This window comes from Haemorhous mexicanus, chromosome 1 (genome assembly GCF_027477595.1).
Source record: "Haemorhous mexicanus isolate bHaeMex1 chromosome 1, bHaeMex1.pri, whole genome shotgun sequence".
Classification (NCBI taxonomy): domain Eukaryota; kingdom Metazoa; phylum Chordata; class Aves; order Passeriformes; family Fringillidae; genus Haemorhous; species Haemorhous mexicanus.
This window is the reverse complement of record NC_082341.1, coordinates 80313130-80418456: the sequence shown is the minus strand read 5'-3', so window position 1 is coordinate 80418456 and position 105327 is coordinate 80313130. Positions and strand designations below refer to the sequence as shown.

General features: G+C 39.8%; 2 protein-coding genes across 4 annotated transcripts; both read right to left on the bottom strand.

The window, feature by feature from the left end:
* Positions 1-24979: 24979 nt before the first annotated feature.
* On the bottom strand, positions 24980-32612 carry ZNF622 (zinc finger protein 622). Its single transcript, XM_059854477.1, has 8 exons — positions 32546-32612; positions 32060-32262; positions 29770-30378; positions 28223-28480; positions 27682-27844; positions 26773-26885; positions 25777-25920; positions 24980-25201 (listed from the first exon to the last, which is right to left on the bottom strand). Exons 3-8 carry the CDS (start codon positions 30374-30376, stop codon positions 25074-25076), a joined length of 1413 nt encoding a protein of 470 aa, XP_059710460.1. The 5' UTR covers positions 30377-30378; positions 32060-32262; positions 32546-32612; the 3' UTR covers positions 24980-25073.
* A 583-nt stretch (positions 32613-33195) lies between these two features.
* Positions 33196-97426, bottom strand: RETREG1 (reticulophagy regulator 1). Of its 3 annotated transcripts, XM_059854448.1 has the most exons (9): positions 97161-97426; positions 84055-84161; positions 82311-82341; positions 46590-46716; positions 44724-44808; positions 43414-43551; positions 41555-41619; positions 40312-40438; positions 33196-37419 (listed from the first exon to the last, which is right to left on the bottom strand). In XM_059854448.1, the coding sequence occupies exons 1-9, from the start codon at positions 97388-97390 to the stop codon at positions 36908-36910; spliced, it is 1422 nt and encodes a 473-aa protein (XP_059710431.1). In that variant the 5' UTR covers positions 97391-97426; the 3' UTR covers positions 33196-36907. The 3 variants fall into 3 exon arrangements, with proteins under 3 accessions (XP_059710431.1, XP_059710448.1, XP_059710438.1); XM_059854465.1 differs by lacking the exons at positions 82311-82341; positions 84055-84161; positions 97161-97426 and adding an exon at positions 56420-56617; XM_059854455.1 differs by lacking the exons at positions 82311-82341; positions 84055-84161; positions 97161-97426 and adding an exon at positions 52656-52762.
* Between the last annotated feature and the right edge of the window lie 7901 nt (positions 97427-105327).

The window sequence follows — 105327 nt, the reverse complement described above, 5'->3', positions numbered from 1 at the left end:
ACAGAAAAGCAAGGAAGGGGCAATTCTGGAGAAAAAAAAAGGCTCAAGCCCAGTTCAGAAAAAGATATTTCCGAGAGGAATTGGTATCCTGTTTGATGTTTTTTTCTAGTGAGTATTGGCATGGCGCTACTAGCCTGTACACAGCCTTTCTAGCTCAGTTCATACAAATACTCTCTTGAGTATTTTACTAGGATGTGATAATTCCATTCACCAAGGCAAAGAGAAAGAAAAGACACATTGAGAACATATGGTTACTTTAGGTCCTGCTCAGCAATGTGTTTCTGTGTCCATTCTCAACAGATGCCACAATCTCTCCCAAACATTTACTATATGACTTCAGCTCATCAGTCCACCAGAGATTTTTTTTAGAATGGAGCATTGCAATTTATTACTGGGGAACAAACTTCCCATCCTTGCCTCAACATGGGAACATAGCTGGATCTTAAGCAGGTTCTACCTAGATGTTTTACTTTCCTCCTTAGGAATCTTTCTTTTCCTAGAGCTGTACTCTGTTCCTGATTTACTGGATCCAGAATTTAGGCAGAGTACACTTTAAAGTCATCATGATGAATGGCAAAAAAATGGTAGGCTTCAGATTGCCAATTAAGTCTAAATTGGAAAACCTTATAATAGCCGCTATTTAATATGGCTTGTATAAGAGAAGATAAAAATAATTATGGCAACATCATTTCAGCATGATCGTGGAGAGAGTTATGATTTGTTTCAGTTTTGAGGAAATTAGACTCAGTGGGAGAAGAAACAAGCATCAGGCACACGAACCAGCTGTAGCACTAAGACATAGACAATAATATTAAATTCTGATTCTAAAAATATCCTGAAGTATGTGGGGAAATGTTCCTTTCTCTTTCAGGAAGGGAGAGTTCTACATCTTCATTTGTATATCAGGAACTCCTCTGAAACTATCCACTTGGAACCTGAAATAGGCAGAGTGGAATCTTCACATGATGCTCTGGACATCAATCTGTATCTTTCCTTTTACAATACTCAGTCCCAGGTATGTTGCTACCTCCAGAGTCACAAATCCAACATGCATCTAGCCATTTTAGCCCTGACATAAAACCTGGCTCCTCACCAGGGTGTCAGAAATATCCGCAAGTACTGCTGGAAGATACAATGATTGTTTGTATAACACATTAAAATGGAAAACATTGCAATTCACCCAGTAGAATGTAAAAAGTACATAGAGAAGATTTTCCTCAAAACACCAGATTCAGGTAACCCCGAGCACTGAAGAATATCTTAAGTGTGGTAGCAGCCAGGTTCTCTATACACCACAGGTGTAAAGATGCAGAGAGTAGAATCAGGTAGTCATGTACATGCTGCACTTACAAATCCAATAGAAGTCCTTCCCACACCCAATAAGGAAAAAGTTGCAGGGGAAAGGGAACCACAAAAGAAAAAAAAAAAACAGAACAGGTTTCTGCACACTGAGGTGGCCCCAAGCAGCACCAAATGTAGGGAACTTTCAAATTCATTTTCACACTGGAGTGCTCAGGTTTGTCACTGGTATTTTTAGTACTTGGACATCAAAAAGATGAAAGAATTTCCTGTCACTGAAATAATTCTAATTCATGGATGTTTGAGGTACTCCTAAGAAGCAGTGACATATAGGTACCCTGAACTAAACTGGTGAAATGCAGCATTCCAGGATCAGCCATCACCACTGCACAGTGATAACACGTTGTAGCTCCTGCTGGGCATTTTACAACATGATCACTCATTCCCTCTTCTCAGCCTGTCTAGAGACAGACTCGGAGCAGTATCAGGACAATACGAACACAATAGTTGGCTCTTGTTTTGTGGTTTTCTCCCTCTCCACATTTTAGCAGTATGTGGCTGTTTCTGTTATTTCCTGATCTGAGTCCTGTGTGTGTGTGGAGATTTTGCTAATGGCTAATTGTACTAATGAAATTCTAGGAGGGAATTCATTTCAGCATGAAATACACTGTATATCCTGCACTTATTCTTAATCAGGAAGCTCAGCTTCTAAGGAAGTGTGCTGATACATCTTCTTTATTTTTATGTCTGGCACCTTAAAAAAAAGGAAAAAAAAAAGATTGGCAAGACCACAATCATTACTAGACTGAGGATTTAACTCCTTCAGAGCCTTGTGTTAAGGAAGGATGAATGAGTCTGAATAGGAGAGGCATCCTCATCCTTCAGGCTGTACTTGTGGAGAAATCTGGTAGCTCTCTGGAGGTGGAATTTCAGAGCAATGTTATTCCTGATTTCAAATGCTAGCAGGAATTTGAAAATGCAGATAGCACCAGCCCACTCAAAACTGAAAGCCTATATTGAAAGATTTTGTAATGTGCCAGCTAGATTCCTGATCACAAGAGCGTCAGTTGTCACACTGAAATTGATCCAAATCTCTACATCTCTTGGTGATGCACATGAGAGAGATGCACATGAACTGAGGAAACCCATTTAACTGCCTTCTCAAGTCATTGAATCTAAAGAATTTCACTGAAGCCATGCCATCATATACCAGTTTGGAGGCACCTGCTGGGAGGAGTGTTTCAATGCCAGCAGATGCTGTTATGACAATGACATTGCATGTCATTGTTGCCTGGTAAATAACTTTAAAACAAGTGAAGAAATAGCCAAGCATATACAAAAATGTACCCTGCATCCAGAGTTAAACACTCAACTCATCCTGATCACAAAGAATGTTTCATCAGAATGAATTCCTTAAGGTTACTCTATTGCTTAACAGGTAACCAGTTACCAAACAGGGGCCAAGAGGTAAAAATATGCATTAGTACAGAGGGTCACAAATATTAGGCTGAGAAACCTGAAGAGTCTTGTTTATGTTTCTCAGAGAGGAAATTTCTCATTCCATGAAATCATGTATAGTAGCAGCCAGAAGGGTTTTCAGGAAAAGGAACTAATAATATATGCAAATTTCTTAAGACTTTCTTTAAGAAATTATGGAAAATGCTCTTTTCAAATCTTGTATACACTACATTTAAATTCCAAGCAAAATGGTTTGGGAACAGTAACTTTCTGCAGAATGATGGAGACAACTTAGAAAATGGCCTAATTTGGCCTGTTGTTCAAATTGTAAATCAGACCTGGAATGTCTGTGGGAATACATATGCAACTCTACATGTACACACAACTGCATATAGTGCTGATCCAGAGATGCAAACTGACTGAAAACGTCTAGGGACTGAAAAGGGGGAGCCGGAACATGGAGTGCTCCAGTGGAGGCCACTCCCTCAGCTGAGAAAATGCAAGAAGGACATCACGGCTCCGTCTGCCCCAGAAAGACCCCACACAACCTACCCTGAGATCTTTCAATGTTTAGAAAAAAATAATGGGAGATACAGGAAGCAACAGCTACTTCCCTTCCACTCAATTATGGCAGGAGAATATCTGAGCCATTCCCTTCTGACTACCCAGCAGTGCCATTTCCACTGGGTGATTTGTCACCTTTCAGTAAAGCAGTCACCTTGGCTGTACAAGATGAGGCATTGTCACCAGCTTTTCTCAAGGCACAGATTTTGGGGTGGTAGGTGGGGGGACCATATAGACTGGACAAGTACCTGCACACAGTACAAACTGTTCTCATAGCTGCTCCTTAAAGACAGCTCAAGATAATCTATGCTTTGGCTGATAATCTTAGTAGTATTTATGGGAACTGCTGTGTAAAGTTACACATGGCATTCCTTGCCAAAGGATCAATTTAATGTTCTGCCCTGAAGGTGCATCAGTTGTCTGAATAGTTTCCTCTTTATGGATTTGGGCAATATGAGACTGCATTTTCAGATATTCCTGGCTGGGATCCAATCCACAATTCACAAATAACATTGCTTCAGAGAAGGAAATGAAGGAGATGGGGAGGAACAGGGATACAGACCTTTACAGTCGGTGTCAGACAGACTGAATCACTCTTCTATTACCTGCATTGGAGGGATTGTATAAAGCAAAGATTGGTTTAAGAAATGGCTGTGAATCACTGAGCTCTGTTTCTAAGTAACCAAGAAGCTTACATTTCTGTGATGTTCATCGACCTTTTCAAATTCTTCTTTAGAAACATGATTGTGTTTACTACTCACCAGATTAGCACTTGTCAAAGTGAATCTAGTCTGGATATTGGAGCAGGCTCCCTTCTTCTCCTCATCCCACCCTTTCCAAGTATTGATTTCATTCCTTAGTATTTTGGATCTGTTAATGTATTTGTAACTTCTTCCTCAGGATCTGGAATGCTGGTTTTTACAATTGCTCTACCTGAGCTGGTGCCAAGCTTGTATGTCCCCACTGAAGCCAATTTACTGCTGCACTTTTCCCCTGTAAGTCTTTATTCAGCTAAGGTTGGGAAATCCAGTCTGATTTCCATCATTTTCACATTGCCCACAGAGCTGAAACAAGAACAATAAAATGATAGGTAAATTAATAAAAGGAGGAGATGTGCTGTTATCTTGCTGTGCAAGATTGTGGCAGGGATGGGAGACAATTAAGAGCTGCTAGACCATAAACAAGTCCAACTAGGTGTGCTCAGAGACAAACATGATTTTATCACATTTGTTTATTCTTTCAGATAGAAATAATTTCTGCAGATGATTTCACTGGAATTTGTTAGGAATTCTGCTAGAAACCTGTCTAATTTCTCACTGTTCTTTTGCTCAGCTTCTGTCAACCTCTTTGTTGGTAGGCATGGGAAGAATGGAAATGCCTGATTCTCAGTGTCCTGAGATCCAGAGTAAATTTTATGTCCATGAATCTAGCTTTCCTTTCACAAAAGGAGAAGCAGCATTTAATGAAGGGGTATTGATGATGTTCATCTCAGCACAGGACCACTCAGATTCACTGTACCTCAGATCCCCGCCGATGCAGAAAGTAATTCTCTCAGCTCAGTTCCCCACTGTCTCATGTCTAGCTCTTCAAAATGTGGGGAAAAAAGAATAATTGGATGCTTTTGGCTTAGAAAGATGGGAATTCACAGCCAACCCACTCAAGAATTTTGTATTAGTAAGGGAGAAAAAAAGAAAAAAATCCAACATGCCAGCTGTTGCGAAGTGGAGTGTGGAAAAATGAAACCTTAAGACATGTTTGTGAGATGCAACTCAGCTATCTGTAATATATACCACACACTGCCTGACATGGTGCTGAGGTTTTAAGGAGCCCTCTGAAAATGTAAGATGATGCATTTCTGTTTTCCTGATTCTTTTCTCACCATGTTTCATAGCAGATCAGGTGTCATAGCAGATCAGATGCTTAACTTTATCCACAGTATTTGCTCCCTTGCATCTGCTTACTTCTGTGTTGATGTTGCTTCACTAAGAAAAGGCACCTTGCAGATGAACACATGCATATTTCTTCTCTGACTAATTGTTGTTTCCACCAGAGCAGTATATCCACCTTCTTCTTGAAACTGAACTGTTTCCACCCTCTGGAAACTGAACTGTCATTAGATTTAATCTTATGGCACTTAAACCGCACTATGGCTTCTGGGAGGAAAGAAACAGCTGTAGGGTGGAAAGGAGAGTACAATGATAAATAAAAATACTAATAAACCCAAGGTCTACCTTCAGCCAGATGAGCACAAAGCAGAAAGAAAGTGTTCTCCTTTCAGAAAATAAATTACAGAATCCTCTCTTTGAATGTGGTTGTTACATGTATCTGCCATCAATTAGAATTAGCAGAATGGGAAGAGTTACATAAATTCTGTGTACTGATTGCACAGCAGCCCAGAAGCCACTGGGGTGGAAAAGCTGGCAGGGGATGTGGATAGAGCGTGGGGAAATGTGGTAAAGGAGAAAAAGAACTAGAAAAGTTATTCTTGATTAAAAAGTGTTCCTATCTGCTGTTGGAGGCTTCATTTCTGGCCTGTTGTTACTGAATTTCATGAATGTAAATGTGTGCTTCCACATGTTGCTGAGTGTCCTGTCTGTCAGTCCAAAGGAACTGGTTCCCTCAGGGATGGTGGGCAGTCTCAGGGAGACTGCAATAGGTCTATGCTAATCTCTTCAGTAAGTAACAAGCTCAACTCAGGACATTTGAAACCTATCTCTGAAAGTGCCAATAATTTAGTGCTTCACTAGCTTGGCCACATTGTCAGTGATAGCTCCATCCACAAAAGCATCTGATAATGTCTTCAGGGTGAACAAACGCTTTCAGGTTTGTTTCAACTAGCAGCACTACTGCATGCAAAAATGCTTTCTGGGCTATTTTCCTATTCCCAGCCATCTGTTACAATGGCATCCAGGCAGCTTAGAAATCCTTGGGTTTGTTTCATTGATGCATACATGCCAATGTAATACTAATAATACTAATAGGTTGACACAGGCAGGCTGTCAAAATCCTTCAAGGGCCACTTCTGTTGAAAGTCTCAAGGAAAAGACTGCCAACCACCTGCTTTATTTCTCTGTAAGGCACTTTGGTACCATGGTGATGAATGCACAGAGAGGATTAAACATTGCTTTGTTATCAGATGAGAAATCAGAATTCTTTAAAGAAGGGAAAATGAAAGTTTCATACTATTAAAACACTTATAAAGTGCAAGAACATCTTTTCATTGCACCGACTATGAAGACCATTTACTCTTATTCCTTGTTTTATTTGCCAGATTAACTTCTCTAAAATCTATAGTTGCAGTAAAACACCCACAAAACTCCTGCCAACACTCCTCTGCATGAGCAGGATATCAAGGACAATGATTGCAGGAAAAGCATTTAATAAAGTATCAGTCAAAGAGTACTTTGTATGTACTGTGTCAGTGGAATAAAACCTGTGCAGGTTAGGAACACTTAACAGTGGAAACAGTGTGTTTCCACCCAAACCAGAAAGCATGCACAGAGCCCTTTATTCGAAGAGAGTCAGCTCTCATCACTGGGACATGAAAGACAGTGGGTGGTCTGTGCTGGTTGTTTGTTAATTGTAGGACAGGTAAAGATGCTCTCTCTTCACTCTCCCGCACACCTCTGGTCTGGCCAGGATTTTTAGAAATTTTTCCAGGAAGACCATTGTCACTGATGAGATTTGGCTTCCAGCTCATATTAGTGTCTTCTTGCACCAAACACAATCCATTGGTAAAGGGAACCTTCAAGAACAGGAGGAAGAAGGTGGTGGAAGTGAGTTTCTGACTGAAAAAAAGCAGCTGGGTTTGTCATGGCTGAGAGGCCAGCATGGACACTTGCTTGCTGGGCACCAAGGCAGTGAGTTTGACACCTAGGGAGGGTACGTAAGGGTACCAGAATGAGACCCCAGGTGTGCAAGAATGCTGGCACCAAATGATAGGGAAGGGTAGGATGGTAAGCTTAAGATAAGGTCTGCTATTAAGAATGAGACTGTAGTCCAAGACCTCTATCCTGACTTTTTCAGAATTCTTCTACTTTCTTGTGAGAAACCATGGGGGCAAGTAGAGGTCCTGAGTGCCAGTAGGTGGATGAGTCTTTGGGTAGAAAGGAGGGATTTATGCCTGTTAAGACCAGGAGACAGGAATAATCTGTAAAGAATGGATGCAACACAGCTTAACTGAGGCCAATACTTAAAAATGGTAATGCTCAAATGAGAACAAGAATGGCCATAAAGTAATTTGGGACAACTGTAAACACAAAATTAAGAGGGCAAAATAAGAACTAGAGGAGCACTTTGGAATGGATGCTTTTGCTGACAGCAAGAATGTTATGTAAATACTCAAAGGCAGGAAGCAGTAGGAATTGTGAGATGGTTGCATAACCAAGGTGTAGAAAGAACATTCAGGAATAAAAAAGTCATGGCAGAGAAGCTCAATTAGATCTTTTCTTTCCTTTTTGCTGATGAAGATGATAGGGAGACACCTGCTCCCAACCCAGTGGAAATGTGGCTGTGCAACATATCCCATAGCTTGGCCAGCAATGCTGCAACACCACAGCAGCACATACACAGTGCTGTGCTGCCTGCCAGAGTTGGTCCCATCCCAAAGTACAGCTCAGAGGAGGTTCTGAGAACCAGACTTGTGACCCTCCCTCCCACCCCTCGTAAGAAGGACTCTGCTTTATAAAATAGGTTCTCGGAGCACAGGATGAACACAACCGGCTGGGAAAGAACCAGCAAATCTTCCATAATTAATAAGCATCCATAAAAATAAGCTTTCCAAGGAAAACCTCCAGTCCAGCCTTCTGGACATCTGTGGGGGTGTCAATAAGCACATGAATACAGGAGATCCAGTCAGCCTCATTCACCTGGGTTTTCAAAAATTGTTTCATAATGTTCCATGTGGATGGTACTTAGGGGTGTCCTGAAGAAAAGCTCCTTCCTTGGATTTAAAGGCTAGAAAGCAGATGGTTGGCTTAATGGTGACATCTTAGGATGTGGACTACTGCAGGGCTCACCTAAGAACTGGTCCTAAGATCAGTCGTTTTCAATGTCTTCATCAACTCCCTGGAAAAGGAACACTGAAATTTCCACAATGGTGCAGTTGGAATCTTTCCAGCAGCAAAATGCCCACCTGATGTCAAGGAACTTGTAAAAATGTGTGTCTGTGTGGTGGAAGTGGGGATAGATGAGCTCCAGCATCAGAAAATATGTAATGCATTTTGGAAGGAAAGAAATCTAATCCTACAGATACATGATGCTGAAATTAGAACCTGCAGTTAAAACTCCAGAGGGATTTTGGAGTTACCGCTGACAGCTCACTGAAACTGTTTTTCACTGACTGCTGCACATTTAGCCAACAAAATGTGGGGAATCATCATGAAAGAAAAATACTTTTGGCCCTAAAAAGACTTTGCACAAACACAATGATCTTAACTACTGTCTACAGTCCTGTTCATTGCATCTAAAGAAAGGGAGTAAAGCTGGAGAAGGTTTAGTAAAAAGTCAAGTGAATAAGAACCTGCCTTTGTAAGAAGACATTTACAGAGCCTGGACCTTCACTTTGGAGGTGTGGAGGTTATTCCCAGGTAACCTCTGGAACTCACTACAGGCAGTTTTTGGAGGCACACAGTAGGCTCAAGGACAAACTCATTGACCATGGAGAGATGCTAAAGGAAATAAGCAGGAACACATCTTCAGTGCTGCTATTAAAAGAGGCATGACTGTCGAGGAGAGATGAGGAGGGATAATTGAAAATGGCCAGGTTTAGACTTCTGATAGTGTCTCCTTTTGCCTTTGCTGGCTCTATGGGTTGTTTGTTCAAATGGATTTTCCATAGCATTGTGGCTGCTACTGGAAACAGGATATTAGACTAAAAGTGCCTTTTCATAAGACCTGCTACATATATTCTCATGTTCCTAGAGAGCTGGAAAATCAAGAAAAAACATGTAAAAGCCAGGTAAGACAGATCTGAACAAATCCAATTGTTTCTTTCTGAGGACTCCCAGAAAGAAATGCTGTGGTTTACTGCTCTTAGATGAGGAGCTGAAGATAAACTCAGCAGAGGAGAATGTGCACTGTTTGTTTGTGAGACACTAATTTTGCAGCCAACCTCATTGAGTAAAGCCAGTTTGGAGGGCAGACTCAAAAAACCCAGAAGTGGATGAAAACAATTGTCTCAGCTTTATGGAGGTGCCTGAAAAGAGTCAAACTCAACTTGACCACAGTCCGACAACGGAGGATCTAACACCTCAATCCTCTGCCTAAGGCCATCATCATTATTCAGCTGCTTCTAATTCAGACTTTGGACACTGAGGTAAAGTGCTGAGGAAGGGAAGGAGGAACCAGACTCACAGGTCTGGTCGGTATTACAGAGTGTGAACTAAATGACTGTCTTTGCCTTAGTGAGCAGGAGTCTAAAACAAGACACAGCAGGAAGCAACACAGGGGCTGTAGTCTAGCACTAGCAGCTGGCCTTAGAAAACCAGCCTTAGAAACCCAAAAAAAAAATTGTCCTTGGAGATATAACCTGCTTATAGGATACAGTCTAAACTATTGGCCAAGGAGAAGGGAAATCTGTGCTGAGCAGCTACAGGGGAACTCACTTTCTCGAAAACAAAACAAGAAAAGAATATGAAGTACACTTAAGAAGCTGAAGTCAAAGACAACTGGAGTCTAGTGATGCTCAAGGCTTGTGGGACACTAGGGAAGGAAGGCTGGTCAGAATCTGGCAATGCTAATATGGGAGTAGGATAAGGAAAAACGAGTCAAAGTCATATACAAAGATTGCATGTTGTTTATACTAACAACTGCTCAGCTTTTTTGTGGTATCCATGGAAAAGTGCTGCCAGTCTTTAAAGCCTTGAGGCTTTTAAAAGGTTTTCCATTTGTTCTGTTCTATCTTTCAATGTCTTGTGGAGTCTGTCCTTACCTTACAGATGATGCCATTTCCAGTTATAAACTTTGGAACTGAGGAGGAAAGCTGATGCAGTCAGCTGTTATAGCTTTGGGAGGGCATGGGGTAGGGAGAGAAGAGACCAGTGTCTGTTCCTTAGCTACTCCTTAAAGCTGAAGATTCATGGACTGTTTCAGCTCCAGGAAAACATCAGTATCTTCACAGAATCATAAAATACCAGGTTGGAAGGGATCTCAAGGATCATCTGGACCAAACTTTCTTGGCAAAAGCACAGTCTAGATAAGACAGCCCAGCACCATGTCCAGCTGGATCTTAAAAGATCCAGATTCTCCAATGCTGGGGAATCCACTGCTTTCCTAGGGGGATTATTCCAATGGTTGATTGTTCTCATCACAAAAAATGTTAGTGTCCAATTGGAATCTCCCCAGGAATAACTTGTGCCCATTATTTCTTGTGTTTTCCATATGACTACTTGTAAAGAGAGTCACCATCTTCTTTGTAGCCAACATGTAAATACTGGAAAATGTTGATAAAGTCTCCCCGAGCCTTCTTTCCTCGAGGCTAAACAAACCCAACTCAGCCTTTCTTCAAATGCACACATGGCCCTTCTCTGGACCCTCTCCATCCTGTCCACGGCTTATTGCATTGTGTGGACCAAAACCAAACACAGTATTGCAAGTGTGGCCTGACAAGCACTGAGTAGAGTAGGACAATGACTTCCTTATCTCTGCCGGAGGTGTCCTTGTTGATGCAACCCAGCATCCTGTGGGCTTGCTTTTCTTCAGCAGCACACTGCTCAGTCATGCTGAACTTGTCCACCAGAACCCCCAGGTCCATTTGCACTGAGATGCTCCCTAGGCAGGTAGATCCCAGACTGTGCTGCAGTCCTGGATTATGTCCTCCCAGGTGGAAGATCTTACTCTTGTCCTTGTTGAACATCATAAGGTTCTTATCAGGCCACTCTTCCAGCCTGTCCAGGTCTTCCTGCAGTGTGTCTCTCAGGAAGTGTTCAGTTCCCCTCTCCGTTTGATTTCCTTGTCAGACTTCATCAGAATAAATTTGATCCTATCTTTCAGATCACCTTCAAAGATATCAAACACTACTGGGCCCAATATTTATCTCTTGGGGACCCCATGTGTGCCAGGCTGCCAGTCTGAAGAGAAGCTCTTTCCCACCCCTCTCTGTGAGCAGCCCATTAGAGGGTTCCCTGCCCACCACGCAGCCCACCACAGGAGGAGGCTGTGGGAAACTGAACTGAAAACCTTGGGAAAATCCGGGCAGACAACATCCACCACTTAATGCACATCAACAGAGGAGGTTTTTTGGGTAACATACACGTCTAGCTTTGCAGTTATGTGTGCAGACAGATTAGTCCATTAAGATGAAAGCATGGAGTTCTTCCCACTAAAAAGAAAAACAATCAAAACCTGAATTTTGGAAGCATCATTCAAGCTGCAATACCAAAGCACTTTCAAGTAGATTGTACTATGAAAATTATTATATTTGAAGCAGCAGGGAGTGACGAAAAGTTAATAAAAGCTCTTGCTTCTCTGCAGAGAAGCTTAAAAATACAATTCATATGCACCCTAGAAGTCCCTACTGGAGGAAGTATATGAGGGTTGGGTTTGCCACTTTTTGCTGTAGGGGAGAGTTTGTTATTCCATACAGCAGAGACTGAGGTAAGACTCATAATTCCTATGAAAACCTTCAGTGCTTCTGTGGCACTGGAGCCTCTTCTGTTCTTTATGGCTCTTTTCTTCAGTGTGTTGTAAAAGAAAAGAAGTTAATCCGACTATGCATAAAAATATTTTAAAGGGTTCTTGCAAAAGAACCCTTTTAAAGGGTTCTTTTTCCTAATTTACAAAATATGATTTGGAGGGTGGAGAAGGTGCTACAGAGCTTCTATTGCCAGTAGACACCTTGAGCCCAGAGCCACCAAACCAGGGAACTGCACCAGGTACACCTTTGGTCTGTGCAATAGCAATGTTTATTAGTCTCTACAGTGATGTGAGGAAGATGAAAGCAATTTTTTGTAGTCTCTCTTTTGAAAGGATTGAATCTCTTCCAGTACTGCAGTGATATTTTTCAAAACATACAAAGTTCAACAGGATGAATTAGTACATTAAGACAAGAGCATGGAGTTCTTCCCATTAAAAAGGAAAACAATCAAAACCTAAAGTTTGGACTCATCATTTAAGATGCATTACCAATGCACTTTAAAGTGGACTATAGCAAGAAAAATTATACTCCTCTCCCTTGCTGTGGCACACCTCTAATTGCATGGTGGACTTGTAAAAAAACAGACTTTCCACAGAAATGCACATCACATGCAATTCATTACATGAGGCTGATTCTTCTGGTTAATTTAGCCCCATTGATCAATGATCATCTCTCTCGCCACTCCTCATTATCTGTTACTCTTCCAGGGATGTCTACCTGCCAAAGCAGACATCAGTAAGCAAAATACTGCTGAAATGCTGCAAAATGCCTTGGACTTTTGTTCTTGACTTCAGCCCAGACCTCAGAAGAGGAAACGATACAGTGGAGTTGAGAGAACTTCCTGTAGATACTAAGGACAACCAAGTCCTATGCTGAATGGAGTAGTTTCTCCAGTACTTCTTGGTTTACACTCCCCAGAAAAAGTCCCCATACTGTCCTACATCTCTAGGAATGATGCAGAGGAAAAGTTTAGGCAGTAGACAAAGTTCTACAGCTGAGTATGGAGCCTTCTTATCTGCTGAGTTAATGGAAGGTACTGTCAACAATAACAAGTGCTGTACAAATGAAATGGCACTGGCAAAAGGGAACATGTGAGCATGCAGTCCACAATATTCTGATTATTCTCATCAGACACATTAGCACAATTCCTATTCACAAAAAATACAAGCTTATCAGCTGGATCAGCATCACTATTGATATTCTGCACACTGCTCCTCCATTCAGTCATTAACTTCTTTAAGGTTGTTTAACCAAGCTACGAAAAGGCAAAAAAAGATTTTGATTGACAGGGCTATCTTCTCAATGCAGCCTGCTTTAAGGTTCGTGTTAACCTAAAGAATGTGGCTCCAAGTGAAATAAAAAGTCCAGGTCATGAATACTGTAAATAGAACTCTGTATGTTGATGAGTTGGGCTCCTGCCATTAGGAGCCAAATAAAACGCAGGCCTAGGTAAATTAGCATATGCTGTACTACTGAGCTATCTACATCTCACACAGTGACACTATGGACCCCCATTAAGTCAGAGAAGATGACTATTACAGGAGATAAAAAAAGTGAAAAGGGAAGCTGTGAGCTGGCATCACATTTAGAAGTCATTGCTTTTAAGCTGGGGGGCTGGAAAGGTGTGCTGGACAGAGGCTGCCATTTCCTTTAAGATTACATAGAATTTATGACTATTGAATTTGAACCACAAGGTCCAGTTTGTTATTTCTCTGACCCTGCATGCAGGTTTGCTCGGAATGCAAAGGCTAACCCTTGTTTTCTCTTGGCTGGAAATCCTGGGGGCTTGCCACAGAGCTGGAGCTGAAGTGTGGCTGTGGATGGGCCGTAGGAACAGAAGTGGCCTGGGGCAGATGGAGACACAGTGCGTGGAAGCAGGAGAGTGTGGGGGCAGCGGTGGGGAGAGAGCTCCATGGCTGTGGAAGGTTCCGCAGAGCAGGTGCCAGAGGGAACACACGAGCCACCTAAGGCATGTTCCTCCAGGTCCCAGCAGGAAGACTCCATGCTTCCCACCCATATGGTGCCTGAGCTAACATTAGAAGCATTCAGCTTGAGTGAAGTACCAGATCAGGGAAAGGCAACAAGGCTGCTCCTAACAAATGTGAAACTCTTCATCCACATGCCCCTCCATGCCATCTGCCCAGTTCATCACCCAAGCAAGGGAAAGCTGAAAGAACTTCCAGGGTGAATAGTCTCGTGAAGTCGGAGGGAACAGAGGGCAGACTGTGTCTTCAGGAGTCCTGCCAGTACTGTTTGCTATGGTGTCTGTATTTTCTGAAACACTCATAGTGACACTATTTATCAAAGACTGTTGTGGTGGCAAATAGCTTGGTCTGTAAGTGGAGCTACAACAGGCAGTGAGAATGGACAGAAATCTTGGCTGTGACTCTCTGCTAGGCAGAAATACAATTGCCTTGGGTGAATAAAGGTGAAATGGTCTTAACTGCAGTGCACAGACTTCTTGTTTTCTAGCTGTGATTGTTTCTTTGCACCTTTTGCTCCATTCTCCTTTTTTTTTTTTAACCTGCTTACCTCAGGGCTCTGAGAGAAAAATTTCCCTTCTTAAAACATTTGCTCGTGACAAATGGTGTGTGTATTCTACTCCTATCTGATGGGCCAGTTATCTTCTGTTAATTGGGCAGTTTTCTTTCTCTTCCACAACCAATCCTCCCTCCAAGGAGGATATCTTCTGTTAATGGGCCATTGAATCTCACTGCATGACTGATAAAACTACATCTCCCCATGGTGAGAAGTTCCACCCAGAGGGAGGAGCCAAGCATTCCTAACTGGATATAGTCAGAGATTTAGAAAACCACAGCAACCTTTTCCCACTGGATTCTGAAGAAAACCAGGTCCATCTACACCACCACTGGATCTTCAGAGGAAGACTACACCATTCTACAGGATCACTGCTTCAGCAGAACCTGTTCAACAGAACAGGATCACTGCTTCCAGCAGGACTGCAGCCACCATTAAATGGGTCTGCTACCAACACCCTGACCAACAGGGTGTCAGGTCGTATTCTGACTCTGTCAGTATTGTTTTGTATTACTGCATTGGTGCTTTTTTGTTTTGGTTATTTTTTCTTCCCTAATAAAGAACTGTTTTTCCTGCTCCCATATGTTTGCCTGAGAGCCCCCTTAATTACAAAATTGTAACATTTCGGAGGGAGGGTTTTACATTTTCCATTTCAGGGGAGGCTGCTGCTTTCTGTAGCAGACACCTGTCTTTCCAAACCATGACAATGACTCGATGCTGTCTCCAAGCACAGGTTCAGGGAAGTCAGTTCTGTTCTTTTCTCCTTTCAGCACAAAGAACTGAGACCAAACAGACTGAATATTAGGCCACAGCCTCTACTGGACTCTCAATGCACGTGCCAGGTGGGATCTCCTATGCAAGCCCCTTAATTCCACAAGATGCATCAGGTTCTCCCCAGGGCTATAGGAAACCGCATTTCCCCTCTCAGGCAGACACTGCAGTATAACGGGCTGTGATAAATCTGGATTGTGGCAAAAGCTGTCAAGGTGCAGCACAGGAGCTCTTACACTCCCAGTAGCTGGAGTCAGTTGCTTCCAGTCAGCTGGCTGAGGTTCACATGGTGGTGGTTTCCTTCTGGAGGCAACTTCTCCCTGCATCAGAAATAGTTTTGCTTTTTAATGGATGTACTACAGCAACTGTATCACAAGAAGTAATTGCCTGCCCTGTCCTCTTGTGGCTAGTGTGGGCTATATTTGACTCCAAGGCAATTTGTGCTTACTATTGAATGTGGACAACAGTTTGCATTTCCAATCAGGCTGGTGTACTATCTCTAAAGTTCTACGCCTCTGGTGAAGACAGTAACAAACTTACGGTGTAAGATAGCAAGTCCTTCTCCAAAGACAGAAGAAACCACATCCAGTGGTTTGTCCTGTTTGATTCTGAATCTGCTGGGTCCTTGCAAAGATGAGTGTTTTCCACAAGTGACTGGATAGGAGACATTGCTGGAAAGAAGCTTAGAGATCACTGCCCAGGGGGCTGATCTGAGGACTGAATCAGCAGCATTTCTCTGTATGTCAGTCTCAAAATTCAGGACAAGCAGACATCAGACAGCAGGAAGAGGAAAGCAATGAGGTTAACACATCCCACATTAGCCAAAAAACTGAACAACTAAAATAATGTTTGTAAATAATGCAAATTATGTTATGCTGAAAATCAGCTGGAGTCAGAGCCCTTACAAAAAGCCAAGTTTTGTGGGAGATCATCCCCAATGTTGCGTGGCTCTCCATAGAAGAGACCTTGGTGCCTACTGCAAGATTTCCTTTTCCTTCTGTCTGAATACATTTACCTCTTTCTTGCTGTAACCTTGCTATGTATTTGTACTCCAGATAGGGCACATACCAGAGAAAGATGAACAGATGTGTAGGAATGCTGAGGCATTTTGCAATATCATCACCTTGGCCAAGGAGGAAGATGGCCTTTCAAAACCTGCTGGGTACTCATTCATAAATTGATGCTGTTGCATTAATGAAGGAATTCTGGTCTAGTCTTCAATGGCTCAAAAAAAAAATCATTAATTGTAGCACAGTACAGAGAAAAAAGCAAAAGCTCTGTGTACATGACTAAAGAAATAAACCGAGAGGCAAAAAGGTTAAAGTGGAACTAAATCAAATAAATTATGTCTACCTGAGAACCAGTCACCTATTCCATATCTGGAAAATGCTGAAGTGGCTGTATTTCATATTTTTCGGAAGCATTTGGCTAGTTTATAAACACAGCTCACTTTCAATGGACTTTTAAAACATTAAGTAAGTACTCTACAAATACTATCCTCTAAAAGTCCATTGAGATTCCTTTATTGCAGGCTGCAAACTTTAACACATTCAGAATGCAGAGGTCTTGGAACGCACAAACCCTTTTCCCCTTATCATACTACTTTATTCTTTTCCTCCAAACCCTTTAAGATGTGCTGCAGATTTCATTTTTTGCTCTGATAACCTTGAGAGTTGCTGGTAGGTGACAAATGAATTAAAACAGGGAAGCTCAAGATGAATATATTCAGAATTCTCAAGAGTTTGCCTCTGAGATAATATCTAATAGGAATGCACGCCTTGGTCACACAAGAAGACCCCACAAGCACTTAAGATATAATTGGTACACAGTAAAACCCGGAGAAGCAAAGATTTATTAAAGGCGTAAGGTCTTAGCAGGAATGGAATGCTAAGGAGGGAAGAAAGTCCATAAACTGCTGTCACAATGATTTTACACAAAAACAGTGAGAGGGATCTGCTTAAGTACATCAAGGCAACCAGTTATGACATTTTTTTGTGTGTGTGAAGGTTTGAAAGGCCTATGGTAAAACTGCCCATAAGAGCTGCTGACCATGTGAGCAGATAGGGCACAGTTTACCTGGATGCTCCTGATATATGACTTAATGCATTTGCATGACCTTCAGTCCTAGGCACGGCTTCTTCTTGCACTTGCCACTGGACATCATCCCCTAGCCAGTCAGAAAGGGATTATTTCCCCACAAGCAGTGAGCCAGTAAAATATTAGACAGAATAACAGAAGATTTATTTATTTATTCTTTCTGCTTGACTGATTTGCTGTTAATATCTGCTGCTGTCACAGACAGGCATATAAATGGGCTTGGAAGTTCAGGAGCCTTCATACTGGAATGCCTTGCTTAGGTGAGCATGGGAGCTGTGATCTGCTCCTGCTGACACAAACTGCACGAAGAATTAAATGTGAAATGTTATTTTGCTATCAGAGTTCCTCTGCTTGTTTGCTAGAGTTACCAAGTGGCTTCTTCTGCTTTACTCAGAGCTGAAATTCCTAACTGAGGGCTGATGTCAAGGAAGAAAGCATGGATTTGGGGCTACTCTGCTGAGCCCTGCGAGCTCCCAGGCAGCTTGAGATGACTCAGGAACAAGAGGAATAGCAGCAAAACAAGGACACAGTGCAAGGGTATCTAACCATGGAAAGAACAGGTGGATTTCCAAATGATTCAATGCTTCGTGACCTTCTGAGTCTGGGTGATCTCGCCATTGGGACATGATAAATGTTCAAGGTGGGCTGACTGCAGTTTCTGGCACTGATTCCTGACCCTGAGTAACTTCAGAGCGCACGTACAGCTTTGGCTGTAATCCTGCCCAAAGTACCTTAGCTATTCTTAATGGCTGTGCTGGGATTGCTTCTTGGAGTCATGCCACAGTACAGAAAAAAATAGATGATTCATGGGGCCAAAAGACCAAGTCATTTAATATAAAACTTCAAAGGCATCTGGCTGATTTCTATATTTAGCTGCTTAGTAATGAGAATTTGAACAGCTGGCCTATTAATTAAGAAGAGGGCACCCTCCTGCAAGCACTTAAACCTTCAAGTCCGTTCTGGTCAGCTATCTGAAAAGCATCTGTCCTCAGGAGAGGACTCTCTGCTTCAGATTACAACTCAAGACAAGTGCCCAGACCTGGGGGAAGGCAAGATGTTGCATTAGATCCTGCTGATTAATTCCTGATAGCTCCTTGCTAGAGAACTGTGTGGGCACAGCAGAGCCACCTAATCCTCTCTGTGCTCTGTAAATGGCTATGAAACTGTGCCATGATTGTACTGCTCCTCCCCTCTTCTATAAAAGGCCATTTTTCTGTCTGGAACTGTGCTGCAGGAAGAACCACGATGGCTTTAGGTGGAAAAGAGTCAAGGACAAACCAAAGCACAATGTGTTCTCTCATGCAGCTATGTTAGGCATAGCTGAGTTCAACAGACAAGGAAGGAAACCAAGACAGACGCTATGATGAATGATGGGGCTTCTACTGACACCTGTTGGCAAAACTCTCAAATACCCAAGGGTGATGGACACAGCTCCACACCTCACGGGTCACCCTTCCCTTCTCTGGGGGACAATGAACCTTCCACTGGCAGGAAAGCAGAGGCAACTGCCACATCATGTACTGAAGAAAGACAATGCCATTTACCAGCCATTTACTTGGATGTGGGATCAATTATTAGAGCAAAAGTAAGTCTGGGTTTAATGTTGGCCTATGGCCATTTTAAGGTAATATCAGTTGGCAATGCTTAGCACTTAGTGGGAAAAACCCCTTGAAACATTCTTCATTTTGAAATGCCATATTTTGAAAGCCTGCACAGTATAGTTTAGTTAAAATATGGCAACTTGAATGGCATGATCTATTGAGACACTGGAATTGCAAGGAATTAGGTAAACTAGGTATGACTGCTCCTATGAAAGATGTCAGAAAATATCTGGATTTTGGAAAACTCAGTGAATATTTTATCAAGATTTTCAGTGCATATATCATGAACAAACACACAGCTGCCCTATCTGTTAAGGCATTAGTGTTAGTGCAGCAGAACAGGGAAAGACCAAATGCAGATCTTGTCCAGGAAAGCCAGGCTGCTTTCATGTCTGTAAAGTGCAGAAATTTAAGGGTGGAAAGCTACCCAAGCCAGAAAAAGAGAAGCCAACATATCTGTAGATGACTGTATACACCTTGCAAACCATTAAAAGGCATTGGCAGGGGTAGAAAATGTGAAATTGTTCTTGCATGGGGGGATTTGGTTGAGGTGGAGCAACGCAAGGCAAATTTGCCCCGAGATTTACAAGCATGCTCTCTTTTCTAGCCTTAAAGAACCACAAATAACAGAGGAAGCTGTTATTTGTGGTTCTTTTAAGCTAGAAAAGAGAGCATGCACACTCCAGCTTCAGCTGGTGTTGAGGGCTGCACCTCCATGTGCTGCAGAGCCTGATGTGAGTGTGCTGCAGAAGCCAAAAGTTCTGGAGCACTGCAGCCCATGTGACGCAGGGAGAATGCTCAGGAAGACTCCTTCCACCTCAGCTTGCTGGAAAATGTTGCCAGAGCTGGGTAACAGGTTATCCTGCTGCACTGCTCTTACACATGTGAAGTCCTTGGTTTACCCATTTGTTGCAGAAATGGAACTTCTGTTGGTCTTGTGACTATTTACTGAGCCACTCAGTTTTGTAAACTTCTCTCTGGGCCTTCCTGGCATGCTTTAAATATTAAAGTTCTCATTGAGCTGGCGGAATAAACAAAGAAGTGTTCCAAGGAGAAGTGTATCTTGCTACAAATTTCATTTTGTAAAACACCAAGTTATTCTTTATGGCGTCTAGAGCTCATACAAAATGTAAAGATCTTCCTTTTCCCCTTCTGTAATCAATAGCATTTGCTGCTGCTAAGTCTGTAACTCGGCTGAATGATTGCCAGTCATTCCTACCCAGACCTGTTTCCTGAAGATCCTTCAGGAAAGGAATATTAAGATATGAGGTTACTTGATGTGAACATGCAGTTCCTCTGAGTCCTGGTACACGTTCCCTTTTGCCTATTAACACGATGCAGAAGGAGCAAGCCTCTTACTTCCACATGAAAGGTTATGGAATTTATCACTGTAAATTGCTGGCAAATATGAAGCTGAATACATAAATACAGTAAAGTAAAAAACAAGTAAAATTCCAAGACAACAAATATAAGGAATAACAGAAAATATGTCTCAGTGTTAGATGACCCTTTTCCTTGCATCAGAGAACTGTGTGAAGACATACATGCTTGATAATATTATTATTATTATTAAAAAACCTGCTTACAGATCGCTTTTTGCTTTTGGGAAGAGTCATGTAACTTTACACTGGGAAGAACTTTCAGAGTCATTCTGATTCTCTCCCTGGCCCAGCTAGAATTTATCACTCTGCCTTTGGAACACTAGATGCGCAGAAATCCTTAACACAAAACCAGTCAGAGGTGTCCTGTCACCACTTCTACGGCTCCTGAAGTGCCTAGCTGCTGCATCTTACACAGTTAGGAATGCAGTAGGAGACAACAGAAATTTCCTTTGGGTCAGAAGTGTCTTTAGACGGTCATTTTAAATATCTAGGCTCTGCCAGCTGCTGAGGATTTGATGATAGTCTGGTGACTGCTATTCTGCAACTACAGCATGGTAGACTGTTGGATTAAGCAATTAAATATTAAGACTCAAGGAGTTAAAGATGTATTTTTAATTTTCAGTCAGATGTGTCCTAAAGCTTATTTATAACCTTCCATCCATTGTGGTCATGATAGTATAAACCCACTTGAGTCCCTGCAGTGCTGTGTCCCACTGAGCTGATAGCGTGGAGGAGGATGACTGAAGCCCATTAGCACAAGTGCCTCAGTTTTAATAGATCAAAAGTAACTCTTAAGAGCTGCAGTGGAGAATCTCCCTGAGAAGCCCCTTCAGCATCAGCTGTCAGCTGGGTAACAGTCCAACACCTTTACATGTCAGGCCCTTTGCACTGAAGAAACCAATCGAAACCAATCAGGGATCAGTAGTGGACTCTTTAAGGGGCTGCTTACTTTAAATACTTGTTGACTTGAAGCTTCAGCATAATTAGCTGTTAATTTGTTTTACATGTCTGAGTCTCCTGTGTCTCTGCCACACTACATCCATATGCTTCTCTCTCATTCCTAGCCCCTTCCTTTCAGATGACAGGTACATGCTTTTCCCTCTAGTAGCATTTGGTTGTTTTTAGATAACTAAAGTGTACAAAACAGAAGAACTACTTCCAAAAGGAGATGTCAGATGAACAGATGCGCTCCACCAACTTCACCAGTTCTTTCATTTTGCTGCTTTATTCTGCAGTGTGAGATGCAGCACTGGGATCACTTCAATACCCAGCTGTTAATGGATGGACAGGCAGGAAGAACCCCAGCCTTGTCCAAAATGAGGTACCTTTGCTATGCTTCTAACCAGCCTTTCCTACAATGAATGCACTGCCTGAGAAGAGGTGATCTGCTCTGGGAACAGCATGGCCACTGAATTACACCTATACCAGGAAATTCTTGCTCCAGAGTACCCACTGTACTTTGACACAGTCTCAAATCTACCCATCGTAGGAGCCAGAAAATGCAAGGTTAGAGCAGGGGAGCACAAGTGCAAGGCTGGATCATAGCTGGAAACACAGTTTCCTGATAGGAACAAATGTAATTTGGAATTCTCTTCGGAAACAAAAAATTGGCCTCAGCTATCCTTTGTACAGGGAGGTAAAAGACTAAACACTGAGAAGTGTGTTTAATAAAAATACTCTCAAATAGTCTGACATAGCTGGAATTACCTATAAGTTGTGTAGATTGTAGTACTGTCGCTGAACCCTGCTGACAATCCCCATGTACTTGCTCCAACCATCCTGTGCCAGCAATGCTCTCCCAGGACCTACATAAAGATATTAATAGCAATTCATCTCACAGAAGCCTGGTGCTAATCTTGACTCGTGGTAGTGGTGAGCTTTGCAGTCTCACCCCACCTCTGCACTGCATGAATGCACTCTTATTCGGCTTTATTTATTTTCATAGTAAACTCAATTCCGGGAAAAGCTTTCCTACGCCCTCTGCTGGTTTTCCAAGACAGCCATTTTCACCCGAGTATTACAGCTCTTCCTGTAAAATACAAGTAGGTTCCCATACCTCTTTTCCATTTTCTTCTGACTTAACTGCAACAAGATGTATAGGACAGACTCATAGGTGCAAATTATACCAATTACTTCCTCCTGCTTCCCTGTGACCTGCAAAATGACTACCAATTTTCATAATTACTTACCAGCATTTTTTCTGAACTAGACTGTACAGGAAATTCAGGCAATCCCCATCTCTTCATAAACAGCAGGCTTCCTTAAGCAAGTCTGCTCAGAGAACAGGAGCTGCCTTTGGCTCCCCTTCTTTTTGAGGAGAGTGGCAAACTCCACGCACCTTCAGCCTGAACGTTATAGCCGCAAAGTAATTTGTCAGTGGATCCATTATCTCCTTGTATTTCTTCACTGCATTTCTTCTTTCAATTATCTCTTGTATTGCCTTCACTGCCAAGCCTCCTTAAACACCTAACCACTAAGACTGAAGCAATTGTACTAGGTTATTCCCAAAACTCTTCCAGAATAATTCTTTAGTCTTTAATTTAAGTTTTGTATATTCTGTGAAGGTTTACCAAAAGCTCAAGACTGCATACTGCTCCGATTCTCACTGGTGACTTATTCTGGTATTCAAAGCCAGTTCTGCAGGTTTCAATACTCAGGTTAGTAAGTCTTAACCCTTCTACTTCTGTATTTTTGTGTATTTATGTATAAAGACAATCTAACCCATAAACTTAAGACCCTTTCATAGTAATTCTCCAAAGAAAAAGACCAGCTTCCAATGGCCAGATGGTGAGACTTGTCACATACGAGCAGGGTATATCCTCAGTGCTAGAAATCCATACCATAATCACAGGCTGGGCCAGGCCATGACTGTAATAAGGGATACGGTGTCTGAAGATTCACATAGCTTGAGTCACATTGCTGAGACCAGGTGTCTTACCTCTGACTTTGAGAGTGAATAACCCAGAGTGAACCCTCTACAGATCCAGCTAGGGATATACAATGGCAGTAACACTTGTTAGGAAATCTTGTCAGGAAAAAGGAGGTACTCATTAATCAATCCAACTTTAGTTTAAGGTTTTGGATGTGAACACAGCCTTTCTTGAGAATTCTCTCTGCCTCAGTTTTCCTTTCACTCTAATCTACACCTTTTCTAAATGTATTAGCCACTTTACTTACTATATGCTGTGCAAACCTGTTGCCTCCATTACTGCTCAAGTTCTTTGTTCACAGTAAATGTAGGAACAGCAATAAAACTTCTAAGGCAGTAGAACTTTCACTAAAGAAACAAAAAACCACCAATGTTGAAAAGACCACAGACAAATCCACAAAACCAAAACCCCCACACAGCATGCACCTCCACTATGAAGTTATCACTTTCCTAAGAGTCCCATAAATACACTGCTCTCTCAGAAGTGCTGACATATGATGATGGTGCTGCTTCTTCAGAACTTACCTCTTCAGGAGACTAGAGAACTACTTTAAGTCAAAATACAGCGTTAACAGACAAATCTCTCTCTGCTATTCTCAGCGATATCACGCACACACCACTCACAAGAAAGAAAGAAAACTTGTATCAAAACCACACAGTGAAAGCCACTCCTTGGGAACCCAGAGCAATTCTAAATGCAGAAGTGAAACCTGGCTGTAGCCAGCTGCCTTCCCAATGAACTGACAGGCAAGGAAACAGCCATGCTCCTGTGGCACACGCTCAGTGTCCAGCACACTACAGCTCAGGGCATCAGGAGCCAGCCCATGACTTTGAAGGTGCCTGCCTCCTTAAAGGAACTGGTAAAGTCATGGAAACATTTAACATTTCCACCAGCAGGACCAACACAGTACTGCTGCCTCAGCTCTAACACACAGGTTTTCTCTGCAGCAACCTTCAACAGTTCACCTGCTTAAGTGGGAGAGCCTACCTGTTCCACAATACATGTCTTGGGTCACTGCATGATGATAACCAAACACCAGTACTGAGTGGGAACAACAAACACTCTCATCCACAGTATCTTCAGAGTTCCAAGCAGGAAATGCAAAATTTTGATTGACATTCATCTAAATGTATGGATAATTTTGAGCAGTTTTCAGGAAATGAAAATTCATTACATTCAATGTAAAACAACTACGCTGCAGATTATTAATCCGGCCCTGAGCTGGAGTATTAGACAGGTACAGTCAGCTTCTGAGGACAGTATTAATCCTGGAGTTATGTTTTCCATCATTGCATCTCTTCAAACAATTATTACTTAACCTTCCATGAAACTTTGCTCTCAAATTTTCACCTCAACAGTGTCAGCTAGAACTCCAAAATGCCCAGCTAATATATCTGGCACAACAACTTAAAACATTCAATACACTCCATCATAAGCATTTAGATCTAGGATCTCCTCTTGGCTTCAATCAGTTAGTAGAATTGGAAACTGAAGATATTCAGACAAATGACAATGTCAACTGCCCCCAGAAATGGGCTGCACAAAGATGGGCAGCAAGACTATGCATGTACCTTCAGTCATGACTACTATGCCACATGCTCCACTGAAGATATTTTATTTATAAATTAGGCCCACCATTATTTCAAAAGAGACAAGTTCTCTGCCATTCTTCTTTTTACAGAGGAAGACACACCAGCAAACACATCACGTAGGTACCGATTTTAATTTTGAGGATCCGCAACCCAGAAACCATTAAATCCCCTTCCCATAACCAGTTGTAGGCAGTTCTCTTTGGAACTCAGAATCTGACTTGCATCCGGAAATGCATCTGCTTTGTAGCATTGTTACTCATTCCTGTCTTGAGCATCCATTTTGACTTCATCCTCTGCAGGTACTGCATGTCCCGCTGCTGAGCGGAGATGGCCCCTGCAGGGAGAGAGAAGGAAGAGAGATGATCTGATCAATGTCTGCCACCTTACCTACAACTCGTATGCAAACCTGCTGACCTGCCCACATACTTCAGCAGTTACCTACAGGTTTTTCTGCCCATACTGGTACACTTCTTTCCACTTTTCTCTGGGGAAAGCCCAGATCCCTCTACAAATACCCATGACTGTGATTAAGGCAAAAGGTTGTTTTGCATTCTGAGCATGATTCCTGTATTTCAGACGTGGATATAGACCACAACTCTGTTCCCCTACTGGGAAATCATGACTTACGTTATATTACTAAATAACAAGAGTGACTTGGACAGGCAGAAACCAAGAAATCTCAGGAAATCACCAAGGATCACAAACAATGGAATGAAAAGCTTGCACAGAAGATGCTCTAGATTTTAGAAACAAACTTCCTATATCTGCTGGGATGTCAGGAATTAAAATGAACCGAGTGGAAGACAAACTATTGCACAAACCCCACATGTAAAGCTAAGTCGACCTCTGGAACTGTAGAGTGATGATGTAGAGCTTCCTACTCTGCAAAGCCCTCTCATTGCCACTCACCTGCCTGCCCTGCCCAGCCCAAGGCTCGGTACTGCTGCAGCACCCGACCCACGGCTTTCTTGTTCTTCGCAATGGCCACGTCTCTTGTCACACCAAAACGCTGCTTGTAGTACCTCATCAAGGAACGGTGACCCACCCTGGCACCTGCTCACAGGAGGAGACATCTTATTATCCATCATGAAACAGCTTCTGAAATGGAGTACTCAAGCACGCTGTGAAAACTATGGAAAACCCCTCTGCTGAGAAATGCTTTTTAAGGGTCAAGAACCTTAAAAAAATTTTAGGATTATTAGGGAACTCAATGTAATTACTGTAAAACCTGCTTGAAAAAAAACCACAAAATGGGCTGCTATTCAAGAGGGCCTTAGTTCAAATAATAAACATGCAGTTATCAGAAAAGAAAATCTTAATTAGTGGAATGAGCAAAGAGGCAATGCTGTTTCGAGTCAACAGTGAAGCCACTTGCTGACATTCAGGAAAACTTGTGTACCTGAAGAGTTGGCAGCACTTTGCAGAATGAAAGGGCTGGGGTTCTCTCATAAAAAACCACCAAAGGAAAAAAAAAAAAGCGAGAGTGCCAAATGCTGAATGAGAAAAAGGCTATTTATAATTTACTGAACTAGCTTACTGAATTAGGTGGGAGCTGGCTCTCTACAAAAAACTCCTATACTGGGTAACCTAAGTTATAGCATCTCCAAGCTGCACTCAAACAAATATGGAAACTCTTGTTGGAGTAAACAATGAGTCACATGATAATGAAGATGTAAAATGGGCAAAGTAACCCACTGCCCCAGTCCACACACCCGTCAGTGCTGAAGCTGAACTACTTAGCAATGAAAATAATGGAAGGTGAGGACATAACCCCAAAGACCCTTAAATGCTAAACTACCTACTCCCTTCCCAGAGGAAAACACAACAATGGCCTGTGCTGCAGGTACTGGAGGCAGATATGGGAAGTGCAGAGAAAGTAAGCTGTGACACAAACCCTGCTCCCACCTGAAGGAAGAATCAGCTCCATGGTGTCATCATCATAATCCAACTCTTTCTCTGCTGAGTGCTTTCCAAGACCCTCCACATCTTTCCCATCCTCATGATCAGGATAACTGCTCCTGTGGAAGAGCAGCAATACATGGTTTAAACATGGTGAGCAGCCACAACTATCCAGACCCACTCTCCAACAGAACCACGATGCACAGTTACAGCAGGGCACAAACATTGTCACGTTTCACCTGCCTTGGTCTGAGAGTTCCTAATAGCAGAACTTGGCTCTGAACAGAGCCTGGAGACAAGGAAGCCTTTTCCTCCACCCTGTTCTGCAACTCAGCACAGTTCTGCTGCACACCTAACAGTGATTTATGGTGAAAAGCCAACAGAGTGCAGGTCACCAGCTCTGCACAGCTGCTGAACGAGCGCTCTCAGAAGGTCTACCTGTAACCATAATATGAGGTATTTTTGACCAAAATGAACACAGCTTAGGATTAGTTGCAGGAAGTTAAGAGGCCTCTAAATCACAGCAGTCCTGTTCAACTCCAGCTACACAATGAAACTCACGTAAGAAACCCACAGTAGGTCATAAGTCCACAATCTGTTTAAAAGGTAGTGGGAAAGACAGTTATGACCTTTTATGGCCTTTGCTGGTGCAGTGAAATCTCAATTCAGTAACAGCAAACATACAAAACAGAATTCAAAAGGTCCTTTGATTTAGGACTGGTAATTATGGTCACAGAAGACAACCAATCTTGTCGTTACCATTACCTAAAAGAGTGCGGAACCAAAAATGCAAAATTAGTATTGGAACCTGAGAAGTAATTAATTTTTAAGAATTAATAATAGTTTCTAATGTAATATTTAACTGTTCTTTTATCTGTCCCCAACTGTGTCCCACTCAAAGAGAAATGACCTCACCTAAAATCATAGAAATCTGCAAATTCCAGGGCAGCATCTCCATCTGTGAAGAGTTTGCAGTGGCTTTTATCATTCATATGAGCCTGGACTGCTTCTGTAGAGTAGAAGGATTTCCCCTTTTCATTGCACCAGATGCAGATTTTCCCAACGCCAACTTTCTCTCCTGCAGAAAACATTGGCACTTCTATTGGTCTGAACAGAATCTCCCTAGCCAGTAATTAATATTTCTGTGACAAAGCCTCCCCAGCTTGCAGGCAGAGAGACTTAAGAGGAGTCTCGAGCCCTTAATTTCCAGGATAGCCCTGCTGTTCCTATGTCTTGACCACATGGCCCCACCAGGGACAAGTCTGGCCATTTAAAGATTTCTTGTGACAAGGTACGGGTCATTCAGTATTCTCAATAACAAATTTCACACTTCTAATATGTTTTTATATCCAATATGCAATCCAAACAAAAACATTAGGTGTCATATCCAAATGAAAATAAGTACTATCAGAATAAAATTATCCTGACAAAAAGATTAATGAACATTCAGTCATACCAAGATACTTGATTAGTCCTCTGAGATCCACAAGGTACTCTATGTCTGGAATGAAGAAGCTGTGGATTTTTGTCATATGCGCCACATTTTTTGTGAGAGATCTTGAGTGATGGGAACAGAACAAGCAGTCTGTGACTGGTATGGCCCCAACAGCAGGAATGCTTTCAGCTTCTGCCTGCTGTTCCTCTACTTCTTCTTCCACACTTTCCATCTCTTCATCAGAGCCAATGTCTTCATCAGAATCCATATCTTCCCAGTCTTTTAAAGGAAGTTTAAAAAAAAGTATTTATTTTATGCTTTTCCCAAGCAAAATAAGTTCCAAATAAGTTAGAAAATGCCATCATAGAACATATTGCATTTTTTGTTCTTACAGCTAAGCGCCACAGAGTCACTTCTAGGTGTAAGAATTTACCATTGTCAGTAAAAGACATTTCTTTTTAAGATGCACAGCAAAGCACAAGGTCACTCATAAAAACCATTGGCATATCTGATACTTTCCCCCCCCTCCATTTTCTCAACTATTAACACTTTACTGCTGCTTCTAGGCCTTAAATTTAATTCACCACAGCGCAAGAACACAAGCATGGCTTATTGAAAACAAGACAACTCTGGTGACATCAGAAAAACACTCATTTCCAGCAGAGAGGAAAACACAGTCCTGTTCACACACTTAAAAGGGCAAGGTGGCTTCTTCTTTAGGTGTTACAAGGTATGTTCAGAGGTAAATGTTTCTTCTCATGTATAACAGATTCACTGAACTGCAAGTGAAATTTCAAGAGCACAAAACTGCTGTACCAGATGCGGTAACGTGACACAGCGGTTTCAGAAGCTGAAATGAAGTTCCAGCTAATTCCTACCTGTGCCCTTACTAGAGCTCAATCATCCCATTCAACTGCTCCAATAGATGAGTTTGGAGCTGCACGGTCAACTACAGCACTGAAAGCATCCAGGTTAAAAATAACTCTTTTCTGGAAATTCTGAAGCTCTGATCTTTCAGCTGTCTGCTTTCCAGGCTGACCTCCAACACAGAGCTGTATTCATAGGTAAAGGCCACTGGGGTGGCAACTCTTAATCCCATTTTAACACAGACATCAAAAGGCTGAGAAGTGAAACCACACAGTCAGGTTAAAGAGCAAATTTTCTCCTCTGGTCTTGGTGGGCAGAGGGAAACAAAACCAACTATAGTCCCACCTCCCTTCAACAGATCAGGAAATGAGTTGGGACAATAGCAAATGATCATAACTGGATTCTTGTTAATTTATTTTTTCAGAACTAGTTTTAGGGTAACCTGTTACATTAGCCTTCCTTAAAGGAAACTTCCTTTGACATTTTATGTGACACTTTTCCCACCTTTTATGTGACACTAACACAGAGTCCTTGGCTGCAAACACGGGCCAACCTTAACTCCTTTGTTGAACTGAAAATTTAAGCAACAGCAAGACCTTCTGTGATGGAAAATGCTGCACTGCTACAAATGTAGGAGGAAGCTTTTGCTCAAACCATAGCTTACCCCAAGCTATCTTCTGTCAGTGTGTTTACTGCCTTACCTTCCTCATTATCCTCTTCTTCCTCTGCTTGCTGCTTGGCCAGCTTCCTTGCTTGCTGTTCAAACCACTGCAGCCGTGGAGGTATTTCTGGCCGCTCTCTGCTCTGGGACAAGCTGGCGCTTTCCCTGGAAACTGGAGAGCTACTCGCATTACTAGGAGGTAGAGGTGTCTTCTTTGGAGACGAAGATGGCTGGGCTCTGATGGCTTGCTGAATAGCTGTGTTCATTTCATCCTTATTTACACTCTCTGGGGCCAGCCCCTTCTCCAGATTCTTCTCATTTAATATTTTCACCTTCTTGCTGACAGCTTGGACAGCTTTCTTCTCCAGCTCCAAGTGCTTCTTGGACTTCAGGTGATTCTCATAGGCATTGAAGGTGGAGAACCTCTTGCTGCACACTGTGCAGTAAGTGGCAGTGATTTTGTTCTGCTCCTCTGCTACTGCTCTCAGTGCTAGGACTCTCTCTTGGAAATTCTCAGCAGTAACAGGAGGCATGTCAGCAACTTTACGCTTCAGGTTGTACCTGTGCCAGTCGGTTTTGTAATGGGCACGCTGAATGTCACCATCCTTGAAAGCCACACGGCAAGTGATGCAAGTGTAGGTGGCCATTACTAGAAAATGGCAAAAAAATACAATTATGTTAAAAAAATTAAGTAAGAGAACACAAAAAAGCCGCAACACCTTCATCCTAACAACCTTCTTTCAAGGCAGCGTTAGACACACAGTTCTTGCACAGAATTAAATTTATTAATCACCAGCATCAGCAATGAGTGCAGTATTCACAGGCAGCAGCAAGAGAGGAAACTTATAAATAAAAGACTTTGATTTTACTTTTACCACAACAGCAGCTGAGCATCCCAGCTCTGGATGCAGAACTGCTGTGCCTGTTGGGATTGGGATGCATGAGAGGGCCCCCAGTCGCAGAAACAGTATTTCAAAAGCTCCACGCTTTTCACTGAAGATCAGTGATTAGAGCTTCTTAACATGCTCCTGTTCTGCCAACTCTAACACTCTGAGGAGACCAATGATTCCTCAGAAACAAGGGTAAAAGGGAAAACCTCCTTACAGGCCTATTTTGTATCTTCCACAGCCTTATTAAATGGCAAAAAAAAAAAGTTACTGCATTTAAAAATTAAGCCTCCTTAGCTACTTTGGAGCAGTGCGTGCAGTGTTGACAACACTTTACCCTGTAGAGCTATTTATCTGGAGATGCAGTCATGCCTAGACCTAGCACTTTAAACCACTAACCAGCCCTGGTCTCCCTTCACTTCCCACCATCCAGCCAACCCATGTTACTAGGGCTGGGACAGGACAACTGCAGACCAGTGACCTCCCACTCATGTTGTCCTTTCTAAATTCATACATTTCCTTCCTTCTCAGTGCTTAATGAAACTTTGTTTTTTTGGGTTGTTTTTTTTTTTAAACAAAGTTGATGGAATCTCTTGAATGCTCCAAAAGCAAAGAGCAAAAAAAAGTGTCATCTGGAGATCACAGAAAGCACCTGTTTAACTGACTTAGAAAAACTATGGCTTAATCTGGAGAAAAAAGAAATAATACATCAGGATGAGGGGGTCTGAAAGCAGATAGAGGAAGAGCAGCCCCTCCCTGAAGCTACTAACAGGGAGAGGCAGTGGTAGAGGTCAAAACACATTATGAAATGGTCATTCCCTGGAACCACTGGGATCCTTACTTATTATTGCTTGTGCTATCTACAGTGTGATAGTGACAGGGGGGATGCAGCAAATGAAGGCCATATCATCTGGATTACTATAAGAATCTACTCAGTATAACAGAAGCTTTTCTTTTTGTGTTTCAGAGGAAAACATGTTCTCTGCCCACTGAGAGATCCTGAGTATTCCTTGAGGCGTTCCCCTGCCACCTGCAGCACTCCCTGCCCTTCTCCCCACCCAAGCACCAACCTTTGCCATAAACCACTGACTCAGAGCCACGCTGGCTGTTAGTGACAAACTGCTTGCAGGACCCTGAGGGAGAACACTCTGTTCTGGTCCATGACGGACAGACAGAAGCTACACGCTACATTACCACGGGGGCATTTAAAAACACCCAACCTCCTCCCGCTCCGCCCCACCCAAAAGAAAGCAGCACAGAACAGGTTTGTAACTAAGAGAGGCTAAAGCCATAAACCTTCACCTCTGATTACTACGTGGAGACGCATTTACAACACAAACTGCACAAAACAGAGAAATCCCATGTAGTCACACGACACCTTCCCACGACCCGCCTGCATTTCCCCTCCCGTTTTAAGCCACAAAACCGAAGCCCGAGTCCTACCTTGTGTGGGGCTCAGGAAAACGCAACCCCAGGCACTCGCAAGCCCGCAGCACAGCCAAGCCCTTCCAGACAAATCGCGATCTCCCCTGAGGCTCTTGATTACGGCTGAATCGGCCTTCTGCTCGATTTAAACTGAGCCCGTGTCCCTAATCCTGGCACAAGGCGGGCATTTATTACACGGACAACTGAAATTCGGGCAAAACCTATAGATAAATAAATAATAATAATATTTAAAAACAAAACAAAACAAAACAAACAAAAAAAAATCCCAAGAGAAAAGACGGGGCGCAGGCGGCAGCCGGAAGCCACCAGGCCAGGCGTGGAGCAGGCCGGGATCACAGGGAGCATACATCCCAAGGGAGCGCAGCCGGCTCGGCCGGGCCACGCCGCCTGCCCCCCTCCCCCGCTATCCTCGCTGGCTCGGACCGGGCCAAGCCGGTCCATCCCATCCCATCCCATCCCGTCCCTCATGCCCGGGACACACACCTGCGGCCGGCGGAGCTGGCGCTGCCGGGCGCGGGGCGGGGCGCGCGGGCAGGAAGCGGCCGCGCGGCGTCCGGCGGGAGCGGCCCGCGCGCCCCCTGGCGGCCGGAGGGCGCGAGGCGCGGGCGGTGCCCTGAAGGGACGCGGCCGCGGCGGCTGGAGCCCCGCCTCACGGGCCGTGCCCGGGTGTGGCTTTTCGCCTTCGGTTGGTTGGGTTTGGGTTTGGTTTGTTTGTTTAGTTTTGTTTGTTTGGTTGTTTTCACGGAATCGGTTAGGTTGGAAAAGATGTCTCCGATCATCGAGTCCAGCCTATGGCCGAACAGCACCGTGTCAACTAGACCATGGCACCAAGTGCCGCGCCCAGTCCTTCCTGAAACACCTCCAGGGACGGTGACTCCGCCGCCTCCCTGGGCAGCCCATTCCAGTATCTGATCCCCCTTTCCGTGAAGAAATTCTTCCCGATGTCCAAGCTAAACCTCCCCGGTTGCAGCTTGCGACTGTCTTCCTGTCCTGTCACCGGTTACCTGGGGGAAGAGGCCGAGCCCCACCTGGCTAGAACCTCCTTTCAGGTAGCTGTAGAGAGTGATAAGGTCACCCCGTTTGTTGTTATAGGGTTTATTTCCATTTCTTGGAGCAAACACACAATGAGATGATTTAAGATAAAAACTAACACATATTTATTAAAACAATCAATATAATAGTTCCATGTTTACAAAACAGTGATCAGGCAGGTAAAGTGCTGCAGAATACTTAAATACGGACATTTTGTAATTCTCCAGTTTCTGGTTGCCCTGGTTACTCACAGACTGCGACGCCGCTCATGTGCTGAGAACAGACGCGGAGACTACAGGGATTTATTTGTTCAGAAGGCTGGGACAGCCTGGAAAAAGTGCAGAACGAACACAGAACAAGTAGAACGAGTATCTCATCAGATCCTGTTGCTTTGGGTTACAATTATTTAATCTCCTCTGCATAGAATAGTATTTTTTTCCACTAACAAACAGAAGAACGGTCAGTAGGTGTATGGTACATACGCATGGAAACCCCCTGTGCTGGGAATGGGTGGCTTTGCACTGGATTTGACACACCAAAGGCCACCAATCTGATGGTGATCCTGTCACTCATGTACTGACACAAGGGGAAATTTTCCAAGTACAAAAGAGTGACCTTCATCCCTGCCCTGACATAGGTCCTTTCCTTAAATCAGGATGCGTGAAGAAGCCACTGCAAGGCACAAGAGGGTGAGCCCTTTGCTGCCAGGTATGAGCACACACACACAACACAAGCAGCACCGATCCAAGGGCAGGATCACACACTTACCCCATGGCATTGGCTCACACTGTGCCCTCTATACTGCCCATGTGCCTTTTGACTGGGAATCACATCCAAGGAAGCTTTCCATGGAAAACCTGTATGTTTCAAAGCTACGTATTGTCTTATATCCCCTTGCCTGTCTTCCTGCCCAGGCATTCCATTTGAAAGATGGGAAGGCGACAGCAGTGCTCGGTAGGAAAGATGCTGTAGACCACTGTGACAGGAATATTTAAGCTATTTCTTGGCTGATGCTATAATACAGCAACATGTAGTTTTCTCAAGGGATTTCCAGCTGAGGGCAGTGTGGAGAGGATCCATAAAGGAGAGAAACATTTTCTTTGTGTTTTGCTGGCGAACTGCTGGCAGTGGAATGTATTGTGTCCACGCAAAGTGTTTCTCAACATGTGGTTGTGTGGAAGGAAAGAGATAATTTCTTGCAGAAAATTACACATCTTTTTACTACCTGAGGAAGAATATTAAATGTTACAGAATTACATCCTTCCCATTACACAGTATTTAGGGGCTTGAATGTAATTGACTATCACGACAGCAGGAAAAAAAATTCTAAAGACTCTCAGATAAGCAACTATGTCCCTAACTTTAACAATTCACTCGTTCAAGTTTTGGTTGGTTTTTTCTTTCTGAAAAAAAAAGAAAAAAAGAGAGTCTTACTGGAGAAAAATCAATCTATTTACCTATCTTGAAACCAGAAAATGGGTAATTTACAAAAAGTCTGAGAAACTCCTCCAACTGCTTTTCTTTCTGATCTAATCTATTATTCTAGAAGAGTGCCCTGTGTTACATACTTTGATAACCACAAGTACTTTCCATAAAACCACAATAAAGTGCACGCTGTTACAATGCCACCATTGACAGCCAGCTAGCCTGTCCTGCCAATCTGCTCCAGAAAAGCCTGTGAAGGACTGCTCCCTCCCTGCCGCCTCGCCCTGTCCTGCAGCCTGTTTCCCCTTCTGGCACCAGTACCCCTGGACAAGGGAGCACACAGTTGTTTGGGCATCCTATGAAGCTTCATCAGCAACTTGGATTTGTACTCTTTTAACTGTACAGATTGTTCTAAACGTGCGGCAAGGAAATGAGGCTTTTAAGTCATCTGAGAACTTTTTAAACTCACTGATTTTCCAACAAAAGCTTCTTTTAATTTTGGTTGGGTATTTGATCTTTTTTTTAATTTGTTTTTTTCCAAATGAGAAGAACAACCTAGGGAAAGCTAAAGAAGAAACTTAGCAACTAATGCTGTGGAAGTGATGTGGGCCATGTTTTCTAATGATTTCCAGAAACTCAGGTGTTGAGATATTGTAATTTGAAAGCTGCGTCTTGTGGGATCTATATCCAGCATCCACTTATTTCATAATGCATTTGATAATGAAGGCACAGGCTTACCCTTGCACTGGTAAAGGACAGCAAACACAGTCAATATGCATTACTGACACAAAAAGCACAAGCAACAATAAAGCTAGTGTCAAAACATCTCGGCATCCTTCCTTTTGCTGTACTCTTTTGGCCATCTGCCTATTCTTCCACCTCAAAAGGAAGAAAAAAATACAAAATGAAGTTAATTTCAAACACAGGTTTACCTACACATATATGTTAGTGGAAGATTTTAATCATCTGTTGCTGTACTTTTTGAGGGTCCTAGATAACAGTATTTACCTCTTCAAATGCCAGCAAATGGAAATTTACTTGAGTAGTAGTAGCAGCTGACATGGTCCCTCAACTTTGCTAATGGTTTACATCACATTAAAAAAACTAGCTTTATTTCTTCCTATTTCTTGGATTACTATTGCTTGGTATTGCAATGCAGTTTTGTCACAGGTGAACAAAAAAGCCCTAGAAAAATAAGTAATCTGCTTGAGATCCCATGCCACTCACTCAGCATGTGTGGACTTTAAACTGGCAAATAATTTAAACAAGTTCTTTTTTTGTTTTAAATTACATGCCAAGAAGAAGATTCTGAGTGTCTTCTCTAGCAACTGACCTCACCAAATGCTTCTAAGTATATTAAAATCATCACCTTGCAACACAACTTTTGTTGCAAGTGGAAGGAGCTATCATGGGGAAAAAAGCTAAACCAAAACCTACAGAATCTCAAATTAAGGAAGTGGCACCTAAAAAGCCTTTTTGCCTTTTTTTTTTTTTAATTTTTTTAATCTCTAATCTCTACTCCAAACAATAACTACCCTCACCTGCTCCCAAACAGGTTGTTCAGTTTACACAATATTAACTTTTAAACATAAAGATTCATTGGCTGACTTCACATGGGCAATACTGCCAAGGACCAGACTCCATCAAGGAACACAGCAGGTGGTCAGTCATATAACATGCCACTTTACAACTCTACAAGCCTATAACAGCAAAAAACTTGGAAATGCATCACCATATCCAAAATAATTCAAAGGTTTTAAGTAAGAAATCTAGGGGATTTTATAGTGTTGCACGCATAATTAAACTCGAGTTGTGCCAGTTAATGTGTTTCATATACAGTAGATGCACTACACATAATGCTAACTGCAGGGATCCATACTTTTTGGTAGGATTGAAGGAAGTGAGATGCAGTTAATCTCACTACAGCCCTCTGATAACTTGCCCTCATGATATGAGTCATTAATTGTATTACATGATTGGAAAACTAGAGTAAATAAACTGCCGATATTGGAAATTTCACTCAGGACCCCAAAACAGGGGGTTGGCAAAAAGGTAAAAGAAACCTCTCCCCCAGCTATTTTGAACAACTGACTTCCACCACGCATCTGCAACCAAACAGTGGATAGAGAATTCATTTCCATGCTATTACATTGAGGTATAACTACCAGAAACATTAAACTATCAGTATTAGCTGATACTTATCCAGTTAATTCACTTTGCATAAGGAAATTATTACAACACATCTAAAGGGATAGTTAAAGCTTACAGCTCAGAATTTTCTTCTTTTTTTTCTCTCTTTTTTTTTTTTGTTTGTTTTGTAGTATTTGATGGTATCTTTTTTGTGTTTTATGTTTAGTTTCTTCTGTGTTACCAGCCGCAACTTCAAGGTTAATGACTTCCAAGCAGATTTGAAAGGAAGCCCGAAGACTTTTTCTTTTCCTGGGATTCTGCTTCTTGACCTTGTGAAAGTCCCAATTCTTTCTCAATCTGCTCTAGCTCAGACTGGTCAAGCAGTTCAAAATCATCAGCTTCCTCTGTGTCTGTCTCCTCACTCAGACTGGGCGCTGCCTGTGAGGGAGCTTGCTGTAGGGACTGCAGCTGGTCTTTGATGGCAGCAGACACCGCAGCCGTGATGACATCACCAGCAATTCCACTCATTAAATTAAAGGTTTGGTCACTGGTCAAAGGCAAGGACAGCCCTGCAGTGGATGGTCTCTCTTTACTCTGTCTGGAAGCGTGATCCGCCTTGACATCAGTTTGCTCTTTCCTTCGTTTTTGCTGGGTGGGCAAACCAATGCTTGAGTCATCGTCATCGTTTGTGCCAGCACCATTTTCTAAAGAGGGAAACTCTAAAAGATCTCTAGCGAAAGCTTCTTCATGATCACTAGGTCGGTCAAAATCTATTACAGGTTAACAGAAGAAAACAGTGTTAGCACTCACAAAAGGTTTCTCAAAAAGGCAGCCACATGTAACAATGCTAGTAGCAAGTGTTCCTCTGAATACATTCACTAATCCCTACTCCAGTAGTTCTCTACTGGAAGGAGCTTTGTGTGGCATCTAAAACAAAATGGTTTTGAGGTCATAAATCGAGTGCCACAAATCAGCTGGTATCAGCCTAACTGTTTGAACAAAATAACTTTTTAAAGCTAACTTTTTTAGGTACATCTATCTGTAATGAAACAACCCATGCAAATCCTCAGCACAGCGATTTTGAAATATACCAACCACATGAAGTCCTAAAATTTATTTCTCTTCACAATATATATAAACTACAAATATGTAAACATGTAAGGATGTGTTACAAGCTTTTAACATGCATATGGAGTAATAAAAATAATGTTTATCTATTTAAAGAAAAAAGATATAAAACCAATCTAAAGACTAAAATTTCTTTTTCCTTTCTTGGCCAATGCTTCTATTAAAAATTTAACAGAAAATGGAAACTCTACAGATGATCAGAATTGTTTCATGTTGTAGAGAGGATAAAAAGCAGGATGTAATCAACATTAGATTTTAATGGTTGCATTAATGAATGACACAATATTTGTTATTAGAAATGTGTAAGACATACCATGGAATACATGGCCTGTGGAAGAGGCTTAAATCAGCACAAGTGAATACTTTCATCAAGTATTTGAATGAGAAGGTAAAAAGCTTGAACTTACTTTCTATGAAAACAAGCAAGAGAAGCTTGTTGTAGGAGCATTCATAAGGGTTAAGGAAATAAATTCTAAAAATGAGTCATACATCATTTTCTCCATTTTCTTTAGGAAAGACAGGTTGGGAAGGTGAGGAGGAAGGGTTGTGCTGCATGCAGAGTGGTGGCTTGAATGCACAGAGCTTTGACAGGAGATGAGCCAGTCCTTGAATGCATCCCATTAGGTCTTGCACTTCTGTGTATGTCCCATTTGTTGAAATGCTCCATGGAGAAGAAAAGCTGATGTTATTTTTCACTTAGCAAGGCTATGAATAGGGTTTCCCACATGATCCTTACAGCCAAGCTGGCGAGCAAACAGGATAAGGGAACTGTAAGGTGGGTGGAGAAGTGGCCAGACTGCACTGGTCAGTGCAGGTCAAAGGCTTCATCAGCAACACAAGGTGCAGCTGGAGGCTGATTATTGGTGTCTGTCACAGGGACTGAAACCAGCACTATTCAAGGTTTTTTATTAATAACTTGGATGACAGGCTGGAGTGCACTCTGCAAGTTCAAGGGCAGAAAGAAATTGCTGTGGGACAGGTGTATTTGATATTCTGGAGGTCAGGATGCCTTCAGAGGGACCTCAACAGGCTGGAGAAAGGAATAGGCTGAAAAGGAACATCATGACATTCAACAAAAGCAAATATGAAGTCTTTCATCTGGGATGAAATACCCTGTGCAGCAGTACAGGCCAAGGGCAACAAGAAATGCAGCTTTCCAGAAAGATCTGTGGGCAGCAGGTCAGTGGTATGCCCTTGCAGCAAGGAACACCAACCACACACTGAGCCGTAGTAGCAAAATTGAAGGCAGAAAGTCAGTAGAAAGGATTTTCCTCCTCTATTCAGCAACTGAAAGTACCCACTGAAGTACTTTGCCTGGTTTTGACCTCTCCAGTCCTAGACAGACAATGGCATACAGGACTGAATCCCCTGGAGGGCCAGCATGATTATTTAGGGGGCTAGAGACAGAATGTATGTAGATGCTGAGACAATGGGCCTCATTTGGCCCAAGAGAAGGTGGCAAAGGGGGATCAGTTAAACTACTGAATGGGAAGGTAGAGAGAAGATGGGCCTGACTCTTCTAGAAAATGCACAGAGAAAGGATCAGAGTAAACTGATGCAAACTGGAACATGAGAAATTTTGACTCAGTGTAAGAAAAAAACCTTTTCATCATGAGGGTAAATAAATATTGGAAAAGGCTTTCCAGGGAAGTTGCTGAATCTCTACCACTAGAAATGTTCAGAATTCAAGTGGTCACAGCCCTGAGAAACTTCATAAAGCTTTAATGAAGAGCTTTAACCTGCTTTAGATAGGAAGACAGATGAGATGATGACAATTGCTTTTTACAACTTACGGTTCTGTGATCATACAATGCTGTCTATTTACAACTTGAAATATTAGGAAAATAACTGAAATTATTATTTTGGTCTGTAGTATCATTCTGCTTGTCATTTACAGGGAGTTTTTCCTAGGAGAAATGCAGGATGAGCAGAGCAGCAGATCCCCAGGTGAGAGAATACCAAACTACTGTTGTCCTTAATCTTTATTCCAGCAAAGTGTTTACGGATAAAAAGTAAGATTTTTTTTCTCTGGTCAAGATCAAGCCAAGTGCTTGAGAATCTTTTCCTAGTCTAAGTCTTCATAGGCTCATTGCTGGCTGTCTTCATGTCTAGTAGTAAATTCTGATAATACTTTCTTTATCTGGCTGTTTAACAAGTCAGTGTATTCACTGTTTCTTTCTCAGCTTTTATTTGCTTAGCTTACCCACAAAAGCATTGGTAGTAATTTTAAAAGGTTTACTTGCTTGAAAGGTTTGGTAGAAGAGAGTGCTACATCTAGCACTTATTGAATGTGTTGGTTTTACCCAGTACTACTTATTTATTTAGACACTTGCTGATGTACTTTAGCATTTTTAAGATGAGGACAGTTTTTACACAAGATGTATCCCAAACCATACAAAACACTAAGATTAACCTTAAATTGGTTTCAGAGAGAAAAGTAACAACCCTGAAACCTGTCCTCAAATTGTCTAATAATTTTGAGGTAACTTGCATGTCTGGAGTCCACTGATGATATAGATGAAGCTGTTACATACCGTCAGATGTGTCTGTCTGTGGAGAATACCCCTCGGATAAGTTAAAGGTCCCATTATCGGTCCAGGATACTTCTGAGACATCTGTGTCAGACACTGACAGCTCTTTGGCAACAATTGCAGGACTAACCTACACAGAAAACAGTCCCATACATGGTATTATTATATTTAAAAAAAATCACACTGCAGAAAGCCAGTGCTTAGAGACTGAAAAAAATTCCCTCTTGTATGTCATAGCAACATAAATCACCTCCTACTTAAGCCTTAGTTGAAGAAACATGAAAATACTATACAATGCTTAGAAGTGAAACATGCCTCTTTGTAATAACTAAAGGCTGTATTATACTAAAGAAGCATAGAAAATTCCAGTTACGGTAACAAAAGCATAATGAGCCTGCAAATACAAAATGTGCATAATGTAACAAAATGAATAAACTTGGAACAGAAAAAACAGCCCAATATCTATAAAGACCATCAAAAATTAGCTGAACAAGAACCCCATTATTCGTTACCAATTTATTGCACAATATTTAGTTATGTCAGATACAAATTTTTATTCCATGGGATATTTTTTTTTCCCAGCACAAAACCACCTCCAAAGCAATCCCTGTCAAAGTCAGGCTTTATACACTACTGATCAAATACTGCATAATAATTCTGATTTTTAAAATACCAACTGGTATTCTGATTATAACAGAAAAACCTTTGCCATACAGTCATTTAGAATACTAGAAGAAAAATGAGAAATTTTAGTGTTCTCATACATATCTAGAAAGATTTTATATACCTGTTTGCACCATCATTGAAAATTTTTAGAGAAGTGATTACAAAAATATCTGACAAATTACGCAGAACCACTAGAGTTTCCTATTAATGTTCCCCTTTTGTATTTTAATTTGATAAAAAATCAACTGCAATTTCAGTGCTGGAAATAAAAGCAACCACCATTGCTTTTAAACATTAACACAATCATTCTGCAGCCAATACAAAATAAACACATTCTTAGCTCAGTAGGCCAATGAAACCATTACCTTGAAGGCCAGAAGTCACAAATGCAGTAGGTTGATTAGTATAAGGCTAAAGGTGGAGACTATGAATCACTTCTAAAGCATACTGCTTAGTTCAGGAACACAGCCTCCTGGGGAGGGCAAGTCTTCCACAGAAGAACAGAGACAGCAATCTAGATAGCCTCCTATTATCTATAGAGATTTTAAAAGCAAGACAGGGCTGACTGAAAAAAAGTCACCTTAGGACACAGAGCTGATATGTCTAATTCACTGTCATCTTCTGTGGCTTTTGTTTTTGCTGTTTCTGAAAGAAAAAAGATATATTTTTTATCCTCCTCATGACAAGAGATTTCCAGGTTCAGTGTGTGTTCTCACAGCCTGTGTAGCACACTAACTCTCCACCTGCTGATACACTGCACCATTTACGTGCTATGCTACCAGGGAAACAAGCCTGGCTGCTTATCAAAATACAGCAACCAAGTGGAAGAAAGAAATGTTATTCTGAATACATTCCAGTAGATCTATTTACCTGCATTGTACTTCCTTCAGGAGTCTCTCTTGCTCACTAGAATGTCATCTGCCCTGGCAAACAGATATCTCTCTTTTACTCTACACTGCTGGTAAAATGCACAGGTGTAACGTGTTGTTAGAACAGGCTGTGTAGTTATCCCACCACATTACTTTTACATGAGAACGTGCAATTTTCTTGATAATTGCATGTAATCTTCATTCACAAACCCCTTCTTCTACCACACCCAGCTACCCTGCACTCACAGTCATATGCAAATAGGCATATGAAGCATCCTCTGAAGTCTGGTAGAATGTTGCTCTTTAGAGGTGAGCAGAGATACAAATTTTGCCTCCTCTGTCTGAGAATTTTTTAAACCAATATAAAATGAAAAACATAGTCAAAGTGCTCTCGGTTGCTTCTTCCTGCAACTTGCTCTTTCCTCTCTTGTGCCAATACAAGGTTTGTGAGCCCATGTGGTGAACCCAAGAGGCAAAGCAAGGCAGGGAACTTGCCTGTGTTAAATTAAACTGGAGGATGAAATGCAGGAAAGAACACATATACCCTCAACCATTTTCCCAGTGCTGGCTTATGAAGTTTATTAAACTATAGTCTGATCTTTATCTCTGCCAGTTTCACTTAAAAACTGAACAAGTAGAATAATGCATGAAAGAAAATTTCCAATGCATTATTCCTTATTTTCAATTACTATCACATTAAATGTAAGAGAAGGGGGAAAAGACACATGGTGGTTCTCCTTGGGTTTAGGAACAGCTCATTGTATAATGAATTGTATAATGGTTACAAGAAATGCATGTTTTAAAGCAGATATTAAGTCTACTGATGTAGCACTAATTTAAAAGGATATGCTACCTGCAAGCAGTGTGACTACACTGCAAAGGTTTAATTTCCAAAACTGGAGCATGCACAAGAAACAAACTAACATTGCTCATATACAAATTTTCCTTGAAATAGCTTTATTGCTTAAAATCTAAAAGTTTCCAGTATTAGACAGATACTGGGTGAGATAGGCAAGATTTTGTTTTAAATTGATTCCTCCCCTTTCCACATAGAAACTTGGATTAATTTGTAGCTGCTATCCTGTGGCAATTCTTACATGCTTTTGGAATATTTGGAGAAGAAAACAATTTTTTTTTTCTGGAGGGAGTGAAACCAAGGCAGATTTAGATACAGGAACAGAGTTTTGTCTCTTACTGAAAATTCTGTTATGTACTTATTTTGAGACTTCTGAGTGAGTCTCTCTGCCTTATCTAAAGAGAGATAAGCATTGCAAGCTTAGAGCAAGTAGGTTTTTTTTCTGAAAACTTATAAGCAGTACATCTAATCGCAAAGAGCTTGCCTTGTTTCTTTTCATGAAGTAATAATTTCTTTATTATCAAACCCAGACATTTGACATACATTGTCACTCCTTATAAAGCTAATAACAGTAGCCAGGTTCCAAGCAAGAAATAACTCTACAGTTGGCTTCTCAGGACAAACCAAGCTTTCTGCAAGGTGAATAAAATGCTCTGCATACAATAATACAATAATATTATATAATAATATATGGGACTATAATTAACTACTCACCAGATCTCTCTTTTTTCTTCTGGTTGATATATTCCACTATTCCAAAATCTAGTTTCATCAAAACAGCCTTTATTTTGCTGCACAGTTTCTGTCCAAATTCATTGCACTTAAGGAAGGGACATAAAAAGGCACACAATACTGTGATAAAAATGAAGACAGAGAAAAAAATGGTATTGAAATATTGCTGTACAAGAAGTTACTCAAAAATTTTAAATAATGCCTCTGCATAAGATAACTTACTAACTTTACATAAAACAGATAGTTTTACATAAAAATGCATTTTGAAATGCCCATGTCAGACACTTTTAAGGTAAAATCCAGTTTTGAGGAGCCATTCCTACTCATCACGGAAAATACCATTATATTCATACCAATTGACATCTTTTTTACTATCAGTAAGACATGATTTATGGTCATTATAACATCTATCATTACCTTAACTTAGTCTGATTTTGATATCTCAACTTTGACAAAAGTGACTATGCAACATTGTGCCAGAATCAACACACTGAAAAAACTTGTAAGCCGACTTCCATATGACAAAAAATTGTAAACAAATTCTTTCTTGTATCTAACCTAACCTGACCTTACTTCAGTTTAAAACCCTCACCTCTTGTGCTATTGCAGCAGGCACTGCTCAAATGTTTGTCCCCAGCTTTCTTGAAAAGCCTCTTTAGGAACTGAAAGGCTTCTCCCCAGAGTGTTCTCCTCTCCAGGCTGAACATTCCCAGCTTGCTCACTTTTCATAGGAGAGATTCTAGGGCCCTCTGATAATCTCCATGTCCCTTCCTTTGGACTCAACAGGTCCATGTCCTTCCTGTCTGCAGGTGGGGTGTCACAAGAGTAGAGCAGAGGGCCAGAATCCCCTCCCTCCCATGCTGGCCACGCTGCTTTGGATGGAGCCTAGGACACATTTGGCTCTCTGGGCTGTGAGTGCTCATGGCTGGGTCATGGCCAGCCATTCCAGCACCCCCAAGTCCTTCTGGGCAGGGCTGCTCTGGATCTGTTGATCCTCCAGCCTGGGTTGATACCAGGGTTTACCCTGACCTAGGTGCAGCACTTTGCACTTGGTCTTGCTAAACCTCATGAGGTTCTCATGGGCCCACTTCTTGAGCTTGTCCAGGTCCCTCTGGATGAAATCCTTTCCCTCAGACTTGTCAACTGCACCATAGAGATTGGAGTCTTCTGCAAACTTGCATGAGTGTGTTAACAGGCATATAAAAAAATAAACAAACAGTCCCTACACAGAGACCAAATAATGCACAGTACACACATACACAAATCATGACTGGAAAAGAGACCATACTTACACAAGACATAGGAGAGGACAACTCCAGGAATGTAACTTCCCAAGACAGTGAAAAATGTACATATGCTGCAGACTAGTAGGCAAAACTGGCAAAAACATTAAAATACACCATTAACACTTTCACTTAAATGATTAGATCATTTTGCAAAAGGAAGATGTTGCATACTAATGAAATCTCAAATGCAGTGCAAAATTGAAATTTGTTTTTTAAAACTGGGAATTACTTTTAACACTTCTGGTGAAAATAAGCATCAAACAGTCAATTTTGGATAATTAGGGATGCATCCCCTCTTCTACCATAAAAACATGCTATTTTTATTCATTTACTGTAAAGCTTTAACAAAATCATGTTTGTTGCTAAAATTACTAGAAATTATACCCTCATTGCATGAAAACAGGCTGGACAATTTATTTGCAGGAAAAAACCCGACTCACTAATTGCAATATTACAGTGCATGCCTGCTGCATGTTTACAAAAGCAAAACATCCTTCCTCCAGCTACAGCTCTCTCCCCTGTTGTGTTACTTTGTGAAACTGGTTTCTCTCATACACTGGCAAGCAATCTCTTTATGCTTGTTGGCTGCTCTAACACTCCTGTTAATGACACAACTGAGCCAAATTTTCACCATAAAATTTGAGATTTGGCCTTTGTGGTGCCTGAGACATAACAGCGCATTTTCCACCACTGCGCAATGCTCAACTGATCTGCTGAAAGTTTGCAGAAAGGATCCATTTGCTTTTGGAGCTGAATTGCAATAAAATGGTTAATTCAAAAAAATTTTGCACCCAGCATTACTGTCTAATTTGCTTCTAATTATAGCAGTAAAATAATGGCATGGCTTAGAGAATGAGGTCAGAGAAAAGAAGGGAAAACATGCTATCAACATTGTATTTTCTAAACTAGTATTAGATATCTCTTAACATACAGTTACTGTCATGTTACCACATTACGGGTACCACATTTCCTTATTTCACTATAAACTTCTTTTAAATATAACTTTATTGTCCAAACATACAACTGGACATATAATTTATATAATTTATTAATTTATTTAATTTATATAATTTATTTATGTTTTTTACATATTTTTCATTCTTCTATAATTTTCATATTTTTCATCCAGTTTTTCATCTGTATTTTCAGTCTAAGCTGCTAATATTTGAGTGTGATGCTACATACTTTCTATTTGCTAATTCTGAATGGCCTGTTTTCAGGAAAGATTCTATGGCAAAATTAAAAGAGATTAAAAGAGGAGAAAAAGTACTGTAGTCTTCCTTTAACTTGTATTTAGCAATACAAATATAAAAAATTAATCTATTTTATCATAATATACATTTATTTTATTTATATTTCTCTTGGGAAAAAAAAAAACCTGCTTCATGTTTGACTAGAACTAAATAACTATATTCTTCCAACTCCATTAGTGTATAGAAGAAAAATTGCCTCAATAAAGTATGAGGAACTCTCTTCATGAAGCTATTCCTGAAGACTACAGTTATTTGAGAAAAAAAAAAAAGTTTATGTTTAAGAACATGACTATTTACTTCTTTGCTTTTTCAAGTTTTTAATAAATTGTAGTCAAATAGTGGTGTTTCAAATTTCCTTTAAAAAGTCCATGGAATAACTGGTGAATTTCCAATAGCTGTAAGTGGATGGACTGTATTGCTATAAAGTCTACTGTTTCCCACTATCTACCTACCCATATTCTTCACAGCAAAAAAAGAAAAAGTTAGCAGAAACTCATGACTGAATGTGTCAGAATGTACTTTTTTTTTTTTTTTGCTTGTTCACTTGTGTTTTTTATAAATCTATCTCAACTTTTTATTAAATTGTATAAAACTGTTAATCTTACTGGGAAGTGCTTACCTTGCCAGGGTTTTGTTCCTTAAAGTGGGACATTTCTTGAAGAAATACAAATAAATTCATCAGTGTTTCTGAAATGCACTGATTTATTCTGGGTCTGTAGTCTTGACTGGAATCGGTGACTTTCCAGCTGAGTAAAACAAACAAAAACACTCAACTATGTTTACAGCTCATATGGAAGTTGAAATTGGTTGAAAACATAGTGTAGATTCTTAGCCTCTGGCAATCCAATGGCTGTTGCTATGCTAGAGACACCTGTGCTTGTTCTTTCATATTTTATATTGAGCCAATTTGATCTTTTTAACTAAAAAAAAAAAAAAATCTGTCCAGTAGAAGCAGTTTTCAGTCTGTAAAAAATTACTGCGTATTCATTCTGGTCATATGAAGACATTGAGTTGAAGGCACAGTTGTTATCTAAATCAAGCAACTGACCCCAAGCTTGTTTTTTAATATTATTTTTTTTCTTTAAAAAATATACCACAGTTCTTTTTATTGCCACAAGATGGCCACACATATTATTACATTTCATTTTATGCATTTAATCCTTGAGCTCTCTCTTTCTATTTTTTATTTTGTTCTGCAAACTATGATGATGAAATTGCTGCCCAACCTAGAAAAAAAGAAATTGCTCTTGGAGTCTTGATGTTTACATTAATTTTCCTACTGAATTTAAGTTTTTCTATTTTACTGAAAGGACTGTTTCTAAAGTTTGTCTTATGACTGTTCAGTGCTTTTAATAAAATAACAACCCCCCCGCCAAAAAAAAAAAAAAAACTGTACCAAAGAATTTTTGGAAAGCCATAGGACAGCATATGTGTCTATCACATTTGGGGCTGATCAGTTTATCCAATATTGAGCTTAAATGGTCACATCATATACCTTTGTGGAGTAAACAGAGCCTCTACAACAAAGCTGGTTTATGAGACAACAAATAATAATAAAGACATGCAAAGGCCAGTCAATGTCAAGTCAAACTGGTACAAAGAATGGACAAACCACCGTGCAAACACTGAGAATCTGAAGTCAATTCTACACCAGCTTTATTGAGTTATTTTTCACATAATGGACTGCTGAGTACACACACCTCTGATCACAGCGAATGCAAGCCAGCCATGAGCAACTCTGCTCATTTCACTCTGATATATAACCCATTACATGTCTAATGCATTAATAGTAAACATTTTCTCACAAGTAGATCGAATTACAAGATAAATAATCTACGTTATGAAAAAATGACTGTACACGGGTCGGTGCACAGCCATCAGGGGACACACAGACGGTCAGATCGAACTCCCAACTCCCATCAGCTACACACGGTCTCTGCATGCTCGCTTTTGTAAAAAGGCACGATTTCGGTCAAAAGTGCTCCGCGAAGAGCCTTCCCTGCCTCCCGGCTGTCCTCGTTCGCCACGAGGGGGTGGCACAGCCGCGGGGACCAGCCAGGGACGGGAGGGGCGGAGGGCATTCGGCGGGGACAGAGCCACACTGCCCGGCAGGGACAGAGCCACACTGCCCGGCAGGGACACAGCCACACTGCCCGGGCACCGCCACCCGCGTCAAAGAGCGGTTTCAGCCACGGGGTAAGGCCCATTGAAGTCCGAACCCCAGAACTGGTGCCCTATTCCTGCCTGCATTATAGTATTTATGGTGTTGCAGTGGTGTGATTTCCTCTTACACTACAAAATAGTCGGGTGAGGGGTTTTTCCTCCCCTTTGAGGGAAACAAACGTTGAACTATTTAAAACAGCACACCTGAAAGCCATAGGATAAGAGCCCTGTGTCTTGGACTAGGTGACATTGGCAATTTCCCAGCCATGCAAGGCACTGAATGCAGATATTTGTCTGTGACAGAGGATGCAAATAAAACCATAACATAACTCAGAGATCACTACAGGAACCCAGCTGGATGGATGAGCAACATTACACAGAACTTTCTGTCTGTATCCCACCTACAGTAGAGATTTCAATTTCCATCATCTGTGATAATTAGTGGCTTCAGGAAAGTGTTATACAAGCATTTTGGCCTACAGGAACTGCAGTTCTTATGGATAGGCTACTTCCCCTAAAGAAACGCTGCTTCCAGCTTCTATAAACCATTCTACAGCATTAATAATAAGTACTTTAAGAGCTGCCCATTTATTCCATTACTGAAAACTACTATTATGACAGTGCTCTGAATAATAAAATCCTTTTACAGACTTTTACTCCTACCCTTTATTTGAAATTGTTGACAATCAAAGTGGAACTCTGTGGAAGGACAAAGAAAAAATTAACATGCCTGATGCCTGCTATCAAATTAGAGCTTTGAAATACTTAGGACAACTGTAGGTACTCACTTTAATAATTTTAAGCTGACAGCAAAAACAGAGGGGGGAAAGACAAAAACAGAAAGTACAATAAAAATGCAAACTATTTTCACCACCAATATAAAGACAATATAGATTAAAGAGAAGGAGCTATAACAAGGCACAATGGGATAACTAGTAACAATTCAAAAATAAAAATGCAAATTATGAAGAAAAAGTGCACATTTGCAGGGAAAGTTCTCTGCAGATGCCTTGCTTGGTGATAGTGGTGCTTTCTTTAGCCAAGTTTTTGAAAGCATGAGCTGCAGTGCAGGTAAAATATCTTGCTATATGCTTTGGCCCCGTGGTCCACATGTGGTACATGGACAAGAAGACAAGCAAGAGAAGGATGACAGGTGAAATATACTTCAAAGCTTTGCAAACACACTACTGAACTCCACAAAAGAGTACTTGGCAGTTGCTTCTAGGCCACAAGAAATTGTAAGACACCTTTGTTAGTTCTATAATAGCTACAATTCTCTATTTTACAAGGAACACCAGGGACTATTTTGAAGCCTTATTCTGATCTTAGGCAGTTAGATGTGTAAGAAAGTCAGCTTGCTGATCTTCAGTATGACCACCAGATGCACATGCTGCCTCTTATTGTTCACACCTCCCAACAACCACGAGCCTTGGTGATATCTATCTTTCCTGTCTTTTTACCCTGAGCTGACTCAAATAGCAGTGTTACCCACAGACCAGAGGGCTGGGACAAAGGGGAGGCAACAGATCCTGGTGAAGGGAGAGTGAGAAAGAAAGGAGGTACATCCTAGTAGTTCTATGTACAACATATAATGTATGTACACAAAGACAAAGAGGTTATGTCATGGCCCTGTAAAAACAGAGGTAACTATGAAGCCTGCATTAGATCAAAAGGAAACAGGCACACAATGATGCATACTCCAGAGAAATTAATTTTCCAAAGGTCACATTTAAAGATAAAAAGGGAAAAGGAAGACACGTGAAGTGATGTAGATGATGAATGTGGAGTGCCTGACTATGACATAAGTCAACCAAGAATATAAATCTATTTCAGCACAATATTAGTACATTACTTAAATGTGAACCCTGTACTTCCTGCCAAAACAGCTTTGGGGACTGCTGTACAGGTGCTCCTTTGGGAATAAGCAGCCAACTCTGAATACTTTCAAAGGCTTTTGTGGGTCATTTAGAAAGGATAATATTTTATGCACCCATCACTTATTCTTAGTTTGATATACAGTGCTACACATTCATTCTAAAACTACTGTCAATAAGGTTGAGGGCGTTCAGAAAAAAGAAATTACTCACATCCTTCTGACTGCCTATTGCATCATTTCTATAACTGAGCAAATATATAAACTGTTGCCTAGTAATTGTAAAAAAAACCTACCCAAAACACTCTACCACCCAGACACTTCCACTGATGACAGTCACAAACCCTGGCCAGAAGAGACAGTGGCATTATATTTGCTAAAAATGACTGATGGTGTCATGCTCCCATTTCATAGCTAGACATCTGTTCAAGCAAAGCCCCATCACATTTCTCTCAGAAAGGTCAGCAGATCTCATGTTACTGGTTTAAAGATCTCTTCGTGATGTGCTGGATTGTTTTGAATTATGTGCACACAGTTTGCTATGTATCTTCATGCAGATACGCTACTCAGAACTGCAGCAGTGACAAGAGAACACCATGATGTGGTGGATCGGAAGGACTGCACCCACATAAACAGAGTTTGTAATTATAGAGCTTCTAAACCCTCCTGATTTCCCAACTGTAACCACACACAGAAGCCTGTGCACTCTGTAATTTTCAGGGTAACTTGGAATGTAGTAGTAAAGGTGCAAGAACCAAAAGTTACATTCCCAAAGATATGTAAATCAAAATATGGGTTATATGGCTATTTGGTAGTTTTTAAAAAGGTAATATATAGAACCTATAGGATGGTGCAACTGTAAGGGATCTGGATATCAAAAGACAAACAGGCAACCAGGAATTCATAATGAAACTTAATCAAATGAAATCCAGGGTGTAAACTGTTAGCAAACCCCAGTCAAGCAGGTCTATCTTTTCAGAGCTTTCACAGGTTTCTGCTCTAAGAAAGCAGTCACCGCAGTGCAGAAGGGAGTGATTATAATGATACAGTTTTTCCCTGAAGCAAACATTTTATACCTGAAGACCTATACAAAAAAGTAGGTTTTAAAATCTTTCTTCCTAATTATTAAGGTACAGAGATAAGGGATTTAAAATAGTACATAGACTAAAAAAGGTTTGGGTAAATTTTTTATTTTACATAGAAATTTCAGGAGGACATATACTGAAAATGAAAATAAACACCCCTTTCTCTTTCTCAAAATATAAAATAGTATATATAAACACCCCTTTCTCTTTCTCCCCTTTTCTCAAAATATAAAATAGTGTTAAATGGAAATTTCACAGTTAAGTATATTAAAGTGTCAATGGCAAAACCTCTAAAAGCTACTATTGAACTGTGGTGGAACACAATGCACTATTGATTAGCCTTATGGACACAAAATGCAACACATTTGTGAATGTTATGTGCACTATGTGGAAAGACAGAATGGCCAGCACTACTAAACTCACAGCACAGCATCCTAATGACCTATATGGCTAATTTTAAAGGTGACTATGTAAAGCTGGGCTCTATCCTGTGCCACTTTTGGATCCTATGCAATCATTAAGTATACTAAAATAATTGTATTTGTGTCATGAGGCCATGACCAAGTTCACAAGACCTGCAATTTAAATGAATCACTGGAATACCAGTGTAAAATCGTCCTTGCATGAAAGACTTCCACATAAGAAAAAGCAAAACCAGGAAGCATCTACAAATATACTTCATTCTTACACTTCACAGAGAATTTTCATCTACAACCTTTTTGCTCCAAATATTGCAAAACTTTTCTAACAGAAATCTCTTCAGCTTGTAGATATCCATATGAATGGTATTTCTCATTGCTAATCCACAGGTGCTGCACAAATTTAGGCTCACTAACATGTGGTACTGTGGCTAACATCCTTTAACACACACTTGACTATCCCTTCAATGTTGAGGCTTAAGCACCCTTGGAATCTCTAAGATACAGAGACAGATCTTGTTTTTAAATTGAAGCTGGAGAACGTAGTTATCAGCCTTAAAGGTTAGCTAACATTTCCCAATCCAAAAATCTCCTTTAATTATCAGATCTCCAGTACTTCAAATACATTGTTTATAAGAACTAAATGAATTGTGTTATACTGTGTAACATTGGTTCTCAAACTCTTAAAATGTTTTCTTTTCAGACTCGTCTATCTGCATCTGACACTTCAATTTAGTGCTTTTTATTAACAGTGCATCTGTCCAATTTGCTGTTGCGGTTTTGTTTTTTTCCCAAGGAAAGGTGTAGAATAAAGAGCTGAAAAAAAAAAATCTTATTTCACAGCTTTCCCCCTTTTATTTCCTGACCAAGATGTTTTTTTGTAATATTACTGTACAAGAAATATGTTTAAAATATCAGCATTTGATGAGGCTGGATATGCCTTTCCCACAGGACTGCATAGCAGAGTGGTGGGGCCATGTGACATAAGCAGCCTTTCATCTCTACCTCTATATACTCCTTGCACAGAGTGTTAAACCAAAGCCATAACTATATTTTCTTCTCTTCAACTGACACGGGAACATTTTACCACTAATGTCATGCTAAACAATATCAATCCAATAAATTAAGGTAGTTTTTTTACTTACATTACTAGTTGAGAATAAAGTTTTCTGAAAATGAAAGCAAACTTATTCTTATAAAAATACACTGAAGTGTTCTGCAAAGAGACAGGGGAATTCATCTTATCCAGCAGATTGCTTAAATGAAAAAAAATGACCCATTACTAACAAGATTTTATTCTGGAGGGCATGTGTTCATTTCTTCTATTCAGGTATAATACATCAGTCATCTTATGAAGTCTTAATAAGGAGCTGCATTGTGTTTCTTCAGCTGACCGAACACAAACTGGTCAATTCCAGCTTTTTTTGAAGGTGATTCCAGTATACAAGTTCCTCAATGAAGCAGACAGTATTAAATATTGTCACTTTTTGCTGGATGTCCTGCTAAAACAAACTAAATATACTCCAGCTAAACTGGACTATTTTCAGGGCTGTGCTCCTCTTGACAGACTGTGGTGAGCAGACTGGCAGCTCCCACAGGAAACCCTTCCTCTGACCTGTACTCCTGCCCAGCTCCCCTGAGGAGAACACCAGCTACTACTGCAGTTCGAGGTTATCCAAAGCAGGATCTGACAGTCAAGTGCCATTCGTCCAAATTCCTGACTTATGTCATTAAGATTGTCTTAAACGTCTCTTTGCATGAGACCAGAGTGCTTCAGTGCCATGTAAGTACCATTACTGACTTGCTTTCTCTTTAGCAAAGACTATAATGCTGTTTACTATGTGCTGTTGCCCTTTTCCAAGATGGTCCAAGGGCTGGGATCTTTCAAGTCAGGTTCCCATTTGGAACTGTTACAAACACAAAAGAGATATTTTTGTTCAGAAAAGTAAGGAAACTCCTTACTAAGCAACCACAAGACCATAAAGTTCCATTTGCAGAACTTTATACAGATCTGCCCAGCTGTTGGAAGCAATTCTTTTGGAATTATTTTTCTCTTGCAAAGACAACTCTTAGTGCTTTTTCACAAAATCAATTTATTTTCCTCCTTCACAGCCTCCTCATTCTTCAGCTGGGATATTCCTAGCTCAAGGCCCTTCAAAGTCAAACAGCTAGGAAATATGAGCTTAGTATTCACTGAAGTGCAGAAAAGCTGCACAAAAAAAAAAAAAAAAGAAAAAAGAAAAAAAGGAAAACTGTATTTCTATATTTTCAAGTGCCAAAGAATATTTTTTTTTAATTACTTTCTGTGTTACCTAAAAAGATGACTGTACCTTTTTCTGTGCACAACTTCATTTTGACTCTTTTCCATGGGTTTTAATGTATTTTGTACAAGTAGGTTATGACTTACTACTCTGATGCATTACTGAGAGTTCCTAAAGCCATATATTTCCACCACTTCAGGACCAATATTCACAGTGTCTTTTATACATTCTTGACTATCATTAGATTCCTCACAAAATGTCAATTTTCAAAAAAAAAAAAAAATTTTACTGTCTTACACCAAAACTGAAGTGCATCCAATGGTAGAGAATTACTGAGGAAAAATATCTCCTTATGCTAAATTGTTTTCAATCCTCTACCTGTGGCCATGTGTTTCCTCACTGTTCTTCATCTGTTACCAACCATGATCATGTGCCAAAACACAACAGAAGATACGAGTGGGTACCTGCTCTCCACAGCTCTTCACTTTTTGGCTAGCCTTACTAAGAAGTATTTGTGCATCTGTTCCTTTGCTTATTTTTCATTTTAATTCGCAGTATGACTAACAGAGTATTGACCAATGCCACATATTTAACTGTGATGTAACCATGTTCATGAAATACACTTGTGACACAATATTACATATTTTCTCAAGTAGGACATGAACTTGAAAAGAGGATGTAAGAAGTATTTGCATCTGAGCAGGGCCTACAAGGAGGGCAGTGCACCGAAATCAATCAGGGATCAAAGCTCATTCTGCACCTTCCACAAAAATACTACTGCTCTCTTTTTTTAAATGCATACAAGCTGAAGCTTTGATTCAGTGTGCCCTTAAAAATACACCATTTTCTGTGTATTTACATCACAATTTCTTCCTTTGCAATTCTAAGATTAATTGCTCCTGTACAGCTCCCATAACTCCTCCTTCTATTCTCTCTTGTTGGACCAAAGTATTCTGACCTCCACCAAGCCTCATTAGCACTTCTTCAGCAATGTTCTCCAGTTATATCCTCTTTGTTATGACCAAGACAAAAAGGCAAATTAATTTCAGAAAAAGAAATTGGAAGACACAAAAGGAAGAGGGATGAACATCAGGGTCAGTTAATTTAATGGTAGCTTCAAAAATGATAAATGGGCAGAGCGGGCTCTGTTATGTGCTTCCAGGTTACTGCTTTAGAAAAGCTCATCTTTTTTCTTCCAAAACAAAAACTCCCAACTTTGACAGAAAAAGAGGTCTTAGAGTCTTAGGCCTTCTGTTTAGCTGCCAAATTTTGCTGCAGGCCTTTATGGAGAAAGAATTATGAACAAAATAAATTAGATATTATTACAAAGCTGAAGAGTTTTTTTAAGGGGTCACAGATATTAGCAGTTTTCTTTATTGAAAAATAAACAATTGAACAAAGTGGCGATCTCACCAAACATTTTTTGAAGAACAGCAATTAATGCTTTGGTGGTTATCAGTAATGAGTCAACATTTCCTTAAGAGAAGAAAAAACACTACCTGCCACTACAATTAATTGTAATCTATGTCATAAATATCTAGGGCACAACCCAGATATCCCTGCAAACGGAAATGTGTAGGTGACTCCACCCCTGCAGAGACCCAATTGCCCCTGGGGATCCATTCACCCACGCTCATCCAGTTAGGGGGCCGTGCTTCAATGTGCTGCTCTACAACAGACAGACAGAACTATCTCGTGTGTTTCATCTTGCAACACACTGAAAAACATATTGGGAAAAAATCCACGTAAATTTCAATTTTAGATTTAAATTTAACTAGAAGAAATCAAACCCAAAGCCACAATGAAATGCCCAATTCTGATCCCTGTAGTTGCTTAATTTCTTAGATTTGCCTCTGTACTCTGGCATTTTGTTCACTAACTTCTAAAAAAAAAAAAAAAAAGCATCTCTTTCTACATACATGACAAATACTCTTTTTACAACATTAAATATTTAATTGACACCATTTTAGAGCCAACATTCTGATTAGCATCAAGACTATGGAAAAACCCTGTGGACTTTAAGAAATCTAGATTATAAACTCTCTCATAGCCAAACATCAATAACATCTACATTTCAGTTATCTATTTTAAAAACTATTTGGCTAAATTTAATTAGGGCATTTATTTCATAGGAATGTGCTGGATCGTATTTGAGAAAAACAGTATTTTGGAAATTTTTATCAATTTTTGGATCCAATAACTTCTTTTTTTGTCCTGACTGTTGGTTTTATCAGCTAATTAAAAGAAAAGCTGAACTTCAGAAAGACAGGCGTACCTCAAAGGGACCCAGTGCTCTATCTCACAGAAATGAGTGACTGTTCTGTCAGTAGCATGGCTCCGATGAAAGTATTTTCATGCCTGACATATTGAGGCTTTGAAGGAAAACCACACAGTATTTTCTTCCCTTCACCTTCAGTTTAAGAGGTACCTCAGAGCAGTTCCATTTACCCTCTATCAGACATTAAACTCACACTTCCCTCCCAAGAGGTTAGCATTAGAAGCAAAGCCCCTGCGAAGCAGAAGATTGGTTACAACGCAGAGAAAACTGATCTCAGGCTGAGCACTCAGGAGCACACACAGATTGATTACGTGGAGCCTCAGTCCTTGCTGCACTGCTTGGGAGGGCCAGCACAAGCAAAGTACAGTACCTGTCATCTTGTCCCAGATCCTCACTGTCTGGCATTTCAGATGTAAAAGGGAATTCTCAGTCTCTCTCTACCAATCTAGATAATCCAGGCAATGATCTTCTAGTCTGTTTTGTGTTTTAGGAGCCACCAGCCAGGCACCTGTGCTGCTCGCCGCCAGGAAGAATGCTCCTTGCTCAGAGAGCAAATGTTTACAAGACATCCTAAGAGCTGCTGGTCTTGAATGAAGTTCAGAGCGGTCGCCTTTGATTGGCCGTGGCTATAAATAAACAAGTCGTGACTCACCTCACACACTGTGACAGGGTGTTTAGTAGCAAGCACAGTCAAAAGCCAAACAGTTTGTTTTCCTTCTGGTCATGTGAGGGAGACTCACCACCCATTTAGTACTTTTATTTTTCTGCTTCTACTGGAAATCTTCCTCAGTATCTCCCATTTTTCTCAGGTGTAAGCAGCAACCCAAATGATGAGAACCTAAATCACTCAAACTTTAATAAAGTGAAAGGCTTGAAAGTATGAGGGCAAAGTGTTTATTCTTAAGACTATAAAAAATCCTTTTTTTCTTCCCTGCAAAGCATCAGTCACAAGCTGTCAGAAGAAGCCAAATTATTCTCCAAGGACTAAATTCACAGATAAAAATAAATCCACAAAAACTTAGTAATTTTTTAAAATAAAGAATAGGAAGACAAGTTTTCAGTAATGATTAATTGCATTGCTTTTAAGTTCTGATTCTAATCTAATCTGCCACAACTAATCTTAGATAGGAATACCAGAACACTGTGCTGAAAGAGTCCTCAAAAACTGAAGTATGCTGGCAGGAGGAAGCTTTCTGCCAAAATACTTTGATTGCTTCTGTGAAGGTGAATTGAATATGGATTTCCTCCTACGGCTTTTCCTCCTCTTGCTGCATGTGTGACAAGGATTCTGTCACTCCAGCTACACCAGCTACGTCTCTATTAATTTTCAACACCCCCGCAACCTTATCTGTGCTGGTGAAGTTTTGTCACACAGTCCAAGGCTCCAAGGATCCCTATGTCTGTCGTTCAGCAAATGGCTCAGCACTGCTCCTTCACACAGCTCCCTTCCTTCACTGAACAGGCTGACCTGTTGTTCTCAATGAATTTTCAAATCCACCATTACATCCAGAGATCTTCACTTAAGAAATCTCTTTTCCTAGGAAGGAACCCAGCAAGATTTACACCTGCCTGTCCTGCATGAGACAGTAAGAATTGTCCTGGGGATGTCAATGTCATGTATCTTTGATTTGCTAAGCTCTATATGGGGCATTGTGAGTAATGCATAATTTCTGGAAAGCTGCTTAACTTTTAGAACGACAAAGGATTCTACTCTTTCTTCTTTTTTTCATATAAATTTCTTCAAAAGGACTAGTCAGATCTAAAAAACCAGGAGTAAAGTTCTCTGACTAAATTATGCAATGCAATATATAAATAAGCATTAATGAATGTCATGCCTACAGCTGAGACTTTTCATGGTCACTAATACCTCCATATTCCAATGTAATAATTATTTCTTTTCTTTTCTTATCCTTTTCTTTTTTCTTTTCTTACTTCTGATAGTTAAGAGATGAAATAATTAGAAGTTGAATTTCTTCAAGTTTACCCTGAAACAACAGAGCTGTTAAATTCAAAAGTCTTCATTAATGAAATGATTCTGTGTAACAATTTCATCTTCAGATTGAAGTTGTGACGTCTTCTGATTAGAAAATGAAGCAAAAGAAGCAACTGAAATCTGCAAACATGAAGGAGCATCATTCAAATTTTAAATGTAGCATCAAAAATGAAAGCAAACAAACCTGAACCCCTTATGCAACTTGGGCTGCTTCAGTTTCCATGCACTGCAGTATACTCTTACACAACCACATAAATTTACTATGTCAAATGCCTTTTTCTATATTCCATTTTAATGCTGATGATCACACTCAGAAGCTGAAAAGCTTTCAGTGTCAAGTCTATCCCTGTATTTCAGCCTTGGATCTTGATGTACTCCAAGGTCCTCAAGTGCAACTTTGGACTGTTCATTTCTTGGTCACACTCTGTACCCAGAGCTTATTGGGTACAGCAGAAAAACTGTTTACTTTTACAATTCCTTATATCTCTTTCCAGCTCACACTGAGGCAAGGAGGATAATATCACCTTATTTACTTATTCATAAGGAAGACCTGTAAAGATTAGGTTCAAAAATGTCTACTAAATGAGTACCTATCTAAAATGTCAAGGACCTGTTAGGTTGGAATTAGAGCATTTATAAAACACTTCAATACTCTAGTATAGAAGTGGTATTCTAGTGGTATCACTGCTCATCACTTTTGAAAATCATACTTGACAACAGCATGAGTGCATAATTAGTGGAACTGCAATCACACTGAAGTATTTTGCTTGATATCACAAAGACTATCTAGACAAATCATCTCATTTTTTGATCATTCTAAATTATTCTACACCCAAGGGAATTGAAGTTTGTATTGGCCCCTCTGGAGGTTTCCTGTAGAACAGGTTCATGATTATTTCACAGCAGCATGATGGACTGACCTCTCCAAGAACACTTGGGTGGAAGCAGCAGGTAGACAGAAGTATTGTACTGAATCAGGCCAAAGGGCTTTGGCAACTTTTATTGTGTCCAAAAGGAACAGCCAAGGAAAAAATGCATTGCTTCCTTCTACAGCTAGTCTTCCAGACTCCAGCTTGTGGAGATTTGAGCCAGCAGTGATGCCTGCTTTTTAGCTCTGAGTCGACTTCTATCCCATGGTATGACCTACAACATCTTGTGGCAAGAGCATCTGCAGCTTAACTGCATACTGTTTGGGAACAAAAACCAGCCAACCCCCCCCCCCCCCCCCCAATATTGTTTGCTTTGGTCTAGCCACTTCAACTGGCTTCCAAGATGTCTTATACTGGAACATGCAGATGACAGTTAACTCTCTTCAGCTTTTCACAGTGATTTATTGTTTTTGCTGACCATTATAGTTTGGGGCTTTTTTGAAGTGACTGCAAAATTGAAAGACAAAGCTGTTTAGAAAAGAGTTTAGCATTTTTTATCATTGCTAAAAAATCATTTTTAAACTTCTCCAATATTGAAAGCTCAGAGTGACTAGAAATGACAGAATAAGGAAGGAAAATATTTTCCTACTCATGTTATTTTTCATGGCGATCCTTTGCTTCGCTGCTGCTAAGCTGTGCATTAACTGCACTGGACTTGAGTCATTCTGTCTTTCTAAGATCCTTCTTGCCACTTCTGAGGCCTCAACTCACATGACTAATCTGTGCTTCTCTGAGCAACTTTGTCTGAGCTGCTACATTCCAGCCTTGTTGTGTCTCTCTCACTTCTTGCAGTGTGTTCTGAAATTCTCCCTCCCCTTGGCTCTGTTGGTTCTTCAACAGAAAGAACAACAACTTCTACCTTACAGTGAATTCCTCCTCCTTGTACTATTACTTCTGAAAGGAACATGGAAGCCCTTGGTTTTGTAATCAAGAGGAAGAAGATTATATCTACAATGTCCTCCTCTTGGTCAGCTCATTCAGTTTTGAAAGCCCTGTTTTGCTCACCTGTTTCATTCATGTAAGCTCTTGCATGCCCTCAAACAACCTCACTATTCTTTTGTAAATTCTTCCTGTGCTTACCATAACCAAATTAAGGTAGGAGGGACCAGAAATGTAGTCATTCCCAGTGAGAGCATACTATTATTTACACATTTTGGCATCTTTTCTAAGTTGCTCCTCATGCTCTGTTGGCTGTCATTATCACATTTTTACACACAGCTTTCCAGAGTACCTGATCTTCTTTATGTTATTTGGATAACTTTAATAATAAATTCTTCTTACTTCTGCTTCTCTCCATTATCCTGTTTTCCACTAAGCTGACCTCTTCTAGACCTTTCTGAAAAGTTCCTTGAGAGCTGCTGACTAACAGCCCTTTACTACAGGTATGAAGACACCCCAAAAGATGTGCTAGCATGTAGATCAGATTGACAGTCTGCCTGACATATGGCTTGATGAGGGAATCTTACCAGTTTTGCTCTTGCCAAGTACAGACTTGGACTGAACATATATCATAATTATCAAGTAAATGGCCTTTTCCCCACATAGCATGGACTTCTATGTAAAATTTTCCTTTTACTGGCAGGTACCAAAGACTGCACAAGTCTTCAGCAAAAGAAGGGAAATAAAAGCTATATTCTTGACAGAGACAAGGAAGCAGCCCCACTGAAAAGCTAAAAAGGATTGGAAATAGTGTCACATACACTGTTTTACACACTCAAGATAGATACTGATGATGCTCAAGGGTTTTAGGAGGTAGGTGGTGTGTCCCACCCAGGCTGAAAGCTTTCAAAGATTTTAATTAATCAGCCTGTGTCATACTTTAGCTGGTCAACCAGCTCCAGAACTACTCACTACCACTGCTGCCTTCTATGTCTCTCCTCACCCAAAAGGAAACACAGTGCTCTCTGTGTATAACCCTGTTCTATTTATTCAGCTATGAATGAGTCTCACTTCCAATAATGTGAATGAAAAAAAAAAATTATTTATAATCTACACATACATATATATATATACATATACATAAAATCCCACTCCCAAAAGAACATCTAGTTGAGTTTGCATTTCCAGAACTAATGGAAAAGTCTAGCATTTTACTTTATGTCGATGGTTTGTACTGATGTTATCTTCAGCAAAAGCATGGGTTGAAAAATAAATGATTGTCAAATACATGTTTAGGATGAAAATGAATGTGTAATGACTTTTAATGCTATTGGAAAAAAAAATCATATTATTAACATACATGAAGTGCCCCAAAATGGACTATTTCCCCTCTTTTTCAATTTAGGAAACTGAATAAAATGATCACATATGTGTTTGTGTGCAGGCATGTGTACATTTATATATTTATAAGCACACACATGTGAAAGTATATGTTTTACCATAATTCATCAATTTGATGGGCGTGCCTGATTTTCCCATATTTTCAACCAAAATTTGCTAAAAGTTTCCTGTCCTGATTCTTCCTATGTAAAGCTGAATTCAAACTGCAAATCCTTATTATATTTACTTGGAGGTCTCTCCATACACTGTGAGATAAACAAAGGAAGCTGGTATTAAAAGAGAAGAAACCTTTCATACAAGCATAAATGAAAAATCCTGAAACTGGACCTGCTGAACCTGCTCAGTTCTTTGCTGGGGGATAACACCAGGTGTAACCACAAGCAGTAAGCAGTGTGCTGAAAAAGATGAAGACACCTATTACACAGAAAACATAGTCTGGTATTTAGCTGTACCAAGGTTCAGCATTGGAAAAAAAAAAAAATGGAAAAAAAAATCTTTCAACAGTTGAAGACTAACAAAAGCAAAGATTAAAAGTGCTCAGGAAAATTTTACTTTCTTCATGGAATTCTGCATTTTATGCAGGATTCTCATTTGCACCTGGATGAAATAATTATTGTTAAACATTTTTAAGATCACAAGCTGCATTTTCAGAAAAAAACACCCCAAACAAACAGCATTCCATTTTGACCAAAAAAAAAAAAATGTAGTGCAACATTGAAAAATCTAAACAAGATACCACATGCAAGAAATATTCACTGGGCAGAACAAAGCACATGAATATGTATTTTTAGAGAATCATAAAAAATTGAGTATGAAAGCAGACTGTCAACAGACACCAAAACCTGATTTGTATCAGCAACAATGACTTGTCACTTTAAGGCTTTAGTGTTTCTCACAAAACACACATAATGCTCCCTGGTGCATGACAGTATTTCCAAGTTTCAAACACAAGCAGAAAAAGGAGTTAAAGGAAGAAAGAGACACTTCAACTGCAGCTTTAAAAACAGATTATTGCATTTTAGTCACAGGAAGACTGCAAATCTTGCAGTTTACAAATATGACAGATCATGCTGGATTTTTGTGACAAACAGAGAGGAGCTGGAGACAGGAAGGTAGATCTTACCACTAAGGGTGAAAATCTCAACTGCTCTGTGACTTTTTGGCCATGGAATCTTGTTAAACAGCTATAAAAGAAACAAATGTTTGGAGGACAAAAAAAAGACTAAACAAAAAACCTAAATCCACATAGCAATGATCTCAACCATTTCTGAAGATAATGGAGTATTTTTTCAAAAATTTTCAAGAAACCTCTCACATAGTGTTTCATGAAATTATGTGATTTATTATACTGCATTTCTAGAAAGGGAGGGAAAAAAGAGTTTTCTCCTAGTTCTCATGATCTGTAATTCAGTCAAATCATATTAAAATGCATTTTTTTTTCCCTAGGCATATATGCTACTCAAGATTCTGAAACCTGCCCATCTCCCTGTCTCTTTGTTTGTAGCACTCTGAATCTGTTTCTTCTCAGCAGCTGTTTTCTTTTCCTACTGACAAAAAGATGAACTATATGAAAGGCAGACCATACAGCAAGATACTCAGAGCACATACTGAGTGCACCTATGTCTAAAAAATGTTGATGGAATGCTCACAATTTGCTTAGACACACCATTACTTCAATGCTGCAATCTTCCTATGAACATGAGGATAGGAGCCAGTTTTCCACCTAATTATATAATTTCTTCTTTGGTACAGTGTAACAAAATCTCTCCAGAGAGAGATTAGTGCAACTGCAAGCCATTACTAGATCCAAGCCCAGGTCACCAGTTCTGAATTAGACCTTAGAAGCTTAAGGATGAATAACTGCAGGACTTCAAGTACATTATAATGTAAGCACAGCACACAGTTATATATCATTCTTCATTTTCACTGACACCAACCCTATTCTTCCATCCCAGCACAAAGAGCCAAAGTTTTGATTGATATTCAGAATTGTTAGCCACACATTTTTACATTAGGTATGATTCATTTTGATTCCTTAAGCTTCACAGCCTTTTCAATGCCTGTATACTGGAAGTGAGACAGATGACTAAATGACTGCAAATTTATCAACTTACTAACATCAACTTATCTATTTGTTTGCTTACTATGTGACAAGACATGAACTCTCCAGTGTTTATATGTCTGATGGTAAAATTGTAATCATATTCTCTCCCTTTAAAAAGAGCTTTTTTTCATTAGAATTGTCTTTCTTCAGTCTCAGTGTGGTAGTTTATAAAACTGTGCAGCTGTGGCAAAAGAAAAGATTATTAAATTACCACTAACATGTCTCAGTCTCAAGGCCATATTTTCATGTGATAGAGAAACTAGTAATCTGTATGCTACATCTGTATGCTGCTTTCCAACTCCAACACTTGTAACAGCAAGTTAGCAATTCTGATATACTAAAAGAAAAACAGTAACATGTACATTTATATAAGCAAATTTTTAAGTATTTACAAACTAAAATCAGGGAGAAAATGTCAGAGTGCATGCACTTTAGAATGCACGTATTTGTGTAGGTTGATCAATCAGCTGGTTTAAAGAAAATAGGACCCTGTCACCACAGCTCATATTACATTTTGACCTCACATTATAGCCCTACCAGCTGAAGGGAGAAAGCAGACATAAACCTCTTAAATGCTAACATCAAAACTAGAAGAAAATAGTTCTACCTAGTATCACTTGTGACAACATTGAAGACAGGTAATAATGAGAAGCAGCAGCAAGAGATACATTATACAAAGCAACAGTATGTTTCTCACCATGGCAATTCATATACATACACAATTAGAAGCTGGGTAAGGTGGTTAATTCTGAGTGCACTGATTAAAACAAAGCTAACTTTATCCTGAAGTGACTGGGTAAACCAATTTCTTCACAGAGTTTCTCTGAAGTGAATACTTGTCAAACCCAACCATTCTGCTCTCTTAATATCCAGCCCTCCGTGAAACATGTGCAAATTTAAAGCAATGGGAGGCCAATGCAACACGACACAGCTCCATGGAAAAGGCAGAGGGGCAGCCAAGAATGCAAGAGAGAACTCAGCACTCTCCTGCAACCACACCCACCCCCAAAAAAACTACAGTTAAGTGGCGCCTGGGCTAGTAGAAGTCAAGAAGGGTTCAGACGAGGGATGATGATCAATGAGGACCTGCAGCTTGACCCGTTTGTCAGCAAGGGCACCTGCTGAGTTGTGACTGAGAGGAATCCCCCAAGCTGGCCAGGCGAGCGCTGCCAGAGCACTCAGCCAGAAGGGCAGAGCACCTGATAACCTTCACCCTGCCTGGAGAGGATGACAGGACCCATGGCGCTCTGCTGAGGGGCTGACAGAACCCCTGGGAAGTCAAAACCAACTTCAGGTAGCTAGGCTTTTGTCCCAAAGACAAATTTGCCATTCCCTACTGCTTTACTATTAATTTTTATTTAAATTCAGGGCCTTTCAGAAGGTGGTTCAGAACACAGGTATAGACCATTTGTATTGTACAGCATGACAGCCACTCCTGTCATTGCTAAAACTTCCTTTTCCCTCATTTTTAAAGGGACATCAAAAATGTATAAAAATCCTTTTTTATTAAGCTGTATGAAATACATTTTAAAAGTACAATTTGCTGCTAGAAGACTGAAAAATTAAGCTTTCAATTTAGAAGTTACTTATTTATAAATTTGTACATACCTATATAAATCTGTAAAACACACAATATTTTACCGCAGCTTTTGCTCTTTCCTTTAGAATCTTGAATAAAAATAATTGAACCCATCTCCCTGGATGTTCCGACAGATGTTCCTATAAAGAAGGGAAGTAGGAGGATGGAAAAAACCCCTCTCAACTCAGACTTTAATGCAGTGAGGTGGTTTTTCATATTAAAAAACCCAACAAACAAAACACACAAAAAAACCCTAAATAAAAAACAAAACAAAGTAAACGTACCCAAAATAATTTATTTGGGAAACATTCAGAGCACTTCAAACTCATAATTTTTCAACTGTTTTTCAGGTAACCTGCAGTGTCTTTTGCCTCCTTTCAGTGACTAAGAAAGACTCAAAAGACTAATTTCCATCTGCTAAAAGTATTTGTTACAAAAAAACCTGCACCTCTTCAGTATGTTTTGAGTTTGATTACTGATTGAAGGAAGTAAGTATTTTCCAAGATACATCCACAGGGATTTTGAGCAAAGTATTTGAAACTTTAACAAAAAAATTCTATTTATGTGTCATTTTCAGAAAGTTCTGTTCCTGTGTATCATCATATTGAGTTTCTAGCTGAATTCCCACACTTTGAGACTATTATTATAAAAAATATCTGATTCAGCTAACCAGTTAGGACAGAAGTTGTCAAGGTACGCATTCTGAGAAAATTGTCTGCTCATGGTGAATACAATGGAAACACCTTGAACAGTCCTGACATGAGAACTTCATACATAATTGTTCAAACACATATCAGTTTGTGGTCTAAGGCAAGCTACACATGTTAAGAACAGTATTTTTTAAAGATCAGACATGCAAACCTCAGAAATTGTTGCTCTGATTAATTATATTACTCTGATCTCATGCCTAAATGCATAAAAGCGTGATGTTAAGGTACACACTGACCTTGCAACTTCCTTGGAATGTGGTGGTAGCAACAGTCACTCCATCTAAAATTGAGCAACAGCTATCTCACGTGCCCTTCTCAGATTTCTCAGAGTTTAACACAATTTATATACAAATGCAGATATAAATAGCTACATTTATTACAGTCCTAAAGTGTCACTTAACTGAATAAAAAGTCAATGTTTGGGTACTACCACTACCAGCTGGACTGGGCCTGCCAAAGGCCTATCTAGCCCTGTGCTCTGTCTTTAACACTTGCCAAAACTGAGTATGTGGGGACACCTAAGCAAGAGAATAAAAATATGGGATAATACATAATGATAGCTCCAAAAAAATACAACAGAGCATACAACAATCTGCAGCCTGGGGACTTCCAAAGTCAGAGGTGGTGATTTTTTATTTAAAAGCCTCCAATTAATTTTCTTTAAAAAAACTGTCCTGTAATTTATATTTGAAATCCATCTATAGTTCTAATATTCACTACAATCATGTGTCAAGGATTTCTGAAACTTAATACAAGTTTTTATTTTTCCTCACCTTTCTGCTTGCTATTTTGATGCCTCCTCATTCCAAAAGTGAGAGAGAAAGTATGTTCTGTGTGGTATTTTGAGAGACCTCTATTGTATTTCTCTTTAATGATTCATTTTCTCTTTTTAAAACACCTACTTCATTTACTTGTTCTTTATAAGGAAATAGTTCTGTGTATTTGTTCTACCTTGTTGCTGTGCTCTGGATTATTTTTTCTCCTGTACTGTTTTCTGGAAGGCAGCAGATCAGTCCCACACAGAGTATTCAGGATTTGGACATACAATATGTTTATGAGAGTGGCATGTGACTGTCATTGCTTTTTCCCTGCGTGTCTTTTTTACTGCTACTTAACAGTAGATTTAGTCTGTTGACCAATGCTGGTTTGTGAGACCACATCTGATTCGTGAATGGTTACAGTCACCTTCAGACACTGTTATTTTATATGTGAATTTAGTACTGGTATTTCTGCAAAACTTCACAGTTATCTACACTGAATTTCAGAGGCTATTTTACTGAGAAAGAATCCTGTAACAATCTTCTGAAATTCTTCATAATTGGTCCTTGTCCTAATTTTCTTGAATAATTTGGTACCTGGTCATCCCACTACTCACTGCCTTTTCAAATCCCTTATGAATACATTTGTCAGAATAGCTCCAGCACAAATAGCAGATTTTTTTTATTCACTATGAAATTCTCTTTAGCATTACCTCTCACTATGAACTGAACTACAGTAACCTCAATGGCCACAACTACATCAGTGACCTATTAATCATACTACTAATCCAAGCACTCAGTAAAAAAAGGCTGAACTTCTGTGAGAGGAGCTAGGGAAAATCCAAGCTAGGGAAAGGAAATGTGTGTCATATGGTGCTGTGGCCGTAACACACAGGTTGACTTGGGAGAACACGGTTTTGTGCTACAGCAAATATTTATCTCTGAAAATTTTAATTAAACTGGCCACCTTAATATGTCTGATCATCTGTATTCACTGAGTGCCATGCAGAATGTGAGCATATGTTACTTTCTATTTCCCTTAGTCTAAAAATAAAATACTTACAAGCTGACTAGAATATATTTTCAGTGTTATTTAGACTCTAAAACATTTGGAATATTAATTTAAAAAGTGTTAAAAGCATGAAATATATTTTAGTAAGTAAATATGTAGCATCTCTTCTGTCAATAAGAAATAAGACATGAAAAGGAGACTTGGAAGGAATACCATGTCTGTTGAAAAACAGCTGAGCTGTTCAACTGTATGTTGAAACACCTAAAAGAGTATAATATGTTATTCTGCTGATAGGCTCACATGCTTCAACAAAACTGTGCCAGGACATTCCTTCCTAAATTAGTGACTAATCAGATGCTGGGCTGGGAAGCACACCCTCACATGTTACAACCACCCAGACGTCTGCAACATTAAAAAAACCAAAAAACAAAAAAAGCCCAACTACAACTATATGTTCTTGTGTCCCCTATAAATAATTTCCATCATGTGTTTTGTAATCTAATGCTTGCATTTGGCAAGCCAGATGCAATTAAAGGTCAAAACCTGACTACTATAGAAAGTACCTGACTACTCTACTTCTTCTGATCTTTCTCCTGACTATTACCATTCTAAATATTCTAAGCAAAGATGCTTCCCTCCATATCAATAACTAATATATATTTCTAAATACTAGTATATATTTCTTGTTTCATTGATCACAAATGCTTCTTGCTTCTTTTGTCAAGTTCTCAAAAGTAATCAAAATTGCTTGCTTTTTTTCTTTCTTATTACCTCTCAGAATCTCTGCTGGTCAGAGTGACTCTGAGATACATACAAGCCTCTTTTTCCCAGCCCAGCAGCTGAAGAAGGAGTCAGGATTCTTCTGTTCTCCTTCTCAAGGTTGTTTATTGTTTCTTATCAATAACATTCTTTCTCCCACCTGCCACAGGTCTGTATGGCAGGTCGGGTCGAGGCACACTGGCTGCCCTCAGGGCAGTGTTACCTTTTTATACTAAAAACTACATTTACATTATTTACCATAACTTCGTGATACCTATCACCTATGTTAGAAGTGAGTTTCTACCTTAAACCAATTCAAAAGTGCCACCATCACAGCAGAAGATGGAGGCCAAGAAGAAGAAGAAGAAGAAGAAGAAGAAGAAGAAGAAGACTGGACATGCCCAGATTCCTCCATCTTACCTCCTGAACCCCCATTCTAAAAACCCCAAAAATCTATTTTTCACCCCGTGACAAACCAACTATTATTCTACTTAAACTCTCTTGATTTGTAATTCTTCAAATAAAGGTTGGTAATTGTTTTTCCATGGGTCAAGATCAAAGGCACAGGGGTCTTGGGCTCTGTGCCAAGGTCTCTGAGACCCCCGGGCAGGGGCAGGAGTCCTCCAGGGCAGTCAGAAGAATTTCCTGGGTTCCGACAATTACCCTCAGATGTCCTCTGTCCTTTAAAAATTGTTTAGAATTTGAAAACTTGACAGAAATTAACTCAGTAGGCTGTTAGGAGACCAGCACATTTTTTTGTTGTTGTTTTTGCGGAACAAACCCTACTCTTTAAAAAAAAAAAAAACATATATATATATAGCAAAAGCAGCATTTCTGGCTACAGGAAACAGTTAATAAAGGCCAATATTAAAAGAGGATAAAAGCTACTTGTATTTTCTGGAGAAAAATATCTTTTTCACATGTTTAGCAGAGGACATTCCATTTGCTTTTCACGCAGTCTTTAATGATAATATAAAAGTACAAAATATGGTTAATCTTGCTACCAATTTTTATGGAGCTTTTAATCAACCATCATTAGACTTACATTTAAGAGAAGCCATTCCAAAATGAAACAGTCCCATTTTCTTCTTAATCCGAAAAGGAGTCTCTCTATTTAAGGTAACACTGGGGGCTCCCTGAATGTTATAGTTTATAAATACCCTTTAAGATGACAAGTCAAATGACTTCAGGATTGCAAGTTATCTCTCACAGTTGTTCAACTGTTAAAATGGAAAGTGGTAAGAATAGAATAAAAACACCGATGGCAAAAATATTACATGTGCAATGGAACAAACATAGCACACAGGACATGACCATTTTAACATTACTCTTTTCACTTAAATTTACTCTCTACCCTTTGAAAAGGTCAGCTTTGTGAACTTCTCTCCTGATGAACAATTTGAGGTCTGTCATTCCATTCACACTCTTACACTCATCAAAAATGCAGTCATCCTTTACTTACAATCAGTCTGGTACTTGTTGCAACAATATTGTGCTAGTTTAGGTACTAATTTGATGCAACCCACCTAATTCTATAATAATGTACATTTTAAAATACATTAAAAATAGCAACATTATGTTTGCAAGCAAAACAAATCTCTCAGGCAGGCAAACATATCCAGCAGCTCTGTGACAATCCAACAGGCGGCTTCCGGACTAGGCGGTAGTTACATTAATTTATGGTGCAAGCCTACAAAGAGTTAGAAAAAGGATGTTTCAACTGTATGTCAGGTTTCTGTTCTCTTTTGCAAGGCTTGGTACCTTGGTACTCTAAAAAAGTACTATTACCTGTTAACCAATTCAAACTTACAAACACAATGGTCTGCTAAGGTCTGACTGTCTAGACATCTAACTGTGTCTGCCTAAGCTCTTTGAAGTCTTTGAACTAGAAGAGATAGCCTTGCTAACTCAGAGAATTGCCCTAGTAAACAGATGTCCTTTACAAGGAATTTACTTTTTCCAGTTTGTGCTTTCTGCAAACCCTTGGAGTACGGTATCTCACTTGAAAATAAGGAATTAAAGATTGCACTCTGGTCAGTAACTTGGTGTCAATTCTACTGTATTGATATGAAGCTACTTCTGCATAATCACAAATTGCAAGACACATGGATTCCCACCAAAAATTAGAAAATCCCAGAACACGGAATATTTGTTCATAAATCTGTGTGGATTAGGGATAAATATTCAGGGTGAGACCAGACAGAGGCAGTGACCAGTTGTTCTGTTCAAAATGATGTGACTGAATCCAAGTCATCTCCTTTCCCTGTCTGAGCTGGTGGGGAAAGCTGTTGCCACCCTTCAAGAGGCAGTTCTTGTAACTCGAACCTAGTAAGTTCAACACATGAGTTGAAGTACATGACATTACTTTTTGGCTGACATTTTGTAAGACTATGTCCAAGCCTCTTGGATCCTTCAAATGGAAGGATCTTTACTTAAGATATGAGGGGTCTTTGTCACTTTCTACCGCATACACTCAATTCCAAGTTTCACTTTCTTATTGACAACATACCTGTCAATCACACCCCAGGAGAGGTTCTCCGGTAATGCTATTTAGGCTGGCAGCCAAATTAAGAGTGTATCCTTCTACACCCTGGGCTGAAGCATTCTATTTATAGCAACAATTTGTAAATAGAAACAAGTTTAAAAAAACCAAAACAAAACCCAAAGCAAAGTATTTATGCTGAAAGTGCAGTAATATTCAGAATTGACAACAATATGTAAATGCGCCTGCCATTACCGACAATTTCCAAGCAACTTTGAAAAAAAAAAAAAAAGGGAAAGAATAACAGATGGTATGGTTAGTATGAAAAAGCTGACCTGCTCAAGAAGAGCAGGAAAACAACATTTCATTAGATTCAGGAGGTAACCAGATATTGCCCTTTTTAATTCATTTGATACTCTCTGTGGGGTGTTGCACTCCACAACAAGATTAATTGCTTGCTTCACAAGAAGTCCCTGAAAACAGAAAAAGTAATCTGAGATGGATGGTACCACCACAATTCCTCTGCAGTTTTTCAGATGGATTTTCTCTACAGAGATGTTCACAGACTTAAGTCAACCCATGAAGATGGGATAGGCAAGTATTTTAAGAGAATCTTGTAGCTTTCATTGTATGACCAAAGTGAGGCCCACATCTCAAAACAGAAGAGAGTATGGTTTGTTTTCCCTGTAATTAAGATTTTAAAAGCATTAGTTCAGTTGGTAAAAAATACTGGTGTCAATATTACTGTAAAAGTAAGAAATATGAAAGTATTAAGAAGTGAAGGACACCTCCAGACTCCCTTGCTGAAAGCTGGGAAAACTTGCCAAACAGCAGGTAATCACACCTGTTTGCAAACACAAGTCTGCAAATTCACATGCAGCACTTGCCATACTTGCTCTTGTCTAAGACGCAAGAGTAGATCTAAGCGCTTCTTACTGAGAAAGCACAAAGCTGAGACAGGGACAAGTGGCATGGAAGAGCTTCAGAGTGACACTAATGGTTTTAGCAATTTTCTACTTGTGAATCCCTGGTTTATTTCTCCACTCACCTCCTTCTGTGCCATTTTCTGTATTTGATTTATAACTTTTCTTTACAACTTTCCATTAATTCCATAATTTTTAAGAAGTTCTTTTATTTTCAAAGTGCTAGAAAAAAACTGAACTAAAAAACTCCTCAAATACCTTCAATTCTACGAATCTTCTCCCTAATGTTTGGTTAGTGCTGTGATCAAAATAAACATTCTATCATTACAATAAACACAGTGACAAAAAAAAAAAAAAAAGATGTGAGAAAGCTGAGATGATGGCAGGCAGTAGTGGGGAGGGTGCATTTTTTTCCCCTGTGATGACAATATGGGTGGCACATGACACATCAGTGAGTATGTCAGAACTGGGTCAGCTCAGAATTAGCAGCTCTCAGGTTATTCACAACAGGCAAATCCACCTGTCTGTGCTCACAGATGCCTTTAACAAAACTGCATTTTAGACAAAGTGGATCCAGAAGCAAAACACTCACAAATAACTGAACAGTTACTGCAGGCCTATGCTTTAAAATATCAAACATGGAATAGAGCTGGCTTTACTATATGTTGAAAATTGCTGAAGAAAAAATGCCCTATGTTTAAACAAAAAATTATAAAAAAGGCTGTACATCCATCCTCCCATCACCACAGATTATGATCACATTTTCCAGCTGAGTGTAGTATTTCATTTTTACCAATGTGTAACAAAGGAAATTCATTACTGAGCCACTTTTGCACAGAACGCAGCACACCCTGCAGTTTGCACAGACTGCACTTATGGCAGGTATTTATTTCACACATTTAATCATGGATGCAGAGACTTCACTTGAACAAAGTATTACAAAATTAAAAAAAGAAGTATTTAAAACTTAGTTTATTTAAGTATAGTAAAAATACACATCTCACAGTACCCAGATGCTTTTCTTCCAGCATGGAGGCAAACTGGCAAAATCAAAGAACCTTTTAGGTTGGAAAAGGCTTTCAAGATCATCCAGTCCAATCACAATGCTAGGTATAAGGATCATTTGAAACCTCCACATGAAATTTCCTTGTGTTCGTCCATGAAATTAATCCTTCTGGCTTAATAGAGGAATAATGTTTGTTTATCCCTGAGAAGATACAAACAGAACATGCACGCACCCCAAAAAGCTTTCAAACAATATGCTTAGAAATTATAACTGAAATCACCTGTTTGTGAGATTAGCAAGACCAAAAAACAGCTGTCAAATCAGACTTCATTAGGTGTTCTTTTGAATTTTAAATTTTAATTAAATATTAGTGTAAGAACACTTCTGTTCCAGAACAGAAGAAAAAAATTTCCCAAAAGCACACCACAGTAGTCTTCCAAATTATTCCTTTGTATCTCAGTACTGCAACACCAAAATAAACAATATGGAATGCTTTCAGAACTCTCTATATAAAACTAAAAGTTTAAAATAATTCTGAATAATTTTGCTTACAACTACCCAGTGGGGTACAGGAAAGAACAGGATTGTGGGACGAAGAAGTAGAGTAATAAATTTCTCTAGGAATTACAGTTTAGGAAGTAAAACTAGAAAAAAAAAGGGCTACCCAAGCAATTTTAGATCAACTGCTCTCCCTTGGCTATTATTATTATGAGCAAGTAAGTAACAAAGCTAAGAAGCTGTTAAAGCAGTCAAAGAGGATTATTCAGCATCCAAAAAAGTAAAAAGAATTTCTTTTTATAAAAAGTACACAGCCTGTCCTGAAGATGAAAGCGTACATCCTAACTGCTACAATGCTTTTGAAATTCTGCTATATGACACTTAAAAGCAAACTGGAAAAAACCCCAGCATATATGCAATCTCCATAACTTCACATTTAATTGAAAAGTTATACCAAAGGGCAAGGGCAGAGTATTAGAAGTGCCTTGTTATATGAGACTGGTATGTCCTTAACATTTTCATTCAGTATTTGCCTTAATCCTTCAGATGAGTGAGTTGCAGTACCCCAGCAGGAGTTTCAGACACAGCAAAGGACAGAATTAGGGTTCAAGACATATAGGAGCTCAGACTGGGAAATGGCACAAAAACAACTACCCTAACTTGTCAGGAACATGCTAGAGTTGACAAGGCAAGTGCATAAATGCAAAATGGGAAAAAACTTATTAAACAAGCAGCGCAGTGGAAAAGGATAATGTTTCTACTTGAGTTATTTACTAGTTCTTAAAAAAAAAAATCTATGTCTGAGATGCATTTACAAGACATTTACCATACACAGCACCAGTCATGTCTTTTACATGATACTGGTGTTTACTGATGTTGCTTAGTTTGAACATCATGCTCAGAGCAATACAGATACTGACACACGAATGATGACAGTTTCTGTAAATATAACTGGGTTAGAATATATCCCTGTATAAAAACAGTTAAAGCAGCTCCAGTACCATTCTGCTGGTCCTTTGTTTCTGCCCTTGCTTCTTCAGAAGTTGCTCTTCTTGCAGCCAAGATAATGTTTAACCTTTATGTTTAACTAGTAGGGACAGAAGACAAGTAAGGCTTACAGAAAGAGGAATGCAATATTTTTTTGGTAATTGTAAAGAAACGGGATGATTCCAACATTTTCTCCTCATGACTTCTGTGCACCCTCCATAATGAAAGGTGAGCTGAGCTTCTGGGGACAAGGAAGAGAGGAAAATGCCTTGTGATGGCAAAGACAGAATTGAGATATAACCAAATTACTAGAGAATGACAGAGAGTAGGCCTGACTTCATAAATTTGCAAACCACTCTATGTGAGAAGAAATTGGTTATGTGCACTACATATAATTTCTGGCAAATATAAGAAAAATGACAAGCCAAACAAGCCAACTATTTCTACCAGAGATACATGGCACCTACAAATGCTGTACAACATCCCTCATTTCCCCTCCCCTTAAACAAAAAAAGAACCAACCAACTACCAACCTTTTCCTGCAATTGTATAAAAAAAGGTATTAAACAGTTTTCAGACTAAGTGTGACACTTTTGCCAAAGTTACAGGATTTCTACAGAATGACTGTTTTTTGCTCCTGTAAGAAAAACTTTACCAGTATGTTTATTTTATCAGGTATCAGTATAAAGCAATCAAACCCAGCAGAATACATTACTTGGAAAGGTAGCTAACAGCTTGTAAATAAGTAGCCAGAAAGAAGAAATAAGGTCACACAATATTAAAAAAAAAGCCAAAAAATGAAGCAAGAGGTTTTTGCAATGTAGACAATTCTTTCTGCAATCTGCAGAAGGTTTGATCATTCATGTGTAAAGTGCCTTTAGAAAAAACCCCACCACACATATTGCTGCCTATCTGAGTTGTAGCAACACATTCTATAAAACAAAGGACAATTACAATCTGGTATTTGAACAGTACAGTGGTTACTGAAAAAGTATGAGTTTAGGCTGCAAATAAAACTCAATTTCCATTTGCTTTCCACAAGTATGCATTCACTTCCTGAAGGACTGCAACAGCTTTTATATATTAAGAACATTTGGGAGAACCATATTTGAAGCAGAATTGTTAGAGGTATGTTATCCAGCCATATATATCTTCCAACACAAACTCATACAAATTTATGAGGCAAAATGAACAGAACAGCAACCACAATGAAATACCATGGCTGGAAGTCTTTGAATACTCCAGATGCCTTCAGACTACATTGAAATAACTGAAGAAGCAAATATTTGCTCTCTGGAGACTATTTTTATTTATTTATCTGTTAGACTATATTCTGCCCTCTGCCTTGCTGTAGGTCCACAGGAAGTATTTTCTTCAGTCTGTTACCAGATAGTGTAGTTGTGTAAGGTCATGTGAGGAATGGATCCTGTCTGGATGACCAAAGCAAGACAAAGAGACTGCGCAACAGAAACTGGAACTGATGGTGCCGTGTTTTGGTACTGACTGGCCCACATGAGTGCCCCTGGCTCACATTACATTTTTTCCTATCTATAACATCAAGGAAATGGATTAACAAGTGTATAACAGACACACTTCTGCTACAGCCTTGATCTTGTTGGAGTTCCTAATGGAAAAAGACCTCTTATTTCTTAATCCACTCATCTGCAAAGAAATCTCTTTGCAACACCCTGAAGGACAGGACTTTTATTTTGAGATACAGTGAAGCAGCACATCCTTGGTCTTGGTCTCAAGAGTGATCTGAATACACAATCATACTGTGCCTGAGACTCATTTCAGAGAAACTTTATATACACAAAGAGATAAATAAACCAAGTTCTCGTGCCCTGCAGTTATTACTGCTGTGGATTGGTATTCCTGCGTGTTGTGCCAAGAGTGCAAGAGTCAGTTTCTTATTGTAGCCACAAGCAGCAGTCAGTGGCATCTCCAAAACAGACAGGCCTTCAGATCAACAGGGAACAATGACACAAGGGGTGTAAACACCCTCACTTGTCTCACCACCCTAGGCTTCCTGTCTATATTCAAGGGAAACAAACAGTCACCATTAAGACACAATATACCTGACCCACCTACAGACATTTGTTTGGGAAGAGGTAGATCAGGATATATATCTCAAGAAGTATTTAAAATCTTTCTCCATTGATCATGAAATCAGACTAAGCAGACTACGTCAGAAATATTCAGGCACATGACTTGCAGATTGTCTTAAGCAAACCCAGCAGGCAAAACATATGTAAATCAGAGGTATGTAAAGCCTCTGACATAATAAACAAAGCATGATAATTAGATGAAAGGGGCAATTGTTTCATTTATATTTGGGGACAACACAAAGAGTTTTTCTCATTGCTCTCAGTGACATATTAGGAACAATTTTGCACAAATGCATTATGGAGTTTTTAGAGTCATGGAGTTACTAGATTCAAAAGATAATTTTTGTTACGGAGTTAGATTCAAAAGCTTAACAGCCACACATTACATGAAATCTGTCAACCTCTGAATGGTGCTAGTTTAGAATACTGTTCTTCAGAACACACTGACCACTGTAATGCATACAAATGTCTATGAGCTGGGCTGATGCAACTGTGAAACCAGTGTAGATCAAAAGATGAATTCAGATCTGGAAAAGCTATGGCCTGAATTTGAATCTGATCTGTCACATGAGCTGACCCAGTAATGGATGTTGTTACCTACCAAACAGTAACGCTCTCCTGCAAGTGGGCAGCAACTCTGATGGCTCTGGGAGTCCACAAGTATCACCACAGCTAACTCTCATAAAAGGAATCCACAAAGAAGGGACTGGAGGAGGGAGGTGGTGAGGAACAGGAATGTCCTGGGCTTAGAAAATAACCTCTGTGTGTCAGTTTGTAACCTTCTATCAGTGAAGGCTATTATTTCAGAAATATCCCATTTATCTAACTACCGAGCTTCAAGAGCACTTCAATATTAACCATGGTTTTCAACATCAAGTCCTAAAGTGCTTCAATAAAGACAGCTGCCAGTTAAAAGCTTCCACCAAGAAGTGTTCTTTTTCTCTTGTAAATGTTACTGTTTCTTCTTACAAAATTGCAAATCTTCATTGACCCAATCACATGAGCAGCAGTGGATTAGACATGCTGTTCATGGTGCTGCACTTGCTTATTTTTCCTTCCTCTTGGGAGCAGAGGAGAAAATGTGCTTTGGGAATAAAAAACCCCTTTCTTTCAAACTACAGGGCCAGGAGAACCCTTTCAGGATTTATTTCCATAGTCCAAAGGATTATATCCCAAACATTCAACGGTTAATAATCCAGTAAGTACTACACACCTACTGCAGTCTGTGGCAGAAGCAGCCATTAGTGCAGTAGGGAGCTTAACACCATGACTGGTCAGGCAAGGCTCTTCCCAGAATTCCCAGGTAGCTTTGATCTGAGAAAATGATAAAACATAACAGGGGACTGAAAACAAGCTATGCAGAGCTGCTGGTCTTCAGAGCATTAACTCCTTTCTTTCTGGCTTATTCTTTTCAGTCACTCTCTGATGGCCTTTTAAAAGGACTGTTGCTTAGTCCCTTCTCAGGCTGCAACTAGGGTTTTGTAGGTTTGCTATAAAATAATAATTCTGTGTTAATATTAATTTGATCTTCTTAAGTTTGACCACTAAAGAAATGAAGGTGTGCTACAATTACCGTGGATATTCTAATACATCTACTGACTTAAACGTAACACCACACTGACTAGAGAAGCTCCAGATTTCAAAGAAATCTCACTCGAATAGGAAGAAATAAAACAGCTTTATAATAAGGTAGAGTAATTTAACAAGTGACCTTTTCCAGTGCTCCTTTAAAAGCTGTCACCCATTTTTAAAAAAGGCAAGATACCTGAACAGCAGTTCCTCAGAAACAGAACTAGATTTGGGGGGAAAAATGTGCTACAGTGCTACCATCCCTAAGGAAGGTTTAACTTATCTTCAGTTTGAAATTTTAAAATTAAAATAGTACTAAATGACTCCATTAGAAATACAATCACAGGTCTTCCTACATATACACATTTTACATGTGAGGCAACAAGCATTCTGCATTTAAGTTATGGCCATGAAAAAAGTAATGCTATTCTTGCTCTGACTAGTCAGCAGTGCTCAACAAAGATGAAGGAGAACCAAAAACAAGTGCCACAAATTAACAGCATTTTCATTGAAGTACTTCAGTCTCTGATACTTGGAATGTACATGCAGCAGACGAAATACACAATGCATGTGAATGTTGAAAAAGTGCAAGTTTCAGAACAGTCACGGTAATTCACCCTCCAACTACCAAAAGTTTACCATTTCACTATAAAACTCATCATTTGGTTTTGGTGCCACCATTTATGAAACATTCTACTGTGCTGGTGACTGACTGATAGATATTAATTTTCAAAACCAGAATCACATAACAAAAAGGTAGGGCAGGAAATGAGTCTGTTCAGATAATTTTGGTACTACCTACACCTGTTTCGACAAACCAGTCTGTGTGTGGCAGTTCTGTCAGGCACTAGAATTGGTCAGTTCTGCAGTTAAAATAGCTCTTAGCACATTTTTGGCAGATGCCAACTAGCACCTGCCAAAGCAATCCAGAGGAGTTTCAAAGTTGGCACAGGCTAGAAATCCTTTCCTGGCTGCACACAGCCATTCTGCATGGACCTTAAAGCAGTTACAAACTATGGATGCAGGGCTGTGGGGCCAGCATGCCAAAGAAAAATCATGCAGAATCATGTAATTTATTAGAATAGGCATTGTCTCTCACTGAAAGTATCCCAGATCTACCACATTTTTTTCTAAGTAAGTTACTTAAGAGCCAGTGATTCTCTGCTGGATATGGGGATATATTTGGCACGTCTTGCTCATATATGATAACATGAAAACAGTTTTTCATATCCAGCTTTGAGTAAAATGAAAAGGAACCATGCACTCAGCTTCAACATCTTACAGCAGTTCTTTCAATTTCAACACAATCAACAGGCACATTTACAGGAGCATTCAGAAAAAGAAAAACCCACCCAGAGTGCAAACAAATGCAAAGTCTTTCTGTGAACTTATAAAAGCTATAAATGAAAGGCTGGGTGCAACAGTTGAAATTTCATTTTGGTTAAACGGCGTCTCTTAAAGCTGCCTTAAGGCAGAGGACTGTGAAGTGTCTAAAGCAATATCTATTTTTAGGGAAGGCACACCAGAGCCAGAGAACTGCAAACCACTAAACACTCATCTCTGCTGTGTGCAAACTGTCAGGAAAACTAACAAAGGGCATGCATGCCTGTCCTAATGTAAGCTGTAAAGGACGTCGTATCACAAACCTTCCGTCCTTTCCAAAACTGAACCTGCTTTTAGATGAACAGTGATGTCCATAAAAAGTCACCTGGATTTCTGAGAAGGCTTTCAACAAGGTCTCTCATCAAATGAAATGCTTTTATGGAGCATAAGAAGCCATGACAAATGAAAGGAATTAGACAGAGACCAGCTGCAAGGATTAGCAGAATTTAATCAAGTATCACATGATTTCTTGCAGAAAAGGCAGATGAAATGTGAAGAAATTAAAAGATTAAAAAAAACCAAAAACTCTTAAAGTCATATAAGCTTTAAGCTTTACTACTCAGGACATTACCTTGAAGTCACTATCCATGAAAACATGGATCCATGAAAACATCATTTCAGAGCTCAGTAGAGGTTAAAAAAAAACTCCCATCAAATGCTGGAATTTATTATGAAAAGAAGAGAGGGACAATGTACAAGGATCTCCCTGAATGCTATTTGTAATTCTGTCTCTGCAGCAAAAAGGAGCACAGAAATAGAAGAAAAAATGCAGAAAAGCCCAATGAAGACATCAAAACTCAGAGAATCTCTATTTTAGAAAAAAGTAAGCAGTCATGAACTGAAGAGAACAGGTCAGGACAGAAGTTTATGAAAGTCACAGCTTGCTGGAGAATACTAATAGAGAGTAATTGCTCAGTATTTCTTCCAACAAGAAAAAATGTAGGAAGAGCTTACAAACTATTATAGGGCAGTAAACAAACAGAAGACTGTTCCCAAAGCAGGTGGTTCAGCTGTGGATCTCTGTGTACAGGATGTTGCCAACAACAAAAGTTTCTAATAACAAAAGCAACAAGAGAATTTCACGGTAGGTCCACCTAGAACAGCTTTGGAGGGGGGGGTGGTGGGGGTAAGGTTCAACTGGAAGCTGTTGGGAAAGTACACCAAGAGAACCTTGCAAGCTTGTCCTGCTTTAATGCAGGACATTACCCAAGGTCATGTTTCTCCTGGCTGGATCCCTTCAGAGAGCAGATTCTGGGCTAGATGGACACATACAATGCTTGTATTATATTACCCAAAGGCATGAGCTATGGTGAGCTCATCAAATTCTCTTTTTCACTCCCTGCATTGTCTCCCCACAGAACAGCAAATCAAGTCCAGCATTCTGAACAACTGAAAACCTGAATCCAAGATATTTAAACTACTATTTATAGTCTTTTCATTAAAATCAACTATTCTAGTTTGGTGACCTGATGAACTGAGTAAGAGAAGAAAAATTTATCAGACTGCAGAATTATTTTTCATGGAAACAATAGGCAGTCAAAAACCTATGTTTCCTTTCACTTCACAAGCAATTTGGTTTTCTTTGCCTTCTTCATCTTGAATGTAAACAGACAGGTAAAGTCAGATTCAAAACCCTGAAAGACATTAAATTTTATGTAAATTTCTCTGGCAAATAACAGAAAGGAGAAATGAAATATAAATCAAAACTAACCTACCGTGCCACGGGAATGGCTTCTCAATTAAATTTTTTGAAGCACTGCCACTCTATACATGAAATAGCACTAGCTATGGTAAAAGCATTTTACTCTGCTCAGTTTATAAACTAAGTTGTCATCAATTCCATATAGCTCCATTTTATGCTTATGAGATTTCATACCTGTGGAAGTTAAGAGGTATAAAACTGAACAGAGGCTGCACATCTGAACTGCCTTCTGCAATTGCTATGACATTGATATCTGTCTCTAAACAACAAAACAAAAGAAGAAAACTCAGCATCTTCCCTTTTTCAACTCTGCATTACTGTTTCTTCAGTGTCAGGCTATAAAACAATAGTGTAGTAATGGATATGCTTTCAAATTATGTCAGATATATAATAAATCCTGGTGGTCTGATCAGAAGAATAATGCCTTAAATATGCAACCTTTTGTTCTGAAAATGGATTGTCTGCAAATCATTTAGACATTGATTATACTGCGGTTGTGCTTAAGGAATAGTATTCCCCAGTTCAGTGTTCCCACTGAAACACTCCAAACCACACACTGCTCACTCACTCCCCCATCACCCCTTCCCCTGTGGAGGGCTGGACAGGAGAACTGGAAACAAAAAAGGTAAAGATCATGGGTTGAAATAAGAACAATTTATGGGAAACAGCAATGAGAAAGAACAATAAACAGTAACAGTGACAATATCAGTGCACGTGGGAGGTGAATGATTCACACACCATGTGTAAACTCCCGACCACACCTGACTGTGCTGCCACACTGTGGGACCTGGAAGGGACTCCTTCCCTCACCCCTGGAAAATGAGGAGAGGTGCTAGAGAATAAAAAGACCTTTGAGTCCTGGCCACACCCCTTCTGGCTACTGCAAAAATTAACTCTGTCTTGGCTGGAACCAGGACAACTGCCAACAAATTAAATAAATTATATACTCTACAGTAATATGACATAAACATTTTTCTAAGACAGGCAAGTCAACAGGCTTCAAAATTATTAATTTCTATTCACATGGATATCAAATTATATTTATTCGCATTTATAATGATCAATTACTTATGCTGACTTAAAGAGAAATCCCAGCCATCTTACCTACTTCTAGTCAGCAGCACTGGTATAAGTTCTAAAAGTTCTATAAGTTGTAAAAGTTACCTCCTTGACCAACACAGTATTATTCTGCTTTACAAAGAAAGCACTAATTCTCAGAAAACACAAAGCATGATAATCCCAGTGTAACAAAAAGCATTTCTAGAAGTATTCTGATATGTTACTATATACTTTAATATAATTCAAATCAGAAGGAAAAAATTATTAAAAATCATGAACAAGCACTAATAAACTTAGAAAATATTTTAGGATCAAAATAATTCAGAAATTTATTAGAAGAAAACAGACTTTTAAAAAAATCCAGGCCAACTATAAAAAATAAAGTAATAAATAACCATGCATTAAAAATAAAATACCTACTTGCCAGTGATGGTCCTCCAAAGCTGTGCACCTGCAATTGTAAGAATGTAAGATGAAACACAGTGCACTAAATCAGAAAGAATGTTATTATTTATTCATAGAACATATTCAGAATTGGGACAAAATGACTAAGGAATTCTTTGTATCAGCCAAACAGGAAAGCTGTATCATCTTACAGTAACAGTTCTTGAATTGCTTTCTGTAAACTTAACATACAGTTAAAATCACTATTGGAAAAAGTCAGGATCCTCTATGGCTACATTTCCACATGGAAGGATGCAATGAAGATGATAACATAACTTGAACATGATCATACACTCTACTTCTACACACTGACAACCACTCTACATTCTTCATGAACCTGTAATAGTCTTGCCATCTAGTGGCTGGCTGGAAGTGTGAAGCAGTTACATGGACGTGATATACTGGGAAGAATTTTTTCTGCTTCTTGGAGTGGCACTTCATTGATTTCTATTCATTACCACAAGACTCCTACAGTATTACTTAGAGGGCCTGATTTTTCTTAAACTCTGTCTACAATAGCATCAAAGACAATAGTAAAATAAATTAGTTTACTACAGTAAATAATTATTGTTTAAGCTAGGAAATAGAGGTCTTCCTAGCCTCATCTCATAAATGAATGGTTAAATACTCACACAAACATGAGATTGGTACATCCTGAATTTGGTCACTACAAAAATATTATTTACAGGTACAAGTGAATTTACCTAAATCATTGCCCTCCAGCTAGCAAGGTATTCAATATTTGTGGTGATTTATACAGCACAGAGCTTAAAATAACAAATTCTTCTTAGCTTTTAAAGTTGGCCTCTGGGCTTGTAATACTCAATCAGGAAACAGAACGGTAACCAAGACTCCCGGAAAAGGGAATGACAGTAAATCATCCTTCAGAAAAGGTAGCAAATACCTGTTGTAAATAAGCAGGGAACAACTGGCCTTGGCAGTCAGAAATTAAGTGTTAGTAAATCACAGAGGAATATCTTGCTTCTCTGACATCTATTTCCTACTTTTGTTCTATGTTCAGATGTTTTCAAACACTTTGCATGGGATTTAACAATAAATAAAAGGCAAAATAAGAATCTTGAAAAAAAAACCAATCTTCATGGCAATGAAACCAGAAAACTTATAATGAGCATTTTGTCAAAGAATTTTCAATATGGTAATGAAGTACAGGACAGGAATTGAAAAAAAAATCCCAAACCACCAGACCAGCCAACAAACTCAAAATCCTTTTCAAAACTGGTTGTATTCACACAAGACTTTATACACTCTGGAAATTAAATGCTACACAAAGTAAAAAGAAAATACTGTTCACTTCTTATTCCAGCTGTGCTACAATGGGTAATTTCTCTATTTAAAAATTTCACTGATATATACTGGATGTCCCAAAATTCCAAAAATTACATGATTAATGTTGGAAGAAGTATGAATGTCTAGGGAAACTCTGTATTTTAGAAAAGAATGCATTTTAAGACCTATCAGTTAAGAAACAAGAATGACTGTCCACTCCTAACCTAAGTGCTAAAACAAATCTCCTAGTGCCCTCCCTATCAAATACAGCAAAACTTAATTGAAAATGGCAATAGACCATCACAGATCTACTATCACCCTCTAAAAGTAGCTGGTACTTTTACAATAATCATAATATTGACCTGGCTTTAATAATGAATTAGCATGCTCCAAAGTGCAGGTGTTTAAGCACATAACTCTATCCATCACTTACCTTTTATCTTTGAGAACACCAAATCCTTCATTATCTGAAGAATTAACACTCCAAGTATTATAAGGGAAGTCAGATGATACAACCTCCAAGGGGTCAATGCAACAAACCTAGAATATCAAGAAGAAATAAATGTTGAATACTTCAAAACTCATTGGAAGCATGCAAAAACTAAGAGCTGCTACTAATATTGAAAATAAATAAGAAGAAATAGACTCAGATTGCAATAATTGAGTTCAGTTTCTCCCCACAACCTTTCCATGAGAAGCAAATACTGAGAGCTCCAAGCATTGCATTTAAAGATACAAAGATTAAACAATGAGTTTGTAGTAGATTTTTGTCCATACTTTTATTTACACACAGAGAAAATAAAGAAAACAGAATATTTTAGTTATTGCATAGAAAGTACTACTTTTAAATTAACTGTGGTTTCATTAAAACTAATTGTCTTGGCACAATGCACCAAAAAAAGGTAAAAATGTTTCTTTTGCTTCCTACAGAACCTATGTTTAGGCAAGATTTTTATACAAATCATTCTTTCAAACACAAAGATGAGGTAAATCTCTATGACAGAATAACACTAAAACTTGTCTTATTAACAAGCTTTCATGAATTTTCTTTTTAATTATGTAATTTTTTTAGAACGTGTCCTGTCAAGTCAAACAGACCTAGACTCAGAAAGTATGAATCACAATCTCATGCATTGCTGACTTCGTTATCCAGGTGTGTTTGGAGATAAGCTCTTCTATCTGTTTTACAGGCAAATATCTTAACTCACAAAAAAATGATGTGAAGTAAAAAGAATTAAAACTCAACAAAATAAATTTAAAAAGCTAAAGTATTTTAATAACTGGTTTTGAGCACTTTAAATCAGTGATCTGAACAGAAACAGTGAACAAGTTAATTTTTCAAAGTAAAAGCAATTAACTTTAAAAAGCTGAGGTTAGCCAAAACCAGTAAGAAGCCACTGTCTAAGGCACTGGATCAAATGAGAATACCAACAGAAACAAAATCATACAAAACTGGGATGTTTTCAAGAAACCTCTCAGATTTGAAAACAGGGCAGCTGGCTACCCAGCTTCTACCCCCTTTCTGCTGCAGAGCTTTTCTGCAAGAAAGAGGGGGAAGGGGAGTGAAAATAGTAGCAAACACAGCAACTGCAGGAAACCAAGAGGTGCCCTTTGAGCACATCTCAAAGAAAGAAAATTGTCTTCACAATATTTCTAACAAGCTCAGGACACACTGCTGTAGTAGTAAACTGCTCCAGTATTCCTTGCAAACCTCAAAAAGAAAATCCCCCTTAAAAAAAATGTCCATGCCACTAATTTTCACATTTAACACAAACTCATAATACCAATACCCTGAGCAGACCAGTATATGAATTCCAATACAAACACATAAGCTCACACTGAAGATTTTATCCAAATATAAAGGGTTTTTATATCTGTAGAGAATTTGAATTATAAGATTATTCTATAAAATAAACGTATAAAATCAGCCCCTTTGTATAATTCAGCCAGCTCGAGTAAACCAACAGAAAAGTATTGAGAAAAATTATTACAGGGCAACCTCTATCAAAAGTGCCCAATCATAGCTCAATAAATCAAAACTTGTAACAGCTTTGCATCATACTGTCCTACTATTTTTCTTGGTAATATTATTCAGCATTAAAAATCTTTGATTGTGTTTAAGTGTTAAGTTCCACTGCATGGAAGATTTTGTTTAGCCTACTTACTTAATTTACTGATAATGTGCTGGGGGAGAGATGTGATGCTGTGTAAAAAAAAATCAAATGAAAAATTTTTTGTCCAACTTCTAGACAGCAGAAGTTTATAAAAATGCAGACCTTCAAACTGTTTGAGCTTAATACCATGTCTATTCTATAGAGTCTTCACAGTGCTTCTGCATGAATGTTTATAGAATCACACAGAATGCCCTGACTTAGCAATTACCATTGGCCACTCTTTGATGTTCTCAAATACATGCATCAGTACCAGAATTTATATACAAGTGGGTGCATGTGTGTACATACACACACGTCTTACTAGCTTTTCAAGGTAAGATCAGATGCTTACTAAGATGGCTTAGTGTGCCTTTCAAAAAATGCACAGAACATGTTTGACCTACTTTATGCTCACAACTAAACCACGCTGTTAATTTCACTGCAATCACACCTGTCACCTGCTGTTAAAAACAATTGCACTAATGAGGACTAGGATTAGCAAACAAGGATTAACAAGGTAGCATCCTCAGATGCTGCCAAGTCATGTCATTCCACCTTCTCAGTACTGCAGTGTCCCTGCTCCAATGTTTGAGGAAAATTGTAATCCAGTTGAAACAGCTAATGTAGTCACCAAACAAGGACTTTTAACTTCTTTGGAGAGCTTTGAATTGTTCTGACTGAACTTTCCATGTCTTAACATTACTAGCTCTTTATCTAGACTGTGATGTTTGCAAGAAAGACTATCCCTTGTGAATTCACTCAGCCAGCTTGTGTCAGTCCTCAGGTGCCAGAGCAATATAGATTAGAAAAACTATTTGTGAGCCATATGTCAGAGATCTGCATCCTTGAAGCCCTTCCTAGTGGAAAGCTGATAAGGTCCCCTTGCACTCTTTTGGCATATATCTATCAAACATAAGCTTATCAAACAGTTAGTTCAACATGCAGGGATCTAAAAAACACTTATTATGCTACTACCACTGTCAGGATTCAGAATTCTTCTAGGAATTATCAACATGATGCACAGCAACCAGACTAATAGTTTCTGTGGTACTTTGGCTTATTATTAAAAGTTAGGGCATTTTTGCCCCTTCTTTTTTTTAAAAAAATAACAGATTGTACTCTTAAGCATTTCTAACGCACACATATTTGACAAAAATTAAAGGCTCCAGAATGAAATCCTCATACACTGCACTCCTTCTGTATTGTAGAAGAATGCTATGTAAGAAAAGCTTACTAAACATGTTCTCTTTTTTAAGCAATAAACAAAACAGACTGAAGTTCAAACTGTTTTATTTCTTTTACAAGTGATGCAGAAGTAAAAACCATTACTGGAGACATAAGCAAGATTTGTTCCCCCCTTGAATTCTGCAGTATTTTGTGAATGTTTTTTTGGGGGGAACACAGGGGTTAAGAAACAATGTACAGAATAATGCATTCCAGATAACTACTTCAGGAGTTAATAGGACAGCTTGCACAAGGGGACAAGAAATTCTGCTGTAGGCAGTGCAGGACTGCAAAAACACCCAGTTGTAAGGTGCCCAGGACTCAGTCCCTGTCACTGTGTGAAACAAGCACTCCTTGCACAGGAAAGGCCCTCACTCAGACACAGCCCCAGGGATGGGATACAGCCACCTGGCTTGGAGGCTGCAAGAAGGAGTACAGTGGCCTCACTATGAAGGAGGTCCTCTAGTCCAAAGCACTCAAGTGAAAGTGCTAATGGAGGTGCTAAGCAGGTGGCAGACCACTGTGGAGTAGGACTTTCAAAAGCTTAGCTGTGTGAGAACCTGAGCAATGTGCTCCAGCTGGAGCTCATTTGAGCAAGCCAGACTAGCTGACCTCCAGCTGTCCTTCCATCCTACATTCTTCTACGTAGGAAGAATGTAAATGTGATGGAGCCAGTGTGCCACTCAACTCCTCTGTGTAAGACTGGGAAACCATTTTTGTAAAACGAAATAGGAGCAGTATCAACGGATAATGAAGCAGTGATTGTCCACAAAGGTTGTGGAATTTCCAGCCTTGATGGCTGTGAAGACAAAACCCTGAGCAATCTCATCTGAATTAAGTACTGATCTTATTTTGAGCTGCAAGCCATACTAGAGACCTCATGAAGCCCCTACCAACCTGAATGGTATTTTCATTCTGTGACTATTGTAGGCTATTAGAAGTGGTTGGCAAATATTTTTTTGCAAGATGCTGACCTTAGAACTTAAGGCCACAACAGTTTCTGTTTCTGGGCCTGGTTAAATTGCAGCTGTTCTGAAATAATTCTAAACTGCACAAGTAAGAATCAAAACTTGAATTAAAAGTGGAAATTATTCAACTGCATGATGGTGGACCTAAAGATAGAAAAGTAGCCTAAGGTACCTTCTTGTCTTTTCTTCAGTTCTTTAAAGTATGGATGGTCATTTGTCAATACTGTCGATTTGTTGTATCAAAAGGCAGGTATCTCACAGGGCACCAGAATTGTCCCAGAGCACCTGGGACAATAACCTGCACAAACCGGATTGTACAAAGTTATTCAAGTGTCATGAGCCAGCTAAGAAATTTTGATGGTTAACAATATCATACAATATTGCAGTCAGTAAACATAATAAAACTTACAGGGCATGACGAGCTGTTTTTAATTGTATCATGAGATACAGGGAAGGTGCAGACCTACCAAATTTTTTCAAATTGTTAAATAAATGTTAACCAATTTGATTCTTTCATTTCAGTTGTTAAGGATTTGGGTTTTTTACAACACATTCTACAGCTATGAACGAGTTGCACTTCTTAAACACAAACCATAAGAAAATATTTAATCAAAAATTAAATTATTTAGACTATCAGCAGCCAGTGCTAGTTATTTCTGGAAAGCCTTAGCAGGTACATTTTTAATAGCCATCTACCCCTAGATGAAATCCAGAGATAATGGCATAAATAAATGAAAGCTGTCAGTAACACAGATGTGAGCATGGAGCTTTGCTTCACCATCAGCTTTTATGACACATTTATTGGCTGCATGAGTGACTTGTGGACTTCAGTTCTATGTTCCACAAACTCATATTTACATCTTAAAACCAGAGGCTAGACTCTTCGAGTAATTCCATGGAGTTCTAAAGAGAGCAGGTTGATATATAACTGTTTCCTCCTGACACCTTTCAGCTCGAGCTTTCCATAGAACTGGTTTTCTTCCAATCAGACAGTGATAAGCAAGCATGGCCTACGACATGAATCACACAGAGAATGGCCCTCCTCAGAGGAGAGGAAATATTTCTAGTGCACTTTGAGAATTCTGAACGGCTAATTTCAAAGCTACGTGTACTTTGCTCTTACAGAGGACCACCTAATGCTGTTTCAGACAAACATCTACAGTGAAGGCATTTGGGTAAGGAAAAGATGTGATAGCAACTGTTTCCTGGTGGTAACTGTTTCCTGCTTGGAGCTGAATGTAGACCATTCTTCCACACTTACTGCTGAAGTAATCAACACCTGTGTGATTGCAATAAATTCTGATGATTGTCTCAAGCAAGAGTTCTGGGGAAGGGGAAGAGGGCTTGTTTTCTTCTAATTACAGCATGAAGTACACTGCCTGAACAAAATTTTGAAATACATGGTAAAGGTAGTATCAGAAAGCTTGTGCCGTTATTGATCAAAGTGTCAATAATTTTGTTTGCCCTCCTGTGAATCAAGAAGAAAAAATATATATTCAACATTATTTTATTTACAGGTAATTTAATGCTTAAATTCTCCTAACTGAAAAGCCATCTCAAAGCACGTTTGCAAATCCTGCTTTTAATGTCTATTAAATTTACAACTTTTATGTGAATTGCTCTTCTATATCAATGATTTTCATACTAAGCCTCTGTAAATATCAAAATGCTTTATCTACATATACGGAAATCCAAGCCTCGAGTATTCAAAACATTGGAAGTCAGAACTCAACAATCCAGTACTTTTACCATTGTTCCTTTAGGACATTTTGGTGTTGTGGTATAACACTAGCTGACAATTAAGGTTGATCACTTTTCTCCTGCCCTGGTGAGATGGGAAGGAGAATGGAAAGAAGTAAAAGCCAGGGCTTAAGAACACTTTAATAAGAGTAACAATAATAATAAATGAAATGTGATACAACAAAAAGAGAGAGGAATAAAGACCAGTGATGCATGGTACCACTGCTCATCACCCACTGACCAGTGCTCAGCCCAACCTGATCCGTGATGGGCAGCTCCTGGCCAGCTCCTCCCAGGCTGTATACTGGGCATGACACACTGTGGTTTGGAATATCCCTTTGGCCAGCTCAGGTCAGCTGTCCTGGCTGTGCCCCATCCTGGCTTCTTGTGCACCTGCTTGCTGGCAGAGCATGGAAAACTGGAAAGTCCTTGATTTAGGGTAAACACTGATCAGCAACAACTGAAATATCAGTTTGTTATCAACTTTGTTCTCATACTGAATCCAAAATACAGCACTGCAACACTGTATCAGGAAGAAAAATAATTCCATCCAGGATGAAACCAAGACACCTGGTCTGAGCCAAAGAATTTAGGTAACTGTTCAAGAATTATAATGCAAAAATCCCTTCCCGATTCCTACACAAGAAGTGTAGATTTTCACTTAAGTCAGAGTAAGTTATGCACACTTTTTTTGGTAGAATCTCTTTACAGAATAGAATTTGGTACAATATTATTATATTTATATGATATTTAACTTGCATGTCTGAAAAATACACAAAAACTGGCACAGCAGATTCCATACTGAAGAGAGGAAATTACATGTAAAAAACCACATCTGTATATGTTCTGTGAAAATTTTAGAAAGAACAAAGGCTTAAATTATGTCTAAAAAATCTCCCTACCCTTCCAAAAAGCACAATCTGTTGAATAAATTAATTTCAAAAGCATTTACTCCACATCTAATGTTAATTAAAATTTAAAATATACACACTAGCACTCTGGGTGCCTGGCATTTTGAACTTAGAAAGCTGTATATCTGTTTAGCTGAAAACCTGGGAAATGTTGTAATGTTGTAAATGTTGTTCTTAAAAATAAGTACATCAAAAATGTTTTAGATAATATCTAATTTAGTGGAGAAAAACCTTCCATAAAGACATAAATTGGAAAGAAGCACCATTTTTCACTTCAAGTTTTTCTGTAAATAAGAGAGAAAATTAAGTACTTGAGACATTTCAAACAGAGTAAAATGAAGCACAGAAAAGCAGTTGATTTGTAACCTATGTGCCAGCTAGCAAAGAGTGTTCCATTGGATAGCACCCATAAATCTAAAAATTCTAACACTAGGTACATAAAAATAAACAATTAAAAAAAAAAACCTTAAGCAGAAAAGGCATGCTTGTTATTCTAAAACGTGGACCATTTTTTAAAATTCTTTCTTTGTTAAGACAAAGAAAACTCAGCCATCAACTTTTATTCAAAGAGCTTATTTGTCAGGTTTCACTGGAAAGATTAGGATCATATTTATTCAGCCAGAAAGCACAGACCAAATCTGTTTTTCTTTAGAAAACTTTCCAGAACTTACTTGAATTCTAAAATCAATATTTTGATCAATAAATAAACCTCTTGTCCTAAAAAACAGACTCCCAGAAATTTGAATTACTGTTACTTTGACAGCCATCTGTAGAAAGGGTAGTTCTCTGGAAGGTCTGTGCACAGGTTTCAGGGCAAAAGCAAAGACAGCTGGACAATGCTAACTTAACATCCAGGATGGGAATTCAAATTGTGTGTTGTTTTCTCTACCCCAACTCACAAAACCACCTCTTAGCTTTAAAAATAAGTCTAAATAAAACAGAAAATAGTAGAAGTCCCTAAGAAAAAAACACTAGAAAAATTGTTCCAATGCTTCACGTTTAATCACCAAAGATAAATGTGCTTATAAACTGGCACATTTGGAAGCATATTGGTGGTCTGGGAAATAGGATTAAGTTAATAATTTCACATTGTAAAATTCTCTCACACTGTTTGCAAGAAAACCTCTTGAGGAATGCAGCAGTTAGAATCAAGTTTCAATATTTGTGCTTTTGGATCAGATTTACTGCAACCTGTTGCAATAAGACAGGCACATAAAAAGCATTTGAGAAGGACAAAGTTTAAATGACCTGAACTACATATCTTCTGAGTCTACATACCTTGAACTACAGGTAGGAACTCAGAAGGTATGAACTACATACCTTCTGAGTCAAATTCTACTGCTACACCAGTGAAAAGAGGGGATGATATTTCCATGGAAGTTAAAATTATTTTGATTTAAACACATAACATCAAATAACCTTGCCTCCTTTGTTTTTTCAGACAAATGCCCAGATGACCTTAATTAACCTGTGCTCTGGCAAAGCACAGAAGAAATCTTAATCCCATTTTCTCATACAGTAGCAGCAGTTTGAGCAGTAGCACCTCTATCGTGCTGCCCTAAATCTCCTTTTCTTTAATGCTCTCATTAGTCCTGTAACATCTACCATGGAGCAGAGCATATCCCCCTAAAACTTCCATTGTTCTCAAAATTCTACTTACTATTTGAAAGGTCTCATTATTTTGAAGCAATACAGGATGAAATTATAATTTCTCTCTCGAAACAGCTGTTTTAGACACAGCATACGTACATTTCAGCAAGACAGAATAAACACAAGCCATGCTGCAATTAATTTCTGTCCTCCTTTGTTCTGGATTTCCATCTTCCATAATGTTTTCATCCTAGATTTGATCCTAAATTTTTCAGTAATTCTTGCTTTTCCTCAATTATCCCACTTGATTTCTTTTCTGACTGATCCTGATTTCATCTTATTGGTTGAAAAATGCTGTCAACTGTCCAGGTTTTTATGTAACACTGTCTGGCTCTTAAACAATGTCAATTTTCATTCCTGTAAACTAATCCCTCAGCCAAAAGTATGAAAACGGTCACTAAAAAGCTGTTAATGGCTTCTAATCATTTTTGTTAAATAAATCAAATTAATTTCACTTTCTTTTCCACTTTTCTACCTCCAAAGCCTTCAAAAGTTTTCATAATTTTTATTGGAAAAGTGAATATAAGCCTAAGACTGCCTGGGTAAAACCAAGTAGACCCTAAAATTATATCCCAACTTATGCTGAAGTTAGAATTTTAGCATTACTTGAGGAAGAGTATTTTGGAAAACCACCTTCTAGGAAGCAAAAAAAAAAAAAAAAAAAAAAAAAAAAAAAAAAAAAAAAAAAAAAAAAACCAAAAAAAAAACAAACCACAAACATTTGCTTATGCTTAAAGAAATATCAGCAATTTGCTGTACTATAGCTAGGTGGAATAAAATAAATTCCAATACCAGTAAGTTACAAAGACTTAGCAAAAAGCAGCAAATTAAATAAGTTAAGGACCATCAGACTAGAAGAAACAAACTAGCAACCATATAAGAAACCCATTCATGTGAATGCACAGTGAATTTCAAAACTGCCTATGCCAGAATTTTTTTTTCTATTTTCTGATAATGAAGGTATTATCATTACAAAAGAATAATGTCAATACTTAACCTACTCTACTATTCCTACTTGAGTCACCAGAGACATAAACTCTTATTAGAATTTAAGGCAGGAGTGTTCACTTGTGTGCTATCCTGATACTTTGGATTTTGGGAAAGTAATCCCAAGAAACTCTGAATGTAGCTCTAAGATTTCCTCTAACAAAGACAGCCAAAGACCAAAATTTCCCACATTCGAAACCACATTTAGCATCTGGGTGCTATAAGGAAAAAATCTGTATGTGTTCTCCTGACTTGGAAGATACTACAAATTTAATTAAGTGACCTGAAGACTAGCATGCTATAAACTGGCCTCAGAATATCAATATCCTGCCTTACGCCAACTCAGTTAATTTTCATGTATTTTCTTTATGTTTTGATTTCAAAGATTTATTTTATTCCAATTCTCACTTAATTTGACATTTTGTCACCAAGAATGTCTGAGTAGGTCCCCTAGACTACGTTTCCAGTGATAGCCACAGTCAGCACTGACAGTGAACAAACACCTAAGTCCACAAATAAAACAGGGCTGCTGCATGTCTTTCTTCTTGTAACAAAGAATAAAAATGCAAGCATACTTTGTGCATGCACACTGCTCTCCAAACGGCCAGAAATCTTGATTTATAGACAAGTGAGGTATAGTAGTGGTAGCATTACAAGTTGTGTGCAAATACATGAAAGAAATGCTTAGCTTAGTACTGCTTTCTTACATTGAAAGAATTAATGAATGAAAAGTACTTTGAGATCTCTTCATGGTATACTTTATCATTGCCAAGCAGAGATTTCAAGTAAGAAACACTTTAAGAACAAATCTTAAAGTGAACTGGATACTTTGAAACAAAACAAACACTTCAATAACAACTCCTAAAACAAATTGGATACTTAAAAACAAAGCATACCAAGCCACTAAACTCTGAATGTGTGTTTTGTTACTTACATTTAAAGAGCGATTAGATTTTCTGTCTAGAAATACACAATATTTACCTGATGCAAGGTACACGGACAATTCAGATATAAGCGATACTGTTTTCTCTCTTAATTGTTTCTCTCAGACAATGGAAATATTCACTACATCTGAGACCAAACAAAAAGTATGGGTATGGATGGTGACAAAAGATTATTTTTAATGGAAAATTAGGCATGCACACCTGTCAGTCAAGGACTGATACCTGTATTTTACACAGTTGGTCAGTTACTTGGTAGAGTCAGTACAATAACATCATGTAACATTGTTAAAAGCAGACCTGCAAATATACCTTCTGAGGTCAGAAGGTATATTAAAATCCTCAAAAAAAAAAGTGGATTTGGGCTGGTGAAGAGCATAGCAAACAGGGTAATACAATAAATTTATTCCACAAGACAGGAAAAGAGAAAAGATCTATTACGTCAGTTTTTCTGCTGCCTCCCTTCACAAAAAATCCTAGGGAAATCAGGAAATTGGGCAATTGGTGAACAGATGCAACTAGTGTATATAGGAATGACCTTGCAAACATTAATGTACTTTGGTTTAAAATATTTATCTACAGATAGAAAACATGTATTTGAAATAGATATCTGCAAACTACAAAACGCATGGAACAGTACAGAATTACTGAAAATAAACTCACTCCTCTGACCTTGTAGAAATTTAAAATTACAGATTGGGAGAACAAAAAGCTGCCACTATCCCCTCTATTCCATACATGCAGAGAATAATAATTAGGAGAGACTTCTAGCTTAGAAATCTAGGACTAAAAGTTAATATTTGGAAAAGATTAAACCCAAGACTGAAAGTTATCAGTCAACAGCCTAATACTCAGAACACCTGGAGTGAACTTCTGGCACCAGCACAGAGTTTCTCCAGCCAGCACAAAGCTTGGGAGAGACTTCACAGGCAGCAGGGGTGGACACTTGCTCCCAGTCCTGAAGCAGTTGTGTCTGAGTCACCACAAACCAGGCTGACCAGCTGGATCTCAAAAAGAAAAGGAGAAGCAGCAAACACACTGTGCTGCAAACACTGACGATCCCAATATCAAAGCAGGGAAATGTGACCTTAGATTTAAATGACTGTTTAATTTTCAAAGTTTCAGATTTCACAGGTTTGTTACCGAGATCTTTCCTTATGTTCTCAAACCACAGAAGTTTACTGGTCATCATTCCTGCTTCTAAACATTTCCTTGTTTGTCCACACCTCTCAAAACTCCCTGGCACTAGGACAGCAAGCTTCCTTCTGAGACACAATATCACCAAATTAAAATGAGCAATCTGTGCCCTGACTTTTGCTACTCCAACTCATCCTGAAAGGAACAAAGTAGAGTGAGCTATGAATTTTGATAAAATAACTTCAAATACTGGTCACCAACTTGCCAGTAAGACTACCAAAGGAGACTTCTTACAGGCATTGAATAATGCAGGCATTTTATACCTTGCTTGGGTCAAATCTGGAAAAAAAATAGCCAACGGGTTGCCCAGCAGCTACTATTCCTTGAGACATGGAAATGTATTCTGCTAGATGTCGTCCCTGAAAATTTTATCAGAGCCACACTGAAAAGAAATATAAAGCATTATGACTTTTCCAAATGGCTGAAAGAACAGGTGACCTCTGAAGTATGCAGAAAATGAGAGCAAAACCATGTAACTTCCTCAATGAAAGGATTTACCATGGATACCTAAGAGCAAGATGGATAATAAAAGCCAACCTAAATTAGACATCACACACAATCTGCTTCTGGAATCAAAGAGGATAAAATTATTTTGAGAATATTTGCTGAGATTTTCTTATGCAGCACAAAGGTGCAGAAAGTCTTCTTTCTATGACTTGGATCTCATGTGAAAACATCACACTGTTAGGGTTATAGAGAATCAAGAGGAGTTTGCTATTAATCCACTGCACTGCTTGTTTACCTCTTATTTGCTTAAGAGGAAAGGAAGCCGTTCTAGCCACAGGAAAGAAGACACTATTCAGTCCTAAGAGCCTCTGCAGTATTATTAGACAGTGCACTAATTTATAAATTGCTCTACATGATCAAGCAGGCATACAACAACATTTTGGATCAGAAAGCAAAAAAATACAGGCATTGGCAAAACCTAAGATCACGGGAAAGCCCTGAAGAAGTTTCACATAGACAACTTTTTTCCTACAGAAATTAACAAAAGAGACATGACAAACACAACAATGAACACATCCCTATGTTAATCTCTGGGGTTTATTCAACTAAACTGCCTCGACTACAAAAAGCTTAGTCCAAAAAGAGAACTGGTGCACTGCAGTAACATTCCGGCTGTGCCCACTTCACAAAGACTCCACTAAGTAGGCCACCAATTTGGAAAACCACATATACCCAAAGTGAACTCTTAAGTACTGGACCAGGGCATCAGCACAGCACAACCGATGGGCTCGGGACCTGATTTCAGCAGGTTTCAAAACTCTGCACAGAAATGCCGGCCCGAGGCTCCTCTCGGCTGTGACAAATGCGAGTTCTCGGCGGGGTGTCCTGCAGCCGCCCTGTTCAGCTCCCATGTGAGACTCCTCCTCATCATCCTCATCAGGCATCATGCTGTGGGATACGGGGGCAGAACCCGAGGGTGAAAGAACCCGACCAAGCAAGTGCACTCAGCGTGAGGGCCGTGCCCAGACGCGGAGCGGCGGCTGGGGGCAGGGAATGCCGGGGGCAGGGAATGCCGTGGCGCAGGTGGAGCGAAGAGCAGGACCTTCCTTCGCTGCGGGCGCGGGTCAGCTCCCCGCTGGGGCAGCCGCCAGGGGAGGGCAGGGGGCAAACGCTCCGCCCGGGGGCCGAGGGAAGCGCGGAGCGGGGGGAGGAGACGCCCGCTGCGGGCGGGGCGTGCCGGGCCGGGCCGGGCGGGGGCTTTCCCATCCTGGGGGGCGGTCCCGACCCCGGCCCGGCGCCCACCCCGGCCCGGCTGGCTCACCAGAAGAGCAGGTTGGCGCAGACGAAGCCGCCGAGGCTGCGGAGGGGCCGCTCCCAGCTGAGCGCCGCCGCGATGCAGCAGCCCACGGCCAGCCCGGTCTCTCCCAGCACCGCCGCCGCCCCGGCCCCGCCTGACATCTCCGCCGGCTCCGTCTCCGCCGGCGCCGCCGCGCGTCGCTCCTGCGGGGCCTCCGGTTCCTGGGGCTGCGCGGGGAGCGCCGCGCTCGCCATGGCTCGGTGCGGCCGCCGGGCTGCGGCTCGGCCGGGCGGAGCCGGGGCTGGGGCTGGGGCCGGGCCGGGCCGGGGCGGCGGAGGCGGGCCCGGGGCGGGGCGCGGCGCTGCCCCCGCGTTGCCCCGCACCGCCTCCGCGCAGGTGCCGCGGGGCGGGCCCGGCCGGCGGGGACGGGGGAGGCGCCGGCAGCGGGCGGGCCCGAGGCTGCCGCCCCTGGCCGGAGTTTTCCCGGGCTGCGGGAGAGAGCGGTTCTCTGCTGCGGGAAAGCTGGGCAGCCCAGTTGCTTTCTAGATTTGGGAAGGTGAAGCCCACTGGAAGATGATGCCAGTGAGGCTTGTCCTTCATCTGCTCCTCGCGTGTATGTGCCACCGGCAGGCACAGCAGGTGCACGTCCAGAGGAAGGACTCCAAGCTGATATGAGGACAGGAGCACCTCCCCTGTAAAGACAGGCTGAGGAAATCGGGGCTGTTCAGCCCGATTAGAATTCAGCTGTTCCCCGATAGAAACCTCCCTGTCTCTGAAGGGAGCCTGTAGGGAAGCTGGAGAGGGACTCTTTGTCAGGAACTACTACTACAGTGATAGGACAAGGGGTGTTGGGTTCAAATTGAAAGAGGGGAAATTTAGGTTAGACATTAGGAAGAAATTCTTTGCCGTGAGGGTAGTTAGACACTGGAAGGTGTGTCCCAGGGAGGTTGTGGATGCCCCATCCCTGGCAGCATTCAAAGCCAGGCTGGATAAAGCGTGGAGCAGCTTGGTCTGGCTGGGAGGTATCCCTGCCCATCGCAAGGGAGGTGAGACTAGATGATCTTACAGGTCAATTCCAGCTCCTTGACATTTTGACATCCTTGACATTCCATGATTCTAAGATAACAGTCCCCAAAATCCTAAAAAAACCAAATGGAAGTAAGTTGCTATTGTCATAATACTGGAAGCTTCACAAAGAAGGGAGTTTGATGGCTTACATCTGCATCTTAAATATCCAAGAAACATAAAATCTATACTGTGCTGTCCTGTCATCTGCACTGCTACCTATCTGGCCAGCCCCAGGCTCCAGATGGAAGCATGGCATTATGTTCGAGCTGGTGATGTGTGTAATAGCTGATGTGACTGCTGGAAATCTGAATTCTGGGGAGCATGCCTGTTGAAAATTGTCACTTGAGCATCTGTTGCTGAATAAGAAGAGCCAAAAATTGGAATCATTGAAGGTGTTCTACAGGATAAAGTGTGTAAAATAAAATAATTTTTACTGCAAGAGCAAGAATAATAATTTTGGATTGGGAATCGACATCTGTTTCAAGCTTGAGCTACCCCCTTAGAATGATTTTTTAATGGAAAAAGGAGTCACATTCACTTGAAGGTCAATGTGGGTTTTTTTTCTCTGAGGTAAAAGAAGACAAAATAAAATTTCAGCATTAAGTTGTAACATTGGCTGTGGATTGCAAGTCTACTGTGTGTTTTCACCAAATAGCCTTTGGAAAGAGTTACTTTAATTTTCTTATTCCACATGCTCTCTCTAGCACCTAAGAGGAAGAGTACAGAATGTTATTCTAAATGGGCAAGAAACATTTTTCTAAAGGAGATTTCAGTTTTGTGCTAATTAGTTATATTGGTATGCTCTTATGTCTAAAAACCCATGGGCAGGCAGACCTACCTGAATAATAAGCCCAGCTAAAATGTGATTAAGTGTTGTCTCTGAAAGTCTGAGAAACCAAAAGGAAAGAGACAGGCTCCTCTAGTAATCTGAAACACACATGAAAAATAAAGGGAAGTAGTTGCAGCGTGGCTGGAGAAATATTTCGTTCTCTTGCTTCAGTTTTGTGCTGATGAATAAAAATTTGTCCTAAAAAGACTTGGTCAAAACAGGGTGTTCTCTGTGTGCAGGAAAGCAGGCAGCTGCCTCCTATGTGTGCAAGCAGCTGCTCACAGTTACTGAGCACTCCTCCCGCTGTCACTTGGGCATCTCATGCTTTCCTAGGCTGAGTAGTAGTGGTTGTTTGCTTCCCTGGTTTTGAGAGAGGGAGCAGAGGGAATCCTAACAGGAAATCTTAACAGTCCACAGGAGAAAAGCCAGCCTTTTTGCAAGGAAAAGGAGGTAGAGAGATGGGCACAACTGAGAGAGTTTCTCCTTTACTCACCCTTTTTTCAGGTTGTTGCAGGATGCCAAGCTGCTGCTCTAGTGAATGCTGTCCATAGCTTGCAAAAACCATCCCCAGCTTGGCCTGGGGCAATTTGCTTTCCCTTGCTAGTATTCAGTTATTTCAGTAATGTGGGCAGTTCTATCCAGCACCCAAATCTAGCTACCTCCAAACAGTTAATAGGTAAGCCTGGGAAGGAGTCAGATATTCCTCACACACTTTTAAAGTGACCATGGGAAAATTAGATTCAGAAAGCACACTGGGGTTAAAATGTTAAAATTTGGGTTTAACCAACTGTAAGATAATGGCAATGTAATCCCACTGCCCTAAGGATTATAACCATGGCAGGTTTGAGGCAATCCTCCCTTACCAATATTCCACTACTGTTTTTAAACATTTGAGAATGATTGCATGTTCCCCCTGCCCCAAATTTTTACTCTCTGTGACATTCCCTTCAGTCACTGGTGTTCAAAAACTCCCCCCTCTCCTCAGAAAAGGGCGGATGGAATCTGAGTGGGGGAGGATGAAGTGAGGTTTCCGTGGAAAGAGTGGACTACAAATAAGGGAACTCTTTCGGATTTTTATTAAGGTCACATCCATTCTAGATTACTGGCCTCTGCTTTCCTGACATATTCCATGAAGAATATGAACAGAAATTAGTGAAAAGCTCTTCCAAAATAGGTTTCGTAATTCAGCTAATTGAAAAAATGAATGCTTGATGGATGCCAGTTCTCCTTTTTTCACGGTTGATTTTTCTTAGGCTTGTTTTATATTAATGATTTTACTGAAAGCACTCTGGTATAAACATTAGTGTGAGAGAAGAAATGGATGCTTCATTCCCAGCCACTGAAAGTTTAGATGTCTTTTTCAGAAAAAAAATAGTAGTAAATAGGTTGTCTGGCTTTGATCTTCCTGTACTTTGATGTTTTACCTACCAGAGCTTAAAAGGTTTGTGCGCAGTTTGAGTTTGGGATGGGAAAAACTAGGACTAGCATCCAGTGAGCAGTTGCATCGGTGAGCTGTAATGCACAGAATTATGTTAGGGACAGTAGGTCTGGTGCTAGGGACTACAGTGTAAACAACGGATGAAAACCAAGGAGAAAGCTTTGCAAGTGGTTGTTTCAAAGGAGTTTACAAATATAAAAGTGTTCTAATGCTTCTGAAATATGTTTGAAAATGCTGATGTCATCATAGAGTAAGTATTGAATTCAGTTGAGGATTCCAACTCAAAATGGAATGAATTTCCCTCCTTTTTCTTTTTTGTTTAAGCTTGTTTTCCATTAGCTTCATTTCCTCACAGGATCACAGACTAGGTTAGTTTGGAAGGAATGCCTGTAGAACATTTGGTCTGACCTTTCTTCCCACATACACACTCAGCACCCCTGTAACTTGGCTGTGACATGTTGCTCTATGTCATACCCAGATTAGCTCTGATCATCTCTGAGGCCTCGAGATTCTGCAATGAACTCTGGGCAACCTGTTTGAACATTTGGCCACATTCATTGTGAAGAATATTTTCTTATTATCTATTTGAAATTTCTTATTTCACCCATTTCCTCTAATTTGGTTCTGCACCTTGCAGGGGAGGGCTCTGTCCCCATCCATTCTATAACCACACATCAGATACTCTGTAAGTAGATCCCTGTTAACCCTTGTCCTCCAGAGTGAGCGAACCCAGCTCTCCCAGCCTTTCCTTCTATGTCATCAGCTGTGTGCCACTGACATTGCAGGGGCCCTCTGGACTTCTTCCAGTATGTCAGCATCTGTCTTGTCCTGTGTTGGCCCAAACTGGACAAAGTATTCCCTATGTGGTCTTGCAAATGGTAGAAGGAGGGGAAGAATTGCTTCCCTTGTCCTGCTAGTGACCTATAATTAGTGCAGGATTATTGACTCTTTGCCCATTCATACCCATGGCACTTTCTTACTTGTCTCTGCTTTGAGGCTGAGGAATTGTGTCATAGTCACCCTTACCATTGCAGCACTCTTGTGTCTTAGTCACTCTTAATAAGGTATGACTTTGAACATCCATCTTCCCTTTTCCTGATTTTTTTTCAGTTCTGTAACTGAAATAAGATTTCTCAACAAGAAATAACCTTCTTGTGTGGTTCTAGTCACATCATCTCTGCATTTGTTAGAAGTAGGAACAGATCAAAGATTTGAATAGTTCCATAACACTGCTCTGTGATTTGCTTTTGTAATAATTTCTGAGGACTACATTTTTTTTTTCATTTTTTCTTTTTTCCTGTAACTAATAAAACATCACCATTCTGTCCCTAAGTGCTAATGTTCACTTCAGAGCCTGCTGTACAGCTCATTCTGGTATTGGGCTTCCCCACCACCTCACCCGCCTCACTCTATAGACTTGGAATTTATTTGCCATTTCATTGGATAACTATTCAGTTTTGTGAAGTCATGCAGGTTTTTTTTTGTCTGCCCTTATCCTGGCTTTCCTGAATAACTTGAGGTCATCACTAAACTCTAAGCTTGCTCTTCATCAGTTTCCAGTTCACTGTTCAATAGGCTGAAGATTTTAGAGCCTCTCCTGAATGTCAGGAATGATCTCCTACCTATGTTTGGAATGGATTGTTTTCTCTTACTGTCTGTTCCCTATCTTCTAGCCAATTATTTACCCACATCAGGACTTCTTATGTGTATATATAGCTCCCTTTAAGCCTTATGTGATGAATTTTGCCAAAACTAGTTTTGAAGTCCAGGTAAACCAGACTGCCCTCATCCAGAGATCTGTCAGAGAACTTCAAGCAGACTTCTAGGGCAGAGTTTTATCAACCAGAACCTATGATGTCTCTTCTCAATAGATCATATTTCTTCAGGTGTCCACTCATTATATCCTTTTTTATAATATTGAGTAGTTAACATTAAAAGTCTTTAGTTGCCTAGATTCCTCAAAACTCTTTAAAGACTGGTGTCATAGGTGACATATGTCCCATGCATTTTTAGTTAATCCTATTTCATCCTGAAGCTTCATGCATGCTTTTGTGGCATTTTTCCTGCGTCTTTTCACTATGTTCTGATATCTTTCCTAGTTTCCACTTAGGTGTAGAATAACTTTCCAATTAATAATTGGAAAAGGCAAACAGTTTTCTCCTTTGGTGCATACCCTCTTAGCCTTTGCAGCATCCCTAAGGTCTCTTTTGAGGAATATGTTTGAAACTGCATCCTCTTTGTTCTTTTATTTAACTGTAATATAATATTTAACTATGGAAGAGGAGTGCATTAAGTGTTGTCCTGTGATATGCAAAATGCAATTAGGACTGTGACATGTCTTTAAAGTATTTTATGTACAAATCTCTGCATTTCAAAATACTCTTGTGTTCACTGAAATATTTATCTGTTGGGCAGTTGTGATACATGGGACTTGACTGACCTTGTAAACTAAAACTATGTGGTAGCTTGACTGTGGCTTTGTGCCAGATGCCCACACAGCCATAACTCCCCTCCTCAAATGGGCAGGGGAGAGAAAATACAATGAAAGGCTCAGCAGTCAAGATAAGGACAGGGAGAGATCACTCACCAGTAACTGTCATAGGCAAAACAGACTCAGTGCTGAGAAATTAGTTTATTTACCAATCAAATAATGAGAAATTAAACCAGATCTTAAAACCACCTTCCAAACACCTTCTCCCCATGCTTCCTTTACTCCTGATTTCTCATCCTCCTTCTCCTCCCTACAGTGGTGCAGGGGAATAGGGTGTGGGGGCTGTAGTGAGTTCATCAGGTTGTCTCTGCTGCTCCTTCCTCCTCAGGGGGAGGAATCCTCATGTTCTTCCCCTGCTCTGGTGTAGGGTCCCCTCCATGAGATGCAGTCCTTCAGAAATAGGCTGCTCCAGTGAGGGTCCCCAGTGAGGTCACAAGTCCTGCCACTAAAGCTGGTCCAGTGTGGGTTTCCCACAAGGTCACAGCCTCATTTGGGCATCCACCTGCCCAAATGTGGATGGTCCCCAAAAGAGTCCTCAGTTGGCAGCAGATGGATCTCTGTTCCACTATAGATCTTCATGGGCTGCAGAGGGACAGATGCCCCACCATGGGCTGCACCATGGGCTGCAGGGGAATCTCTGCTCCAGTGCCTGGAGCACCTCCTCCCTTCCTTCTTCCCTGACCTTGGTGTCAGCAGTGTTGTTCCTCCCACATGTTCCCATTCCTGTCTCCCACCTGTTGTTGCACAGCAGTTTTTTTCTCCTTCTTACATATATTATCCCAGAGGGACTGTCACCATCACTGATGTGCTCAGCCTTGGCCAGAAGCAGGTCTGCATTGGAGCTGGCAGGCACTGGCTCTGCAGACATAGGGAAAGCTTCTGGCAGCTTTTCACAGAAGCCACCCATGTAGTTCCCCTCCTCCCTCCCCTTGCCACTACCAGAACCTTGCCATGCAAACCCAATACAAGGTGCATAATACCAGGTGGAATAAGATGAAAAATTCAACACAAGTGACAAAAAAATATGAATGTTGATGGTCCTTCTAATTCAAAAATGCTGGGACTTTTTCCCCTCCCTTCTAGAGGTTATGCTTCTTAATGCCTATGGACTCAAAGCTTGAAGATTATAACTCAACAATGAATTAATATATGGAAGAATAATGCTTCAATTTTATATTTTCTGTGAGAGAGATAATAATCAGGAAGCTCTAATATCTCCCACATCAGATATTCCTTTTTGTTCAGTGAAAGTGTGCAAGGACAGTAGTAAATATTGCATGCTCAAATGCAGTGTTGTTCTTTTCTGAATCCAGGTTTTATAGAATTGAGCTAATGTAGCAATTATATACACTTATTTTAACAATTATAAAAATTTATATGTCTTATTAGAAAGAATAATATTTCTGACATAACTGTTTAGGACTTGGGACAAGGGAGTTTACAGGAGACAATGCATGGCTCAACACCTATGGTCAAAGCCAGTTAAGCCACTTAAAACAAGCGTTTTTACCCTAGAAATAGTACTGTACAGCAATGCCATAGAATATTTATGCAACAATTTATAGGTGTTTAACACCAAACTATGCTGATCTTCCTGACTATGTAATCATGCCATGTAGAAGATCAGTAAGAATAATTGATTTTCATGGATCTAATTTTGGAGCTAATTACTGTAATCTCTTAGATGGCATTACCTGTTTGATTATGCATGGTGGAGAGTCGATAATAACTTTATAGGTTTAGCTCCACTCTTCGGTCAACTTAGTGTGAGAGCAGGCCAAGCAGGCCAGCAACCTTTTTGACTCTAGCATTTGTTTAGACTTTATGGAACAGTCAAGCTCTGGAGTTGGCATTGTCGAGGAAGAATCAAAATTACTGTGAATCAGCAAGTTTGGACATTTTGGCTTTATTTGTAGAAAGAGTGATCTAAGTAAAAACATTAGGTGTGATGTTATGTTTACTAAACTGAGAAGTTCCTAGTGAGAGAAATGCCTAAGTAGAGAAATGCCTGTTAGAGAAAATTGTTGAGGTACTGGCACTGTACCTAGACATGAATGTGGCAGTATGGATGGGGAAATACTCTCTCAGAAGGCAGGGTGTAAGAAAAAAGGAAAATGTCTTTCAGAATGCAGAAAAGATAGTCTCCTTTATATGGAATTGTGCAGAGTGAATGCAGGAGCCTTATGATTGAGAAAACAGTACTTGCAGATGGAATTTCATCAGAACGTACTGTTTTTTAATTCTAGTGCATTCAAATGAAAGGATGTTTCACAGTCTGACAGGATGGATCAGGTTGGAAGGGACCACAATGGGTCATCTGCTCAAACCTCCCTGCTCAGGCAGGGTCCTCCCTGTTCCCTAGAGC

Excerpts from the sequence above, each read along its gene's own strand:
- ZNF622 (XM_059854477.1), bottom strand. The coding sequence starts at position 30,376 with ATGGCCACCTACACTTGCATCACTTGCCGTGTGGCTTTCAAGGATGGT. Across the intron at positions 26,886-27,681 it reads GCAGATTTCTATGATTTTAG|GAGCAGTTATCCTGATCATG; the intron begins GTGAGGTCATTT and ends GCTCTTCCACAG. Across the intron at positions 25,921-26,772 it reads GGAGCTGATTCTTCCTTCAG|GTGCCAGGGTGGGTCACCGT; the intron begins GTGGGAGCAGGG and ends TCCTGTGAGCAG.
- RETREG1 (XM_059854448.1), bottom strand. The coding sequence starts at position 97,390 with ATGGCGAGCGCGGCGCTCCCCGCGCAGCCCCAGGAACCGGAGGCCCCG. Across the intron at positions 44,809-46,589 it reads AGGAACAAAACCCTGGCAAG|TTTTGCCTACTAGTCTGCAG; the intron begins GTAAGCACTTCC and ends TGTTTTTGCCAG. Across the intron at positions 43,552-44,723 it reads TGTCCTCTCCTATGTCTTGT|TATTGTGTGCCTTTTTATGT; the intron begins GTAAGTATGGTC and ends TTTTTATCACAG.